General features: G+C 33.4%; 8 protein-coding genes and 1 long non-coding RNA gene across 17 annotated transcripts in view; 5 read left to right on the plus strand and 4 right to left on the minus strand.

The window, feature by feature from the left end:
- Positions 1-3,396: 3,396 nt before the first annotated feature.
- On the plus strand, positions 3,397-19,908 carry LOC130804495 (importin beta-like SAD2 homolog). Of its 6 annotated transcripts, none has more exons than XM_057668955.1 (21): positions 3,397-3,633; positions 3,744-3,916; positions 4,021-4,191; positions 4,518-4,628; positions 4,717-4,794; positions 5,085-5,281; positions 5,359-5,419; positions 8,695-8,781; positions 8,917-8,994; positions 10,185-10,247; positions 10,316-10,399; positions 10,492-10,670; positions 10,890-10,929; positions 11,027-11,170; positions 11,294-11,416; positions 11,493-11,708; positions 14,242-14,409; positions 15,640-16,312; positions 17,904-18,100; positions 18,396-18,531; positions 19,462-19,908. In XM_057668955.1, exons 1-21 carry the CDS (start codon positions 3,492-3,494, stop codon positions 19,608-19,610), a joined length of 3,270 nt encoding a protein of 1,089 aa, XP_057524938.1. In that variant the 5' UTR covers positions 3,397-3,491; the 3' UTR covers positions 19,611-19,908. The 6 variants fall into 6 exon arrangements, with proteins under 6 accessions (XP_057524938.1, XP_057524945.1, XP_057524952.1 ...); XM_057668962.1 differs by having other exon boundaries at positions 11,297-11,416; XM_057668969.1 differs by having other exon boundaries at positions 8,695-8,769; positions 8,914-8,994.
- Positions 19,909-25,921: 6,013 nt separating this feature from the next.
- On the plus strand, positions 25,922-32,344 carry LOC130804531 (uncharacterized). Of its 2 annotated transcripts, none has more exons than XM_057669003.1 (2): positions 25,922-26,988; positions 28,126-28,675. In XM_057669003.1, the coding sequence occupies exons 1-2, from the start codon at positions 25,992-25,994 to the stop codon at positions 28,203-28,205; spliced, it is 1,077 nt and encodes a 358-aa protein (XP_057524986.1). In that variant the 5' UTR covers positions 25,922-25,991; the 3' UTR covers positions 28,206-28,675. The 2 variants fall into 2 exon arrangements, with proteins under 2 accessions (XP_057524986.1, XP_057524993.1); XM_057669010.1 differs by lacking the exon at positions 28,126-28,675 and adding an exon at positions 30,982-32,344 and having other exon boundaries at positions 25,941-26,988.
- A 2,898-nt stretch (positions 32,345-35,242) lies between these two features.
- Positions 35,243-40,329, plus strand: LOC130804573 (ATP-citrate synthase alpha chain protein 2). The gene is made up of 12 exons (XM_057669054.1): positions 35,243-35,553; positions 36,301-36,477; positions 36,553-36,714; positions 36,818-36,898; positions 38,019-38,070; positions 38,271-38,385; positions 38,480-38,561; positions 38,805-38,900; positions 39,006-39,107; positions 39,234-39,350; positions 39,438-39,554; positions 40,039-40,329. The coding sequence occupies exons 1-12, from the start codon at positions 35,455-35,457 to the stop codon at positions 40,108-40,110; spliced, it is 1,272 nt and encodes a 423-aa protein (XP_057525037.1). The 5' UTR covers positions 35,243-35,454; the 3' UTR covers positions 40,111-40,329.
- Positions 40,330-44,438: 4,109 nt separating this feature from the next.
- On the plus strand, positions 44,439-57,964 carry LOC130804547 (protein GFS12). The gene is made up of 16 exons (XM_057669018.1): positions 44,439-44,750; positions 44,843-44,928; positions 46,224-48,422; positions 48,564-48,891; positions 48,973-49,188; positions 49,278-49,350; positions 49,444-49,649; positions 49,760-49,822; positions 51,103-51,311; positions 51,416-51,527; positions 51,604-52,125; positions 52,729-53,036; positions 53,128-53,362; positions 53,438-53,511; positions 54,722-54,857; positions 56,973-57,964. Exons 1-16 carry the CDS (start codon positions 44,625-44,627, stop codon positions 57,120-57,122), a joined length of 5,043 nt encoding a protein of 1,680 aa, XP_057525001.1. The 5' UTR covers positions 44,439-44,624; the 3' UTR covers positions 57,123-57,964.
- On the minus strand, positions 53,006-53,938 carry LOC130804597 (uncharacterized). The gene is made up of 3 exons (XR_009040040.1): positions 53,821-53,938; positions 53,418-53,529; positions 53,006-53,061 (listed from the first exon to the last, which is right to left on the minus strand). It is a non-coding gene; the product is annotated as an uncharacterized LOC130804597 (long non-coding RNA).
- A 1,445-nt stretch (positions 57,965-59,409) lies between the features above and the next one.
- On the minus strand, positions 59,410-63,034 carry LOC130804553 (pentatricopeptide repeat-containing protein At3g06430, chloroplastic). The gene is made up of 2 exons (XM_057669023.1): positions 62,576-63,034; positions 59,410-60,900 (listed from the first exon to the last, which is right to left on the minus strand). The coding sequence occupies exons 1-2, from the start codon at positions 62,939-62,941 to the stop codon at positions 59,758-59,760; spliced, it is 1,509 nt and encodes a 502-aa protein (XP_057525006.1). The 5' UTR covers positions 62,942-63,034; the 3' UTR covers positions 59,410-59,757.
- Positions 63,035-83,256: 20,222 nt separating this feature from the next.
- On the minus strand, positions 83,257-99,877 carry LOC130804562 (protein DETOXIFICATION 27-like). Of its 2 annotated transcripts, none has more exons than XM_057669032.1 (8): positions 99,396-99,877; positions 92,070-92,611; positions 87,602-87,688; positions 86,750-86,806; positions 85,108-85,346; positions 84,832-84,950; positions 84,433-84,522; positions 83,257-83,594 (listed from the first exon to the last, which is right to left on the minus strand). In XM_057669032.1, exons 1-8 carry the CDS (start codon positions 99,675-99,677, stop codon positions 83,535-83,537), a joined length of 1,476 nt encoding a protein of 491 aa, XP_057525015.1. In that variant the 5' UTR covers positions 99,678-99,877; the 3' UTR covers positions 83,257-83,534. The 2 variants fall into 2 exon arrangements, with proteins under 2 accessions (XP_057525015.1, XP_057525022.1); XM_057669039.1 differs by having other exon boundaries at positions 92,070-92,607; positions 99,396-99,535.
- A 14,280-nt stretch (positions 99,878-114,157) lies between these two features.
- LOC130804587 (uncharacterized) lies at positions 114,158-118,437 on the minus strand. Of its 2 annotated transcripts, XM_057669079.1 has the most exons (11): positions 118,410-118,437; positions 118,266-118,304; positions 116,655-116,792; positions 116,314-116,568; positions 116,087-116,186; positions 115,858-115,973; positions 115,687-115,745; positions 115,459-115,570; positions 115,134-115,312; positions 114,935-115,055; positions 114,158-114,849 (listed from the first exon to the last, which is right to left on the minus strand). In XM_057669079.1, exons 4-9 carry the CDS (start codon positions 116,429-116,431, stop codon positions 115,254-115,256), a joined length of 564 nt encoding a protein of 187 aa, XP_057525062.1. In that variant the 5' UTR covers positions 116,432-116,568; positions 116,655-116,792; positions 118,266-118,304; positions 118,410-118,437; the 3' UTR covers positions 114,158-114,849; positions 114,935-115,055; positions 115,134-115,253. The 2 variants fall into 2 exon arrangements, with proteins under 2 accessions (XP_057525062.1, XP_057525071.1); XM_057669088.1 differs by lacking the exons at positions 118,266-118,304; positions 118,410-118,437 and having other exon boundaries at positions 116,655-118,009.
- A 5,207-nt stretch (positions 118,438-123,644) lies between these two features.
- Positions 123,645-132,001, plus strand: part of LOC130804581 (protein NCA1) — an 8,761-nt gene continuing 404 nt past the window's right edge. The window contains exons 1-8 of the mRNA XM_057669066.1: positions 123,645-123,774; positions 125,299-125,571; positions 125,673-125,895; positions 126,034-126,179; positions 130,190-130,277; positions 130,362-130,508; positions 131,046-131,195; positions 131,972-132,001. The exon at positions 131,972-132,001 is cut by the window's right edge and continues 404 nt beyond it. Of these exons, the coding sequence (XP_057525049.1) occupies positions 125,309-125,571; positions 125,673-125,895; positions 126,034-126,179; positions 130,190-130,277; positions 130,362-130,508; positions 131,046-131,195; positions 131,972-132,001 (1,047 nt within the window). The 5' untranslated portion in view covers positions 123,645-123,774; positions 125,299-125,308. The remainder of the gene's footprint in view (positions 123,775-125,298; positions 125,572-125,672; positions 125,896-126,033; positions 126,180-130,189; positions 130,278-130,361; positions 130,509-131,045; positions 131,196-131,971) is intronic.

Raw genomic sequence — 132,001 nt, forward strand, 5'->3', positions numbered from 1 at the left:
GTATTTTTTCTCCTTTTAATTTGTTAAGCATTTAAGTTTTGCAAGATATATATATATATATATATATATATATATATATATATATATATATATATATATATATATATATATATATATATATATACATATATATATATATATATATATACATATATATATATATATACATATATATATATATATACATATATATATACATATATATATATATATACATATATATGTCTATATATATATATATATATATATATATTTATATATATATATATATATATATATATATATATATATATATATATATATATATGTAATATAGTAATTTAGTGAATTTTTGTTTGAATTGTTATTTGCAAATGATATGTTTTGCTTTTGCTTGTATGCTAGTTTGTTAAATATTTGTGTAATTTGTTAAAAATGTGGTTTGTTGTTATAGTTATGTCTTTAACTATTAGAATTAGAATATGATTTTATTTACAATGTAGTGCTTAATATTGAAGTATGAAGTATAGAATTAGAATATGAAGTATGTATATTTAGGGTTAAATGGATTTGGTATAAATAAGTATATATTTTTTTAGGGTTAAATATGTTTGTTAGAAATAAGTATATATGTTTAAAAGTTGTGTATTAATTATTTTTTGAATCAATTAATCACACTAATTAGGATGACAAAAAATCGTTTTGGATGTATAGAAGCATTGAATCGTCGGAATTTAATGATGGCGTGTTAGAATTTTGTAGTATTGCGGTTGGACATCAAGGTAGGATGGGGGAGTTGGTTTTTATTGCCCATGTGTCAGTTGTGGCAATGTATCAAAGGTAGATAGTGTTGATATCCTTAGAGAGCACATACTTCGACGTGGGTTTAGGCCTCAATATCATGTTTGGGTTTGGCATGGTGAGGAGGGAGTTTACAAAGAGAGAAGTGTTGTTGAGGACGTCAATAATGTGGCCGATGTCAATGAGGATGTAGTAGATCATGTTCATGGGTATGAGACAGATGAAAAGAATGTCGATGAGGATGTAGATCGTGTTGATGAGATGATGGAGGGAGTCGAGGATGAGTTGGGAAAACGTCCTCGTGTTTTTGACTTGTTGACAGAGGCTTCTCAAAAGCCTTTGTACCCCGGATGTACAAAGTTCACGAAACTAACAGCAGTGTTGACAATTTTCAACATTAAGTCAAAGTTCAATTGGAGTGACGCTAGTTTCACGATGTTATTAGAAGCGTTAGGTGAGATGCTTCCTGAGGGAAATGAACTTCCAAAGTCAACATATTATGCCAAAAAGCTCATGTGTCCTTTCGGCTTAGAGTACCAGAAGATCCATGCGTGTCCGAATGATTGTGTGTTATATCGGAATGAAAACGAGAACTTAGAAGAGTGACCTAGGTGTGGGTTATCACGCTACAAGCGTAAAGGGGCTCGGGATGCTAAAGGGCCCCCGACTAAGGTGTTTTGGTATCTTCCAATAATACCTAGATTCAAGCGCTTGTTTTCTATAAAGAAAGATGCGTTAAATTTGAGGTGGCATGCAGATAGGGTGACGACCCTTGTGGGTAGATAATAATCGATGATGCATAAAAAATGACGACCCTTGTGGATTCACTCTTGTAGACTTAGCTCGTTTGTGTGATAGTGAGGAGCCATTCATACTAGCCACCCAAGCCAAGCAAATATTCTACATTGTAGACCCATCTGATAAAAAATGGTCTATTGTTGTACCGGGAAAAAGAAGCATCCTTGGTATAGGTGATGTTGAGAATGAGGAAGAATATGAAGTTTTTGAAGACTTCCCTCCCTTTATCAATCCAAAATCATTGGATCAAGATGATGTAGATGATGTAGATGTTGGTTATATGCGTGTAGATCACTCGGAAGGAATACATTTGAATTAAGTGATTCACGAGGTATGAATTTAAAGCTTTTTAAAGTTTTTTTGGCACTTGGTTTGTTTTGCATTAAACTTTGCACAGAACACTATTTATTATATATTATTGTGTTGATCGTATTAGAATTGTAAATCATAGTCATATTCTTAATATTACTTAGCTTATGTCCTAATATATTTCTATTCATACTCTTTCAAGTACCGATATAGAATGAATCTATTCAGAGACGAAATTGTCCCCGAGACTGAGACCTCGGATAATGAGCAACGTAGTTACGACAGTGAAGAGGACCAAACTGTGAAGTACGAGCGTATGGCTGAAGACGCTCTACCAATTGACAATGATTTTGAGACTGAAGACGCCCCACCAATGGATGCTCCCACTACCAGTAAGAAAAGAAAAAGGCAAGGTCCTACGAAAAACCTCAAAGTCACAGAACCCATGCATTTGGAATACAATGCATTGGGTCAACCCTGCGGAAAATGGCGTAGGCAATATGGAAAACAAGTGGGCCTATGTATCCGCAAGATTTCCATATTGCACGCATGGAACGAGGTTCCAGAGGGTCTGAAGAACTCTCTATGCAATGATACTGTGGTAAGCAACTTTACTATTTTTACTCATTTAGTTTCATTTTAAAATTAATTTAATTGACAGTAATAAATATAAGCCATTTGCTGGTAGTACTATTGTTTGGGGCCAAAACCGCAACAAATAATGGCCAAAAAACCGCAGCAAATGAGGTTTTTTCCACTAGTGTGGGATTGGACTTAGGCCAAGTCGCACAAAACATGCGATTGGACACAAAATGTTCGATTTGACATAGGTCTAGTTACATGTTTTGTGCGACTCATAATTTTTAATTTTTTTTAATTTTACCTATAAAATTTATGAAATTTAACTAAAACTTCAAATTAATACTTAACTTAATATTTTCGAGGTTGAACTCATCATTCATATTGTTTTATTGTTGAATTTTTAGTTGAAAATATATTTTTTTAGAGAAGTAAGAAAAATAAAATATTAAAATGAATTAAAAGCAATTTAAAATTTAAATATAAAAAAAAACAATGTAAAAAAAAGGAAAAATTACCGTGAATAATACAATATTTTGTTAATTTTCCTACAATAATACCAACTATTGATTAACCATGAATAATACCAATTTAAGGGGGTATTTTCCTAAAATAATACAAACTTTAATTTATTAATTAATTTACCAATTTTTTTTGTCTTATAATCAACTATAATTTGATTTTTTACATGTTAGACATTTTCTAGGAAAACACCCATTAAAGTTAATATTACTTATAATTAATCAATAATTGGTATTATTATAAGAAATAACAAAAAATTGTATTATTCACGATAATTTTTTGCTAACAAATATCAATGTCCATAATTATAAGCATTATTTGAAAATTTTCAAACCTTAGCAATAGAAACACAAAAGTGTCCGACAGATTTTCCCGGTTTAAACCTCCAAACTTTGTAAAAGCTCTTTAATGTTCCCGCCACTTAGCTTTTTTAACATCAGTTTCTCAATCTACAAACCCCAAATTCTCAAATTCTAGGGTTTATCTTTCTCATCCATTCAACCATGGCGGATGCCGATCGAATTGCTCAATTATTCAATGAAACTCTCAACTCCGACGGCCAGGTTGTTCGCAACGCTACACAGCAGCTGGATGATCTATCCATTTCCTCCAATTTCCCTTTCACTCTTCTCTCACTTATTAACGGTAATTCAATTCTGTTTTTCCAAGCTTTCATCCTAACTACCATTTTTTTCTTTAAATTCTGAAACTTTTCTTTTTTTTTTTTTTGATTTTGAACTTGACAAACTACTCAGGAAACGGAAATCAAGGTCAAAAAGTTGCTGCTGCAACATATTTGAAGAATTTAATTCGACGAAATATTTATGGAGAAGATCAATTTCCTTCTTTTAGTAAGGAATTTAAGGATAAGCTATTAGAAACTTTACTCAGAGTAGAAATGCCCGTTCTAAGAATCTTGGTTGAAGCGGTACCTTTATTTTTGAACTAATGTTGCAAATTTTTGTTAGTTTGGGTTTGGTTTTAGGCTTAGCTATACTGAATCATATTCTAATAATGATCGGTGACTTGCAGTTTGGTTCTGTTGTTGATGCTGAATTTGTGAAGAAGAGTGCATGGTCTGAACTTGTGCCCCAACTTTGTTTTGCTATCCAAAATAGTGACATCATAAGTGGAAACACAAATGCCGGATTCTCAACCGTTAATGCCCTTAAAGCTCTTCAAGCACTTCTTAGACCTTTCCAGGTAGTCATGATCAAGTGCTAGCTGTTTTTTTTTTGTTGATGATCGTGTGTAATTATTACTTTACATACTCTGCTCTTCAATATCAAAATTTGACAATCACGTGAACCGTGAGAGTTTCTCCAATATGAATCTTATGGAAGTTCCTTGTTGACAACATTGATGTACATGTTTCAAATTTTAGTTAATAATATTATATGAAGATCAGTTTTTGCAAGTAATAATAGGATAGATATTATGGAATAGGTTATATAACGTCTTCATGGTGTATGTGGGAATTACCTTGTCTTTCAATTTGCTATTTATTTTCCATTTGTATGATTTTTCAGTACTTCTTGAACCCGAAAGTGGCAAAGGAGTCTGTACCACCGCAGTTGGAACAAATATCAAAAGATATATTGGTGCCTTTGTTGGTTGTATTTCATGGTTTCGCAAAAAAGGTTAACTGCTTTGTTCTCTTCTCTCTTTTTTTCCTTGCATTATATTTCGGCATTTAACGTCTAACAATGCAAGTCTGCCAATCTACAGGCTGTAATGACCAAAGGAAATTTGAACAATGAGACAGAAAATGTCCTTCTCATTGTCTCCAAATGCACTTATTTTTCTGTAAGTGATTCAATCCTTATCAATGTGATCAACAAAATGATATGTTACGTACATTTAGTATTCATCATATTCACGAGCTTATGCATAATGTCATCAAATTTTAGTTTGTGATGTTGCAAAAGAACTGACTTAGAGTGCCAACATCATGATGAGGTTCCGCATCTGATTAAGTCAATGTTGATGGTTTAGTCATTTTTGTCAATTATTTCTTCAGGAATAGTTAAGTGATGCACAAACATTCTCTAACTTGTCAGCCTATATGGTTTTCCTAACAATGTTTGAATTTTTAGGTGAGGTCATATATGCCTACTTCTTTGGCTCCTTTACTGCCTTCCTTCTGTGGTGATCTATGTGATCTTTTGGAGTCATTAGGCCTAGAGGAGTCAGTATCTTCAGATGGCAGTCAACAAATGAGACTTAAAACCGGAAAGAGGTTGTTGCTTATTTGCTCTGCTCTTGTGACTCGTCACAGAAAGCATTCTGACAAGTGAGTTAGCTGTAAGTGCAGTATGTAGGTTTACTTTCATTGACTTTTGTTGACATTATTTTTCCATTTTATTCCAGGTTGATGCCTCATATTGTGAAGTGTGTTCTGCGAATTGTGAGATGTAGCACAAATATTAGTGTATGTATTCCACATAAAATTAATTGTTTTTTTTTTTTCCAAATTCTTAGCATTATTTAATGTTTTCATTCTTCTCTTCGGAGAAATCCAATAATCTTGTTTCTGTAGGTGCCTAGTTGCCATGTTTTATACACATATAACTTAAAATCTGAAGTATTTATGGTACACCTAAGCCTTTTTTAAAAGCCTTTAGTTATCTTTAATTATCTTTTCTCTTTTGATTGCACAAGACCTCTTTCTTACCATCTTGTCCAGGGAAAGTCTTCGGGCCTTCTATCTTTTCCATCACTTGTACTACGTAATATATTCTAATAAATGAGTCCAATTCCAACTAATTGGTGAAAATAGGCTGTTCATTATAAAAATAGGAGACACAACAAATTGGTTCGTTGTAGAATGGCAAGCTTATAAATCCATGACACTCTCTCTATCTCTCCTTGCTGAAAACCACCTCCTCTTTGGTGGAGAAAAAGTAATGAAACAACAAGCTATCATCGTCATTTTCTCTAGCTTTGTTATCTTAGTTTAAAATGTAAGAATATTTTAGTGGGAGAACCATTAAGTACGCGCTAGCCCTTGCATATTATGTCTCTAGATTAAATTTTAATTATGTTTTTTTTCACTTTTCCTTGTCATTACTTGTCCTCTTGTTTCTTTCCGTTTATTTTGTGGAAGTATTCTTTGTTTTTAACATTTGTAAAATTTGATGATTGGTACCAATATAAATTTCCCAGGATGAAGTAAAAAAATACCTTATGGTCATCTTTTGATGTTGTCAATGGTCTTTTGTTGGTATATTAGTAAGTGGTATCTCCATGAGTTGTATTCTATCGTTTTTGCTCTAAAGCATTAATATACTTAGGTTATGCATGGGCGTTTGGAGTGTAAATATCCTCTAAATTGGTTTGGATTTTAAAACTCTTAGTCTCTCCTTTAATCTTTACTAGATAACCAAACATGATAGGGTATCATATTCTATGGTGCTAATAACAATAGCTTGTGAGCTTTGGTTTCGAAATATTAAAAAGACCTTAGGTCAATGTACCACTTATTGTGTCACTTGATAAAAATAGATTTATTGGACAAAGGTGGTTTCATCAAAGATTACTTTCCAAATATGTTTGAGGCTTGAGGCTTGAGCCTTGAGATCTTTCATTTTCTAAATTTGAAAGAAATATAACATTCTCTTAGCAATTAAATGAATTGCATTTTTTTTTTCATAATTTGTGCTTGTTTAATCGTAAAGGCACAATTTATTGCTGAAAAATTGTTGAATTTATGTTGGATTTAATAGCAAATAATGCATCTGAAAGCTATTAGAAATGGCCTTTGAAATTCTTTGAGGCTTATTATATCGATTATTCGATGTTAGAGAATTGATGGTTTTTCTTGTTAGATTAAGACATCTTTTGCACAACATATCTTTAGCGTTAAAGTTTTTTATAAAATTCGTTTGGTAATAAAAAAAATATTATAGGAACTTAAGGAAAGAAATGTTTGAAGAAATCATGGGTTAAGTAATCCTAAATTTGGTTATTCAAGTATCCAACACATTAACAATATTATTATCTAGAATCTTTGTTTGAATATCCACATCCTTGTAATTTATTAGCATTAGTTAGATTAGTGATTGAATTTCTATTAGCAAATTGCTAAATATGAAAGTCTTGATTACAAGAATCCATTTTCCTTAATTGGATATTTAAAATGTGCATCTGTTTTAGTTTTTCTTGACTTCATTCACACTCAAGTGAATTTTGAATTACTTGCCAAATTTACGGATTCACCATTTCATAAACCTCTACACACTCAAAATTTCAGTTTTTGACCACTTTTTGCTCAAAAGCTTAAATATTTGAGTTGTTTTTGATACTAATGATAAGCTAATATAATATAAGTGAATTAGTGATGAAAATATGAAGCTATTAAATATATAGTGAGCAATCTGTTCCAAGATTATAAACTTGCTATGTTTTCATATTATTATGAATATTGGAGCATAATGTACTTGTACGTTTTAGTGCAAAATGCGGTGAATTGATCATGGTGATGTGGTAGGGGTGATGCTATCGTCATACGCATTGTTACTTAAAATGGAGTTCGATACGATACGAGAAATGGAAACTGGAACGAGAAACACTAATTTAGAGTATCGAAAACGTAGGTAATGTTTTAGTTCACAACAAAATATAAAAGGAGTAAAGAAATGTAAGTAGAAAAAAACTAAAACGACATAATAAAAAAGCAAACGAAAAGAAGGTTTTGGCATTATAAATGGTTTGGGGTTTGAAAATAAAAGGAACGTCGTTACGGAAACGTTAATGTGGCGTTTCGGAAACGAAGGTCTCGAAACAAAATTTGGAGGGATGTTTTCGAATTCTTGTAACTATGGCCATACCTATGATGCAAAAACGCATAACATACACGATGATGCAGTAATAGAGGTGATTTAGTTGTATCACTAAATATCAGGCAAACCATGAAATAATGTTTTTACATCTTTAAAATGTGGATAATACTGTTGCGGTAAATTAAAAACCTTTACAAAGTGGCCTATACAATGTGATGTGACTTGTTTTTGCACTTTTATTATATCGTCAGTTATCGGATGAACCCATGAAATATCCTTTAATCTATCGTAAAACGTGATTTTTTTTGCACCTTGCTATAATTGTTTTAGATTTGGTATATTTGGACTCCTTTGTGACTTGGCCGATGCGATATTATGCAACCTTGCTTTTGTACTATGGACTAGATGTGAAACTTTTGCATTCTAAGATTTAATTTCTAGCTAAATGATGACCAGGGTACCAGGCTATCTCTGGGGACTGCATTTCTTATTTTTCTTTCTATTAGTTGCTCTTCCTCTCAAATGCTTTCAGGTTGTAGTTCGATGACCATAGCAAGAGAAGAATCATATTGTGTCCCACAAAATGGTCTTTTATAATCCCTTTTTTTAACAAGATGAGACCCTGCAAACTAAATTGTAGATAAAAGATGTGTTTTCTTCTAATCCTAGTCCTTTTTTATATTAAATATATGAAAAGAGATAACTTACCTTCTATTCCAGATTATGACATTCTAACAAGTTTAGGTGATTATGTCATAGACAATTTATAGTTCTCATTCCTAACTTTTTTGTTTACTACACTTTTTACTATTCCATGTTAAGTTCTGGGATATTCCATGCTTTAGGATTAGTTTGTCGACATCTTTTCCCTTAGTCTTGGTTTCCTCTAAATCACTGTTTTGGCATTTGATTTCATAATATGCAGAATCTGGACTGTTTATCAGAGAGGATTATTTCCCTGGCATTTGATGTCATTTCTCACATTCTGGAGACTGGCCCAGTAAGTTTACAGGTTTTTAGTTACTCAACTATTTCCGTTTATGAAATGATAAGAAATTGTTTAACCGTGAACAAAACATTGCAGTTTTTTTTCAGTGCCTGGACACTGGATTACTAATAGTATTCTAATACTGTAAGTTGTTAGCAGGGTTGGAGATTAATTTCACCCCATTTTTCATCATTATTGGACTTTGCTATTTTTCCGGCCCTCATAATGAATACAAAGGTTGGTTTCTTGCGTAAAACATCTCTTCTCATATATCCAGATATGTTCATTAGAACTGTCATTTCATATTGTTTTTCCAATTCTCTTCTGTGAGATTTATGCAATTGGGTCACACATATTTTACTTCAACAGAGGGTAGGTTTAATGGGAAATAAAGTGGGCAGTTTCACCTTGAAGAGGTACCTTGATTTTAATTATAATTCTTTTTCTGGATAATTAATAGGTTATACCATTAAATTTTACATTGACGAGCCCAACTCTTGGACATGTGTTGGATATAGACATTTGGTTTTGTGTCGAGGCAACATAGTTTTCTTTGACCAACTGCGATCCTACTCCTTTCACCAGCTTTAGGATCCACAGTGAATGTCAAATAACACTCGCTAGTATGGAATTAACGTGGCAATGTTTAACCTTAATTGTCACCGACCCGTTGCAAGCCTCCTTTTATCTGGTTTTGTTACAACATCAGTTATCTGTTACATAATTCTCATTAGAACGTGAAATGTTTATTCTTCTGACCTACAATATTTACTAGCTAGAATGTCAAACATCTGTGAACAAACAGGGCCGTCTCCGAACTTGTAAGGGCCCTAAGTGAAAATTAAATATGAGATTTTTAAGTACAAACGTGTATGCCCATTGTTTAAGTGACAATAATACACTAACAATTTATTTTCATTCAACAAAGTATTGATTTGTTCAATTATTTTAATTCAAGAAGAAAATACAACAAAAAAATAATAGCACTATTTTTTTGATCGGAATAATATAATTACTTAGTTACCTAGATTGAATAATTATCAATGAAAAAAATCAAACAATACCTACTAGTCAGAAACTAAAAATATTATATTTTTTATTATTTAATTCAAAAATTGGATATATTAATTTTTTTGGGCCCTTAAAATAACGGGTTCCTGAGCCGTTGCTCATGCCGCTCATGCGGTAGAGCAGGCTCTGTGAACAAAGAGTAATCGGTACACCATCAAATGGATAAAGATATGAGTTTAGAGGACTGAAGAGGTATGCAAAATACTTTTGATTAGGAGTTTGATTTGAGGTTCAATCTGCATAAATTTTACCAATATTGTGCATATTTTTATAGTATCCTTTATGGTATATAATAATTTATTTACTAAATATCTCTGTCATTATTTAGACTTTCTCACTAGGGGTTTTATATTTAGGATATCTTGGAGTGGGAAGAAGATCCAGATGAGTTCATAAGCAAGAATTTACCATGTGATTTGGTAAGGAAACTTTTTCGGCATGTTTTGTTAAGTTTGAGTTTTTGATGAAGGCTTTAACTTCCTTTTAGGAAGAAATATCTGGATGGAGAGAAGATTTATTTACTGCCCGAAAGAGTGCTTCAAATTTACTTGGTGTCATTTCTATGTCAAAGGTCAGCATGAATTTTTCATTCACATTTGTGGAAGACAATTGAGTTCTGGTTTCTCATTTAGTTCACCAGAAACAACATCTCATATCTTGCAGGGGCCTCCAGTGGTGACTAATAGTCACAGTTTTATGTCATCTTTGAAGCGCAAAAAGGGTGAAAAGAAGAGGGGAAAGGAACAACCCTGTTCAGTTGGAGAATTGCTTGTACTACCTTTTCTGTCTAAGTTTCCAATTCCTAGTGATGCAAATGCATTTGACACCGATATGTCAAATAAGTAAGTTGTTAGTTGCTAAATCTAGTTCCTCGTCAATTTTGGGTCCTATCATTACCTATGTTGGCTTTTATTTTAAATTTCTATCAAATTACTTCCAATAGTATAAATTTCATACCCCTTTTGCCTTGTGGTTTTAGAAACTATGTGAATTCTTTAAAATATTTTTAGATTCACCAAGTACTTATGTTGGTTTTCTTATATGATTCGTATAAATGGCAGTTATTATGGCGTACTAGTGGGATATGGAGCACTGCATGATGTACGAGTGTCTCCTTTTTGATCTAATTATGTGGAATATCTATGAATGTTTTTCTTAATTTAAATTTTTATTCGTAGTTTAACATTTCCCTTGATAGTTTTTAGCAGAGAAGCACCCTGATCACACTGCAATGTTAATTAGAAATCGCGTGTTACCACTGTACACAATCTCCAAAACGCACCCATATTTGCTGGCTGCTGCAAATTGGTTACTTGGAGAGCTCACGTCCTTTTTATCTGAAGTTTGTATTTTGTCTTATCTCTTTGCAATTTTTCTCTCTGGGCATTATGGTCCAGTAATTGTTAATATACCAGATTCTCGGATATTTAATATACCTGAGTGACTAATATGGGCTTTTGGTCAGCAGGATATGGAAGCTGAAGTATATCCTACATTGCTAAAAGCACTTACGATACCTGATTGCGAAAATGTGTCCTGTTATCCTGTTCGAGCAAGTGCTGCTGGGGCAATGATGAAGCTTCTTGACGTAATCTCCATTCTAGAGAAAGCTTTCTTGTTAGATTATTTTAATATTGTTTTAAAATAAATTACTACACTTGCAGAATGAATACTTGCCATCTGACTGGTTACGTCTTCTCCAAGTAGTAGTTGGTAGAATTGGTAGTGAAGAGGAAGAGATTTCTATGTTATTTCAGCTCCTTAGTTCGTTGGTGGAGGCTGGAGAGAAAGAGGTGGCGGTTCATATACCTTTAGTTGTATCAAAATTGGTTGATGGAATTTCAAAGTACATGTTTTCCAATCTAGAGCCATGGCCTCAAGTAAGTACATGATTTATTCCTATAGCTATGCATTGTGTTTCTTGGTTTGAAAAAAAAGAGAAACTCCATGTATGTCGTGATGATGGGATTATGAGGGATTCCTCGGGTAGTTTCTGTGGTAAATTAAGAACTAATATTTTTGATCTTATGGAGCCTTATTGGAAGTGTTTTTTTGGGTTGACTAGCATAATTCCTTTCATATTGTTCTTGGGTTGTCCTTATCATCCTTGCTACTTTTCCGGGCAAGGATGGCATATTTCACCAAAAGGAGATTCCTTATTGAATTAACTAGGCATTATTTATTGCAGTGCTGTATTTGGCTATTATGAATAGTAGAATTACAAATAAAGCAACTCAAATTACAATGCATTCAACTGTCCAAGAGACTTAATTACTTATTAAACCGAAAGCTAGCATCAGCTAATTCATCACTTCCACTATCACTCTGACTTTCGCCGCGTCATTATCAATCTCTATACCATGCTTCAACCTGGGCTGTCCTATTACCCAAAGCGTTCTTCCTTTCTCTACAACTTGCATTAAAAGGGGACTTATTATGTAATATTCAAAAAGTTACAAACCTACAAAGAGAAAAAAAAGGACAAATAATGAGCAGCAATATAGGATTCACTAATGACTGACTAAATAAAACCTACATTTGGTCGATGGATAATTTCATGATAACTTGAGAGCACAAAGCAACTGTAAAAAAGAAGACACAAATTACAGACATAGGTTTCATAAGGAGGCAAATGTTCCATGCAAAGCAAACATTACGGCAGAAGTTTGCTTACCTTAATAATTTAAGTCAGCTTAATTAACCAAAAAAAATATATCAAAGCAGAAGTTTTAATCATCTACATGAGCTCAATCCGGTGAATCAATGGAAAAAGAAAACATCATGGGCTCATGGCAATATTTGAAGTTCTCTTACTTTAATCATTTACATCATCTCAATCAACTGAATCAACAGACGAAAAAGGAAAAAAAAAAAAAAAAACATCACTGGAGAATTACACTAACCTTACTCTTCTAAATTAGCTTAATCAACATGATAAAGGAAAAAAGAAAAGGAGACTAACTTGATTGAACTTGATGACGGGCTTAATTGATTATAGCTTTATAGGGTTAAAGCCTAGAAGTTCATTGAGCCTGCAATTGATGAGTTGATTGAACTTGCAGTTTGATTAGTTCATGAGGCTAGAAGTTGCGACTTGTGATTACTCTGCAAAAGAATGCATATTTGCAAATTGCAAGTACTCAACAGTCTCAACCAGATCATTGAAGAGAAGGCTGAGGGACTCCTTTTTCAAATTGAAGTTGTATTTGTAATTCGTAGAGCTTAAATTGTGAGTTTAGGATCTCAATGTTGGATTTTTGAGAAAGAGAGTTTAGAACAGAGAGAATAAAGAGAGGAACAATCAGACATTTTTGAGAATGAGGCTTGTTGCATCAACTAATCCTTAATTCCTAATTAATACGCTTGCATGGGCCTAGGATGAACTGTGAAATTGGATCCATAGGATACCCATTTCTCAGCCTAATTTTTGGATTTAACTAGGTTCAGAAATGCGATACTGTCGAGTTTAATCGATCCTAGTTATCCTTTTTTTCATTTTTCCCCTAAGCGATCTTGATTACGATTCATCCCGTTTTGATGTGTTGTAGGATCATACTATCCTACTATCTAGATGGCGATTTAAATCTTGGTTGCTGTCTTATAAAATATCCAAGCTATCATGATGTTTGGATCAGATTTTCATCATAGAGTCAAAGACATAATTTTGTTTTGGCAGATATTATGGATTGGGATGGACATCTCATTTAAGCCAAATGAGCCAAATTTATAAATATCTTCAATGTAGTTGTAGATTTGTACAATATTCAGCTTAATGAGCTGTTCATTATAGACTATAAATTCTCAGATAAGGGACTAGAAGAAAAAATTACCCCTTGCTTGATTCATCTCTAGCTAGATGCTTAGTTAAGAAGACTTTTTGTTTTGAACTATGCATGGGGAATACTGATCTGAAGTTGCTTGGGCAAGAAAAGTGGAGAATTGGAGTGACAGACACTACCAAGAGCCAAGGAGGCCATTAAATGAGTTGGCTAATGGAAGTGAAGAATAATGGTGAAGGAAATGGGTCTGAATTCTGGTCATATATACTAGATAGGAGTGAGTGAAAAATTGTTGTAGATGATCACTAGAAAATGAACCTTTTGGTTCATGTAGCTGAACCCATCATTTAGAATGAAGGATTAAGCATATTTATTGCATGATATTTGTACTAATGTAACTAAAACAAAAAACAGGTTTAACAATGGCTACATCTCTAGGACATTCTTTTTGTTAAATAGGTTATTAAGTTAAATTTTTTACTAACATCTCGTTTGATACATGGTTTTAACTTGCCAGTCATTGGATTTCTATTTTCTCTCATTTCTGCATAGACGATATTACTTGTCTTAAAATGTTTAACCTGCTTGTATTCCTTTGGATATCTTGTAAATTAACCTTTCTTTTCCATGGCAGGCAGTTATACAAGGTTTTGCCGCACTTGCTGTAATGGCTAAATCCTGGCAAGACACTATACCTGACGAATATGACCTAAGCAGCAAGTGGGCTTCTGATCAGAAAATTATGGCTAGAGGGTTTTCTGCTCTCTTGCAACGGGCTTGGCTTGCACCCAAGGAAATTATGGTGAGGCTCCTGCTGCATAAGTTTTGTTTTTAAGAAATCATTTACTTCTTTTTTTAAATACAGTTTTTCCCCATTGAGTAGCTCATCGAAATAGCCAAAACAAAGTACTTAAATCTTTTCATGTTCACCTTTTGTGCATGGTCTACATGCTATTGGGTTATAAATGGGAAAATTACTCACAAAGAGAAAGTTAGTAAAGAATCCTCTAGAAGGAATATTGTTAATTATTATAATTACATGTTATGGTGAATGGAGAGTTTCTTATTTCTTGCATAGAAAATATCCTTGTATTATTGTATATATAAAGAAGGGGAGGGAATGAAGGAAGCCATGCTTGTATTGCGAGAATAGTGTATTACACTTTGGGAGCTTCGAGTAACAAATGCTCTACTACTGTCTACCTTTTCACGTAATACAATATCTTCCTATTTCCTACTGTCGTTTCTTTTTTTCAATCACCATACCCCTATTCAGGCCAATGCTAACATCATAGACCATAACCCAACTCTCCAACCCTTATAAACATCCTCTCACGGCCACACCACCACTTTGGCTAATATTTGTGTATTACATATTGCATCTTAATTCTGCTGTTCAGTTCATTTTTTTTTTTCTTACAAATGTACAATATGTCTGTATATGATTTCCTGGTTTTGATGTCTGCAATGCTGAAATAGCTGTATTTCCATATGATTAGAGATGCAATGACTACCTCTGTTGTCATCTCACATCCATTTTGCAGAATAAAACATGAATAATCTTAGTGAAAAATGTTTATCATTCTTATGTATCATATGCAATGCAGCTGAGGTGGATAACAATTCCTTCAAAATTGTGTAAGAATATGCCAATTAGAAAATTACCTGATGTGGACCATGTCAAAGTAGATTGGGCTATATTGGCTTGTCAAAAACTATACAGTTGAGTTGCTGATTTTGTCTGTTTAGTCATCATAATGTTATGGTGATTCAGGTTTAGTTAATTCACTGCCCCCAGGCAGAGAGCAATCTTGAAACATACACAAACTTTGCCTGTTTAATAGGTTGGAGTATGAAAAAGAGTGTTGACATGGTAATGTCGTCCGGGCTTCGTTTGATTTATATTTTTATTCCTTGTGCTTGTTCATTTTTTCAACTAGGCAGGATCATTGAGCTATGAAGTGTTGTTCCTGATTTTCTATTTGTAGTGTTGAAAGGTTTTATTTATTTATTCTAGTGATGATAATGTCAGGATAATGAAGAAACTTCACTACAATCATGTATTGATGGTGCATCAACAATGTTTTGGTTTATTTTGTGTTCGAGTACCAGCAGTGATGCTCTTTTGGAACTCAAGGTGCCAGATTTGTTGTCAGTTTGGGCTGAAATTATCGCAGAGTTTCATGGTTGGGAAGAAGTGGAGGATTTGACTATCTTTGACTGCATTAAGGAGGTTGTTAGTCTGGAGAAGAACCTTGGCCTGCCGAAACTTTTCAATAAAGCTATGCCTTCACCTCCAGCTCCTCCAGTACCAGAAAAATCCATTCTTGATAATATTGCGACATTTGTCTGTGAGGCCATTTCACAATATCCTTCGGCTGCATCTAGGGCTTGTGCATGTGTACATAGCCTTCTTCACCTGCCACATTATTCTGATAAAGAGGAAGTCAGGCATTCATTGATTGTTGCTTTTAGTCAGGCTGCAGCTTCTAGATTCAAAGAAATCCAAAGCAAACCATGTCCACTTTGGAAACCACTATTGCTTGCAGTCTCATCATGTTACTTGTATTATCCAGAGAGCGTGCAGACAGTATTAGAAAAAGTTCAAAATGGTGGTTTTTTGGTCTGGGTATCTGCTGTGAACTCCATTTCGTCTACCTCATTCACACCAAACACTTCAACGGAATCAGAACTTAAATTAGTTGGTGGGTTTTTTCTTCAGTTTTTTTTTTCTTGTTTTTATTTTTCTTCTAGCTCTAAAATATGATCACGTAATCCTGGTCATTAGCAATACCTGTAGGTTGTGTCTTTAGTTTTGAATAGCAAACCTAAGGCGCGCCTTCAGGGTAGGTTCTAGAAGGATCGCTTTTCATAGTCTGGGCTCAATGAAATATAGAAAGCGTGTGGCTTTGTGTGCTTTCAGCGCTTTTTGCCATCTTTTAGAAAACCTTTTTATAGTCATATGTCACAGAAGAATTATGTCTTCTTCGAAGAGAGAAAGAAAAGATAAATTTTCTCTTGTTTCAAAGGGAGAGAAGGGGGAAATTCCTAAAACTCAACATACTTCTTTCTCAATTTATCCACCACTGCTGTGTATCTTCCTTTTTCCTAGACTCCAAGACCCTTTAGTGCCTCGGTACACCTTGTGGCTTTTTAAAACTAAGGCTGTCTCTCTCATGATCTAAATTCATTATTGGTACATTGCTTCCAGTATTAACCAATGAGCGATCTTGCGTTTTCCCCATGGATTTTCCAAGTACTACTGATAGTTATAGTTTTTTGAACAACAAAGTTGTTTTGTTCTGTTTCCTGAAAGAAAAGTCTTAAAATATAAATATTGGTAACCCAGATTTGGACAAGATTAAGTGGTGTGTAAAGTAATATTCTATGCAGATAATTGAATCTCTTCTATTTGTTGCAATTTACAAATCAGTTGTATGTTGGGAGCAATCTAATCATCAGTCCTTTCAGTAAAACCATTGGCTATTGAACCAAGTGTTAGATTTCCTTATTCACCACTATTTATTTTTCTTTGGGAGAATTGAGAGTTGTATTCAAATAGCTGTTAGTTAATATCACACATACATTTGTTTCAACATGTTGCGTTTGCTTAAGCGTTGTAAAACCCATTTATGACTCACAGAGTAATATATTATGTTCTTGATCAATACATTTAGAGTATGTTTACTTTATAGCTTAATATGGATTTGTGTACTTCCTCTTAGATGGTTGATTATTTAAACTACTAGGATGTTTAGTGATCTATCGTGGAGCTTCAACTATGAGTTTATGCTTTTGGTTGAGTTGATCATTTAACATGGTACCTAAAGCCAACATGACGAAGGTTGCGAGTTTGAATCTCATTCACTCATTTTTAAGTAGAATGTTTAGTTTCAAGTACGAGGAGGACATGTGTTGAATTCACATGTTTAGTCCAAAGGGCTCTCTTGTGAGGGGTGTGAATGTGTGATAGTGTATGTCACATATTATGAGGCTTCAACCATGTACGTAAACTTTTGGTTGAGTTGGTAATATGATATTTCATATATTTTTGCAAGATTTAGAGTCCTCGACCTCGTACTTGAGCATAGCAATGTCATTCCCCATCCCTTTTTGAACACCGCAAACCCTTTTTACTTGAGGATTGGGATATTTGAAAATTGATAGAAGCCAGTAAGTTCTATGTTTGATTTATTTCTGTGTACAAATTTCTTATCTTTTCATGCTACTAAACTCTTAGCTTTAATGTTTTTATATTCAACAAGTCAGAAATCTTTACAATTGCCTCATTTTCAGTGTTTACTCTAGCCAAAGTGGTTGAGCAGCTATTATCTATGGGAAACCCAAGCAGTGGCTTGTTATGGGATTGCTATTGCTCACTATTGTCAGATTTTGTACGATTGAAAGAAATTCAGGATGACAAGGATGAAGATGAAGAAATCGAAGATAATGAGAGTGAAGAGGAAGAGGAAACTGATGATGACGATGATGAGGTTAGACATTCGTGAGTTCTTTTTGATTTTCAATTATAGTTTTTGTGTTGCTCGCTTCACAACTGTATTCAATATTCATGTTTTAAAATGAATAAACAAAACGGTTAAATTTGAAACTGGACAAAGGAAACGCATTCAAGAAATGATAATCTTGGACTGTAAATCTGTGCTCATTAGCACACTTTATCAAGAAAATGCAGCTAGGTGCTCTGGACTTGGACAGTGCACACACAATCTCATGCTATTTAGTTATTATATATCACTAGTTTATGATGTCTTTAATACGTGAAATTAGGATTCTGATGATGACGTACGTGAAGAAACTGAAGAGGAGTTTCTGAAAAGATATGCTGAAGCGGCTGCTGCTTTGGAAAATGGAGCTCTCACTGCAGAAGAGGATACTGATGATTTCGATGAAGAACCTGAATTGGGTAGGTTTCTACTCCTCATTTGTAAATATCTTGAATTCTTGCATTCACCAATTCTTTGTTATTGAGGCTAATTTGAGCTACTATTTAAACTTATCGAAATTCAAACTGGGGAAAGCACTAAAAGATGAACGTGTTTGAGGACTACATGATGGATAATAAAAAGATGTATCTCATTCCTTTTTACCAATAAAACTGCAGATTTAGGATTCAGAAAATAGAATATGTACATCTGTTCTTGTAGACATATGAAGTCTTTGTTAAATCATACTAATGCTAAGTCTTTTAGTATTTGCTATGCAGAGGCTACAACTTTAGAAATCGAACTATTCATGCTATTATTTATGAGTGCACTTCTGGTTTCCCTATGTTCCTTAAAAGTGGGATTATGGAGGGAAATAAAAGAGATCAGGGAGTTGTAAACTATATCATACATCGCAAGCTTATGTAACCATTTTTAGTATGCTTTTTTAAGTCGATGAAGGGCTATTTTCTTGCTGCCACATTTGTGCCAATACGGCACAAAATAGGGTTGCCCCCTTTAATAAAAAAACTCACAAAAAGTGGTGAAAGGGGGCATATTCGAAGGGACGGAGTAGTATATGTAATCAAATTGTGACTCTTAACGTTGTTATCCGACTTAACGTTGCTGAGCCACATGTTCTGAAGGCAGTGGATAGAGTTTTTATAAATTATAGCAGAGAAGCGGTCTTTCTGACATAGAAGGTAGTTTTGAGGCATAATATTTGTACATTTTGGCAGATTGAAAAGGTTTCAAATAAAATTGGACATCAAATCATGTTAACATAGGTTTCCAATTTTGGACAAATTGAGTATGTTGATGCTACTGCCTTCATTATGCTGGAACACTCGAGATGTTTACGATCTTATTGGTGTTTAAGGTGTTGATTCCATATTTTGTGATTCATACAGGCTCACTTGAAGAGCAAGATCCGCAAGCAATTCTGCAATCGTTGATGGAGAGATATCATCACATTCTTGTACGAAATCAGTCTCTCTCTCCACAGCTTGTTTTGAGTTTGCAAAGCCTGTTTCCGCAATACAATGGCTTCTTACAGTGATTTGATCACATATTTACATGTAATATAACTACCTAATGTAGCTTGTATTATTCTTGGTGACTTTGCATGAAATTATCTTGCTTGGATTGTTTATGCAATGTGCTGCATAGTGCGAGTTATACATATTATTTTGAACATGTTTTTTTGATGAACAATAATACAATGTATAGGTGATAACTTCAGTTTGGCCAATTTTATTTTATTGTACAATTCTATTTGAAATTCTGCCTTGATTTCTGGGTAAACATGTACGATTGATTATATCAATGGTCAAATTACAACAATAATTTGTTTGATACAGCAATGTTGCATTTGACAGCTATCAAATGGAGTAGTTCATGAACGAATTCTATAAAAGCAACTTATGTATAATGTATTGTCATTGACAAAGTAGAGGTATATATAAAGTTCTAGTGAGAAAATTCATGTGTACATATCATCAGACTTCAACGTCAGAAAAGTTCTAATGAGAAAATTCAATAATAATACTACTCCGTCACAAGGATGGAGGTAGTATACTTCACTCAAAAAGTATTATTGTTCAACATTATTGCCAAATATTCATAAAAATCCATATCCAGACTTGAACCTAGACTCTGTAAAATATATATATTTTTGAAAGTGAATCTTAGTTAACGTTATATATCTTGTTTTTGCTTTAATTTAATCATTTGTTATCCAACTTTAAAATTTTTTAAAAAATATAAAAGGAAATTCCACATGGTAGCATCTAGTTTTCATGAAATGCTAGTAGTAGCACTTTTGTAAGATTTTTCCACATGGTAGCATCCAATTTTTGCTCTCAAATGTTTGACTCATCATTTACACGTTTTATTCATCGATTAATTTATCAACGCCCTTAAATGTTGTAATAATATTATTTTCATTCAAATTATTGGTATTATAAAGTTCAATAGTGCATTACAAACACTAATGAATAATTCAAAAGGTGCATTTTATAAGCTCAAAAGGTGTATTTCATAAGTTCAAAAGATTCATTCCAAGCACTAGAGCTGTTCAAATCTAACCCGATCCGGAATCGAAAATTATCCGACCCGAAAAAATATTAATTTTTTAGGTTTACCGAACCGGCATTATCCGAACCGATACTGCACTCGAACCGTTTGATAACTGAAAAGGGCAAAATCGAACTCGAACTGCAACCGAATTTTATAACCAACATATAAACGTTAACCGATGTTACCCGAACTCAACAGTGATCGACCCGAGTCAAATCCGACCTGAATTATGCACGTAACCGAATGCAACCTGACTAAAATCGATTAAGATCGAACTGTTTTTAACCCGAACTGATACAAACCCGAACCGATTATTAATCGAATTGTTATAAATCCGAATCAATTTTTCACCTAATTTCAGCAAATTAGGTCCAATTTCAGTTTTCTAATTATGATTTTTTGAATATTTGAAAACTAATTTCTAATATTGAAACATTGTAAACAAGATTATCTATAAATAAATAAGATTCCCCATGATATTAATATCAATTATAAACCAATAAGCACATTACAAAAACCTTAGAAACATACTGAAGTGGAACAATACAAAAACTTAGATGTTTCTTCAACACTTCAATCTAGACTTATCTTGCTTTCTATTGCTTTCTATTTACTCTTATGAGAAAAATAATGAAGGGTTAAGATTGAAACCATTTTGAAATCAATGGTTAAAATCCAAAATTCATGTGGCATTTATAGTTGTATGTAATTGGTTATTGAAAGTTTTTAAGGATTGATGAGGTGGACATTATCTAAATCATTCATTCATCCACATTACACATCATCAATGGCTTAAATTTAATTAATGGTAAATACTATTTTAATGAATATTTTCTTAAAAAAGCTAATTAGCAATAAAATTGAATAAGAATTATTTAGAATTATGAGGTTATTAAATAACTTATATATAAACATGTCGAATCGGATTAAAATCCTCGGATCAGGAGCGTATTCAGACTGAATTGCCATCCCTATTTCACACCTCCATATACAAAGATCAACTTAGAATAAGTGATGTATCAATTGACTAATATATTCATGAAATTGGACAACTAGTTATCTAAAATAATTCATTTGAGTAATATAAATATTGTATATCAAATATTAAATATTTTTATTATTGAATTTGGTCAAATTGCATAATTCATGCTATTTAATTCAAAGTAACAAAAAAGGTTGAGTATTAGTTTCATTTACTATAATAGATCGAATTACGATAAGTGAACTTTGAATTACGATCGATTATTAATAGCCTATAAATTACTTTAGTTTAAAGTATTCAAGATCAGTAATAAGTAATAACGTTGAGTTAACTGTCAATGATAGTCTATAACTATAAGATAGTTTGTATTAGTTTTATTCACTCTGATGGGTCTAGTTCCGAACATTATTAAGCTTTAAATTAAATACGATCAATTATTAGTGTAATAGATTTATTAGTTTAAAGTATTCAAGATCACTAATAAGTATAAATGCATAATATCATATAAAATGGTTATGATTACTTGATTAATCTAATTCACTTTATTATAATAAGTTTCAATTATCAAACTTAGAAATACGATCGATTATTAGTGTAATAGATTAATGTATATTCTAATAGCTTAAACTCCCTCTAATTAAAAACAAATGTCTCATTTGGAATTTGCATAAATTCTCCCTCTAGTAATATATTCTAAATTTCTAATAAGTTAATAACAACCCTAAAAAGAAATCGAGATAATTACTCTGAATTGGAGGGACTATTAGTTTAGAGTACTCAAAAACACTAATAAGTCTAAGTATGTAATAGCCTATAAGATAGTTTAGATTATTGTTATTCATTCAAACAAATCGAGTTTCGATTATCGAGTTTTAATATTCAATCAATTATCAAAAGTAGCAACATGATGCGTTGTTAAATAATAGTCTCGTATACATATATATATATATATATATATATATATATATATATATATATATATATATATATATATATATATATATATAAACTAATTGAAATAAATTGATCTGCCATATCTGATAAAACAATCGGTAATTATTTTTTGTAAGTAAATGAGCATACATCAATTAAAAACTCGACTATTAACTTATTTCGATATTGACCCGATCAATAGTTGTCCGTAACCGATAACTACTCGAAAAATAAAGCTCGAACCCAATTTGTGCCCAAAAAAACCGAACTAATGTTAGACCGATGACAATCCGAGCTCGATTGACACGTGACTCGAATTTCAACCGATAACAAACCAGTTTGTACCCGATAATGCGAGCAACCGTTGTTAAACCGACCCGTAACTAACCGATCTGACCCGAGTATGACCCGTTGTTGCATACCACCGAAAATTTACCGATTCAAAATCCGACCGAGCCGAATTACACCCGTCCAAAACCAACCCGATGACCCGAATGAACACCTCTACCAAGCACTAATACATATCTACTTAATTGTTACAACATTTAAGGTCGTTGATAAATTAATCGGTGAATTAAACGTTAAAATGATAAATTAAACATTTGAGATCAAAAACTGGATGCTACCATGTGGAAAAATCTTACAAATTGATGAATTAAACGGAAATTAATAAGAATTTAATAAAAAATGCTACAGCAGTTAGATAGTGCATAAACTGGATGCTATCATGTGAAAAATCTTACAAAAGTGCTACCACTGGCGTTTCATAAAAATTGGATGCTACCATGTGGAATTTCCCAAATATAAACAAATATAACCTTAAAATTTATAGTGTATTTTTGCATCACTAGTATAATCACCTTCAATTTCTTGAAAATTTGAAAAGAATAAGCAAATTAATATAAAAAATTCAAAAATAAACAACTTTTAAAATTAATTCCCAAAATAAACACTTTTTACCCAGAGCACAAGTTCGGGGTTGTTCGCTGTTACTAAAAGCGAACAAAGAAGCTTGGTAAAAAAAGTCAAGGTCTTTGTTCGCTTTTACTAGGTTTTGACCATTTTTGACCAAGCTTTTTTTGTTTGATGTTATTAACCGCAAACAATTACGAGACTAATTGCTATTTTCTTTTACCAATTTTAATTGCTATTTTCTTAGGCCATGTCAATTTTATAGGGATGATTTTTAGGCTTTTCATTATTAACTTCCCTATTTTATTTCCTAAAAATTTGAAAATGTTGATAATCATGGGATTAAGGGTGAATTTATTTTAATTAAAAACATAAGATAACTTTTCTATTTTATTTCCTAAAAAATTGAAAAAGTTGATAATCAAAGGATTAAGGGTGATTTTATTCAATTATAGAAAGTTGATAACTGTAGTTTTCTAATAATTAAAAACCTAAAAATTTTAAATTTTTATTGCTAGGGTTATTTTAATTAATTAAAAACCTATTTTATTTTCTAAAAGTTTGGAAAAGTTGATAACCATGGGATTAAGAGTGATTTTATTTGACCTAATGTTATTTTCATTAAAAACCTAAAATTAATTTTCTTATTTTATTTCTAAAAATTTGGGAAAGTTGATAATCATGGGATTAAGGGCCTAAAATTCACTTCCCTATTATTAAAAAGCTACGATTATTTTTAATAATTAAAAGTCTAAAAATAAACATTGTAAGATTGACATGGCCCAAGAAAAAAGTAATTAAAATTAGAACAAACAAGTAATTAGCCTCGTATAATTGTTTGTTGTTACTAACAGCGAATAAAGAAATTTAGTCAACAATGGTGAAAATCTTTTTTGACCAAGCTTCTTAATTTGTTCGCTGTTAGTAACAGCGAACAACACCAAATCTGTGCACTGGGCAAAAAGTGTTTATTTTGGGAATTAAGTTTAGAAGTTGCTTCTTTTTGAATTTTTTTATATTAATTTGCTTATTCTTTTCAAATTTTTCAATTTCTTCAGGTTGGAACTGCAGGGGGAGTGTTAGACATAAGGCTACTGAGCTACAATTGCGAATATTGAATTACATAATATCCCTCTCACTCGCGCTCGTGAAAACTATAACATTTCAAACTAATAATTTGCGAAGTACAACTTTAAAGTTTAGCATTTTTGAGAAATTACAATTTTAATGTTTATTTTTTGCGAATTTCAGCGATAAAAATATCAAAGTTTACAAGTTCAGGCTAAAACAAAGAATTCCAAACAATTTTGGTGGTCGAAAATTTAGGTTTAATCATTTCTTAACATCTAAACATGATCACATGCATATCATAATACGAATTTCAGATATAGTAGAATATTAGAATATTATACTCTTGATGCGCGAATTCCACTTGGTATAATCGAGTATGAGTATTTGAACGCTAATTGTTGTTCTTCTAATGTTGTTCCACAACTACTGACCAAATTACCACGTATATTGGCACGAAATAAGAAACTATTTTCTTGTTCAGGAAGTAGAAATGGTATTTGTAGAAAAGACAAAAAATTTGGAATAATGAGCAAGTGATTTTATAAGTAAAGGTATCTTATTTACATAAAGTTGGTGTTATTTCATCTGTCTTAAGCAAGTAATAACGCCATGAAGAGATATATACCATCATATGCATTATTTAAATTTTAAGTAACATAACGAAGATGAATATTTTTTTCATATCTTAGTTTGTTTTATATTACCATCATAATACTAATAAATATCTTATGTTATTTGGTATAATTTCATTCAATCAATACTTATAATATATGTAACATCATAAAACCCAATTATAATTAGCAATAAATTAATTTAATAAATAAATAGATCAAATTTGATTTATAGTAAAATGTGATGATCATCTAAAATAGTCAAATATATATTTTATCAATATAATTCGTCCTATTTATATTTACCATTTATAATTAATAGAAAGAAATCTAACTCGTTCAAGTAGAACAAGACGACACAAATTTTTATGTGGACAGTCACACTGTGAGACGTTTCTCATAGATGAATTGAATAAGTCAACTCATATAATTATTAAGCTATAAACTCATAATTGTAAGATGTATAACCGAAATCATATTTTATAGGCTTAAAAACAGCCGTTGCATATAGATATGCCCAATATTCCAGCAAGGCCCACCACCATTGACCGTTGTACTCGCTAGTCACTCTATCCAAAACCACGTTCACAAAGCTCAATATAATTATTTTTTGGGTTGATATCATTGCTGTATTCCAGTAACCCGACAATCAAAACCCAAATTCAACACAAATACTAACACTTTTCTCACTCTTACTACCTTTGTGTTGGCCATGCACACTCATTATACAAGTCGCATAGTAAAAACCATAGCTATGAAGATTAAGTTTGTGATTATATAAAAGAAAGAATAAAGAGAAAAATTCTTATATATGATAATATAATAATCTTTAAATTGGAGCATGAAAATATAAATGACTAAAACATCAAAAACCTCACTCCCTCTATCTTCCATTTCACTCTTTCCTTACAAAACAACAATGCACCATCTTCCAACCAACCACCTCCTCCTCCTCCTCCTCTTCACCATCTTCCACCTCCCATCCCTCTACTTCTCCGACTGCCGTTCCCAATGCGGATCCATCCCGATCCACTACCCATTCAGCATCGACGACGGTTGCGGAGCCCCACAGTTCCGCAACATGTTCACATGCAACATATCATCCACTTCCCTCTTCTTCATAACCCCAAATGGAAACTACAAAGTCCAATCCATTGACTACAAAACCCAAACACTTACAGTTTACGATCCGGATATGTCTACTTGCACTGTTCTTCAACCCCACCATGATATCCATCTCTCTGATATCCAATACGCCATTATCCCACCTTCTCCTGACACCATTTTTGCCCTCCTTAACTGCTCAATAGACTCACCAATACTACACCGTTTTAGTGATCTTTGTTTCGATTTTGCCTCTCATAAGTGTCAGGAACTCTACTCTTCTTGTAACTCTTTCCGGGTTTTTACTACGGGTCTGGTTAACCCGGGTTTAACCAACAGCACGGGTCCTGCTGGTTACTTTTATGGTGGGGCCGGGGGAAACAATTTTAACTATAACAGTAACAGTACTAGTACTACTGGTTTCAATACAGGTAATATTGCGGGTCCGGGTTTGGTTTCGGGTTCAGGTTCAGATCCGCCGCCGTGTTGTTTTACAGGGTATAGTACAGTGAAGGTGATGAGTATGGATATATTAGATTGTACACATTATACAAGTTTTTATGATGCAGATAAGTTGAGAGGAGTGAGACCCATGGATTGGTCTTATGGAATAAAGTTTAGTTACAGTGTGCCGGATATGGGTTGTGAAAGGTGTACAAAATCTGGTGGGAATTGTGGGTTTGATGTTCAGACTGAAGCTTTGCTTTGTCTTTGTCCTGGTGCTAACAACTCTACTAGACAATGTGGTATGTTAAATCTTATTCTCTTGCTCATATATACCACTATTATTTCTACCTTTGAGCATGGCATATAAAAAGTGTAGTTATTAAAGTCAATTGACATCACTTAAATCTAAAATTAAATCATAAATATACCTCTTTTATGCATAAATTCATTACTATATATTATTCTAATGAGTGATTATGATTTGAAACCCATAAAGTTTGTTTCACATAAAAAAAATTTGACATCAAATTTTTCATGAATCCGCCCCTACATTTGAGATAATATGTTTTGTTGGCATACTAATTCAATTCTTGGTATATATAATTGTAAATAATTAAATATTATAAAAAGTTAAAGTTTGAAAAATTTTACTTGATTATATTTAATTATATTTTCATTTATAAATTGAACAAAATATAAAATAGGAGTAAGTGGATATTAATCTTAAATTCCAAATGGGACAAATAGTAAGATTAAGAGCAAGTATTTTTTGTTTCTTGTGTTCTTCAAATATTGTTCCTTTGTTATATCTTAAGTGTCTTTTTTTATATTTTTTTTAATGATTCTTCTTTAGATCCGTTTGTTTGGGCTTTTTGTCTCCCATAGAGATTGTGTTTTGTTCCTAATTATTCCTCCATTTTACATTCACCTATTATTGTGAGAGACCGTCTTTTAATAAGACTATCTTAAAATAAGAAACACATATACTAATAGTTGTATTAGTTGGATTATTCAACCTATGTATGGTGAAAATCTCACGGTGAGACCGTCTCACACGAGAATTTAAGCAACTTTTGTAAGATCATCTTATACAAGAATTTGAGCAATTTTTGTATAAGACCTTCTCACGGTGAGACTGGTCTATATAATAAGCTCAAATTTAAAATTTAAAGAAAATATATGCTTTATCATCAAAAATGTCGGTTTAGTTATCCAAAATAACATGTAAAATATATTAAACAATTAAAATTGAGAATTGTCTTACAATAAAACTATCTTAAATAAAAATTTTCGAATATTAAGAAGTTTGTTTTTTCAAATGATACAAGTCATAATTTAGGTAAGTCTGAGCCTAAATTCCTATCTTATTAATAAAGATACGAGTCATCAAAGTTGTCGATCCGACATTCTTTAACATCAAATTGGTGGTTATGCAGGAAATGATGTCGATGCGGGTGGAAATTTGGTACCATCAATCATTGTTATGTGCTTAGCATTCATGTTTCTTCTATGTTAAAAACTTAATTGACCTGGTGGGTAAACTACTGCTTGAATTAGAGGATATTTTATCTGGTGGATAGATATATATAGCTAAATTTTTTTCTTCATCAACATAAACATGCAATGGCCAATTGAGGAGTATGATTACGCCACGAGATCAAGTTAAGCTCATATAAACCTTAAACTAAAGCTAGGGCATAACGATGTAATGTCTTATTTATTTTATTCGAGGTTAAGTTCGAAGATTCTCCTATAGGTAGAGTGTACGATACTTATTTGTATTAGAGGATAGCCTGCGGTATGAGGATCCAACCTCATTTTCTAGAAAGTTATATTTGCTCTCTAATTGAAATATGAATCAATTCACAAATGGTGAAAAAGTAAAAATCGAATATTTGTCGCAAAAGTGAAAGAAAAAGCCTACAACAACTTGGTCAAACCATGATTATAAAGGTTTTCAATGAAGTTGTTTGTTTCTGTTTTGTTTATTTTTTTTTAAGTATTTTATTTTGAATTGGTTAAATGGTAGGGATCTCGTAAATCATCATTAATCAAACCTGAATATGATGAGATAAAGTTATTTTTAAGATTAAATTAAATAACATGATCCGAATAATTGATTTAAATTTGAAGAGATTTGAATAAATCTAAAACAAAATTATATGAACTAAGATCAAATTATGAGATATACTAAAAATTCTCTTATTAACTATAACATAATTATTTATTTTTATTATTACTAACTAGAAATTATAATATGTTTAAATAGCAATTTTAAAAAGAAAAGAAGGGAAGAGAGTGAAAGGAAAAGATCATCATCATATCCAGTGTATCCCATTTATAGGGACCTATGAGCAGGGTTTTGAGAGGGAAGGAAGACGACAATCTCTACCCATTAAGGAGGATGCGGTCGAAGAGTCCCCCGGCTCAAAACTGATCCTCTGAAGAGGTTTTTTTTTCTGCCTTTACTTGCCGACCTGCACCATAAGTTTGATCTATAACAATAATAAACAGATAAATATACATAAAACTAAGCATACTAAACTAAATAAAGAAAAAAAAGAACTAAATAAAAAGAGTAAAAAAGCGATATAAAAAGGCAAGGAAACAAGGACCTCAACAATGGAAAAGATGAGAAGATAAATAAAAGAAAAAAAACCCTTGTTTATTTAGAAAGAAAGGGAAGAGAAACGAAGTGAGATAAGAATATTTTCTTTAAATCTTTTTAACTTTAAAAAGATTGATACTTTAAAAAGATTTGTACTTAAAAAAAGAAAAAATTACATTTAAAAGGTTTAACATTTAACCTATCTGCAAATAAAAGACTAACTTTTATTTTATTTTTTAAAGGGCTAACCTTTAATGTTAATTTGCAACGAAAAAGCTTCGAGGTTACCACAATTCATTACAGTTACTAATTAAAATTCGAAAAAATTTTCCTTTAATTAATTCCAGCCTTTAAATCTTATAAATGAAAACTTCAACGGATATTTCATGATATACCACTGAGTTTCTTCGAAATTCACCATATACCACACAAAATGTTTTAATTCACCATATACCATTGAGTTTTCGTCCGTTAGCACAGAATACCATTAATGACAACTGCCGTTAGTGTGCCGTTTGTGGTAAATTATTAATTCACCATATACCATTAATTTTATTTTTTTTGCGTCAAATACCATTTTTCAGCTATCGTCAGATTTGACGCAAAAAATGGTATTTGACGCAAAAAAAATAAAATTAATGGTATATGGTGAATTAATAATTTACCACAAACGGCACACTAACGGCAGTTGTCATTAATGGTATTCTGTGCTAACGGACGAAAATTCAATGGTATATGGTGAATTAAAACATTTTGTGTGGTATATGGTGAATTTCGAAGAAACTCAGTGGTATATCATGAAATATCCGAAACTTCAATGTCACTTTAAGTGTAACTCATTTCTCTCTTTCTCACATTTGCTTTCTCTCTCTTCTCTTGCTCTTTCCCTCTCTTTGATTTCTTCATCTTCGATCTTTCTCTGAAAATGATGGTCAAAGTTGTAGTTCAAATGTAATTTGCTGCTTTCACAAAGACGAGGCGAAACTCCATACTGTTTTAAAGGGTCCTAACATAGGGGAGAACTTCGGTTGTCGTTACTGGCCTGTAAGTTGTCTTCTTTGTTTTCTCCATTTTAGGTTTTTATCTTTCATCTTTTATAGAAAGTGACAATGTTCACTTGTTTTCTATATTGCTAGAACGACGATTATGACTTTTTTGAATGGAAAAAGGAACTTAGTTTTACTAAAAACCTTAACGGCATGCTCGGAAAATTGATAGAGCTAAAGGCACAGTGCCACTTGTTGGATGAAAGGATGAAGAAGTTGCCATTTTGTGTTAGCATGACTAGTATTGTTGGTTTGGGGATCCGTCTTCTTTTGGATTTGATGTACTAATGTCTCTTAGTACAGCGGTTTTTGGTGCAATTCCAATTGCTTCATTTACTTCATTTCAATTATAATATCATCCATGGATCAAAACACATAATTGTTCATTGCATTACATAGCACAAACCTCCAAATTACATGATAGTACCATTTGATTCAATAAATTTACCCCATAACAAACTCTAATTGACACATTAAGTTCCATTATGTTCAACAGAAAAACCTAAAAATTCAAAAAAGACACAGTTTCGACCATTAATTGAAAAAACCCTAATTTATACTCAAATTTCGAAGTTTTAAACCAACATTGCAATGGCTAATTTAACAATTACATACAAACACTTACTTGTAAACTGCAGATTTTCTGGCAAAAGAAAAGAGCAAAACGTGGATACACGAGAGATCTTCAAGCAATTTAGAGCGGAGAAGCCATTGATGAGTGCAAGAGATTGAATGCTTGAAAATGGGTTGAACAGTACACTTGCATGAGAGAGGTTGACGTTGGATGAAAATATAGTAACTTTTGAAGTTAAGAGTAAATGAAGGTATTAACTGTTTAACTAAGCAAACAAGGGTTTACCCAGTTGCTAGTTAATTTTTCCCTTTGGTTGCAAATTGACATCAAAGGTTGGCCATTAAGGAATAAATTAAATGTAGACCTTTTGTTTGCATATGAGTTAAATATTAGCCAATGCAATTTTTCCTAAGTGAACATTCAATCCCTCCAAATCCCTTTTCTCCTATTTGTTATTTGAATAAGAAATTTCTCACCTCTCTAAATCCCTTATCAGCTAGTCTCTTGAGAGACCGTCTCTTTGAGAGACGTATATCAAGCCCAACCCATTTAAGATTAATGCGTACTTACCGCATTTTTAATGCCTACTTACATTATCCTTAATGCTTACCTATTGTATCCTTAATGCCTACTTTCAATATCTTAATTGTCTACTTAGATCATTCTTAATGCCTACTTAAAATAATTTAAAAAATATATATGGGCTGGCACAATGAGAGATGGTCTCTCAAAGAGATCATCTCTCACAAGAATTTGTGATCCCTTATCTTCTTTCCCCTCCATTTCCTTCCATCCAAACACACTCTTAATTTCTCTTTAAAGTGATTTATTTACATAATTCAAATACTCTCATCTAGGCTGAACGAAGTTTGGTCTCAACCGCAAATCAAACGGACAAACTGTAATTTTAGTATTTGGTCTGGTTTACAGTCAAAGCGGTTTGGTTTGTTTGTTTTTTAAATATTACGGTTTCTGGTTAGATTCCGGTTTATTATTTTTCAGACTAGACTAGATTGCAATCCGTACTATGACCAAAAGGCATAATTTTTTTAAAAAAAATAAGTTGCTACCTAGATATTTCGAGATGTAGTTGTTTTTGCAGATATATATTTTTGAATGATGTTAATGCAATCAACTAATTACAAATTATTTTATTTGGTGATTGTAGATACGAAATATTTGCATAAATACATGTATTAATTTGGAAAAAATAAAAATAAAAAATCGTAGACCTGACCTGACCATACCGTTGTAGAACACTTTAATCCGGTCCGGTCTGGTAATCTAAACGATTTGGTCCGATCTAGAAAACTTTCAAATCGAAAGTTTTGGTACTATTATTTTTTGGATGAGCTAAATATCAACAAATAAACAAACCAAGACCCATCTAGTCACTCAGATAAATGGTTTTAAAGTGGCTAAGACCGTGTGAGAATTTAATTTTGTCTAGTTGAATCAAAGATTAATAAACTTTTACGTTTGATATATATATATATATATATATATATATATATATATATATATATATATATATATATATATATATATATATATATATATATATATATATATATATATATATATATATATATATATATATATATATATATATATATATATATATATATATATATATATATATATATATATATATATATATATATATATATATATAAAAATGATACTATGTTATAAAGTAAAAACATTTTAAAAATTTATGTCATAGTTATTTTTATGTGTAACATAGTTACTTTTGTAATTATGTGTATTGGCTCAATCGTAACCATAGATTTTTTCATTTTAATGAAATCAAGGGTGTAGGGTATATATATATATATATATATATATATATATATATATATATATATATATATATATATATATATATATATATATGGAGAGAGTGAGAGAAAAAGATAGAGAGGGGTGAAAATTGCTAAGTTGAAAACAATGAAAACAAACAAAAGGGTATGTATCTCTTAGATACATATTTGATGTAAAGGGGTACGCGTGTTTTTTGAGTTTTAAGTTTTTTAAAATATTTACAAAAATGTCACTGAAATCATATTACTCTTAGACTAAATATATACCCTCAATTTCAAATTTGCAGTTATTTATCAAATTGTCAGATTATTGTGAACCCTAAAAGATGAATGTATACCTTGTTTTAGTTTTAACGATTTTAGAGAAAACCTTTTTTTAGTACTTTTGTGTGATTCTATGACATATAGCACATATAAATGCTTCATTTGGTAAATGGGAAATTTTAGTTTGATCATGGTTGAGAAAGAATGAGACTTTCCAATTAAGGTCTAAAGGAAAAGCCTATTTGATTATAAACTTATAGCTATGAACAAATTATTGTGATTGATAATATTTTTGAGAGACACATCTATTTAGACCGACTCAATATATTATTAGGAAAAAGATTACAAACGCGTGCTTCATTATCTGTGTTAATTTATTTGGAGTTTGGTATTTTAACCTATTGAAGTTGGTATTTTAACTTATTCGAGTTAGTGTTTTAACCTATTAAAGTTGGTATGTTAATCTATTTGGAGATGGCGTTTTAAACTCTTAAGTTGTTAATCTGTTAAAGTTGGTATTTTAACATATCAAAGTTGATATTTTAACCTGGTGAAGTTGGTATTTTAACCTATTTGGGCTGATATTTAACCTGTTAAATTGTTTACATATTAAAGCTGTGTTTTAAGCTATTAAAGTTGGTATTTTAACATGTTAAAGTTGGTATTTTATCTGTTTAAGTTTGTATTTTAACTTATTTAAGTTGTTATTTTCCCTTATTTAATTAGTTGGTATTTTAACCTTTTGAAATTGGTATTTTAATCTATTAAAGTTGTGTTTTAACTGTTAAAGTTGATATGTTAATCTGTTGAAGTTGATATTTTACAGTTGTTGTTTTAACCAACTTTAGCAGGTTAAAACACTAAATTCAATTTGTTTAACTCCTTCAATCCAAAGCATTTGTCTCATTGATTTTTTAACACTATTTATAGATCACTTTTAATTTGTAGTTTATTCTTTATTTAGATGTCAAAACATAGTCCAATGAGATCTTAATTGATTTATCTTAATGTATATTTTGTTGATATCATTTTCTTATAATTTATGATTAAGCACAATTAAAGACATTTAGAATTGAATTAGAGATTAATGCAATAATGCAACAGACACTAAAATTGCAATTACCATTAACAACATCAAATTCAATTCTATTTCAAGACTACAACAAATCGAAAGACCCCTCGTAGAAGGCTGTATCAAACAGCGATGTGGAAGAGGATATTTAAAATTGTCAGATCTCATACACAATAATCATAATTTTGTTAATTTTGAATTATATTTGGTTAAAGTTGGTATGTACTTACTAATTTTATCTCTGATGTAGATGTCGTATGACTCTTTAATAATGAATCGGGTATTATTAAAAAAACGCAAAAACTTGGCCGAAACGGTCTCATTATGAGACCGTTAAATTTGGGCCGACCCAGTTCGTCCGTGTAACAGCCTCACAAGCTTTCTCTCGTTTTTTTTCTATTTTTTTGAGCATTTATCAATTATCAATTTCAACTTAAAGTAAATCTTAAACAAATCAATTAAAATAAAAAAAATTCAATATTGACCTATAAGTGATTAATTTTGATGTTAAACAAATCAATTTCTATCTAAATATGGTTTTGTTTTCACAATTTTAGAACAGAGTTAATAAAATGGTATTATTCAATCATTATATTGATGAATCTCAAATAATAAATGAATAGTCAAGAACACTAAAATAATAGTGTTAAAACATTGGACATGTACTCCTATTCAATGCAATATGATGGTTCTAATGGAACATAAGAGTATTTGTACTCTTTAATTATCGATCAATAATAGTAATATTACTCTTTCCTCAACAATTTCTGTTCATAATGCTTTTGGAAATGATCAAAAGTTCATGGCTGCTTTGTTATAAAAATTTTAATTTTGATCTAAAAATGATCAATTCAGACTTTAAAATGATTTATTAAATGACTGATTTCGAAAAAGATCAAGAGTTAATGGCTGCTTTATTATAAAAAATTTCAATTTTGATCTAAAAATAATTATTTCAGACCTTAAAATTATCAATTGAAAAGTGAATTTTGAACTTAAAGAAATCAATTATTACCCTAAATAAATCAAGTATTGAGCGTATATTGAGAAAAACTATTTATAAACTGATGGAGTTATCCGTCTCATATTAAGGCGGTCTCGCACAAGACTAACCGTAATAAAAAAAACAAGGTGGGTGTAATGATGTAGACTCTATAGATGAGAATTGAGATCCGATCTGATGACAAAAATTACCCAAATCTACGCTCCCACAAGCTTACTCTGTTTTGCTCATCTAATCTACCGTCCCAACTCCCAAATATATTGAGTAAACTTTGAATATTATACCAACACCTAACAACTACTACCGCTCCAAATCCCAATCCCATCTTTCTCCTTCCTAAAAAACTTCGAATTCCAATTCTAATTTTGTGCAAAAATGGCAAGGAAGAAGATCAGAGAGTATGATTCCAAGAGGCTTCTTAAACAACATCTTAAACGAATTGCTGGCATCGATTTACCCATTTGCTCTGCTCAAGTATTTTTTTTTCTCTTATTTCTCGTATTTTATCAATTTTGATTTTGAATAATTGTTGTTGAGATCTTTGATAACCATTTTCTGGTCTGGTAATGGGATTTGATCATTTGAAATTGTTTTTGATAATGGGTACCTGGAATTGATTTGTTTGCTTTGATCTGTCATGTTTCTTGATCTTCATTTATGATGTTGATTGAAATTTGATCGAAATTCTATGCTTATCTATATATATATATATATATGTATATATATATTCCCATCATCACTTACTTAGCATGTTGAAATTTTGGAGAATTTGGTTGAATTGTATTATTGTTGTTTCACCTAATTTGTTTGCAAGAGGGAGTCTGGGTTCTTTTTCTTAATTTGTAGTGGTTTAGTAATATTGCTTATGTGTGGACTTGAATTTTGATTACACATGATGCTTGATATCTTGCACTAAATTGTTGTTGAATTGTGATTTTAAAATCCACAACTTATCATCATCATCATCAACCCAATATGAATATCCCGTTTGAAAATAGGGTCTGGGTAAGAAAACGTTACGGACAATTCATACTTATACTCCTTCAAAGATAAAACTAGGAAGACTAGAGGAATGTGGTCAATTTCATTTACCTCTGAAAATATACTACTGCTAGAAGACTTAGTTTTTGGAGAATTGTAGTTGTAGATATGAATTTATCTGTGGATGAAAAAATCAGGGTTGATTAATGTATTAATGCTAATATTTTAATGGTCATACAGATAACAGAATCCACTGATTTTACCCAATTGGTGAATGAAGAGACATGGTTGTCATCTTCTAGATTGGTTGTTAAACCAGATATGCTTTTTGGTAAGCGCGGTAAGAGTGGCCTTGTGGGTTTGAATTTGGATTTGGCTCAAGTTGCTGAGTTTGTGAAAGAGCGGATAGGGAAAGAGGTAGTGAACAAGATGCTGTTCTACTCCCGGTTATAGCTTTGGATGCAAATTATGCATAACAATGTTTTTTTTCAGGTTGAGGTTGGAGGTTGCAAGGCACCCGTTACCACATTTATTGTTGAAGCATTTGTTCCTCACGAACAGGAGTTTTATCTATCCATTGTATCTGATAGGCTAGGTTGCACTATAAGCTTTTCAGAGTGTGGTGGTATTGAAATTGAAGAGAATTGGGACAAGGTATATATGAACTGAGGATATGCTTGTATTTTTTGATTGACTGTAGTCCGCGGATTTCTTCAGTAAGCGTCTCATGTAAAATGCTGGTTTTTGAAATGTACAGGTTAAGAGCATAGTTTTGCCAACCGAAAAATCCTTGTCCAGTGAGGCTTGCGCTCCATTGATTGCTACACTCCCTTTGGAGGTTGGTCTTATGATTTTCATTCATTTATTTTTATATTTACTCAACTAAAACATCAACAATGTCGAAATCTTAGTTCAATACACGAGTCGGCTATATCGACTAAAACAAATTAATGTGAGACGGTGATAACAAACATTAAACTTTATTATACCCAGTCTAATACTTATTTACCATAAAGAAAATCAATTCCGAAAGTCTTTTACTTATATTTTTCTCTTCCACTCATTCTTTTGTATTGCCATATGCCCACGTAACACAATTCTTTATGTCATTTATTAATGATTTTCTTTGCATGTAACCAAATCAATATATACAATGCTCTTTCATTTTTTCTTCAATATATGCGAATCACCTACTTTTTCTTATGTCTTCATTTCAATTTTATCATTTAGGGTATGTGAATTTGTCCACCTTAACATACTCCTCAGCTGCCTCCTTGATCTCATCTCAACTCAAACCTATATAGTAGTGCATAAAATATTCCCTTTTGCATTAGTGACACACCTCATAACTCGCTTTTTGAGTCACCTATAAAAAATTCTATGTTTTACATCTTCATCAAAATCTTTTTCTTGTGGAAAATCAATCCTTGGTAGTTGAAAATTGAAATCTTGTTGCTCGGGCTTGTAACTTTGACCTTTAAAACTCGAGCTTGGATAGGATACTTTGCAATTTTAATTTGGCTCATGATACTAATATTTTGCATTAATTGCTAAGTCATTCGGCACATATTTGAGTTAGACACGTGTATATGAGTCTGAGTAACACAACTTGAGCCTTAAAACACTTATTTAGATGAAGCTCTAACTTTTTAACACTTCCGAATATCCTAACAAATTGTCCTATATTTTGTCTTGATTTGACTTATTTTAATTCTTTTTATTCTAACGGTTGCCTCATTATCTCTAACTAAATATTGACCTCATATCTAATTTCGTCCACCAATACAATGTAATTAGTGTAGGTTTTTAGAATGCTTGTACATCTTCTCCGGCGGTGTTTTACTCTCTTCCAGAGCTTCATGGCTTTATGGCTCTTAAGCTTAATTGTCGCATCATACGAGATGGTTACTTGATTGACATTTTTGTTGCTTACAATTTATAATGTCTCTTTGTTACAGATACGAGGGAAAATTGGGGATTTTATCAAAGGTGTCTTTGCAGTATTCGAAGGTATGCTTTGGTGATGGATAACTAATTTTTGGATTTTTTTTTTGTTTTCACGGAGGACTGCACTAAAAAGAATCAAAAATCAATATTCAATCAACTTTAGAATTTTGGGTTTGTTCTCTTTGTTAGTTAGATATATTTACAATGAAAATTTGCCTGATTAGCACCTCTATCTTAATTTCATTCATTTGCTTGACTTCTAGATCTTGACTTTAGCTTCTTGGAGATGAATCCCTTTACATTAGTTAATGGGGAGCCATATCCATTGGACATGAGGGGAGAACTTGATGATACAGCAGCTTTCAAGAATTTTAACAAGTAAGCTTATTTTCCTTAATATTCTTCGACGAAATTGCTTTAGATTTCAACCCGAGAAAATAATTTTCATTTTTTCATTATCTTCCATCTGTAGGTGGGGCAACATAGAGTTCCCATTACCTTTTGGCCGGGTTTTAAGCCCTACCGAGAGCTATATTCATTCTTTGGATGAAAAGGTATATGCCACACTTTTTTCTTCGGCACTTTGGTCCTAGTGCACTTTCTTTACAATTGCCGAGTGCTTTACAATCTAACAACGAAATGGCCTTAGTGTTGGGTTTTCTGAAGCAATTTGTTTACCTTTGTTTTTCCATTTCTTGATGTTTGAAGGGAAATTTTTATTTCCGTGTTTCGTTGAACTATCTCTTGATATGGCATGAAGTATTGAAGTCAAGTATATTGCTTCTTTAAACTTGCAGACTAGTGCTTCCTTGAAATTTACCATTTTGAACCCGAAAGGACGCATTTGGACTATGGTTGCTGGAGGTGGAGCTAGTGTTATATATGCTGACACCGTGAGTTTTAACCAAATGGCTTCCTTAGTGTCCTTCAGCATTACTATTCTGTGTTTGTATAGTTCTGTTTACTTACTATTCTGGAACCTCGGGATTTTTTATCAGGTTGGAGACTTGGGTTACGCATCCGAGCTCGGGAATTATGCCGAGTACAGTGGAGCTCCTAATGAAGAAGAAGTCTTGCAGTATGCTCGAGTCGTTATTGATGTAAGGACTCACTTATTCGATCTTTCTCGTAAATTGTTTTTATTCTAGTCAACTAGACAAAACGTATCATTTCCTTTAAGTCGGTATTTAGGCAAACAAATAATTACTACAATCTGTATGCCACAGTGCGCCACAGCAAATCCCGATGGTCGTAAAAGAGCTCTCCTTATAGGTGGGGGTATTGCTAACTTCACCGATGTTGCTGCTACTTTTAGCGGAATCATTCGAGCTCTACGAGAGAAGGTATTCTCGTTCCAAACTTGAATTACTATAATTCTATATACTTTAGTGTTTTAAGTTCTTTTTTCGTTTTCATAACTTTCCGTTCAGGAATCAAAATTGAAGGCCGCTAGGATGCATATTTACGTTAGAAGAGGAGGTCCCAACTATCAAACAGGTCTTAAAAAAATGCGTGCACTTGGTGAGGAGCTTGGAGTTCCTATTGAGGTAAGATAACGAAATAGTCAGCTTGTGTTTTTTGATGTTTGAGATGTGAAATTTAAAATGTTGTTGAAGCTTTTTTCGGGCTCTTAATTCTTTGGGCGGTTAATTTGACCACATTCCTCTAATCCTTTCTTTTCAGGGAGGACGGATATGGATTGTCTGTCCCCCTCCCTCACCTAGACCCTGTTTCAAGCGGGATATTGGGTTGATGATGTTCTTGAAACTTCCTAGTGAAGAGAAAGAAGTTTCAAAAGATTGCTTGTGTGTGTGTGCGGAGGTGTGCACGTCTAAGGGTCATTGAGAAAGAGAGATACACGAAATACATGTTAAAAAACTTTAGTCTAGTTTTTCCGAGTATGCTTTTTTAGCACATCTAGGGAAAACCAAGCTGTTAAACCTTACTTCCGCTACGATTTGTTGGGAATCAGTAATGAGACGTTGGTTGGTTCGAAATTGTTCTTCTTTCTCTAACAAGCTCTTGATGCAGGTATACGGCCCAGAGGCAACCATGACTGGAATTTGCAAGCAAGCAATCGAATGCATTATGGCTCAGGATTGACGAACTGCTTGCGCTTAAACGAATAATTGTTTTTTTTTTTTTTCGCGAAAGGTACAACAAGTGTGAAATATTCAAGAAACGAGTCATGTGTCAAATAGACTTGTTTTATAGTTTTTTTTACTGCTTGTCTATTTTTGTATTTCAACTTGTAACATTTACAACAATTGATGATGGATTTTTCTGTTGTACTATCAAAATGAAACCTCCGCATTTACTACATAGAACCTGACTTCATATTTCAAAACTATTACTACAAAACAAAGCGGTTACTACTTACACTCTCATATTCTTTCTACTTGTCCAATTTATTTTTTGATTAATATTAATTACTTTTAATTTGTATTTTATTCTTAATTTATAAGTTTAAATATAGTCAGTGGGATCTTTTTTTCATTAGTCTCAATGCAAAGATTATTATTAATTTTGCACAATTAGGGATATTAAGGTTTAAAATATCATCTCGATAAGTGTGAAAAAGGTTAATGAGATAAGTAGGCTGAATAGGAGGGAGTACAACATATGGACCTATATGAGCCTATGAGAGTACCTCAGAGGAGAGAAAGCAGGGGTGGATCTTTTGAGTGAACATTTGAAATAGTTGTAATAGGTAATTTTGCGTTTTAATGTAAATGTTTTTTTTATTAAAGTAGGCCATTACAGATCTTCATTATGAGTACCCTTACAACAAATAACCTAAACACATACACTACATAACAAAAACATCAATAAATAACCTAAACACCTACAACACATAACATAAACTTTACACCAAATAACCTAAACATCTACAACGCATAACATAAACTCCTATAATACATGACATAAATACCTACAACACATAACAAAAATACCTATAACACATAAGAAAAACACATATAGTAAATAACCTAAAACTCCTACCTCACATAACCTAAACTCTTACAGCAAATAACCTAGACACTTACAACACATAACATCAACTTGACATACTTAGAAACACCTACTTGACAAACTTTAGCATGCTAAAAACATATGTTTGCAACTTCAGCATGCTAAAAACACCTACTTGACATACTGTGAACCCCTACTTAACATATCCTAAATGTCTACTTGAACAATCTTAAAACCCTACCAAGTAAGCGAGCAGTTTGTGTATAGAAATTATAGCTCATCGTGTATAAGACCGTCTTATTATGAGATGAGCCCATTTAATTAGTCCAATTTTCTGATTAATGTTATAATATTTAATAAATTGTAGTAATTACTATAATAGACTAAACCTATTTAAATTAGTCCAACAAAAATAATATCGTCCTAATATTTTGTAAAGAAATAATTAAAAAGTTAACTTACAAGATAATCGATTTGAATTTACTATTTAAAAGTAACACTTCTTTCATAATATGTGAAATATGTGATTTTCAGTAGCGGTAAATGTAGAGAATTTTTGAAATTCTTGAGTGAAAAAAAAAATAATTAAATAAACGAAGTTTTAAAAAAATCTCAAAAGTAAGCGTCCAAACCCCAAAGCTGTGTTTTGGAGCTGTTCGCAGTTACTAACTGCGAACAGCATATAAGACAAACTAGTTGTTCGCTGTTAGTAACTGCGAACAGCTCTTTTGTTTTTTTATTGCTGTTCGCAGTTACTAACTGCGAACAGATAATTAATATTTTTTTTCCTTTATTTTTGGGGTAGTTGTTGTTTGTTGTAATTGCACTAGAGACATTAGAATAGTTAATTACAAGTCGATGTATCTTTAAGGCGGCATGATTCATCGCCAAAACTCCGATCATTCATAAGTTAAAGCTTAGAGGCTATGATAAAGTAATTAAACATATATATACAACAAAATATATACAAATGTGTGAAATATACAAGTCAATTAAAATATATATATATATATGTACATAGTCGATCTAAATACACAAAAGGTAATCGTTAACGCTCACGAACCCTCATCTACCTTATCCAACTGAGTTGGTCTCCTTCGCCTCCTACGATAGTAAGAGGCGTTCGCGTGACGCTCTGGCAGTGGAGGGGACTGGTACTGTGATGGCTGTGATGGCCCATCCTGCGAGGTCCCCGCAGCGTCAACGGGATATGAATGATCCATCTCCTCCAAATGGTAGTCATAAGAAGGAGAGCATGCCATGTGCGTATGGGAGGTAGTTGGTGAGTGATGTGCAGCGACTTCCGGTATGAAGTGCTGGAACTGCGAGCCGAAGAGCATGCCATGCGCAATCTCCCTCACCGGCTCCTCCTGGCTGTACCGCATAACGTCTGTCGCACCTTGTGCCTGCAATTAATATTTAGATAATGTAACATTTTATTATTTAATTGGCAACTTAATCAAATAAATGCAAATGAAGACTTACAAATTGGGTCATCGTAGGCGCAGCAGGTGCGTAATGTGCTGCTTCCAAGATGGCACGTGGTGTCATCCATCGACGCGTGATAGAGAGAAACCACGGCATATAGTCAGGTGTAGTAGGTGCGCCGACAACATCGATCGGCGCACCTTGTGCAAGCAGCTCAAGTCTATGATCCCAACGAGCAATGTGGCGCCCGTTGATCTCCATCTAGTTTGCCCCGGCTTGATTTCTTCGCGAAATTAGGTGCAGTTGGGGTTCAGTGTCACAAGGCGGTGGAATGCCCTGTACCAACCCATATTGGCGCATTACTCGCTCTGGTAGATGTACTTCGACAATGTCGAAGCATATGAGTGGCACAGAAGCCCTACACGCCCCGGAATGAATCCCCGAGTGTTCGGGTACAGCTGCGTAGGCTTCTGCTGGGTATGGGTCCCACAAAAACTAAAATACATGTTTTGAAAAAGGTAAGTGATATGTTGATTAAATTGTACTAATGTTAATGAGTACTGAAATGTGTACCTGGTTGGGTCGTAGGAGGTCTAATTGATCTCGGTATAGGGCATCCTCATCGACATCCACATCGTCCTCAGAAGGATCGTCAATAAGCTCATTACTTTCATTCTCATCATCCCAAGGTCCCATCTCAGCACTTTCTCCTAAGTTAACCATTGAATCAATTGGAACTTGATTCGTAGGGGGTTGAGAAAAAATACAAGATGCGGAAGAAACGACGGGATTTACAGTTTTTCTGAGTTAATATAGGCATAGGGGTAGGAGTTGGATTAGAAGCAACTACATTCCCTAATGGTACTTCTTCTACGTATAACTCCAAAGAGGGAATTTGGGTGGACTTTGAATGCTCCCACATCGCATCTATAGCCTCATCATCCTCAACAGGAAAGGCAATAAATTCTCCACTCAAGGCATATTTAAAACTTATATTTACGGTACTTCTAGTAGGGTCCAATCCAATCTTAGAAGATATAAAACGTTTAAAGTGGTTCAAATCCATGTTCGAATTGCAAGCAAACAACTTACGTCTTCCCCCAACATAATGAACTTTGCCATTATTTTCTCTAATACAACAATTCCAAAAACATACTATAGTGACGCGAAATGATGTCATTTTCTACATTAATACAAAGAAAATCAACATCAACATCAACTCATGTCCATATAAGTACATTATATTCATTTGATTATAATCTTTTTTGGTCTACAAATAATTCAAATCCATAATGTAGCTAAGTTCATACATATATAATACACATAATCCAAATGAATAAATCAATTCATAAGTTCACAAATAACATTTCTAATACCAACATCACAACATTTTCTAATCAACATCAAATAATACAACAACATTACTTCAAAATCCAACATAAAGCTATAAAAACAATTAGAAATTACCTTGAATGCTTATGAATGATTAAGATTAGTCTTGATTTAACAACTAGAAACCTACATTTGAAAAAATAAACAAATTTGGTTAAAACCCTAAAATCCAAATATACACCAAAAAAACACAAAAAAATTTACCTTTTCGCAAGCTATAGTATCCCACACTAATTTTGAAGTGCCAAATTCAAAGAGGATTGCACGATTTGATGAAATGAATCAATGGTTTTAGAGGGAGAAGGTGGATATGTCAAGTGAAGTAGGGTTTGAGAAATGCGATTTTGCGAAAAAACAGAAACTGATCTGATTTTGTAGATCAGGTCTGTTCGCAGTTAGTAACTGCGAACAACAATAAAAGACAAAAGAGCTGTTCGCAGTTAGTAACTGCGAACAACTAGTTTGTCTTATATGCTGTTCGCAGTTAGTAACTGCGAACAACTCCAAAGCACAGCTTTGGAGTTTGGACGCTTACTTTTGGAATTTTTTTAAAACTTTATTTATTTAATTATTATTTTTTTTTCACTCAACAATTTCAAAAATTCAAATGTAGAAACAATACCACTGTATGGCAAAATTGGCAAGTGACAATTCCAAAGCCTTCTTAAAACAACCGTGACATTGAGTTTAGAACTGTCTACTCATTCCATTCCAATTCCGATTCCTAATAAAGAAACCGAACGGACATCATCATCCCCAATTGAGATGCAATTCTGCTAATTTCCATCAACAAAAATCAAATCTTTCATCAAATTCCAGTCAATATGGAAGAACAAATGTGTATTGATTGCCTTGAACATCGAATTCAATCAGATTTCTCCGAAAAGCTCATATTCTCTTATGCAATTTCTGATTCTCCTCTTCCCTTTGCTTCTAGGGCTGTTGTTCAGGTGAGTTTTCATTTTCCTTTAATTCAATTTCAATTTTCATTAGTTTTTTAAGCGCTAACTTAATTTTTTAATACTATTGTTGATTTTCTTAGATGCCCAATTCAAATGGAGATGTATCTTCCGAATTTATGCTGGTTTATTTACCTCGGAATGAAAATGATTGCATCACTAGATACGTGTAATTGTTTCTTCTTTGTCATTTTCTTTTAGTCTGTGGAATTTTGTATTTAGTGCTCCATATTTTGGTTGTTTGAGGGCATAGCTAAATTTTTCTTCTTATATTTACTGAATTTATTTGAATTATCACTTTACTATTGTATCTCTATGATCTAGAAATTGGTTTATATGTTGATATTTGACTGTAATATCATTATCAATGTATTGGTGTTTTTCCGTAGTAGCTAAATTTTGATATTAGGTGAATATTGTTCAATAAGCAAATGGTGGGGGATAGTGGATTATATTGAGTAAAACTTGGATTGAGCTAATGGATTTGACTTGATGATCAGATTACCGGTTTGTTTCATTTTTTTTTTTTGGTAATTATAAATCTTAATTTGTTTGAACAATTCAGTAACATGAAAAGACATGAATATTCCATTAGTCATTTGAGTATTGATTAGATGTCAAAAATGTCAGTTTTATTCTAAAAGTACTTTACATTACCTCAATGCATGTACTGGTTCCACCTAGGTAGAGTTTGGAGGTTTGATGTATCCTACCTTACCCTTGTTCGTGATAACAAATAAGTAGTTTTCGACTGACCCTTGGTAGTCAGTTTCTTCACATAAATAGTTAGTACACATGATTTAGTGACCATTTTTAATATAGTCCATTATTATCTCCAACCAAAGAACTATAAATCTTTGGCCCTATTGAAATAAAGGACAATCTTTTTTATTCTAAAAAGTGTAATCTTTTATCTCAAGAATTTCTTTTGGCGAGATATTGACATGAGAGGATTTGGCGGAATCCTCCATTGTAATCTTCTCTTCACTAAACACCTTCTCAGTAGATTGAACCTCTTAAGTAGACCAAATACTTAAATTTGGCTAAAACCTTCTTCAAAAAGGTTTTTATTGTAGTAGAAGTTATCATGATGCTTATTGATATTTTTAAAGATAAAAAAATTAGCTTAAAGTGTAGTCCACTGCCAGATCAAGCTTTACTTGATTACAAGCTGATCTTAACAACAAGTTTGAGCTTGAATATAATGGGTGCTAGCTGGGCTGAACAGTCTCGATTTTATACTCGATCAGCATGTTAGCATCCCAATATGGAACATAACGTTTTTCTTTCTGGAGGTGGAGGTGTGCCTGATGTTCCTAGGCGTGTTGATGTATCCAAGTCTAATGTGTATGAAGCATTGTAAGAATGAGAGGCATGTTCAAGGCCCAAGGGCTCAAGGCATAAGTTGACCATATAGCATTATCTTTTTTTACGTGCCTCATTTGATGTGAAGTCTTAATATAGGGATGATCTTGTTGTGGATGATGATGAATGCATAGAAAGTCCTGGGAATACAAACCAAAATAAAGAAGTATATAGTTTGGATGAAGATGAATGCATCGAAGATCATCGGAATGATAATCGAAGTGTAAATGAAGATGTCTGCAGCAGCAGCAGCTTTACGTTGGTTTCTTCACGGAAAAACTGCAGGTCTTTGTTAAATCATGGAAGAAAGATGGGCACATTGTGTCCTTATTTTGAGAAATGTTCTTGTTTCTATTCTAGTAGATTATCTTGCTTGAGAACTATTACTGCTCTTGCACCATGCACTTTTGTTGGAAATTGCACATTTTCAGCAATTGAGAATATTGCCTCCAATCAATCATCTGGAATCTTGGAAGATGATGTATTGTATTCGCTCAGTGTCCTGATTGACGGGAAAGCATCATGTCATGCTAGTCAAAACTTTCTTGGCTTAATTGGAATCCCTTCATTTTGTGATGAGCATGTCCCTGGTTGCTTGAGGCATCCAAATCTGATCCCTGTGTTGGGCATGCTGAAGGCCCCTGGTTTTATCACTTTAGTTTACCCCAAGGTTCCTTGTACATTGGAAAATATTCTCCATTACAGCCCTGAAGCATTGGCTTCAGAGTGGCACACAAGATTTCTGATTTATCAGCTTCTCTCCGCCCTCAGTTATATTCATGGTTTAGGGCTTTCCCATGGAAATATTTCTCCTTCCATGGTGATGTTGTCTAATTCTTCATGGGCTTGGTTAAGCATATGTGATACACCTCATGTACAGTATGTATCAAGTGGAAAAGATGAACAATCTTTGGTTCCACCATTTACAAAAAAAAGTTGTTCTAATAACAATTGTCTTTCTCAAAGTATGTATGCTGATCTGAATCTTTCCTGGTCAGTGGATTGGCCCACGGCTTTCAATAAGTGGTGGCGGGGAGAGCTCAGTAACTTTGAATATTTACTTGTCTTAAACAAACTAGCTGGAAGAAGATGGGGAGATCACACATTTCATACAGTAATGCCATGGGTAATAGATTTCAGTGTTAAACCTGATGAAAATTCCGAATTAGGATGGAGAGATTTAAGCAAAAGTAAGTGGCGTTTGGCAAAAGGTGATGAACAGTTGGATTTTACATATTCAACATCTGAAATTCCTCATCATGTCTCTGATGAGTGCCTTTCTGAATTGGCTGTTTGCAGCTACAAAGCAAGGAGATTACCCCTTAGTGTACTGCGCATGACTGTACGTTCTGTCTATGAACCTAATGAGTATCCTTCCACCATGCAAAGACTATACCAATGGACTCCTGATGAGTGCATTCCAGAGTTCTATTGTGATAAACAAATCTTTTATTCTCTTCACTCTGGTATGAACGATTTATCCGTGCCTTCATGGGCTGGAAGTCCACAAGAGTTCATAGAGGTTCATCGAGATGCACTTGAGAGTGGACGAGTTTCACGTGATATTCATAATTGGATTGATATCACCTTTGGATATAAAATGTCTGGTCAGCCAGCCATAGCAGCCAAGAATGTTATGTTGCCTTCTTCACAGCCCACAATGCCAAGGCCAGTAGGGCGTCGTCAGCTCTTCACTCAACCACACCCTGCTCGCCGGAGCAATACCAAGAGATTCAAAGAAAATGCTGTTGTTGGGAATGTTGTCTCTTTGTTTCCAGAGAACTTAATTGATTGTGAGAAGCCTTCATTTGACGGAACTGATTACTTAAGAAAAATTGAAGCTGCTGCTGCATTTTGCCAACATTCAAGGCATTTAAGTCCCGTTTATTCCGAAGATAATGGGAAGAGTTTCTCTGTTAATCAAGAGCTATCTTATCAGAATAGTGAGGGCCATGCAAGTCAAGCAACTGACGAAAGATCCTACTTTAGTATGTTTTCTGATGTTGATTCCAATATTCTTATCGAGTATCTTGAGGAGGAAGAAAATTCTGATGGATATCAAGATCTTTTGCTTTGGGCTCAGCAATCTTCTTATCAGGGAAAACTCTCTACATGTATGGCAAAGGACATCTTTTCTTTGGGCTGCATCGTAGCTGAGCTATACTTGAGGAAACCTCTTTTTGATTCAATTTCTTTATCCACATACATGGATGGTGGTGCTTTGCCTTTAATGGTAAAAGAGCTTCCTCCTCATGTGAAAGTTTTTGTTGAAGCTTGCATTCAGAAGAACTGGAGGAGGTATGCAGTTCCTTCTGTGTTATCATCACCTTTTCAGTTTAGAGCTAATCAAGTGCTCATAATAACTTTATTTTCTCCTTTCATTTAACTATATATGTCTCGTATTCTATGATTTGTTTCTTTTTTTCTTTGTCTTTTCAGGAGGCCTTCCACAAAGGGTCTTCTGGAATCACCATATTTTCCAGCAACTATCAAGTCTGCATACGTATTTATTGCCCCCCTTCAGCTACTGGCAAAGGATAGTTCTCGTCTCTGTTATGCAGCTAACTTGGCAAGAAAAGGTGCCTTGAGAGCCATGGGAACTTTTTCTGCTAAAATATGTGCTATTTATTGCTTACCACTACTACAGAACACTTTATCAGATATAGAGGCTGAGTGGGGTTACATACTTCTAAAAGAATTTTTAAAATGCCTGAAACCTGTAGCTGTCAAGAACCTGGTTTTGCCTTCAATTCAGAAGATATTACAGGCTAGTTATTCTACTAAACTTGTATGAACTTTCAATTTTTACAGGATGCTTATGTTTCTGCTACTGATAAGTTTATTTCAGGCTACAGGCTATTCACACTTGAAAGTTTCTCTTCTGCAAGATTCATTTGTGCGTGAGGTGTGGAATCATGTCGGAAAGCAAATATATCTTGAAACAATTCATCCATTGGTCATATCAAACTTGCTTAATTCTCCTCATAAAAGTTCTGCCTCTGCTGCATCTGTACTATTAATTGGGTCCAGTGAAGAGCTTGGCGTACCGATTGCCATTCATCAGGTTAGCTATAGAAAAGTAATTCTGTGCTGCCCTTTTTGATGGATCTTTGTTCTTATTGCGTAGAACTAAGTATTAATTTGTTTCTGCAGACAGTAGTGCCTCTGATATATTGTTTTGGCAAGGGACTTTGTGCTGATGGAATTGATGCTCTTGTTAGAATTGGTATATTTTATTATTTGTTCTTTTAAAAAGAGGTTTTGATTATGAATTGAGCAAGCTACATTGACATTTGAGACTGAGTTATTTGATTTTCAGGTGCTGTCTTGGGTGAAAATTTTGTTGTCTCACAGATTGTACCATTGCTAAAAACTGTTGTTCGTTCCTGTATTGACACATCTTCAACTAATAATCCAGAGCCTGTTCAGAGTTGGAACTCTTTAGCCCTTGTTGATTGTCTCTTTGTCTTTAATGGTCTAATAGCAATGTTGCAGAAAGAGGTGGTGGTCAAAGAGCTGCTTGAAGTACTTACTTTTCCTTATAACTGCTTCTATCTTCTTTGAGATTTTGTTGTACTTTCCTATTTTCTTAGTTAGAAAACTATTTTAACCCTATTTTGGTTGCAACCATGCAGGGCCAACGTTGCTTGTTTGTTGGGATTCTTATCGAAAGAAATTTGGAACCACCAGTGCTTCAGGTGCTTTCTTTAAAAAAAAATCTTACTGCAATTCCAGGTTTTTGCTTGAGAAGGTGTTATGTGTTATGATTTTACGTATGATGATTTTGAAATTATCAGTTTTGTGAAAGTTTTTATTCGTTGGGAAATATTCTGTTAGAGGTGAGAATTGAATTTTGATTTTAGTGCATATTAAGTTAGGTTATACTTGCAGAAAAACTTGTTTAGAAAAAATGAAACTGAGAGGTATCCTTCTAAGTAAAAGTTATGCTTTCATGGGTGGAATATGTATATCACAGAAATTCTGCATGACTTTTCTTTTGGAGATTTGGAGAGGAGTTTATATCATTATGAAGGAAACCTCTTTGACTCCGATAGTCTAAAAATAAACTGCTACAGGCTACAGCTGCCATTTAGGAATGCCCTGGTGTTTTTGTGATTCATGTTCCTAGAGGAAAGCTTTCGTGCACATTCTTTTATACATTTCACTTTTCAGTTGTTCCTTTATCTGTTCTTTCCAGAAGGTGGGATGGTTCGTTTGTGATTCTTGTTACAATTTTCTTGGTCTTTCACTTTTTGAAGAATGACACAGTATTGTTTCGTACTACTTTTTGGTATTGGCTTTTCTTTTATGAAGAAACATTTTACCTTGTTTTGGCTCATGATTTATTGCTTGCTTTTACGAAATTATGTTAGTGGCTAGAACAAAGCTTATCCCAAGCTTAGGCTTGTATCTGTTCCACGAACCTTGAAAAATGGGTAATATTGAAGTTTGCTTTTTGTACTAGCTATCCCTGTGATGAAATTGGTACCAAGTTTAGGCTTTTATCTGTTATAGGAGCCTTGAATTAATGGGTAATATTGAAGTTTGCCCATTGTAATACTTATCTAAATTTAATTAGTCGGCAACCTGCATTAATGAACCTTTAATAGCATGTTCTTCACAGGTTTATCCTGAATGCCTATATTTTCATTTGTCTCATCACTTGGGATACCATTGGCATGGTTTTCTTGCAACAATGAGAAAATTTGTGGTTTAATCTTGAGATTTTAATCACCCAAACTTCTGCCTCTCATTTCACTGGATGTATTCTGTATCAATAGCATGGTCTTGTATCTTTATTCGTTTATTGCCCATACTAGGCATGTTTCAAGATTTTTGTGGGCCTACTCTTCATCTACTCGATGTGAGAATGCTTTCTTGCTTTAAGCTCCTCTGTTGTATTTTATTGCCTCCCATATTTGTGTACTTCGAGTGACAATTTCTTGGCTATACTCTGATTTAATTATCCTGTTTTCAGGCTGCTGCTGCCTCTCTCATCTCAGTCTGTCAGCAAATTGGCCCAGACTTAACAGCTTTACATGTGGTACCACAGCTGAAAGAGCTGTTTGATGAGCTTGCTTTTTCTCAAGAGTCCTCTAGTGTACCTGGTTCTTTGGGAAAAGGCTATAAGATCTCCAAGCTTGAACCAGACAAGAAGGCTCAAATTGAAAGTCGTATGGATCTTGTGTGAGTATCTAGCTTTTCTTTATTTACCTGTGGAGCTCTTTGTATCTATTGGAATTATGGTTTATGCCTTCAGCTGTGTTTACGTTTTATTTGGATGCTCACAGGTCGCTTTTATATCCTTCTCTTGCAACTCTTCTTGGCATAGAAACATTGCGACAATGTTGTGCCACATGGTTGCTTCTTGAAAAGCATCTCCTCAGGCGCCACAACTGGAAGGTACACTTGTTTTATCCTTATATGCCTGTTTTCTCCTTGTCTAAGTGTTCATTTGTCTAAATTCATTATGATGTAGTGGGAATTTACAGGAGATTCAGCTAAGAGCAATTCAGTAAACTTGGATGATCATAAGGCCATGAACAAAGGAATTGCAAAGTCGAAGTATAATCCTACCAAGTTGCTAATGAATGGAGTTGGATGGGCTGTACCACAATCTCAGGGTAGTAAATCAAGCAATGATATGTTGCTTCATAAGCGCCTTTATGAAGGCCATCAAAATTCAATTGAAAGGAACACAGAAACTTCCAAAGTTGGCAAATGTGATCCATGGTTCTGGTTTCCTAGTCCCGCCTGTAGTTGGGAAGGCCCAGATTTTCTTGCTCGTGCTGGTACTTTGAGAGAGGAACTTCCTTGGAAGATCAAGGCATCAGTAGTACACTCTGTCCGAGCTCATCATGGAGCTTTGAGGTGCTTGGCTGTGGACCAAGATGAGTGTACTGTATATACAGCTGGAGTTGGTCCTGGTTTTAAGGGAATGGTTCAAAGGTGGGATATGTCAACCGTTGACTGTGTGTCTGGATACTACGGGCATGAGGAGGTTTGGTTTCTTTGAATTTTTTACACTGATTAGTGCTTTATCCTTGTTTTAGTTTTATGTTGGCCGACTCTTTGCTGGGTTACGGTGCTCTATTAGAAAATTGTGGTAACGAGGTGATATTGTGATGCGATTGTTGTAATATCGTCCGATACCATGTGATATCCCTGGCCTACGATGTAGTTTTTAACCTTTACAGTGCGGGTAAAGTGGTTCGGTAAAACTAAAAACCTTACGGCTCGGCTGATACCGTACGATAGAACCTTGTTTTTTCACTACGCTTGTAAATTAGAACCACAAAAAAAAAAAAAAAAAAAAAATGTCCATCTTACACTGCAAAACATTTTAGTTTTGTAAAACATCTATCAATACAAGTGGTTGATGATAAAGTGCAAATACCCAGTATGGCATCACATGCCACGCGGCATCCCATTTCTAGACAGGACTCTTTCAGGTGTTTTTATTAGGGTTAACTGTGTGAGTGAACTACTTGAATTACATCATCACTTCACCCCTGCATGTTTATGCTGAAAATAATTGTTACATTGTTAGCAGTTGTTTTGAAATTTGGTAAAGATGGGTCTGTGATTGCTCTTCGTTTTCCAGGTTGTGAATGACATTTGTATCCTTCCTTCCAGTGGGAGGGTTGCTTCCTGTGATGGAACCATACAAGTTTGGAATGGCCAGACTGGAAAATTGTTCTCTGTAATTGCTGAATCATCTGCAAATCTGGCTCAATCTTCAGCTCCTCCATCTTCTTCAACCAGGATCAATACGGACCAAGCCAGTATGCTGAACTCATATCCGAATTCTAGTGGAATATTTAGCGGCATTGATGGGAATCTTTATACCTGCATGCATTTCTTAGAATCTGTGGAGAAGCTTGTAGTTGGCACTGGAAATGGTTCTCTCAGGTATGGGATTATGGTAGCGGAGTATCTGTCCATATCAAAATTTTAGATGGTCAGCCCTGGTTCAGTAACATAGTCTTTTAATACAATGTAGGTTCATTGATCCTGCAGTGGGTGAGAAACTTCATATGTGGAGCAGTGAATCTGTGGATTATGGTTTCCCTTCCCTTGTATCTACCATATGTTCATGTGGCTCTGACAAAAGAGAATTATCTTCTTCACATTCTTGGATTGCTGTAGGACTAAGCTCTGGTAATTGTAGGCTGCTTGATGCCAGAAGTGGCAATGTCATTGCCTCCTGGCGTGCTCATGATGGATATGTTACAAAGGTATATCATGAATCTTGATACAGTAGAAAGTTGCTTCTATATGCAAATTACTTACTTGAACTGGTCATCCTACAGCTGGCTGCTCCGGAGGATCATTTTCTTGTTTCCAGCTCACTGGACAAAACATTACGAATCTGGGACCTCAGAAAGTAAGTCTTGAATTGTGTCTGTGATATTCAAATTTAAGAGCTTCAGTGATTTCATGATGTAACCAGCTGACTTAGTATCATAAATTACTTGTGGTGCTACAAAACACTCCTATTGCTAGTACACGAATAATGTTATTATCTTTGAAGCAGAAACTCACACAAGTTACCCTTAAATTGCAAATTACAAACCTAATACCTATGCACTTGTACATTTTCCTTTACTTCAAAAAACCTACAAGGATGCCTCACTCATATTATCTCTCGAATAATTTTCTCCCACACTAATTTATTTTGGTTCATGTAGCTGACCTCATATTGTTGGGATTAAGGCTTTCACATTGTTGTGTGACTTCAAGAGTATTGCATTTAGAACTCGAGTTGCCTTCAATATTGATGTGGGCCAAGTGTCTGTCTGATACCAATTGAATCTCTTAAACCATCTTGTATGATGACAAGACTGAGCTGGATGAAGAGTCAATTCTGAAAGTTCGTAATAAATAATAATTGCTACCGTCCTTGATTACTATCAATATCTGTCTTCTGACCTGCGTTATTTGCTGATAAGTTTCTTCATTATTGATGTGAGTGTTGATTTAAAGAAAAAAGACAAGGGCAAATAAGTAATTTCACAAGTTAACGGAAAAACTTATGACTTTGAGTAGATAAGTACAATAGTACAATGTTACGTTGTGGAATTTTTGTAAAGAATTGCTACCACTGGCGTTTCTTAAAACTACGTTGCTACCGTATAGAATATCCCTTAAAGTTAATAAGTGTAAAATCCTAAATCTACCGCACTTATGTCTTTCCGTCACCTCACCAACATGATTGATAAATCACTAATAAGGAAGAAACTTATCTTTTAGAGCATTCGACACAAAACTGGAGGTGTAGTACTAGTTGAGTCTTTAGAACTAGCTTGTATGTTGGAAATCTGGAAGAATGCCGCTGAATCTGAACCTCTTGGTAATAAACTTTTGATTTGTGACATGTAGGATCAATATACACAACTTTTAGGCAAAAAAACCATTGAGAAAATGTGTTCAATTAAATTTTCTGCTCATTGAGGCATTGCATTATTTTGCTTTGGATTGTAATATACTATGGTCTTCTGAAAGCATTACTTTTCCTCAGATTTTGAAAATCAATGATTGCTGCTTTCGAAATTACACCTGAATTTATGATTGCTGCCTTTTATCTTTTCTTGCAGGAGTTTGCTACCAGTAGCTACTGTCTACAAAGGTCACAGTGATAGTATAGTGGATTTTGCTGTTTGGGCCCAAGATATTGTTTCAATTTCCAAAAATAAAATTGGACTTTCTTCTCTGACTGGAGCTGCTGATGAAGTACGTGCTAAAACTGCTGCTTACATACCTTGCTTTCAGCTTTCCAATTTGATACATTTATGTACATGATGTGCCTGTTCTCGCTCCTACAGTCTTTAAACTTGCTGCAAAATCAGTGTATTAAATTCTTTTGTTGCATCTTTGCTTCGTGACAGACCTAAATTGTGAGCCTTGACATCAGACCAGTCTTTTTTTTTTTGGCTCCCCAGTGCATTAGCTAAAATAATTGCAAGTATAATTAATTAATTAAGTCATTATGTGGAGTAGACTGGAAGAAAAAGTTTTTAATGGTGGGCTATTTCGATGATGCTGGTTTTACCTTATCTAGAAGAAAAATCCTTAGAGAAAAACGAGTTCCGTGTAAAGTTGTGCTTTTTAGCTTGTGTTTCCCTTCTCAATCCTGTCATATCTTCTGACTTTAACACTATGTTTGGATAATAATTTTTGAGAGAAAAAAAAGGAAGGAAGGAAGGGGAAGGGAGGGGAAGGAAAACGAAGGGAAGAGAAATGGAAGGAAAATAGCTCTTGTTTGTATAGGAGGGAATGGAAGGGAAAGGAAGGGAGATGAGAGTTTTCCCTTCATATCTTTCCAATTTTGGAGAGATTGTAACCTTAACAAAAAGTATCCATCAAATCCTTTCGATTCCCTCTCCTCCAAATTCCTTCTCTCCCATTTTGCTATCCAAACAAGAGATTCTTCCTCCCTCCAAATCCCTCCCCTTCCTTTCCCTCCATTTCCTTCCATCCAAACACACCATAGTCTCTTTCTATCTTAACTTTGTTGAAGAGTTGAGAAAAATGCTATTCCTATTTTTAAAACCTTTGGTTTGATATTCCAAGGTCCCTTACAATTTCCACTATATCCTTGAATTGGGGGTGGGGGTAAAATCTATAATAATCCCTTATTTCCGGTAATTGTTTCTTATCCACATTCCAGCACACCATGTTTCCTGGTATATGCGAGCACTCATTTTGTCTTCTCATTGCTGACATTAATGGCATCTTCTGCACTATTTCCTTCTGCAATTTGTTGACAATTTTCGCAACCATCTAAATGATTGCCGGTTGCCACTTTAGTTGAAGGGTACTTAAAATTCATGTTTAACGATTTGTGGTTGTCGTCTGAAAGATAAAGCCACTATTCATCTGAAAGAGAAATAGAGGGAAAGGAAGGAGAGGGATTTAGAGGGATCAAAAATCCCTTTGAAGTTATTTGATGCCGGAATTTTTTAATGCAACGATTGAACAACTTTTGTTCAAGGTTGCAACTATTCACATTTCAACTATTAAAACACTTTTGAGACTATTTTCCAAAACACCCCCACCCCCCCTCCCCCATCTCCGACCACTCTTAATAGTGTAGGGACTTATGGGGTTGCGAGGAGGTCATAAGCTTTTTGTTTTTTTTCTCTATCTAGTATATTTTGAGAAACCTTGCTTGAGGATTCCAACTTTTTTTCCCAAATATTTTCTATGATTGCTCCATATTCTTTTGTGGCTTATTAGTTTACGTTAGTAGGTCAAGTGTTTAGACTCTAGGTTTCACTTTTTATGTTGTATATATAACAGTAAATAACTATTGAGAAATTTCACACTAGTGATAGCACTTTTTAAAGTTTTTTTCACGTGGTAGCAACAAGATTTTAATTTTACAAATTCCATAGCAAATTCTATTTAAAAACATCCAATTCCGTTAACTTTGATATTGTTTTATATTTTTCTTTTTTTTGTTTAATGGTGTAAATTTTCTATTAAAAAGAAAAAACACTCTTAAAGTAAGGGTAAATCAATCTTTTTGATAAATTTTGACAAATAGAGTATTAATTATTTTTGCTACGGATTTTGTAAAGTAGAAACCTTATTGCTACTTCCTACCATGTGGGAAAAACTTAAAAAAAGTGCTACCACTCGAGTTTCACAAAACCACAATCCACAATGCTGTCATGTAGAATTTCCCATATTTAGTTACCCAATAAACATAACTTTAACTATAGATTTGTTGACTCTTTCTAGGACTGCACCTGGATGTTTCAGTGGTTGACTTCCTTATTAACTATCTCTGTTAAACTACCTCTTGTTGAACTTTGAGTTACTATGTTATTGCATTTTTTGCAGTATGGGCAGCATCGTATTGTTCGTCAGGCACTGTATACAGCAGACAGAGGATCCAGAAACATGTCTGTTTTATCAAGCATAGCTATTCTTCCGTTTTCACGATTGTTTCTCGTTGGAACAGAAGACGGTCAGCTCAAAATTTGTTGTTGAAGAAATGGTTTTGATGGTTATTTTCACTTAAATTATACAACATTGAGAGCATGAGTTTTGCATTGTGGAAAGAACCACGTGATTGATCGAGATTCTTTCCCGAAACTTGATGGTGTAGACACGGAGAGTAACGAAAAAGGTTTTGTGGTACAACTTCCTTCTCGGCTGTTTATCATAGTATTCCTCTTTGCAGATACACACCAATACTATAGTTGGGATTTTTTAGGGTGAGGACAACAATTGTTTCATTTGATTGTTTTGTACGTTTACTAAAGTTAGATTTAGCATGTAAATAACTCGTAGTCTATAGTTTATACGTCGACGGGTGATGTAAAAACAACTAGTTGCTGCCTTATTTGCCTATATCATTGGGCATCCCGCCATATCGGAGAAATTTCGTATTGTGCCACATCGTGCCTATTCCACCACGAATGTAGCCCATGGCCTTAGGCTACATTGTGATGTGTCTCTTGCAGTCGTGCTATCATTGGGCAGCACGCCATATCAGAGAAATTCCGTATTGTGCCTCTTGCACCAAGAATGTAGCCCATGGCCTTAACCGGCTACATTGTGATGTGCCTCTTGCAGTTGTGCTATCATTGGGCATCGCGCCATATCAGAGAAATTTCGTATTGTGCCACGTCGCGCCTATTCCATCAAGAATGAAGCCCATGGCCTTAGCCTGCTACATTGTGATGTATCTCTTGTAATCATGCTTGCCCAACTCTTTCCTTTTTTTTTTTTGTTTTTTTAAAAAATTGAATCGAGTCGTAGACCAAACATGTACTTGTATTTTGATTTGGCTGTTTTTTTAATTAAAGTTGTATAATTTTTAATTTTGATCTAATATATTTCAACAATCATATATCATCATAAAGCGGCAATTACTATCATATCAACACACATATTAGTAGGATGTATCAATCATATATGAACACATGTATTAATTGATTCAATTCTAATATGATCATATTGAATAATACATACTACTGTAATCATATTAATTTTTTAAATAATGTACTAAGTCATATTTATAAGTGATACATATAAATTATTAAATCACATATTAATTTTATAATATTTAATTATCTAAATCAATAAGATTATTATTTTAGCTTCAATTGATTCCAATGTGTGAAAATTTGAAACAAATAATTAATTTTTTTTTATAAAAAAAAAGCTTCGGGTAAACTTAATTCTAAAAATAAGCGTCTCCATGTCCGAGCTTAAAGTTGGGTATGTTTGCAGTTATTAACAGCGAACAAAAAAATTGATCAAAATTGTTTGTTCGCGATTAATAACTACGAACAAAAGGGAGACAATGTTATAACGTTAGAAGGGACAAAAAAAAAAAAATGGTTGGTTAGTAAGTGCGAACAATATGATTTCCATTTTTTTTTGTCCCTTTTAACGTTATGACATTGTCTCCTTTAGTTCGCAGTTATTAACTACGAACAAACAATTTTGACCAATTTTTTTATTCGCTGTTAATAACTACGAACATATCTGACCTTAGACTCGAATATAGAAATTCTTATTTTTGGAATTAAGTTTACCCACGTGAAAGTGTGAGATATAAATAGTGCAACGGAAGGAGAAGCAATTGTAAATAGAATTATATGCTAAATGCTGCTTCTGATAATCCTTTGCCGAAGAGAATATTAGATCTAATATATATGAGCCCCTCCAAGATTGCTACATTGAAAAACGAAACGTAATGTAGCAATTTCAGTGCGATAAAAGATTGTTCAATGCACAATAGTAACGCATATTCAATCCAATCTGACAAAGCGTCTACCTCTACACTTGAATTTTTGAGATAAAACTAGTTTAAAAATACAATTGGTAAGAAACTGTTATGGTTCATTGCAAGGTATGTTGTCCCATATTGATTGTAATGTACAATTGGTGTGGAGTTTATAGACAAATGGGCTCTCTCACCTAATAGACTAATCTTTTGGGTGAGCTCTCTTATTTGTCGTATAACAACGGTATTAGAGATGGACTCGGAGTGGTTGGCCTGCAGATTGGGTGTCTCGCGGAGTGGGTGGTCTAGAAGAGACAACCGTGACCCAACGAGGATGTTGGACTTATGGGGGTCAATTGTTATGGTCCATTGCAAGGCATGGGACTTGTCCCACATCGATTGTAAAGTGCAATTGGTGTGGAGTTTATAGGCAAACGAACTCTCTTACCAAATAAGATAGTGTTTTAGGTGAGCTCTCCAGTTTGACCTATAACAAAAACATGATGAGTAATAACCTTATCATTTTCTTGTACATCACACTAGCCCAAAAAATATCAAATTAATGATTATGCATAGTCCAAAATTCGAATTAAAATCGAAATCAATTTTGCTACAACGTAAATTTCCCTTTTACACGATGTATCTCTTATATCGACTTTCTACAAGCAAAACTGCAAGGTCAGTGCAGGCTCATTAGTTGCATTTGTTCAGCCTTATATGTGCTTTCCGAGTAATTCGAGGACGGACTCTCTTCGTTCCTGCAGTCAACTAAAATTCCGTCTTCATAAAAACAGGACGAGCGAAGCAAGAATTTACTCGAAAAGGATTAAATGGAATGCAGGATCCGAGACCTAATTTCGCACCATTAAATCACATCAAGTCCCTCAATCAGGGATCACCCTCGGGTTCCATCTCTTCACTCGACTCCTCCTCACGAACAGAAATGAAAATCTTCTCCCTTTCCTTCTCCAAGTCGTAAATCTTGTCGTGCATACCTTCTTTCCTATACGCCTCTATCATGATACTAAACGTAGTTTCATCCGGTTGACAATATTTCTCCTTCATCCTCCGATAAACTCTATCCATTTCCATCAAATCCTCCGCCTTTGCACACGCAAAAAGAACAGCATTGAAAAATGATGTGTTTTCGGGTATCTCTAATTTCCCAGCCAACTGAGCAGTACTCACAACTTTATGGAATAAACCCGCGTTGGCATATCCCCGAATAAGACAACAAAACGTCTTAGTGTCCGCTTTCATGCCCTCGGCCCGCATCTGATCAAATGTAAAATCCATGTTTTTCACATCGCCTACATCAGAAAACGCCTCTATCACATTATTGTAAGTCGAAGTAGTCCAAGGAAATTCGAGCTTGCGCATGTATTCCATAACCGAAGACATTTTATCATACATACGCTTCTTTCCGTAAGCACCAATTAATATGTTAAAAGTCCTAGTTTCGGGTTCAATTCCAAAATCCCGAAACTTTTCATACCACCTTTCCATCATCTCTATCTGACCCTTGTTTCCAAACAACGCAATTATCGTGTTCATAGTCCACACATCGGGCTTGCAAGTTGGACTCTCGAGCATTTCAGATAATATCTTCTCCATCTGCTCGTATTTCCCAACTTTCCCGTATCCACTTAATACAATGTTTTGGGTAACGGTGTTAGGAAAAACTCCTCGGTCACCCATCTCTTTATAGAGGGACTCGACCAAATCGAATCGAGAAGCATCAACACAAGCCTTGATCAAAGTACTGTATGTGAACACATCAGGCTGACAAAGGGGAAGTGACTTCATTTTAGTCAGAATCGCGAATGCATCATCGATCAAGAAACTGCGACAATACGCAGCAAGCAAAGCAGTATAAAGCTCAGAGGTGGGTTCAAGCCCTTCTTCAATCATTGTATCAAAAAGTTCACGGGCTCGACCTGGTTGGCCTGATTTTCCAAGCAGTACAAGGAGTTTCATGTAAGTTCCTTCTTTTGGTTGATAGAAAGGTTGTTCTCTCAGCATCTCGAAAACCTAAGCAATTCAAACCAAAGGTTGTTCTCTCAGCATCTCGAAAACCTAAGCAATTCAAACCACCCCTATGATTTATTTTCCTTTATTTCATAATCTTCCATCATAAAGATTACGAATAGCAATTAAATAACCATATGTGCATGTAAAGAGTGAAATGGCTACTTGTCTAGCAAATAAAGAAGAGCTATTCATTCAACATATACAAAGAACACTTGTACAAGACAGTCTACTGGCAAGCACAACGTTCTATGACTCGTTTCTTATTAAAGCCTTTCTCCCCAACTTGTTAGAACCGAGCAGGGCCGTTCCTAATCCAAGGCAAGGTAGGCATTTGCCTAGGGCCCAGAGCTAGAAATTGCCCAACATCTGAAAATTTTGATTGATGAAGTAGACACTTTAAAAAGTTGCAATTTATGGTTAGTTCTTTTTATCGATTAAAAAGTGTATGATACACCTAAGCTACATTTAAATGATAATTATAATATATACGGTTTATCTCTGTTATTTTGCCAAACCCCCATTTAAGTTCATAATCGACTTTCTATAGAGAAGGCCCGTTTTGTTCAGTTTGCCTAGGGCCCATAAAATACCAGGAATAGTACTGAAACCGAGCTTATTCGAAATGAGCTTATTTGAGTCGAGTAGAACATAGGGGGTGTTTGTTTTGGTGGAAGAATATTTCCTAACAAAACATTTTCATGAAAACTATTTTCCAATGAAAATGCAATCGATAATTAGTTTTCTTAGTTTGGATACAACAAGAAGAAAGAAAGAACGGAGAAGAGAGTGAAGGTATGATAGATGACTTTTCCTTCCAAATCGCTCCGTTGTAGAAAAGATTTGTTTCTCCCAAAATGTGAAGGATATATCCTTCCAATTCCTTTCCTTCATTCTCCTCCCCTCCTTATTTGGTATCCAAATGAAGGAAAATGCATCCCCTCATTTTCCTCTATTCCTTTCCTTCCATTTTCTTCAATCCAAACAAAGCATCATGAAAAATAGAGGTTTTGAGGATGAAATGACATTGCAAATTGATGTTCTTCCTTTTTTAGAGGAAAGTATTATGGAATCTATTTTCCATCAAAGTTCAACATTTTTATTTCACTTATCAAACCAAACAACAAAAAATAGGAAATCGTTTTCCCCAAACCAAACACCCTTAAAATCAACAAGTGGAAAACCCCAACTAAGTGAAACTTACTTTAAAGTTCTAATAAGCTTGGGAGAATAGGCTAGTCACATTGATAAACTTGATAAACAACAATGTAAAACTCTATTTAGCTATACTCATAATCAATAAATAACTGATAAATTTGGGCTTGTACGCAACAGGACGGTTAACTGGACACAAACCCGATAAAGATACATCCTAAAACCAATTGCTATTAGAAAGAGTAGTCCATCAGCTATACAAGTTAGTCAACCTCTCTCTAATTCTTCCACATGCATCAAATATGAGTTATTTTCCAACAACAACCAAATAAAAGTATTTGATTCAATTCACAAACATTAATCTAAATACATTACACAAAAATAGGATTATAATCATGTACACTTCTTATACTGACGGGTTGATAAGAAACAACCTCTTTTATAGCTAACAAGACAAGATTACTTACATCTGACATTAGGGTAGTAACTCAAAAGAAAGGGGGAGAAATAGAAATAAGAGTACCTCAAGGGCTTGCAGCCATTGTTTCTTAAGAATAAGGTCAGAGAGAGTTTCAGTGACAGTATTAACCCAAGCTGTAGATTTAGCCTTGCGATCAAGCTTCTTCTTCACATTCTTAATTGGGGTTCTTCTCTTTGGAAACCCAGGAATCGAATTCTCAGAGATAACAGGAAATTCACCTTCTTTCCAAATTCTTTTCTTGTTTTTGGGTTGTGATTTATTTGAATTGCGAGAAGGAGAAGAAGCCATGGAACAGTGAATTATAGTTGGGTATTTGGTAGATATGTTAATGGTATAATTGGGTTTTTCCTGCAGACGTAAAGGAGAGCGAATGAGGGATGATAGTGAAGAAAAAGATGTAATCGCCATTGTTGGAGTTCTTCAGTACAAATTGAGATTGGGGTTCTACACTTCACTACAAAAATTATCTCGTAAAGTTTATTTTTTTTTAAAAAAATGGTAAAGTTGTTTAATAGGAGTATAGGACTTTTAGAAAGTTTTCCCATAATATTGCAAAAAAAAAAAAAAAAAAATTCCCACTTTACTTGAAATGGAAAATTAATTCCCACATTACTGTCCACGTAGGATAGGGTTGAAAATTTTTTTTTAATAGAACCGCTACATGAAATGGCGATTTTGTGTAGGAATCTGAGTAAACCGCTACATGAAACGGCGGTTTTATAAATATTAATTTTTTTTAAAAAAAAAAAATAAATAAATAGTAAGCAAACCGCCACTTGAAGCGGCGGTTTTGTAGCAGTACAAAACGGCACCTCTTTCGTGTGTTCTTCATTTTATTCCATTTTTCCTCTTTGCTTCTTGCTGCCGTGCTCTCTTAAAAAAAAAAATTTCTTCACTCTCATTTACTTCATATTTACAATTCCTCTCATTCAACTAAACTAATCAACTAGATTCCCATCTTCTCCTTGTCTTCTTGTTCATTTTTATCCTCATTTAAGGTATGAATATAACCCTAATTTTTTTTCAATTTGCAAATTGTTTTTTTTGTTCATTATTATTGTCATTTGAAGTTATAAATATATTGATTGTTTGTTAAATTTTCTTGATTTCATGATTTAAGTTTACATTTTAGAAGTTTGTGGTTGAATTTTATGATTTGGTTTGTATGCATATAAAGTGTTTGATGAAATGCTTCAATGAAAGTTTATTACTTTGTAGGGTTTGCTTATTGGTTTTAGTATATATTCATGGTATTTTTAGCTTTATATTTGAAATGAATCTTTCTAATAAGTGTTCTAATACCTTAATATCACAAATTCTTGTATTCAAATTAACACTTCCCTTAGTCACAATCAACAGTGAAGTGTATGTGAAATCACGTGAAAAACATGTTTGTGTTTGCAGAAATGAATCATTATCCCGTTATAGTGTATTGGGGTGGGAAAGTAAGTTATATTTGAATCCGATGTTGGGTATAATGGAGGATTAAATACAGTCATGTTTATCCATCGTCAGAATATAATTTTGAGGTGTTTCATAGCAAAATCTGTGATGTAATTGGTTATGATCGCAACTGTTTTATGTTAAAAATGGAGATGAAATATCCGGTGACTGGGAAAAATGTGTTAATCCCGATTAAGAATGATGAAAGCATAAGTGCTCTTGCTTATGCGGCATCACAAGCCCCTTGAACGGCAATGGAGGTTTATGTTGAATTGGTTGCAAATTTGGATAATGCGAAGGAAGTCATGACTAGCATGGAACTTCCAGAATCAGGTCCTAGTGTACGCCATGATACATTCACAGAAATGTTTAGTAACCTAAATTATGTTAATGAGCACTTGGATGAGTTTACCTCTCCACCTCATTCACGTGGCATTGGTGGTGGTGTAATGAACACCTTTTCAACGAGTCACTTGGGTAGGCGTAATGCGAACGAGGTTAACTCTTTAGATCAAGAGGATGAGCATATTGATTCTGATTCAGAGAAGGATGATGAAAGAAGAGAAGCTCTAGATGCAGCGATTAAAGATGGTGCTCCATCTCAAGACTAGCTTAGAATTGATGAGGTTGATCAAAGATTGATTGATGCATGGATGACCTGGACGATGACAACTCCATGAATGAAAATGGAGACTTTAGGATAGGGCAAGAGTTTAGCTCCTTAGACCACCTTAAGAAGAATGTTAAAGCATGGGCGATTTCTAACAAAAGAAACTTCCGTGTAATTGAGTCGGAGCCTTCAAAGTACATTATCCAATGCACTAATGCGAAGGATATAGGTTGTGAATGGAGGATGCGAGCTGTTATGACCGCAACGGGATCATTTAAGATTATGCGATATAAGGGTTATAATCAGGATTGCTCAGCACATTATAGTGACGATCATCCCCTCCTTACTTCTGAATTTGTTGCTGATCTTATCGTGGATATGATCAGAGTTGATCCAGCGTTCAAGGTGAAGTCAATTGTTAATTTTGTAAAAAATAAATACGGATTTGTTATAACATATAAGAGATCTTGGTTGGCCAAAAATAAGGCTATAACAAAAGTATTTGGGGATTGGGATAAGTCCTTTCAGGAGCTTCCAAGGTACCTGCAGGCATTAATGCAATCTAATCCAGGAACAGTGGTGCAATGGAAAGTCCAACTGACAAAGGATCCTTCCAGAGTGAAGTTTCAGCGAATTTTTTGGGTTTTCGGACCATCCATTAAGGGTTTTCCCCACTGTCGTCCCCTTATTTCTATAGATGGTACACATTTGTACGGAAAGTACAGAGACACACTTATGATTGCTATGGCGATAAATGCAAATTCTCAGTTGTTCCCACTTGCCTTTGCCATTGTGGAGGGAGAGAGCAACGACACATGGAGTTGGTTCTTGGATTGTATAAGGCATTATGTCATTAAAATGGATGACTTATGTGTTATATCTGATCGTCACAAGGGAATTTTGCATGCAATGAATAGAGTTTGGAAAGGTTGGGAAGAGCCATTTGCATTCCATCGGTTTTGTAAACGTCATCTAGCTTCGAACGTGCATAAGAAGTTCAAAAACATAGTAGTTAAAAACTTATTTGGAAAAGCTTCTGAACAGACAAAGATTCGGAAATATAATTTCTACATGAATCGCCTTAAAGAGTTTAATGAGGACGCGTATAAGTACTTAGTGGATGGTTCTATTCCTGAGCGTCAATGAACTTTGATTCATGACGGTGGGCATCGATATGGAGTGAAAACTACAAACATATCTGAAGCATTCAATGGCGTAATGAAGGGGGCGAGGTCACTCCCAATCACTTCATTGGTTAGGATGACATTCTTCCGGGTTAACGAATACTTTGCCACAAGGAGGGATTTAGGGAGAAACAGATTAGAGAATGGACATGTGTATGCCAATAAACCAACTGATACGATTGATAAGAATGCTGAAAAAGCACGCTTTCATGATGTTAGGATATATGACACAGTACGTGGGATATTTGAGGTCACCACTGATTGTGGCAACAGGATAGCAGGAAAAGGTGGAAAAAGCTACATGGTTGACCTCACAGCAACGTCATGCTCCTGTCAGACACCAACCATGTTCAAGTTACCGTGCTCACATGTTCTTGTAGTATGTCGAGCTCGTAACATTTCGTATGATGCTTTTGTGCACCCTTCGTTTCACACTACAAAATACGTATCGACATATAAGAAGACCTTTATGCCTGTTCCAGACATGTTCACCTGCGATCCTTGGAATGGTCTTACAGTTGTTTCAGATCCTTCAACGAAGCGTGGAAAGGGTCGTCCGCGATCAACTCGTATACGGAACGAAATGGATTCACCGTTAACGCGTCCTCGTAGCACGTGTAACTTATATGGATTTAGTGGTCATAATAAGAAAACATACCTTCGAAGGTCAACAAAGTATGTTTTTTTTAATATTTTGTAATATCATGTTATGTCTGATAATATTTATGTGATTTTTTATAACACTTATGTATATAACAGCGATAATGGCGATGTCGGGCCCAGTTGATCCATCCGTGCTTATGCTTCAGGCGACACACAGGAGCTTAGCTGCCTGGGAGGGCTTCACTGCCCAATTGGTTACTCGTCAGCACTACCAGGCGAGCACGTTACATTGGGAGGTGGATGACAGGGTATTAGAGGTAGTCGAATTAGCTGGTTTCAGATACATTGACAGGTTGTTGGGCGGGGGCTTAGAGCTCGATCGAGCTCTTATCACTGCATTGGTGGAGAGGTGGAGGCCGGAGACTCATACCTTCCACCTCACAGTTGGGGAGGCAACGATCACGTTGCAAGATGTGGCAGTTATAATGGGACTGCCCATTGAAGGACAAGCAGTGATAGGTCATGGAGAGGGAAATTGGCCAGCATTTAGTTCATGAGCTACTAAGGATTTGGCCTGAAAACCCTTAAGATCCCACACAGCCGAAGATCATCGTTGGATCTTCATTGAAGCTGACTTGGCTTTGAGCGCATTTTAGCGTGCTAGAGGATGACGCGGATGATGTTACGGTTGATAGACATGCGCGAGCGTACATCTTGTACCTGTTTGGATGCATCTTGTTTCCAGACAAGAGCGGTGACTCGGTGCAGTTGATCTATCTTCCTCTACTGGGAGACTTGGAGCGGGTAGATGAGTACAGTTGAGGAAGTGCTACCCTAGCGTATCTGTATCGTAACTTATGTCGAGCATCTCATAAGGGTGCCAAGGACATTGGTGGCTGCTTGATGTTGTTACAGATATGGTCATGGGAGTATATTCATATCGGGAGGCCCTTAATTCGGACGATTCGACCCGATAGGCAACATGATCAGGAAGATGACGCGGAGGATTTTGAACCGGTGTTAGGTTCACAACATCGTCATGGGATGGATCCTTTAGCAGTAAGGTAGCAACACTCAATTCATTATTCAAATTCATAATTTCACTATTTTATGATACATGAAAATGTTAAACAATGTTCATTTGTTTGCAGTTGGTGTCGCGTATATCTTTCGAAATCCCACTCCTCACATACTCTTGTCTACTATAGAGACGCACTTGATCGACAACGGGACGAGCAGGTTATTAACATTTACTATTTGTATTAGTTATGAATAAATTGTATATATTACTGAGCATATTGATTTCTTTTACAGATAACATGGCAGCCTTACACAGCGGCTAAGACGGACGCTCTGCCACACATATGTACATCGGGCCACGAGATTTGGAGATCGCGTTGACCACTTATTTGCTTTGACATTGTCGAGCTACATCTCCCGGATCGTGTCATGCGTCAATTCAGTTTGGAGCAGGTTATTCTGCATGCTTGTGACACCTAACCTCAACTACATGCGATCGATCGGAGGACTGGGGACAAGAACTACGTCATACGACATAGATCACATGTAGATGCGTGGAATGACCGAGCATCTCGATTGGTTCGAGGAGATAACTTCACAGGTCATAGCTCTGGTATGTACATGAGTTGGTACAGGCATATCTCCATATTACGACTAACAAACACCACATTTGCGTAGCCAGGATCACATTACCATCCGACATCTACGTTACTGGTACGTCTTCTTTCAACACTCATAACATATAGTAATACTTTAATGTGAGTCTTTTAACAATATAATGATAACATACAAGCTGAGCGCATCCGATCGGTGCTCATACAATGTAATGACACGATTCAAGGGGCCGCTACATCGCCAGTTGATTTGAACTTCTTGTATGACTTTTCGTGATTGTAATATATCTTCGCATTATTTTCATAATTAATTTTTCCAAATCAAGCTGGTTCGTAATTTATTATTATGGAATAGATGGTATTGAACAAGTTTAATGCAGGTTGCGCTAACTATTTAGGGGAAATGAAAGAAAAAAAAATTGCAGGGCACAGAGCAAACCGCCACATGAGGTGGCAGTTTACCATGGACCAAACCGCCACATGAGATGGCGGTTTGCCTTGACCAAACCGCTACTTCATGTGGCGGTTTAGTGCTTAAGGAAAACCGCCATCTCAAGTAGCGATTTTGTCTGAAAAATTTAAAAAAAAAAAAAAATTCCCACGTGGACGGTATTGTGGAAAATACTTTCCCATTTAATGCAAAGTGGGAATTATTTTTATTTTGGGCAATATAATGGGAAAAGATTCGACTTTTTATGACATAAATTGAATTAAAAATTAATTTGTAACAAGTATACAGTAAAAATTGACTAGTTAAGACCTTAAGAGAATAAGTTTGTTGATAAAATTGAAAATAATACTTTTAAAAGCTTGTGAATGAGAATTTACAAGTGGATGGTATTAGGGGTGTAAAAACATATCTGATTTGAAGTATCCGGTATCCGCTTTTGTAACAACCGTTTTTTTTAAAATAATATTAATAATAATAAATAAATTTCAGAAAAATTAAAAAAAATAAATAAAATAAAAAAGAAAACAAAACTCCCCATTAACAATAACTTTCCACTTCTCCCTTTAAATCTTATAACTAACCTCACTTACCTATTATTATAAATTAAACCAATTACCCTTAATTTCATTTACATTATTACTCACACTTCCTTTTTCTCCTACAAACTCTTCCTCCGTCTCTCATTTGCTTAAAAATTCAAGTCAAGAAAACGCAAGATTTCGATATTAAAGACAGCGGATTCGTAGGTAGAGATTATTAGGAGCGTACGTTGTCTAGGATCGCGTGACAAGGTAATTCTCAATGTCCATCTAATTAGGACTATCCCGTTAGTATTATGTGCTAAGTGATAATTAATGTGTTTAAATAGAATGCATGATTTTATATGACATTATTTTGTACGATAATATGTTTTATATATTCTCAAATTATATCTACTATTATTTTTTGTCAAACTTGAATTTATAATTACTATTTTGATAAAATTTATATTATTATTTTGATAACAAAATTAGATACGGTTTAATTTGAAAGGGAAATACTTATAATATTATTATTTTGATGAAGGTTATATTATTATTTTAATGATGTTTTTAAATGCGATTGAATTTGGGAGAAATATATTATGATATTAATATTGCAATTGAATATTCTTGAGATATATTTTTCTTGGGAAAACCTATAATCATAAAATAAAATGTATAATGTATGTTTGATTATATGTTTGTGTGCTCGCGACTAATTATTAAAATATATTAAATCACGTAAAGTGTAACACGAGGGAAATGAAGCTCTTATATTTGTTGTGATCCAAGTATAAGGGTGATGAACAGGTTGCCCTGTTTGGTTAGTATAGCTGCCGACAGGTATTATTATTTCTGATACTTGATACGATGTTTGGTCTTCCTTCTATTTGTTGTGATCCACGTAGAAGAGGTATGCATACTAGGGTTCCCTGAGACTACTTTGCTGGCCTTGAATTATTTGGGGTGACGACCTCTTGATGAAGTAGGTATAGGGGTAAAGCCTCGGCCTACTGGCGTTCTCGTTCCCTCAAATTAAAAAATTTGATTATGTGTTTGTCATTATTAAATATCAAATTAATAAATTGGTTTATGTGATATTATATATATTGTTTTCTCAAATTATTTTTCTTTTAAACTCAGCTATTAATTATTTTCTAAAATTATTTTCAAATTGATTATATTTTATTTTTTTAAATCATTTTCAAACTTAATCGTTTTACGGGATTGAGTTGGAATTACTCAATTTCCTGATTTTGGGAGTTTTTCCCTTGTTTTTCTTGCATTCTTATGTTGCAGGTTATTGATTGCGTGAGAATCGTGGAGTGAGGATCACCTAAAAACATAGCTTTTGTTAGAGTCGTATTTCAGTTTAAATTTTACCTTAAGTTGTTTAAATTTTATATGGACATAGATTGCGTTTCAGTTTTCTCTTATGTTGTAAGACCCTTTGTTGGATTTAAAGTTATTAAGTTATTTCTTAATCGTTAAGCCTTACATTTATTTTATTAGAAATAAATGTGGCGGTAACACTCCCATGAGTAGGTTTTGGCTCATGTTTTTCATTAAAGGTGTTTTCAAAAGTTTGACCTATTCCGAGGGTGTTACAGCTTTTCGGTTTAAAATTGGATAAATTAATCAATTTTTGAAAACCGGATATCCAATTTAAACCGGATTCATATTTGAATGTTGGCAAAACTAGGTATCAGGTTTTTGAAATTTTATTTTTTAAATAAAATATATAAATTTTTTTAATAAAATATTTTATTTGGGTTGTTAAATCTACGAATATGTACAATTTTCAATTATTACTAAGTTGTATAACTAATTTATTATTTTGTTTGAAAAATATATATAATTTATTATTAATTAATTTACACTATTGAAAATTCAAACATATTTCCAAAAAGATTTGTTATTCAAAGTTTAAAATATAAGCTTAATTAAAAAAAGAAAGCGAAGTTTAAAAAATAATTTATTAATATCACTATGCACAAGATATTCGGATGTGTTGTCTGAAAGGGTTAAAACTGGTGCAGTAGTCAATCTCTCCTTCAATGTTTGGAAAGCTTCGTCGCACTCCTTAGTCCATTCAAATTTCTTGTCTTTCTTCATCAAATTGGTCATCTGGCGGACAATCTTCGAGAAATCCTTCACAAATCTCCTATAATACCCAGCCAAACTCAGAAAACTTCGAATCTCTATCACATTTTTTGGTCACCGCCTCAATCTTAGCTGGATCCACAGTAACTCATTCTTTGGATATAAAATGCCCCATGAATGATACTCTCTCAAGCCAAAACTCACACTTAGAAAATTTGGCATACAATTGATTCTCCTGAAGTATTTGCAATACTTTCCTCAAATGTTGCTCGTGTTCTTCCTCATCCTTCGAATACACCAAGATATCATCAATGAAGACTACAACGAACTTATCAAGGCATGCACTAAATATCCGATTCATCAAACACATGAAATCTGTTGGTGCATTTGTCAACCCAAATGGTATCACTGTAAACTCAAATGTCCATAGCGAGTCCTGAAGGCCGTCTTCGATACATCTCTCTCCGCAATTCTCAACTGATGATAGCCAGATCTCAGGTCAATCTTGGAAAACATTCCAGCTCCCTTAAGTCGGTCAAACAAGTCATCAATTCTGGGTAGAGGATATTTGTTCTCCACAGTAACCTTGTTCAACTCAAGGTAATCTATGCATAGCCTCATATTCCCATCCTTCTTGCGAACAAACAACACAGGTGCCCCCCAGGGTGAGACACTCGATGTATGTACCCTTTCTCTGACAACTCTACAACCTGTTTGCTCAATTCTTCCATTTATGTTGGTGCCATCCTAAAAGGCGATCTGGAGTTTTGTTGACTACTATGTTGTTGAGCTGGATGACCATGCTGCGCAAAGCGCTCATACTCTCGGCGTCCCAGCTTGCCACAATACTTGCGTTCCACTAAATTCCCCGAGTAATTGTTGGGACACTTGGCACATAAGAAGACCCTCTCCTTACCATGAAGATCCTTGATCATCTTCCAATCAGTGGCACCTCTCAGCTGAGGCATGCCATGTCTCCCATTCGTGTTGTGTGGGTCATCGAAGTTTTAATGCCTCTTGCTGTGGTGAAAACTGTTTTGCTGAAGAAAATTATCCTTTCTCTTTTCCCCATTGGGGGCTGCCCCACTACTCGTCTTGGGCCTTTTTACTTTGTCCATCTTAATTAAACTTCTGACTTGGGCAGCTCTTTGATACATCGCATCCAAAGTGGTGTATCTGTCGCTATCGATATGGACTTGCACGTTGTTCACCAACCCCAACTCGAATCTTTGCATCTTCTTTTTCTTCGAAAGGAACGTCATCAGGGCAATATTTAACATATTTCATGAATTTCTTGTAGTATTCATCCACAGACATCTCCCCCATCTCAAGCCTAGCAAATTCGTTGGACTTCTGTTTCCTGATATGCGGTGGGTAAAACTTTTCTCAAATCATCGTTTTGAATTCTTTCCAACTCAGCGAATTATTGGGATTACTCATCGCACTATCTCTTGCGTTTGACCAAAAATAGTCTGCCTTTTCTTAAAGGTAGAATGCACCCTGGTCTACCCTCAAGTTCTCAGGGCACTGCACCACATTAAAGATTTTGTCAAACTCTCGCAACCAACTTTCCAAAGCTGCAAGTTCCCCAACCCTTGAGTACGTTGGAGGTTTGTTCTGAGAATTCTCATGCTCATAGAGGAAGATGTCTCTGCGGTCGACTTGGACTTTAACCTCCTTTCCTCAGCCAGTTTCATAATCAACTCACGTAGTGCCTTGTTAGAAGAGCGCTGTCTCAAACGCTTGCTAGATAGAGGAGGCATTTTTTGTTAACATCATATCCAACACGAATATAAGTTTATTTTTTCATCTATGCCAAAATGAAGAGAGGTGTGGTGTCGAAGATCTTAACTCACGATCAGAACTTAACTACATGCGTACTCCTACCTCCATGATGATCAACCTTATACAATATTACACTTATCTTTATTTCCAATTGCAAACACGAACTATATAAGCTTGGCTCAAAGGATTTTCATAAATGAGTAGTTGAAAGATGGAATTCACATATAGGAACTGAATATAGTTATATATGATTCTTGAGCACCCAACACGTAATGCGTTAACTTTCTCATACCAATAAGGTTCAAATTAAGATCACATTTAGGGACTATTGTACAGATTTACTAGGTTATACCAAAAGCTTCACTAATACTAAATAATACTCGATATTGTAAAGACCATAACTAAGATCTATTAAACAAGCCAATGTTCATAAGAAGGTCATACGTATGAACAACTTACACTTATGAATTTAATATCAAGTTACTTAACATATTCTACTTATGCACATGCAATGATCATCACAACGCAAAATATAAGTCGTATATCTATCCCAAATCTACCCCGCTCTTACGCGTAACGTTAACTTTAAATAATTTCTTAAAGACTTTAAAACGCAAGTGTCAAAGCAGGAACCACTGGCTCTGGTAACCACCTGTAACACCCCTGAATTTCCAATCCCTTAAACGAAACCAGAATCGTAAAGAAGGGGAGGAAATTCGGGTGTTACATAAAAAGAAAAGAAAATATACGCATGCGTTAAAGATTAACTTAAAGAGGTGAGTGAGTGGAATTTCGGCAACATCTCTACTGAAAGTGAGGATATAATGTAGGTCGATAAATAGAGTAATTCAACTAAACTAATCGAAGGTATCAAAGCCCTCCAGATAATGTTACGACGGAATTATTCATCGTCGACTCATCAATTCATCAATTCTAACACGGATCATGGTTCCAGTATTAATGCATCGGTTTAACAGCTATAAAAGAAGTATACCTACGACCGTACATCCAAAAATCATGCAGCGGAACTATGAACCATACAAGGAGTCACATGGCTCCATACAAAAGACTTATACAACCCCAAAAAGAAAACTTTACAAGTAATGTAAAAACTACAAAGCATTAGGCAACTTGTATAACGATTGCTACGATCGTATTCCACTCTTTCCCCCAATGCAATGCAAAAAAAGCGCTTATACCTGTTATGCCAAACTATGATCCTCTTGTTGCTCAATATAATGACCATAGCCAAAATGTATCATAGCAAGAACATCATTGAGAGTCATGAACAAACAACAACAAACACATACACGTCAGTAATTGATGAACTTATAACGATTAGAATCATAGAATAAGGGAATAGACGACGACATAGCACAGCAATAACGAATTTATTCATCTGTCTAAACACTTATATTTACTCATAATTTCTCTTTCAACTACTAATCCCTCGAAGTATATTCGAAAGTAGTGGATCTTTGCTCTATTCATGGCATAGTGACACGGCCAAGGGCGTTAACGGCCAAGGGCGTTAACGGCCACCCGTTGCCCATGGCAAAGTATGAGCTCATACCCCCTCCAGCTAACCCTCTCGGGTCCTACGTTCAAGAAAAACTAACACACTAGTGTACCAATTCAGTGAAGAGGCCACCATATTGGGGTTTGCAAGGCCCGCATGATAACACCTCAGTCAAGGGGCGGTATCGGCCACCCGGTGCCTAATGATAAAAGTATGCTCATACCCCCCTTACGGTGATCCCGTCGGATCTCACTTAGAGGATTACTAGTTCAACTGGACATAAATCTAGTTGAGTCACGCCGACTAATCAAAATCAAGGCTCAATAACTAGGGAATCACTTAGATACCACACACAACCATAGTACGTTCTCTACTATTTAGGAATTTGTTCTCTTAGTCTCCTAATGCTTTCATTCTACTTGACTATACTACTATTATGACTATTCGATAGCATAGTTTACTTTTCGGCGCTCGATAATTCTAATACGATGCGTATAACCACGAAATATTGATAATACTTTGAAACAATGAATATGATAGTTAATTACTGCGTGTACGTACCTGTAAGCATCACTACACGACCAAAAGTCACAAAAATCACCCAATTAAAGTTCTATCTTCCTCTTATGAAATGGGAACCTATACAAGTTTGAAGTAGAACTAATAAGCCTACTTTTCTCCATTCAAGAGGGACTAAAAGCTAGAACAAGCTATCATTCACCTATTCCAAGTAACTTTCAATTGTTCTAATATGCACTTAATCAGTTCACGTTACTCAATCTACACTTGTTCATAAGTTATAACATTAAATCAACAATTAAATAAGCTTTCACATTCACTACACCAACAATCACATAAGCTTTCACAACAACAAGGGGCACGTTATGACCATTTCTTTAAACCAATGAGACTCAAGTTATAAAACCACATCAGATCACCATGTAATGCCATAGGCTACTAACACTTACTCGTATCACGAAACATTAATAATAACTTCTAATTTGGCCACCATTATACCGCTTACAAGAACTGACGAAACAATCATGTCAAGCATCCTTAACATGCCAACAATCACTCTAATGATAATACTCAATAATATAAACATTATCCACCATCATCTTTAATAAGCAAGTGACAATTCACAACCCCTTTTGATGACTAATAATCTTAACCATTTATAAATACTATTATCACCATTCACCATATAATTACATATCCAAAGCTTATACCATTCTATTCAATTTACCAAACATTTTCAACCCAAAAGTAGTACCATCATCTTCTTTTTCATTCATGCTTCTAACCCTAATTAATAATTATACTCAAATCATCAATCAAACTCTTACCCATAACAAGATTCAATGAAAAATAATACAAAATTCAACACTGAACTCATAAACTTTATAAATTTCAATTGGAAACAAGAAGGAACCAAATAGGGGAAGAGGAGATGGCTCACCAAGATAAAAATAGTAAGAAAAGTGAAGAGGGGAATGAAGGTTGTAGTGGTGGTGGAAAAAGCCCAGAATAGACTGGAGGGATGGCCCAGACCGGCAGCTTGCTGGCGGCACACACACAACTGGTCTCTGACACAGCTAGTGGCTGCTGTTGGTGGGGTAACACCTGACTGCTGCTGCCAGTGCTGCACGTGGTGGAGGAAAAAGCAGGTGGCTGGTGGTGGTGGTACGCCGGCAGTGGAGGAGGGAGGAGAAAAGGGAAGAGAAGAGAAGAGGAGAGGGAAGGGGGAAGTTGTGTCTTGAGGGAGGTAGTGTGTTTACCACTTAAAACCAACTCCTCTTTTATTTTATTTTATTTTATTTATTTATTTATTTATTTATTTATTTATTTATTCATTTTTTAACCTTCTTGAAATGCCCAACTAAAAAAAAGTTCTCTTATGTGTGCTCACAAGTTCTAATAAATAGAATAGTTTCGATTTGAACCTTTTTATTCTAGTACGTACAAATCTATTTTTAATATAAATATGTTAGTATTTAAATTCGTATGTGAAAGAAATTTATTAAAACTAATTAAAAAATAATAATTTAATATAATTATAAAATCTCCAAAAGTCATTAAAATATTAAATAATTACGTCATTAAATCTCAGGGTATTACACTAACAGCAAACAATAGAAAGACAAAGTCATGAGTTTTAGAAGGACAAAGAAAAATAGAAAACAATGTTCGCCCCTTGATAACAGCGGACATATTATTTGGTTTTTTTTGTCCTTTAAACGTTATGAGTATGATATTGTTTTCCTTTTATTCGCTGTTAATTTCAGTAAAATCCTAGTGAATTTTTTCTGGCACAGACACATAAACGAGCTTATTATGCAAATTAAAACTTTTTGAAGCTTATTTTGGAAATTCTTTTTAAAAAAACTTTGTGTTATTCCATTTTCTTCTAATGTCTTAGAAGCTTTGTTAATGAAAGTATGAAGATTTATGGAAAAGGAGTGAAAAATTAAGGTGTTTTAATGATTAAAATAAGGTTATAAATATAAGATAAATTATTTATATTAAGTGCATTTTCAGCAGATATAAAATTAAATATAAGATGACTAGCTTAAATGACGTTAAATATAAGATGAGTTGGTCATTTTCTTCGAATAAGGTTGTTCTAAACTTGAATTAATAGAGGAGTTTTGAAATTTGATGATTATTTATTTATTTGTGCTCATTACTTTGAAAAACTAAACTAGAAAAATAGTCCTTCAATATTTATATTGTAGGCAAAAATAATAATTTCTCAACTTATTTTCATCTTTATAAGTATTCATTTTAGGCTTTGTAAACTAACCCTTCTCCACTTATATTTACTCAAGTAATTGTTGGGTGTTTGTTTCATAAACAATTTAATTTGTTTTAGCATTAAAGATTTTTGGATCCAGCATTTCTTCTATCAGACCAAGATTAACTTATTATTGTGATCTAGATGAGACCTAGTTTTGAAATTTTTGGGTAGCATTGCATATTATGCATTATATATATCACCATTTTTATCTGTTTATGTAGATTAACAATTATCTTACTGGTATATTAATTGATAATATTGATTGTCTTTCATCAATGGGGAGTATCTTAGGATCTTTGATGATGAAAAAAGTAGTTTTGTTTGTTGAGTGTTTAGCATTGTGGATAAGGTTCTTCTAAGTTGACTGGTAGAATGTAAGCTATAAGAAAATTAAAGAGTAATAGAAAGAGCAAAGCATTAGAAATACCAACGGTTAAAGAGATACTTGAAGGTGGATGTAGTGGCGGATTCAGAACACGAACTCAGTAGGAGCACAAGTAATCAAAAATAATTCAATAAAACATTCAAATAATCATAATCAAAAATCATAAATATATAAATATAAGAATAATTGTTTCAATTCAACTCTATACATGATCATCAACTCTAATAAATGGGAAAAAAAAATTGGGACAATTAAAGGAAAAAAAACAACAATGATGATGAACCGTGAAACAAGGGAAGAATTGGGATAAAGGTTTTAAAATATGTATTGAAAATTGTAATTGCATTTAATTAGAATTTTTTGTATAGTTAAACATATATTAAGTACAATTAAAATCCTCTATTATCAAGGAGACTGGGATAGCACAGATGGCTTTATCCTTGACCTCACAGCCTTCAGGTCATATGTTCAAAATCCTCCTGTAGCAAATTTGCAAATTTTTTTTTAAAAATATGGTGCCCTCACATGCGGGCACATGAGGGCACCTAAATCCGCCCCTCGGTGAACGACTCGACGTACGTAGATCCTTTTGATAATTGAACTCCTTATATACTTTGTTTTCTCATAATTTATTTCTGATTTTATTTCCACCTTAACATAGTTCATAATTTTGTTTGTAAAAGATATACACAAAAACCTCAAAAATAATTCAAAATTAGCTTTAAGTGCCTCGTCAAGACTCCGAAAGCATAATGTGTGAAAATCCGTTATACTCTATACGATCCAAAATCTCCATAGACTACCCTTGTACAACAAATTCATGCCATAAACTAGAAGATACATAATGCTATGTTTGGAAACGATGATTTCATTTGAAAATTTGAATTTGGCTCAAATTTATTGTTTGACAAATCAAAATTTTTCATGTTAGAACATAGAAACAGAATAATTAGAATATTGTTATTAGGGAAACTCTTATATTTTGTAATCTTTTGTTTTAAGTAACCCTAGGTAGCTCCTATGTATATATACCTCATCAGAATTATTGGTTGAATATACAGAAATATAGAACACAAGATTGAAACCCCAAAACTGTGTTCTACTATGTATCATGGTATCAGAGCAACAACTATTTTGAATCGTTTTTGCAGCTTCATCATCTGCCTTACTTACTTATGACAGAAAAAAAACCAAAAATGGAGAAAGACTCCAAAAGTATCATAGCACCAGATTAGCCCGTGACAATGGGACAGTTATTGCAACTGTTTCAACAGTTAAACCCCACCAAACTACCCACTTAACCCGTAGCCAATACTCAAACCCTCACAATATCCGAAAAATTGACAAACTAAAACTATACCAAATGGTCCAGGCTGATGCACTTGGCCATTAGTGGTCATAGTCGGCTCAATCACATCACTGCCGTTCCACCATCCAAAAAAGACCTCGAGTACAACCGATGGACTCGATACAACTCGATTGTCATTTCATGGATACTGGAGAACATGGATACTGACTTAGTAAATCAATTTCTTGATTTTTCAATAGCCAAGGTCCTATGGTTAGGGATCGAGACACTATACAGTAGCGGAAGAGATGGCCTACAGATCTTACTACAGCAAGGAACCAAACCCATTGAGAATTACTACAGCAAGTTAATCACACTGTGGAAAAAAATAAATAGAAGGCAACCAAACCCAATTAAAGATCCAAATGATATTATCATTTACAACCGGTTGACACAACAAAACCGATTGTATCAATTTTTAGCAGGGATTGATGAGTCCTTTGACGAAGACAAAATATACTTACTCCTCCAAGACCCTCTTCCCACAGTGGAGGAAGCTTATGCAAGCATCCGGTGAGAAACAATGAGGCGAGGTATAATGAAAAAAGAGCCCTCATCAGATCTAGACTCATCGGGCATAGGAGGAGGATCTGCTGTCAAAGGGAAGACTTACCGGAGAGATGATAATAAAAACCACCTTAGATGCACTCATTGTGGTGGTACTAGACACACCAAAAGTGAATGCTTTAAATTGGTGGGCTATCGTGAGTGGTGGCCGGATGCGAAGAAGAAGGGGACCAGATGCATGACAAAATTTTCTGACAACAGAACCGACAGGGCTTCTATAGGGCTCAGCACAGATGGTGGTCTCATCAGTGAAGAAGAAAGGGAAGAAGGAGTGGCCCTAAACAGCACTACAGGTAACGAAGAGAAGGGGAGTTTCTCTCTCATAACCGGTACCTCAAAGGAGAAAAGGGAGCTAGGGTACGATGGGAGAGACAACCCAAATGAATTGGGTCATGCCTTAAATAAATGGGGAAATCAAGGATTTGAAAAAAGTGACCCTTCTCCTTCTTTTTGTAATGCTTTGTCTATTTTCAGAGGTGCTTGGATTTTCGACTGTGGGGCCACGGATACCATGTCCTATGACCCTAATGACTTCGTGGCCTATGATAAGCCGATGAAAAATATTATTAAAACTGCTAATGGGGAAGGAATTAAAGTGGAAGGAGCCGGGATTATTTCCTTTACTGAAAATATCACTTTGAAAAATTATTTGTTTGTTCCCGATCTTTCTCATAAATTGTTGTCTGTCAATCAACTTACGAGAGATCTCGACTGTACTGTTCTCATGAAACTCGGTTGTTGTATTGTGCAGGATGCTCAGACACGACAAACTATTGGGCGTGGTATTGAGAGAGGTGGATTGTACAACTTGGAAAAGGAGGTTCAAAAGGGCAAAGCTGTTCTTGTTCACGAGTCAGAGGAAAGGCAACTACGGACTTGGCATCGTAGGGTATCTAGAGAAACTTTTTCCTACTTTAGCAAGGATTAAATCAGATTTTAAGTGTGAAACTTGTATTCTTGCAAAGAGTCACAAACATTCGTATCCTAGTAGTATGAATAAAACCTATGTTACTTTTATGCTTATTCATTTGAATGTTTGGGTCCTTCTCCTGTAGTAGGAATGCATGGTTTTTTGTATTATATTATGTTTATTGATGACTGTACCCGTATGAGTTGGATTTATTTTCTTAAACATAAATTCGAGGTGTTTAAGGTGTTTGTTGACTTTTACAACATGATTTGTACCGCCAGCCCCGTATATTTAGAACTGATAATGGTAGAGAATACATTAACTCAGACATGCATCAATTTCTCATCGCTAAAGGCTTAATTCATCAAACCTCTTGTCCTGATATACCCTAAAAAATGGTGTAGCTGAACGGAAAAAAGAATATTGCTTGAAATGACTCGTCCTATCATGCTTAAATCCCATGTTTTCAATTTCCTTTGGTTAGAAGCAGTCGCCACAGCAAACTACCTCATCAATCGTCTTCCCACAAAAAGCCTTAACTATCACACACCTTTGGAGACCTTAAAGAACCACAACTTGCTAACATTTGCACATTCCTTACCCCCTAGAATTTTTGGTTGCACAGTTTTTGTTCATTATCCCAAACGAGTACGAAATAAATTGGAGCCAAGAGCAGTTAAGTGTGTTTTTTTTGGGTACGGAAGAAATCAAAAAGGTTACAGATGCTACGATCCTTAAGCTCGAAAGGTGTATGCTACCATGGATTGTGAATTTATTGAGAAAGAGTTCTACTACCACCATCTTCGATGTAAGGGGGAGAAGCAAGATGATGATCTCAGATGGTTAACTAGTCCATGGTTGTCCAACCTAGAGCCAACAGAACAAGTAGGCAATGTTGCAGAACCACCTCATTAGGTTGTTCAGTCCACACCTCTACCAGTCCTTTCTGAGCATTAGGTGAGCAATTTGGAAGGTGAACTTGAAACAGTTGATATTAGTGTTGTTGATTCTTTGACTAAGGATGTATTTGCAGAAGAAAGTGTGGAAGCAGATAATCATGAATGTCAGGTACTAAAAAAACATCATATGTGTTACCACCTCGCACCACACGAGATATTCCTCCAAAGAGGTATGATCCAGATTGGCTAGACGATCGAGATATCCTATCGAATTACCATGCAAGGGGAATGTCACAGAGCGCCTTGGCGTTCAATGTAGCATTGTATGCAACCAAAGTTCCAACCACTGTTGAAGAAGCCCTAGCAACCGATCATTGGCGAAGGGCTATGGAAGAAGAAATCAGTGCTCTCAAGAAAAATGGCACGTGGGAGAAATGCATTTTACCGAGTAAAAAGAAAGTTGTTGGGTGTAAATGGTTGTTTAAGATCAAGTACAAAGTAGACGGCACAATTGAAAGATACAAAGCTCGTCTTGTGGAAAAGGGGTACACTTAGAATTATGGGGTTGACTACTCAGAAACTTTTGTCCGGTCGACGTGAAGAATGCTTTCCTTCACAGGGAGTTACAGGAAGAGGTATACATGGAAGCACCACTAGGGTACATTTAAGAGTTCTCAGAAAATGAAGGTTGCAGACTGAAAAAGGCACTGTACGATTTGAAACAGTCTCCTAGGGCATGGTTTGGAAGGTTTACATCTGCTATGAGAAGATTTGGGTATAGACAGAGTAACTCCGATCACACCTTGTTCCTTAAAAGAAGAGGAGGAAAAATAACATGTCTTATAATCTATGTTGATGACATGATCATTACTGAGGATGACAAAAAAGAAATCAAGAATCTCAAAAGCAAGATGTTCCGCGAATTTGAGATAATGGATCTTGGAAGGCTTAAATATTTCTTGGGAATTAAAGTTCTTAGATCAAACAGAGGAATCTTCATATCCCAAAAGAAATATGTTTTGGATCTGTTAGCTGAGACAGGGATATTAGATTCTAAGCCCATCGAGACACCAATGATGATGAACCATGGACTACAGATGCATGAAGGAAGGGAACCAACTTATCGTATGCAGTATCAGCGATTGGTAGGAAAACTGATTTACTTAGCTGATACAAGACCCGACATCGCATACGCAATAGGAGTAGTTTGTCGGTTCATGTACAAAAGATAGGTTCAACATATGGAAGCAGTGTTTCGAATCTTGAGATACCTTAAAGGATCCCCAGGATGAGGAATCTTATACCAAAAGAACTGTCATCTAAATCTTGTGGCTTACACGGATGTAGACTGGGCAGGTGACAGAGATGATAGAAAGTCAACTTCAGCGTACTTTACTCTATTAGGAGGTAATCTTGTAACATGGAGAAGCAAGAAACAGAAAGTGGTTGTTATGTCTAGTGCATAGACAGAGTTTAGAGGAGTTGCAAAGGGAATCACTGAAGTTTTATGGCTTAGGAAGTTACTAACAGAATTAGGGTTTACCCCCACAAGAAGTTGTGCATTGTATTGTGATAATTAAGTTGCTATCAATATTTCAGAGAATCCAGTCTAACATGATCGTACGAAACATGTAGAGGTTGATAGGCACTTCATAAAAGAGAAGTTGGAAGCAAAGGTGATCAAACTCCCTCATGTGAGCTCAAAGGATCAATTAGCAGATATTCTCACGAAGGCAGTAGAAACTCTGTTCTTTGTAGAAGTTTTGCGCAAGTTGGGTGTTGGTGAACCTACGATCCAACTTGAGGGGAAGTGTTAGAATATAGAAACAGAATAATTAGAATATTGTAATTAGGAAAACTCTTATATTTTGTAATCTTTTATTTTAAGTAACCCTAGGTAGCTCCTATGTATATATACTTCATCAGAATTATTGTTTGAATATATAGAAATATAGAACACAAGATTGAAACCCCAAAACCGTGTTCTACTTTGTATCATTTCAAATTTGAATCTAGATCAAATTCCACCATTGTTTTTAAAGTAGTTAATGTTGAAAATTTGAGAATGACTACCCAAACCTTATCATTCTCAAATTCTTCAATTATGATTTCATAATTGAAATCTATAATTTGAAATGAAATACTTGTTTCCAAACACTAGATTATGGAATTTCTTGTTAAAATAAACATAAGCTTTCATAAAATTAGTTGGCCAGATTTCGATCTTTTGTTTGAGGTATGATCACTTTAACTCAGGTTGCATGGATGACCATTGTTGAACATCAGCAACTACCTTTTGTGCCTGCTCAAAAATTAAATACAAAATCAACAAATTATTTACTTCTATTGAAAATGGTAATAATTTTTTACTCTTTTGTTTATTTTAGATTTTTTTAATATGTGAAGTTTCTCGTTTTGTATGTTACATTTATGGTGGATTTAAAGAATTTCAAATAATCTCTTTGATTTTACAACGATATAATACGGAGCTATAAAATAATATTTTATATTAATTCGAAGTAATAATCAAAATACTTGATCGAGCTTTGAGGGAAAAAGTATGGTATGTCTACGATTTTCTCTAAGTTTATTTAAATTATTTTCAACTAGTATATATACTCGTGGAATGCACAGATGTATAAGTATGTAAATATATATATAAAGTTTAATAATAGACATAAACTAATAATAAAAACATGTGATTGTGATAAATTCTACAAGTAAAGATATTAAAATATTACCATTATTTAAATGAAATCGATTTATATGGAAAACAGTAAGTTTTAGTGAGATTTACTTTATACAAGATACTCCTAATATTATCTAATAAAAAGTATTTAAATTAAGCTTGCAAGAGACGTTTTTCATTGATGTTTTAATCACAAAAATGAATGATTATATATTTTTAAAAAAATTTCAATGCCTATGATACTCAAATTTTCATTGTTTTTTTTTAAATAATATTCCAATAATAAGTCTTTTTATTGTTTTCAATGTCTTTATCTCCTTAATTTTTAGATACCAAATGAAGAATACTGAAGCGATCACATAGTGCAAGAAAAATACTTTGTCATAATTAGATTGGTACAGACTAAAATAGCGTAGATTAAGTCAATAAAAAAAATAATTTGATCTTTTACCTCTTTATCCCAGTGACATAATGCTGTGACTACACCTAATATAACCGTTTGAAGTGCTGTTCCACCAAAAATCATTCCCGCCCAAATACCCTAAATTATGCATGAATTTATAAATTAGTGCAAAAAAAAGTTAATAATTTTAAAAAAAAATGCGCTACAATCATATTTCTTTTGTCTGAACGAAATAACCTAAAGTACAAATTGGGAGAAAAGTAAAATAAAACATTTTATGAGAAATTGAGAGAAATGTATAAACGAGATAAAAATAAAAGTTAAAGTGAAAGTAAAAAATAATGAAAAATAAAGCAAATTCAATAAAGGGTTAATTTTTTAAAACACAAAAATGGGGTAAATGTATTAAATATTTGTATAGAAGTGTGTATTAATTAAAGAAGTTACCATAACACCCGTGTTGAACACACATCCCATTAGAATTCCAAGAGGAAGTCCAACAACATAGTAGCAACCAATATTTATGTATGCTACCCATCCTTGCCAACCAGATCCAACTGCCACTCCTGAACCAAAAAAAATGGAAAATATTTTATCTATGATTTTTATATAAATTTAGTTATATTGGATTAATTCTTAATAATACTAACTTAAAATGATATAAATATACGTAGTTTAGTACGTTCATGTTAAGTTAGGTTAAAGTCAAATTCAGAGTAAAACCTGAAAGCACAGGTTGAACACTGTTGAGAAGAATAGTAACTGCTAAGAGCCATGAAAGCCTGTCAACTTCCTCAAGTACTGGAGCACTATCTGAGAATATGATCGCAAACTTATCATGAAGCGCCATGATAATCACGCAAAACATCAGTCCAATTATTGTGGATGTAATAACGGATACTTTTGTTGCAAACTTTGCTCCTTTCCCATTTCCTGCTCCTAATTCATTCGACACTCTTACTCTGTTATTTACACATTCAATCACATTTTTTTAGATTTTTTTTTTTTACATAAAGTAATAACTATAGAATGCCATATGCTCTAATAGAGTTAAACTCACATACTAAAATGAAAAATGTAACCATTTTCTAGAGAGGAATGAGTAATAAAAGTAATATTTTCTCAGTTTTCAAATGTTCTTTACTTTTACTTTTTTCGCAAATCTCAATGCAAACTTTAAAATCAAATAATTTTAATTATGAGTTTTTAAAAATACTAAAAAGTTGATATTTAGAAATTATACGAATCTAACAAGACCCTATATGAATATGTTTTTTTCTTATAGATTGATAAAAAATCGCAGTTAAAGTTTGACACTAAAATTCGTTATTTGAGAAGAACATATGAAAACAGAGGCAGTATAATGTAATTACAATTAGACATATATATGTATGGGGCGTTTGTTAAAGTAGCTTATTGGACAATTTTAGCTTATTTTAATACAATTAGAGGGTTGAGTAGTCAAAGCAATTTAAATCAGCTAGTCAAATCAACTACTGTAATCAGCTATCAACTGCTTACCAAACACCTCTGTAGTATTTTCTCCGTCATCTAATACTTGCTACATTTCTTTTTACACGTAGTTTAATGTATATTTTAATATTAAATATCTTATTTCACTAAAAAAATTATAAAAGTTACATATTAAAACTAGATTTTAAGAAGAATAATCCATATGACTATATTATTTTTTAAGTGAGTCGGAATTACCAAAATAAGATTAAAGATAAATAGTGTTAATATAAAAATGTAGCGTTTATTGTAAAACGGAGGAAGTATAAAATATCCTCTTACAACAATTGAACTATGTATATTTCTCATTTTAAAGAATCTTTAATGTATGATGTTTAAAAATTAATAAATAATTTATTTTTTATAATTTTGATAAAATGTATTTATAGATACTCCTATTAAGCTTTAAATACAAAATTAAAAATTAGTAAAAAGTTAATGAAAATTTCAAATTAAAAGGGAGAATTAGGGAGTACTCCCTCCGTTCTTTTTTGATCTTCCACTTTGAGTTTTTCACACATATTAAGTAAGATAGAATCTTTGAGCTGTAATGGGTATTATTTTAATTAAATAGCAGTGTGAAGTAATGATTGTATTGGAAGTATGAGATTGTAGTGGTTATTATTTTAATTAAATAGTAGTGTAAAGTAATGATTGTATTGAAAGTATGAGAGAGAAAATAATTATAAATAGAAGAAAAGGGGTACATTAAAAGAAAAGAGGGGGTTTTAAGGGGTAAAAATGGGATAAAAAATTTTTAAAAATAGAAAGTATTCTAAAGTGGAAGAACTTTTAAAACTACCCGTTATAATAATATGGAAGATAAAAAAATAAGGGAGGGAGTAATATTTACCCGGTGGCTGCAAAGAAAGCAAGAGGAATCATCATCTCCCATCCATTTATTGTCATGCTGTCCGTTCACAAAAAGTAAGAAAAGCTAGCAATTACGACTACTTTATTAATGAAAATAATGCCTGCCAATTTAATAACAACCCATTTCTATCGCAAACAGTATCTGATACAGTATTATATATATTTATACTTCATGAAACCAAATAAAGTCGGGTTCGATTAGAAGATCGGATAAATATCAAGTCGTTGAGTCTGTTTGAATATATTTAATACTCCCTTCGTTCCCTAAAGAAGTTTTCATTTGTCATTTGGGTGTTTCATTTGTTGTTTTTATAGAGAATCTTTCCATTTATGTCACAAAGTTCAGATAAAAATAACCTTATTCATACTCACCTTAATATTTTTATAATGCTTATGTATCCCACATATCCTGCACTAACTTCAATTTAACATTTTAATATTTCTTATGGTCCCCTCATGTTTTCCACAAATTTTATAAAATTAATTTTTTATTAGTTGTGGTTCTCATATTTTTTCCACTAACTTTCTTTTAATATTTTTTTAATGCTTGTGGTTCCTATTTTTCTCCAATTAAATTTATTATTCAATTAAATAATATATCTACTATTTAAAACATTCTATTTTTCTTAATTCCCATGAATATTTCTTTAGGAACTTAATTAAAAAACAGAAGGAGTACAAGCAAATGTTAGGGGTGTTTGATAATACTTGTTTAATGGGTTGGTAATATATATTAATATTATTGTTAGCTACCAAGTCAATTATGAAGAAAATGTTCACTATAGATTGTTTATCATTGAGAAATAAAAAGAAGGTTGTGAAAGAAAAGTACCATACAGATAAGGCATCAACAGCAATTGCAGCATTCTCTAATCCACCCACCATCAACACCAGAATTCTGTAGTACCAGTTCTCCAAACTACGTTTTATCCAAAATTCAGAACATTGACCAACAACCAAGAAAAGTCATGAAAGTTAAAAGCTAGGACTTATAAATTAACGTAAAGTTTTATTTTGTTCTTTCCATTTACTTTTTGTACAGTTTTTAATGCAAATTTTAAATTTTAATATCTCTAAATACACATAAAAAAATTATAAAAAATACATAATAAAAAAGTATATATATTAAGACAAATCTAACGAGATCTTACATGAATATATTTTATGTTCTAAATATGTGTCACAAACATTAATTAAATTTATAGGAGATAAAATATTCTAAACGGGAAGATTATTAGGAAACAGGAGGAATATGATATAAATTATAATATTTAGCCTAAATTTTTTGATATAAAAGGTTGTGAATTAGTAATTGCAATATATGAATTAATATTCTCCAATAATTTAATCAAATTAATCCAATTAAATAATTTAAATAATTTTTGAACATAATGATTACAAATATGAAAATAAATTTTCAAAACGAAATACTTAATTCTAAATATGAGTTTAAAAATTCGTACCTAAAAGATGATCAACCATCTAAAAGAACACCCTTTAGTAAAATATGAATATATCGTTGTGAATAAAGTAAAATATTAGGAGTGGTTAGATCATATTTTCTTGGATTATTAACTTAAAATACTCGCAATTATTATTTAACTCAATATACCCTTAAATATTAAAATAATTAATTTTAAACACAATTTACATTATTTTCAATCTGTTATTTTAGAGATATTTTAAATTATTGAGCAATAGTTGAAAATACTATTTACAAGTTTTCAAATTTTCGTAAATAAGTATAAACTATGACTTCTAATACGATATCTTGTAAGCTAATTCGATCTTTTCTAATTATTGGTCCCTCTATTTCCTATTAATATTTTCATAAGTAATATTTACGTGAGTTTAGAAAAGTTGAATCTTTTAGTTGGTACATCTATTATTTTACTCCTTTTGTTCTCTAATATTCTTTCCATTTGGAATATTCCACCTTAAATAAATAGAAATTTAATTAATGTTTTTGACACATATTTAGAAGATAAAATATATCCATGTGAGATCTCGTTAGATTCGTCTTAATGTATACTTTTTTATTATGTATTTTTAATAATTTTTTATTATGTGTATTTAGAGATATTGAGATTTAAAATTTACTTTGAAAATTGTGCAAAAAGTGAACAGAAAAAATAAAAAGAAACAAAGGGAGTATTAAATAATAAAGTTAAATTAAAAACACAAACTCTCAAATGACAGTCTCATGATGAGATTATTTATAATGGGTTGACCCAATGTTCATTTATTGTCTTAATCAAAGTGATCATTTATAATTTTAAAATAATTATTATTTATATTCTTAAAATGATTATTTATAACCTTAAAGTAATCATTTACAATATTAAAATAATCAATTAGATAAATTAGCTAATTATTACATGAGCTCATCTCATAATGAGATGGCCACATAGAAGACGAGTTGATTCAAAAAAAAAAAAACCATCTCAAATTTTTGTTCTAGATATTAGAAGTATTTGCTTTAGTATTTGTGATTATTTGTTTTACCATTATAATACATTTTGATAATTTATCTTGACACAAAAAATCCATCTTATTTTTTTCTTTTTAGCATTGTAATAATTATTTGTTTAAATTTTTATGATTATGTCTCAATCAAGAAAGAAAGTGGGAAGAAAATGATTGATTATTTTAAAAATTCATCATTTTTATGGAATTCTATTATTCAAAATCATAATTTTTTTATGGAGATAAAAAAAGCCAAATGAAAAAGACTTTAAGGTCGCATATCATATTAATGGAGGACGATCAAGGCAAAATAAAGTGAAGCAAATTAGAACAAGCAATTTTTTATGATAATGTAATTATAAAATAAATTTAAATTTAAAAAAATCAAAAAAGGTCGAAGATGTCATGTTGACCAAGTTACTGGTCAAAAATCTTTTAAAAAAAATTGTGTTAGAAATTAGAACCTTTAAAAACATAAATTAAATTTAAAACCTTAAAAAACGAAAGAGATAAAGTACTTTAAAATCAAATTTTCCAAAAAAAAAAAAATCACCCAAGATTAAACAATCGTCCATTCAAGTGAAAGTTGTATTTTGAATCAAATGTTTTGAGTTTAATTAAATTTAGGTATAGTTTATATAATTGGATATGTTATTATAAGACTTTTAGTTAAAACCTTCTATACAAGATATGATAGACTTCCTTGTCATATTACTTGCAACATTATAAGATAATGCATTATTCATTCATCACCCATAATTCGTGATTAGTTTTTTATCTATAAATTAAAATATAGTTAAGTGAAATCTTGTTTGATTCAAAATGCAAAAATTATTAATATTAAATTTTTTAGTTTTTTACTATACACAATTAAAGATTTAATGATTGAATTAATGCATTGAACTACATAAAAACTCAAATAATTTATACGGTACTAAAGAATTAGGTAGGGATTTTTCAAATTTATAAATATTTTAAAAAAAAAAATTTTCTGACAGAAAATTAATTCTGCTATCATTTTATTGAATTGAATGGCATTAAGTCATCAACACAGCCCTACAAGTACAAGCGATGCCTTTAACCAATAATTGTAGTGCAAATTATTGGCAAATCCAAATCATAATTCACTCAGCATGGGTATTTATGATCCGTCTAAGGTGACACCAGTCCGACAAATAATTAACTTTCTGCGATCATATTGCTATAGTTTTTTTTCTTGGACCTACACTTCTTACTCATACTTCCCTCTCTTTCAAAATGTTTGTTTTTTTATGCAATTTAATGCACTAATTTAAATTTTAATATTTTGAATTATGTATGATAAAAAATTATAAGAATTTGATATTAATAATCTATACAATGAGACAAATTAAATAAAATCTCACTTGATTATATTTTAACTTATAGATTAAAAATTAATCACAAATTAAGAGTGATGAATAAATAGTGTTATTTTCTAATATTGCAACTAATTTGAAACGGAGAAAGTATAATTTTACATCATTTCAAATTAAGAGATGTGAGTTATTTTCTTAATTAATTACTTTTTTCGTTTCAAATTACCTGCAATAATAGATATAATAAACTATTTATTCATCACTCTTAATTTGTGATTAATTTTTAATCTATAAATAAAAACTTAGTCAAATTGCATCTTGTTTGATTTATCTCAATGCAAAGATTATTATATATCCAATTTTGAAAATGTTTTGTTATACACAATTTGTGATACTAAGAATTGAATTAGTGCATTAAACTGCTTAAAAAAAACAAATATTACAAGTGATTTGGAACGAAGAAACCACAATGGAACAAAAGGATGAACTACGAGGTGACACTAACAATTGATAATACTCTTGATATAGTCACTTCATAGTAGTTCCTTGATTTCACCAAATTTGCTTTATATGTAATTGGTAAATAAATTAAGAAAAGTAAATTAAGTGATGTTTTATGGAAAAATGAGAGTAATATAAATGAGATGGAATATAAATTAAACATGTGAATGAAAAAAAAAAGGAAAAAAGTACAAGTTATTGATAGAATTCATATTCCTCCCTTCATTCCATTCGTGTAGATCATTTATGATCATATTGCTAAACTATCTCTTGTAGTTGGTAATTAATCTTTGGTACATACTTTTATTGCTTTATATAATGTCTTTTTATGTTGGTTAAAGTCTAGTATTAGTTTGCTTTTCAATTTCCTAAAGAAAATATGAGTTCAGTCTATTTCTAAACCAGGTCTAAAAATTCATTAAATTTATATATATACTATGGCGTTTATGATTTTTTATGAACGTATTTAAAGATATTATTAAGACTAGGGATGTTTAATGGACCGGATACGGGTCGATCCAGACTTAAGCAAATATGGGTCAAAATGGATAAGGGCCCTTCCTTCTCTCTCCATACCCTGATCATAGTTGTATATGAGCGGGATACACTGGGTAAGATGATGATGATGATGGGTCGGACTTTATGATAGTTAGAATGTAGAAACGTTGATAATTTAATCCCTATTGGCTTGTCATTTATAATAATTAAATTATCAATCGATTATGCTATTTACAAAGACTCGTTTTCAACCATTATTAAGCCCTTTTATAGTCCGCTTTATTTTAATAGTAGAGTCCATATTCGACCATGCCCATTTTCAACATGACTCTTACACAACCCTTCTATAAACATGCAGTAAAAGACTCAAAATGGGGGTCAGCGTGTTGAACACCCTTAATTAAGAGTAGAAATATGTGTAAAAAGCAAATGTAAGAAACAAAATAAAAGGAAAAGAGTATAAGAATAAAAAAAAAAGTGGATGATAATGTAGCATACCAGAGCATAACACCAGAAGCAGCAGAAAGCTTAAAAAAGTCCCAAAGACCAGAGAAAGCTTGAGAAGAGAAACCAATCCAAGTATAAGGACAACCACCCCAAACAACAAAACCAAATTGTCCAAAAAAAAGGATCCACCAAGACACATTAAGTGCAACACAAAGTCCAATTATTCCCATATCGAACACATAAACAAATAGCCAACTCAATAATATATGCACCAAAAATGCGCCAAATGAGACCCAAGCAATGATGCCTGTTTGAAGTTGGCTTTGTAGGAATCGTTGCACCGGAAACACAAAAGCGAAGCTGAAGTGTAATGGAATGAGCCACACCGAAACTAGACCGGATAACTCTGCGACATCCTCGGCTTGACCCATTAGTTTTAGTAGTGGAGCGGGGAATATGTACAATGGCAATAGAACGAAACAACATAGGAATAGGACTATCCATGATCTTTGCATGTACACGCCTAACATGTGTAGTTTTTTTGCACCATATGCTTGACCACATAACGTCTCCAATGCACTTGCCATTCCTAGCTAACATACGACACAATAAATTCTTAGCCAGGGTGTAGACACAAAAGTATAGATACAATAAGTCTTGAATGGACTTAGTCATCAGTAAATTTTTAATGAAAAGACGCACAATCTATTTAATGTAAACTAAGTTCATACTAGACTTTTACCAGCAAAAAATAAACTAAAATTACACAGGTTTAAGTTTTTATGGTGTTAAAAATTAATTTGACTGAAACCGAGTATTACCTGATCCGATCAAACTCGAACTGGAAGAGCCGGTATATAAAAATTTAATTCAAATTGTCAAGATATTTATTTTACATATACTCAATAATTGAAATTAACTTGACTCTAGATATATTAAGCCAGTATGTAAAAAATAAATTCAGATTGTCAAAAAGAAATTAACCTAACTCAATATATTATACTTGAAAAACGTCCAAACACTCGAATTGAAAACTCTAGATATAAGAAAGTTTTCACAAATAATTGATCAAAGTTATATAGTACATCAGACAAGTAAAATCGATCCGTTAGTAGTAAAAATATTTGTATTTGGCCACTTTCCTTCAATTATAATTGTTAATCATAATAACTTCGAGATAAGATTTAAAGCATTATTTTTATCAATTCTTGTGAATTTCTTAATCAGTAATACAACTTATAATAATAATAATAATAATAATAATAATAATAATAATAATAATAATAATAATAATAATAATAATAAATAAAATATTACTATTTTATGGCAAATTTCTATAGATGAATAAAGTACTTCATCTATTAAAAATATAAAAAATAAAAGCTTTTGCAATATTCTGTTTGTGCCAATATTTTAATTGTAATCTATGTTTTTAACTTAATAATTTTATCTTTTATTTTCTCACATTTAATTATTTTATTTACACAATTTAATTATTTTCGTTTGCGATATTTTTAATAACCAGTACAATATAAGACAAGACTTGGGTTGATTAGGCCATGTGTTCCAAGCTAGATCTTTGTGCTCTAATCTAAACAAATTTTTAATTAAAAATATTATGAATATTGTGACTTGAGTGCACGATTAATGTATGCATTTATGAGTAACTCTTGGGATGAAATTCAATGAGTGTGTGTTAATGTGGGTGTTTAAGTTGATAACTTAATAATTGTAGTGTTTAAGTGTGATTTATTGTGGTGAAGTATTCATGGAAATTATTGGTGTTAATGATGATTAATGAAGAAGTGCAAAGGGTTTTGGAAGATACTTTGCTCGAAGAGAAACTAATAGAAGAATTTTGAATGTCGCTCGACCGAGCGAGCTCTTGGGTTGGTCGAGCGGACAAACAGGATGTATCTAGAAGCTGTTTGTAGTTCGCTCGGCCGAGCCAACTCTCTATTCTGGTCAAACGGTTCCTCTGATACACCTAGGATTTTGTTTTTTGTCCTTTCAAATTCTTGGAGCTGTTTCATATCATTCATTATTCAACATTAATTATATATTAAGTGACAAATTATCATTGAATGTACTTAGTACTATAAATAGAGCTGTCATACTCACTCAATTGTACTACTTCATTTGTAAGAGTGTTTTATACTCCGTTGATATAATATAACAAGAAATTAGACACGACGAAGGATGTAGCCATCATCTGGTAAACCTCCTTAAATCTTTGTGTCCTTTTTTACAAGTTTTACATAATCAAACAATTATTAGTTTATTAATATTTGTATTGTTCATCAAAATTCTTAATATCGTATCGATTTTGTCAAATATTAAAAAAATAAACTTAAAAAGTCAAGATATTCTTTCGTGTTTGAAAAAATTTTTATTGTTAATTTGATGGATGTTTGGAGCCACTAAAAACAAAACTAAGCGTATCAAAATATTGAAGAAATATAAACGGTACACACTACTACACTAGGTAGGTCCAATTCTTGCCTTTATAGTTTTTACTCCCTTATGTCATGAATACAATCTAGTGTCACTTTTACGTTTCCCAATTTTGACTGTTCCATTTTACTTTTTACACTTATTAAAGTAACATTTTAATTCTTAATATCTTAAATTATTTTTATTTAAATATTAAAAAAATTGACATTAATAATCCTTGTATTAAGATGATTTAAATAAGATTCCACATGACTATGTTTTTAACTTATAGATTAAGAGTTAAATACAAATTAAGAGTAATAAGTGAATAGTGCCAAATAAAAATGGGGCAATTAGGCTCAATTGGAGGTAGTGTCTCTCAAATAGAATTAATAATTTTATTGTCAAATTTTAATGATGATTTTTTATTTATCTATTTGAAAAAACATATTCATGTAGAATTTTGATACAATTGTCTCAATATGTACTATCTATATATCACCTTTTTAGAATTATTTGAAAACAGATGGAGTATTATAAAAAAAAAACACTTTAAATTTACTCTTGGCACACACCAACATTTGGTTTACTAAAAACATATTTAGATCATCATAAAACAATACCATTTAATAAAATTTAAAATTAATTATAGGTATTTTATTTATTAAAAATGAATTTACATATCAAAAAACTTACTGATCGGACTATATTTATACTAATTTATATTGGTATTTAAAACTAAGATGTAATATCATTTTTAATAAATAAAATATGCATAACTAATTTTTATTATAGGATGATGTAAATGTAAAAAATCATAATGCGAAATTTGATTAGACTTTAGTCTGATGAATACTAAATTTGTATTATTTTATTAATGAAAGGAACACTTCTATTTATACATGATTAAGACTAAAAATAAGAAAACACAATATTAACCTAAATCTAAATAATAGGAAATAAAATAATTTTAATATCCTAAATATTAAAAAAATCCTAACTTTTTAAAATATAATATTTTGAAATAATATTTTTATTTTATTATACTTCTTATTTTCCTACAGTAAATTGAGCTTAAATTAAATGTTATAGTCAAGATAATGTTGGTGAATATTCAATAAGTTAGAGGAATATCCTATTTAAGGAGGAAAAGCTGATGTATAATTTTCAGGTTATATTTAAAAGATCAAGATTTTATAGATACTTCTTGACGTATAAGATTTTATTATATGTTCCTTAGATTTTATTATATGTTCCTTCCTATTTATTATTATTGTTTCAGTTGGTTTTTGATACTATTTATCGATCACTTTAATTTAATATTTTATTCTTAATCAATAAGTTAAAACATAGTCAAGTGAGATCTTGTTTAATTTGTCTCAATATAAATTTTACTAACATCAACATTTAATAATTTTAAAATATACACAAATTGAGATAATTATAATTAAATATATGCATTGTTAAATAAATAGGACAATAATAATTATAAATTAGGAGGAATTACTTTTTATGATATACATCATTTGAATCTCGATATACTTAATATTGTAAACAAGCTAATATGAGCATAAAATGTCAAAAAGCTAAGAAGAGCATCAAATGAAAACAGGGAGTAAAATACTCCCTCTCTTTCAGCAATTAGGAAATAAAAAGAAATATTATAATTTTTAAGAAAAAAATATTGATAATAATAAATAAAAAAGCATAATAAATCGTATGAAATAATATAAAAAATAGTTAAATTATATGGATATGATTTAAAAAAACCAATTCTTATTCTTCGCCACATTTTTTATTTTATCGCCATCCCCCTCCCAAATAAAATTACGAATTTGCCCCTAAACTTTAAAAAATTACAACTTTACCACTGGATTTAAAATTTCTTATTTATACTACTACTACTAATAATAATAATAGTAATAATAATAATAATAATAATAATAATAATAATAATAGCAATAATAATATAAATAAAATTAATAAAATTTTTTTAAAAAAAACCAGTCGCACAAAAAGTGCGACTGCACCTAGGTCGAGTCACACTTTTTGTGCGACTCGAACTAGGTACAGTCGCACTTTTTGTGCGACTGGTAATTTTTTTTTAATTTCGAATTATGAAATTTTTTTGTTTAATCAATTTATTTTTTAAGTTATTGTTATTTAAATAAATGTTGTAATAAATTATTTTATTTTAATATAATATTATATTATGATAATGTTATTATAATAATTAGTTTTAAATTTAAATAATTTATTTGAATGTTTAATTAATTTTTAATATAATAATAATATATTAATTATAATTTAATTGTTAATTAATTTTTAATTTTTTATTAATAATTTATTTTATTAATTTAGTTAATAATAGTGTTATTAAATTTAATGACAAATTTATAATTGTTTAAAGTTCAGAGACAAATTCATAATTTCATTAGAAAAAGAGGTGACGATAAAATAAAAAGACGAACAATAATAACACCATATACAAAATGATAGGAACATTGATACAAAATAAATGGTGATAGGGAGGACACAACCAATCAATTCATTTATCATTATGAAGCATCGAATTCCTACCCCACCAAATGTGGAAAGTAACTCTCGGGGAATGTAAAGACAAAATTAAGGGACTCATAACTACATGATCTTGGAATAAATGGAGTTGATCTTAAAATATTATTCCACCAATTTAGTTGTCCCATTTCCTTATTTGACAAAGTTTTTTTAGTTGTCTCATTTCTATTTTTGTCAATCTTTTTTTACCTAAATATTCTTAGTTCACACAAGTAATTACGAATATACCCTCATATACTTTACTTACCCAACTATCCTTCACTGTTTATCCTTCACTACTTACCCTTTACTACTTACCCTTTTTAATGGACCCCACACCATCCTAAATAACTATGCCCAAGTAAATGGGACATCTAAATTAGTTCGGAGGGAGTACTAATTTATATCAATTAAATTAAGGAAAAAATTTATATTAATAGTTTAATTTTTCACTCATTCACCATATATAATCTCATTTTTGAATTACTTTTTAATAATCTAACACTTTTCCTTAGTTTGTTAACAACATAATTTTTTATTTTACAATAATTCAATATTTGCCATTAATTTAATATCTGTCTATCCTATTGGCTATTAGGATGCTGATTAGCAAGCTAAGAACAATTTATTATAAATAATTTATAGTGAAATATTGTATTATAAATGTTAATTTTTTCTTAAATTAATTGAATAAAATTTCAAATTATTAGTGAAAACTAAAAAAAGAATGAGAGAGATGCGTTAGGATAAAGTTCATTATAAGGTGAGGTGAACCTTATTCGGAAATTTATGGTTGAACTTGATCATTTGATAACGAATTGGAAATGATTGAAAATACACATATATGAAACCATGAAAGATGACTTTTCTAAATACTAAATTCTCAAGTCTACTATTATTATTGTTTCAATTTTCATAAATTTTATAATTTCTGAAGTCTCAATTATATATATATATATATATATATATATATATATATATATATATATATATATATATATATATATATATATATATATATAATCCACAAACAAACAAAAAAATAAAATTCTACCAAAAAGTTTTAATTAAATTTAACTTATTATCTTCTATCAAAAAGATTGATCCTAATTTATGACCTCAATTTTTTTTGTATATTATCCTAATTTATAACCAAAAAAATTAAATATATTATCGACAAACATCATCATTATCATTTTACTCAATGTAGCACGCTAATAGGCATAATTATCAAAGTCTGTGAAGGGAACAACAAATTATATCCATAAAAAATATACGGTCAAAAATATATCGATTTAAGAAAGATCCACAGACAAAAAAAATTAAAATTTCACCAATAATCTATAAACTTTAACTTATTATCTTCTAGGAGTATTAAAAAAATTACAAAAAACAAAAAGATTGACCCTAATTTATGACCTCAATTTATATATATTATCCTAATTCATGACCAAAAAGTTTAACTTATTATCCTAATTTTTATATGTATTATTCACAAACAAAAAAAATAAATATTTAACAAAAAGTTTTAATGAAGTTTAACTTTGATCTTTTTTCTATTAAAGAAGATTGATCCTAGCTTTAACTTATGACCTCAAAATTCTTTTTTAATCAAAATAAATTAGAGATTCCTAAATTTAAAAGAAAAAAACATTTCTATAAATGATAAGAACTAAATCATTCATTCCTACATTAAAAATAATACTAGCAAGTAGCAACCTCACAAGTCAACTTTATATGTTATCTCCCAATTAAAAGAGTATTATTGTTTCAATTTATTAATTACACTTTTCTAGAAAAAAGAGATTACGTCATACTGACTACTGAGAACTTGTTTCCACTGTGATACTGAGAACGTGCTACCGAGAAAGTCTGCTATTATTAATTAATTACTCTCTTTTTATGTGCGTCTTAAGTATGATCAAGAGTTAATACGACTAAGAAAATAAAAGCAACTCATAAATTTGTCGGTCAAACGATCTCAAACTAAAAATTTCATATGTCAGTAACTGTATTAATTATTAATAGACTATTAAAAAGTGTCTCACAGAAAACCATCTCACCTAAAAGTTTTGCGCAGAATAAACATCCATAACTGAGGAGGATGAGATCATTTGTAGTAAATCAAATATACTCATTTGGTTTCATTGAATTTACATTATTTTTCATTTTAATCTACCCATTTAATTTTCATTATTTATATTTTGAGATAATAACTCACTACTTTTTTTTAATCTATGTAATTTAATACCTTTTTAATTTCATCTATATAATTAATCTTTTTTCTTTATTTATTACTACTTTCTTAAAAATAATTCAATTTCTGTGATATCAAAGAATAGTAGTATAGGAATATTATTTAAATAAAATAAAATAAAAAAAACATACCAAGAGACCGAAATTAAAGCCGACGATAACGGTGTTAGCAATGGAAAGAGAAGCAAGCTCGATGTCGCCAAGGTGGCCGGCGAAGGCGGTGGTAACGACGTTCATAGAAAACGACGCAATTCTGCTGATTATAGATGGCCCTGCAACATGCCATAATTTTTTTGACTCTTCCCATATTAAATTGTGTATTTTTTCATTTTCTCCTTCATTATTATCATTATTTGAAATTATTAATGGTTGAATTAGCTCTTCCTTTGCTTTTTTGCTATTTTTATTTTCCATTTTTCTAATGGGAAAAAGTAGGAAATTAGGGATATGAAAATGAATTATATCAAAATTGGATTAATTGGTAATAAATAAAGAATAATGAAATTGAATTAATTAAAAAATTGGAAATTGAAAACGGGATAGATTTTGATCATGGGATCTGTATATATAAAAGAAGAGGAAAGTAAAAGAAGCATCAAACACGTAAACTTTAGGGAAATAAAAAACCTTTTTGTCTACTACTTTGTAAATCAAGAAGGAATTTGATTATTTTAAAAAAATGATAATGAATGAAGATAGAGAATGAATTGTATAAATGAAATTAAAAGACAATTTAAATATATGGACGAGATTAAAAGAAAGTTGTAAGTCATTGTCTAAAAATAGAAATGATGCAAATTAAATTGAACGGACTAAAATGAAAAATGATGCAAATTTAATGGGACGGAAGGAGTATAAGGTCTTTTATTTATTAAAGGGAAAAAGAACAAATGGGTCTGAATAGAGGTGTTCATTCGGGCCATTTGATAAATTTCTGGTCGGTTTAAAATCTGATCTTGTATTCACATTGATTTTTACATTCTTGTGAATCAATTTTGAAAAATGGTTGAGTCGAGTTTGGTTATAAGGCCAATAATTATCAGATCATCGAATCTATTTTGAACATCCTTTAAATCTGAATTACAATTGTTTAATGGGGCTGGTTGAGTTTCGATGTTTAATGGGACCAATTAAAGGGTTTAGTTGGATGGGCAAGGTAAAAAAATTCATAAATTCTTTATACTCACCGTGAGACAGCTTAGTATGAATTGACCCAGGCCACTTTTAAATTTCTTAAATTTTAATAAAAAATTTATTCTTATGTAATTAACTGCTATATAAATTTAATTTAGACTGCTTATATGAGCTTGTCTCATAGTGAGACGATCTCATACAAGAATTGTTGAAAAAAAATTTAGTCGGAATGGATCAATAAGGGAATTATTGTTTGTCGCCACCTTTTTCATTTTATCGCCACCCCTTCTAATGAAATTACCATATTACCCCTGAATTTAAAAAAATTACAAAAATGCCACTTAACTTAGAAAATGTTTAAGAAATGTAAATGGCACTTAATAACATTGTTATCGCTTAATAACATTATTATCGGAACTATATATATATTAAATTTTCAGAGGCGTTATGGTAGTATATTCGAATTCAAACACGATACCTTCTCTCTAAAAACTCTCTAAAAACACTACGTAAAGTTAAACAAGCTAGAACTGTAGATCGAACATCAATGGCATATCAAGACGAGCATGATAACGATTCGGTAAGTAATTAATCGGTTCGATTTTTGCAAAAAAAAAAAAAAAGGAATGAAGTCGCACAAAACGTGCGACTGGACCTAGGCTGAGTCGCACGTTTTGTGCGACTGATTTGTGCGACTGCTTCCAATTTTTTTTTTAAATTTATTTTTGTTGTTTTTGAATTTCAAAAATTAAAAAAAAAAATTTAATAGCAGTCGCACAAAACGTGCGACTGTGCCTAGGCTGAATCGCACGTTTTGTGTGACTCAGCCTAGGCACAGTCGCACGTTTTGTGCGACAGCTATTAAATTTTTTTTTTTTTTGAACTTCGAATTAGAAAATTTATTTTGTTTAATTAAATTATTTTATTTTAATCTATTGTTGTGCTATAATAATGGTATTTTATTATAATGATTTTATATAAATAATTATTTTTAAAGTTATTATTATTTTGATATATTATGATAATGTTATTATAATTATTATTTGCAGGACTTTGAAAATTTAGGAGATAATGTAGATTATTTTGATAGATTTGTTATCGATAGAGAATTTGATTCTATAGATAATTTACATGCTTGGGCTAATGAGATAGCACTAACAATTGGATTTCAATTTACACGTGCTTCATATAAAAAAAAAGAAGGGTGTTCTAGAGTGAGTCTGTACTTAAGATGTCACCGCTACGATAAAAGAAGTGTTGATTTGCATAACTTAGACAATGCTGCCCGACCTAGTTCCAAAACAGGCAAAGAAGTCTGTACTTTCATATATACAGATTAAATACAACAATTGTTCATTCATTACAAAACAGGCAAATGTCTATTAAGGGCTGCGCCCTCTACACTCTTGCCATTCGGCAAACAACTCTCTAAGATCATCTAAATACATATCAGCAGCATCTCTTTCCCGAGGCGTCATTTGAGCAATAGCTGGCATCCTGAGCAATGGCGCAAGTCGAGTTGGAAATTCAGCAGCAAACTGTAAAAACCAGACAATTGCAAAGTCAATACATGTTATGAAACATAAAAATAAAATAGATAATTAGGAACACTAACATATTCGACTCTGTTATCCGCAACACCAAACGCAGCAGCAGGTCCTTCACCTGGGATGAGAAAACAGTGGGAAGACACTCTAAACCAGTCCACGTAATCCGGGGCAGCCTCTGATGGAACCGATGCCCGACGCAGTGCCTGCTCAACTACGCGGGCACAGTAAGGGAACCTACTCCACATCTCCGTAAACATACAAGAAGAAACGAATGTAACTGAGTAGGAGCCCTGTGCTGGTCGCAGAGCTTGGGTAGGTCTCAGCGGAGCCGGGGGAATCTCCTATGCAAAACCGAGCTGCCTCACTGTCCTCTCAGGCAAATAGACCTCCAAGATATCGAAACAGGTGATACCACCGATATAGGAGGTACGTGGGTGCTCGTTCAATAAAGACCTATCATAAGTCATGTACGGAGTCCACTCCACCTGCTCACAACGAAAATAATACATAATAAACATAACATGAAATTAAAATAATAAACATAATTAAGTTTGAGGTCATGTACAAAACCTGTGCCTTTGTCATGGCGTCCAGTATGCTCCTACAGTCTATCAGTCTGCTCAGCTCGCGGATTGGCTTCGGCGGGGACCACATCTCTGCCCTTGTCTTGTTCGGCATGTCAGCTTGACGCGGATGGGGGCGGAAGGCTGGGAAGTACTAGTAAATCTATGTCTGCAACAGTGTCAGGCAACCAACAATAGTCTTGCTCCCAGTCCTTGTCGCCATACCCAGTTGGCGATACAAGTGAGCAAGCGTCACTGCACCCCAAGCAATGTCAGCCTGATCAGCTGTAACAGTAACAACAGGGTGAGGACGCATCCCGACTCTAGTCTTATCCACGAGCAACGTGGAACCTACTATAGCCATGTAGTAGGCGGTACCTTGAGTATCCATAGACTGAGAACGGTGGCATAGCTGCAACAGTGCACCAACATTAATGCTGCCGCTTGTGAAGTGCACCTTCGCACGCAACTCCGACAATGGCATACCAAAAAGGCCGGCTAGGCCAAGCTGCCAGTCACTATCAAACGGTTGCACGGGAAATGAACCGTCAATGCCAATTCCTAAGCCGCCTGTTCTTGCCTTGCTCGCCTTGCAGATCCCGTAACCCCCCTCTCATGGGGATCACTTCTCAGTAAAGTAGGCCTAGATCTATTGCCGCTTAATAACCCTCTAAAAAACCCTTTTCCCTTACCTTGATTTCCAGCCATTTACTACAATTTTCATATTTTAAATTAAGACGACATTCTAAAGTTAATTAATTTAATAAACACTTTGAATCAAATAAATTAAAAACAAGTAACATGAAAAATAATTCACATTTACAAACAATTAAACAATTATTATATTCATAAATATTTAAAAAAATCAAATTTAATATATTAATTACACTAAACAAATTCATTCCAAATAAAAAATTTAAAAAAAAAATTGAAAACTCAGTCGCACAACCCAGTCGCACAAAATGTGCGACTGGGTTGTGCGACTGGTTACTCATATATTTTTTTTTCTATTTCAAATATGTAAATTAAAAACTACTTCTTACAATAACATTATCATAATACATTCTATTACAACATTTACTAAATAACATTAACTAACAAGAAACTCTTTCGAAATAAAAAAAAAACAAAAAAAAAAATTTAAATGGGTTCGGCACAGTCGCACAAAACGTGCGACTGTGCCGAACCCATTAAAATTTTTTTTTTCTTCGATTGATTTAAAATAAAACTTACCTCGAATTTTTGTGGACGATATCGATTCCAAAGTTTTAGCTCCGCTTAATTTTATGTAAAGAATTTGAGTTTATGGAAGTGATGAAAGTGTTATTGAGTGGATTTGAAGTGTTTTTATAGAGGTTTTAAGCTTAGTGGCATTTTCGTAATTTTTTAAATTCCAGGGGCAAAGTCGTAATTTCATTAGAGGGGGAGTGGCGATAAAATGAAAATAGTGGCGACAAATAAGAATCGGGATCAATAACCCCTTTAATTTGATAGACGTGGCCTAAGATTTTATTTTGACCTTATTGAACTTAACCCTAATTTAATGGCAGCGGCCTATAAATTTGAGATTTTCTAGATTCGAGTCTTGATTTTAATCTTGGGTTTTAAACTTTACAGTCGCAAGTTTGACCTAGACTCCATTTATATATAAATTGAATACTTTTTAAGTTAATATCCAAACTTATTCCTTATAAATTTATTATTTTTCTTAATATTTTTAAAGTTTATCAGTACTTCTATATAATATCTACCTTATAAGTCAACAATTAATTATTACTTTATCAAATGATTATTTCAAATATTGTTTATGATTTCTGGTTTATCACCAAATTTTGGTGTTTTTTTGTATATTATTTCAGTATCAAAGATGTGTGATGGTCACAACATTTATACATGAGTTTGTAAAGTAACTGTAAAAAAAACTACCTACTATTGATGGCTACAATCTTCCACTAACTGCTATACTCCTAAAAACTGCCATATGTAAGTAACCGCAAGTAACCGACTAAGTTTACAGTTTTAACACTCCCCCTCAAGTTGGGTAGTCGGGTCACCAACACCCAACTTGCGTAAGACCTCTTCAAAGAACTGAGTTCCAACCGCTTTCGTAAGAATGTCTGCTAGCTGATCCTCTGATTTTACATGTGGAAGCCTGATTATTTGGGCTTCTAACTTCTCCTTTATGAAATGTCTGTCCACTTCTACATGTTTAGTGCGATCATGTTGAACTGGATTTTCCGAAATGTTGATAGCCGCTTGATTGTCGCAGTATAACTCACAACTCTGTGTAGGGGCGAATCCTAGTTCACATAATAATTTCCTAAGCCATAGGACCTCGGTGATTCCCTTTGCCACACCTCTGAATTCAGCTTCCGCACTAGACATAGCAACTACCTTTTGCTTCTTACTCCTCCACGTGACTAGATTTCCTCCGACTAAAGTGAAGTAGCCTGATGTTGACTTCCTATCGTCTCTATCTCCTGCCCAATCTGCATCTGTGTATGCCATTAGATCAAGGTGACCATTTTTCTGATAAAGTACTCCCTTACCGGGACACCCTTTGAGGTATCTGAGAATCCTATATACTGCATCCATATGCTGAACCTGAGGCTTGGGCATGAACCGGCTGACTACTCCTACTGCATATGCGATATCTGGCCTTGTGTGAGCTAAGTAGATCAACTTCCCTACCATGCGTTGATACTGCATACGATCAGCTAATTTTCCCCCTTCAATCATCTGTAGTCCATGGTTCAACATCATTGGTGTCTCGATAGGCTTGCAATCCAGCATCCTTGTTTCAGTTAGCAGGTCTAAAACATACTTCCTTTGGGATATGAAAATTCCTTTGTTCGATCTAAGAACTTCAATCCCTAGAAAATACTTTAGCCTGCCTAAATCTTTCATCTCAAATTCTTGAAACAGTTTCCTTCTCAGAATTTCAATTTCATCTCTATCATCCCCGGTAATGATCATGTCATCGACATAAATTATCAGGCACGTGGTTCTGCCTCCTCTTCGTTTAAGGAACAAGGTGTGGTCTGAATTACTTTTCTTGTAGCCAAATTTCTTCATTGCAGAGGTAAATCTTCCAAACCACGCTCTAGGGGACTGTTTTAACCCATACAACGCCTTCTTTAATCTGCAACCCTCATTCTTTGAGAATCCTGATGTAAACCCTGGTGGGGCTTCCATGTATACTTCCTCCTGTAGTTCTCCATGTAAAAAGGCATTTTTAACATCAAATTGATGGAGAGGCCAGTCTAGGTTTGCTGCAATGCTGAACAGAACTCGGATTGTATCAAGTTTCGCAACCGGAGAGAAGGTTTCTGAGTAATCAACCCCATACGTCTGAGTGTATCCTTTAGCCACCAATCGAGCTTTATACCTTTCAATCGTGCCATCTGACTTGTATTTGATCGTGAACACCCATCTACATCCGACGGCTTTCTTTTTATCTGGTAAGATGCATTTTTCCCATGTGCCGTTCTTGTTAAGAGCGTTAATTTCTTCTTCCATCGCCTTTCTCCAGTGTGCAGACATTAGAGCTTCTTCGACTGTGGTTGGACTCGTAGTCGTATCTAAAGCTACCTTGAAGGCTAAGGCACTTTGTGACAAATTTCCTGATCCTGATAGCTTCTCAATCGGATATCTCGAACGTTGTGCTTCATACTCAGGATCATATCTTCTTGGAGGGACTCCTTGAGTGGACCGAGACAGTAACATATATGATGTATCATGACCCCTTGCTTCACCTGTATATGTGGAAATTTTCTCACCTGTCTCAACTATGTCTGTATCAATATCTTCACTCAAAGTATCAACTATCACATTATCCCTGTCTGTATCAATATCTTCACTCAAAGTATCAACTATCACATTATCCCTGTTAGTGCTTGTTGAAATATCGATATCAGGAGATGTATGACTATCAAGAGCTATATGACTTACCTGATGGTCAGACAGGACTGGTGGTGGTGGAGGAGTGAACAGAATATCTTGGTGAGGTGACTCTGTAGCATTGTCAGGTGACTCTGTAGTATTGTCAACTTGTTCTTTTGGATCAAGGTTGGGCAACCACGGACTAATTAGCCAACTGAGACTGTCGTCGTCATGATAATTCTCCCCCTGACGGCGAAGATGATGATAGTAGAACTCGTGCTCAATGAACTCGCAATCCATGGTGGTGTAAGCTTTTCTGGTCGAAGGATCATAGCACCGGTAACCCTTTTGATTGCGACCATATCCAATAAAAACACATTTCAACGCTCGAGGTTCAAATTTACTGCGTACCTTTGCTGGACAATGAACAAAAACGGTGCATCCAAAAATACGAGGAGGTAGAATATGCGTGGAGGGTATAGGGAAATGGGTTTGGAGGGTGGCAAGAGGTGTATGGTATTGGAGACTCTTAGTGGGAAGTCTATTGGTAAGGTAATTGGCAGTGGCGATGGCTTCCGGCCAAAGATAAGTAGGAACACGAGAGTCAAGCATAGTAGAACGGGTCATCTCAAGGAGTGTACGGTTTTTCCGTTCCGCCACGCCATTTTGCTGGGGTGTGTTAGGACAAGATGTTTGATGTATGAGGCCTTTTTGCTTAAAGAAAAGATCCATGTTAGAGTTGATATATTCTCTACCATTATCAGTTCGGAGCATGCGAGGTTGGGTCTGAAATTGGGTACAGATCATATTATAGAACTCAACGAACACATGAAAAACTTCAGATTTTTGTTTAAGAAAATAAACCCAACTCATGCGGGTACAATCATCAATAAAGGTAACAAAGTACGAAAAACCATGTAGTCCTACAACCGGGGCAGGGCCCCACACATCAGAATGAACAAGCATAAAGGGCACATCAACTTTATTCAAACTATTAGAATACGAATGTTTGTGACTCTTTGCAAGGATGCACGTTTCACATATAAACACAGGTTTCAGCCCTACAAAATTAGGAAAAAGTTTTTCTAAATACCCTATAGAAGGATGTCCTAGTCGTCGATGCCACAGTTGCCTTTCCTCTAGTCCGCGAACAAGTGCTGCTTTGCCTTTTTGAGTCTCCTCTTCCAAGTAATACAGTCCATCTCTCTCAACACCACGCCCAATGATGTTTCCTGTCTGAGCATCCTGCACAATACAACACCCGGGTTTCATCAGAACCGTACAGTTAAGATCTCGCGTAAGTTGGCTTACAGACAATAGCTTATGTGACAAGTCAGGTACAAATAAACAATTTTTTAAAGTGAGGTTTTTTGTAAATGAAATAGTTCCGGCTCCTCTCACTTTAATCCCTTCCCCATTCGCGGTTTTAATAATGTCTTTCCCAGGTACGTCATGAGTCAAAAAATCAATCGGGTCAAATGACATTGTATCAGTGGCACCACAATCGAAAATCCAACCCCCTTTAAAATAAGATGAAACATTAAAGGAGGAAGAGAAATTTTGAGTTGGATGATGGCCACACGTGTACTGTCACGTGACCCTCTCCCTTCTCTCAACCCTAATGCTCCCTTATTTAAAGGGCTTTGAGGAGGCCCTTTCTCCTCACTCTCTTCTTCTAACGCCATTTTTGCGCCGTTGTCTTCTACTGCTCCCTTATTTTTGTGAGATTGGGAGAGCAATTCTTCCTCTTCTTCCTTTTCTAACCCTAAAATGGCGACGTTGTCTCTCCCTTTGGTACCTTGTTCATCTGCTATGCCGGATCTGAAGGAGAGAGACCCTTTCGTTGTTGCTTCTGGTACCTTCTTCATCTAGTTTACTGTTGGCTTCTCTGGTACGTTTCCCTTTTTCTTTTTGAGCTTCATCTATGGGTGTATGGCCTTCAGTACTCCCACTATTGTAGAGAATTTCAATCCCTTGCCACAAAGCTTTGGCTGTTGGGAAATCAAGATACTGATTCACCAAATCAGCATCTATATTCTCTAAGATCCACGAAATAACAATCGAGTCACGTTTGGTCCACTGGCTGTAGGCTGGGTCATCTGTGGAAGGAGGATCGTCTATGATGTGATTGAGACGATCTCGTCCACTGACGGCTAAGTGCATCAGCCTGGACCATTTTGTGTAATTTTGATTCGTTAGTTTCTCAGAGAAGTAGAGGGTGTGGGTGTTAGTCACAGTTTCAGGGGTTGGTTGATTGGAGTTTAACTGTTTGAACAGTTGCAACAATTGCCCCATTGTGACCGGTTGATCTGGTGCTATGACCGTTCTTGATTCATCTGCCATTTTTTGGTTAAAGGTATGTTAATGGTAAATGATGAAGCTGCAAAAACGACCTAGAATCGTTGCTGCTCTGATACCATGATTTCTGGTTTATCACCAAATTTTGGTGTTTTTTTGTATATTATTTCAGTATCAAAGATGTGTGATGGTCACAACATTTATACATGAGTTTGTAAAGTAACTGTAAAAAAAACTACCTACTATTGATGGCTACAATCTTCCACTAACTGCTATACTCCTAAAAACTGCCATATGTAAGTAACCGCAAGTAACCGACTAAGTTTACAGTTTTAACAGTTTGCTTATTGAGATGTTCATATGTCATGAATTATATTGATGTGAAAGGTTTATTACTTAAGGCGAAAAAATATCAATCTAAAATCATTATCATCACTATACTCAATATTACGCTTGAAAACAGAGTTTGGATGAAGGAAGGTGACGGACAATTTATACCTATATGCTCTTCACAAAGAGGACTAAAAAAAAGCGGTCGATCGATTTAAAATATATTGTGTTAATTTACTTAGCCATTTATATTATTAAGCATAAAGATTGAGAGATCTATTTCTAGACCTCAAACCCTATGTACGTATAAGAGCCCAGATAAAATAATTAACTTTTAAAGGCAATATAGATTCAAATCCGATTCTAAGTATGATAAAAAAAAAAATAGAATACAAATCCTACAAAAATCAACTAAAAATTTACCCTAACCTATAAAATTAACTCTAATTTTGCAATAAATATACTGATTTAATATCATATTTGTATGTGTCCTGATTAGAGACATTAATTCAGGGATAGAATATTTATTAATAATTCAAGAACGAAGATATTTGATGATAATTCAGGGTCAAAATTTCAACATGTGATTTAGGAGGATTGATTACTTAAAGGGAAAATTAGAGAAACATAAAAGAACCGTGCATAAATTAAAAAGTTGTCTAATAAATAAATTTACATTACATATGCCACTCAAGTGGTAAGACCAAGAGGTTTAAATAACATCCTCCGAACTAAAAGTGTACTTGGGGAAGGTTCTATTAGCCAATCATCTTACTCAAACACTGACTTGGGCGTCAGAGAAGATCCCCGAAAAACTATTTCAGGCCCTCCTAACCCCTGTTTACTGTGCAAGTTATCACACATTTTGAAAAGTGGTCTTATTGCAAGATTGCTTGATACATGTTTGGACTAATTTTAATTTAGTCATTAATTAATTATATCTCGTTGGAAGCACACATTTCTCTATCAATAACTTCAATATAATTAAATTTCACCGAGACATCCACAACTAAATCTTTGATGATGGTGATAATATTTCCCTTGCATTTCACGATTTATAGCAATTGATCAATAAACAAGTTATATAATTTTGGAAATATTGTAAGTAGGCATTAAAATGATGTAAGTAGACATTTAAGATATTGTAAGTAAGCATTAAAGATAATATAATTGAAATTAAGTTTTAATGGGCTAGGTTTGAGAGATGTTTCTCAAAGACACGGTCTATCAAGAGACTAGCTATAATGGTATTGAAAGAGAAAGATTAAATGCACGGATAATAGCAAAAAAGAGTTTGTGTTATAAAAGATGTTAGGATTCATTTTCAAATAAAGGGAAACAAGGCATTAAATTTATGGTCACCATTGATGCATTGATTTCCTTTTAGATGCATTTTGTGAATCATGCTAATTACTCTCCTAGTTCTGTTTAGATTGCAGCAAAGAAATATACACAATAATTTAAAAATTATAAGAACATTTAAATTATATAAATGATATTAAAAAGGGAATTTAAATTTATAATTAGTAATAAAAAAGAAAATAATGGAACATTTCTAAAAAATTATAGCCAAAAAGATGAAATAAAAAAAGTACAGCAAAATAAGAGGAAACAGACCGAGAGTTTGTTGTGAATATGTCGTTTTACATGTCATAACTTCTCCCTGCTGTCATCAGTGATTTTCCCAGCAATCAACTAACTTTTTACCCGTTTTATTTGTTTTATTCCAACTAATCTACTAAAACAGAAATAATAAATAAAAGATCCACTACCTAATACATTTTATATATCCTTTAAAAAAAAATTTTATATATTTTATTTATTAGTGAAAGAAATCCATTAATTCTCATCAACTATATTGACAACAAAAAGATCCACTAGAAAATGTATTTTATTTTATTTATTGTGGAAGAATTCTATTAATTCCTAAATGTATTGATCATTTGTTTATTTATTATTGAAACAAATCCACCACAATATATTACTTTATTATTTTTAATTTGCATAAATTACCATTTCATTGTCTTATTTATACATTTTAATTTTTTTATTCAGATAATTTAGTTTATCTTCATTTAATATAAAAAATTATTTTTTTTCTTAAAAAAAAAAAAATATATTCTTACGATGTTAATTCAAGGAGATAAAATGATCAATAATTAAAAATATTGTGCTTTAGAGGCTGATTCAATATTTTTGACCTAACTTGGCCTTGCTGTCCATTTGTTTAATATGAAAAAATTTTGCTAATCATCATTCAAGCTTACGGGGTGAAACTTTTTGACTGTTTTGATTTTATAAGGTGAAACTTTTGCTTTTTTTCAATATTACTATCTTTATGATTCACTTTTCATTTTAATTCATGTTTTTACCCTATTTTTGATAATTATTTGGCTTTTTAAAAAATTTTATCCATAAATTTAATTTTTCTCTCATTTTTAACTACTTATTTCTATTATTCACGTATTTTTTTGTCTTATTAACTCAATTTTTCTTTTTCAATAATTTTCACCTGTGTTCCAATATTTGCATCAATATCAGAGGAACAAAGGGAATATATTATGTATTACATGCAAATTACAAAGTTGTAATATAAAATCTTTAAAATATATAATTTGATTAACAATAAAAATATTTTAATAAAAAAATTATAACAATAAAAATATTTTTATTACCTTATTTTATGCCAATTTTCTATAAAAATTTCATAAAACCTGAATAATTACTTAATTTGTAAACTTAATAATAAATTGTTTGTTGTATGATAATTTTCTTAAATTAAAACCATTTTTTTTAAGAAACTAAATCAGGTAATTCTACGTGCTGGCTATTTAAAAAAGGACTTTTTCAATAAAATAGGTTAAATCTTTTACTTTTTTGTAATTAATTAACATATCAATAAGGATAATTTTTCTTATATTATAACATCAATTCAATATTTTTACTTTATCACCTCAATCAAAGCAAAATTATTAATATATAGTTTTTATAGATTTTTTCTTAGGGTTTTTCTAACCTATGTCACAATGGCATAGGTTAAGAGCATTAAATTCTTTTATGAAATTTACTTTATTCTTTAAATATGCTTTTGGAAATAATGATTTTATATATACATTAATTAAAGTAAGTAAAAAAATGAATAAATAAGGGAATCCTTGAATAAAGTTGGTAGATGAAGGTATTTAATACTCTCTTAATTTATGCCTCATGGCATAGGTTAGACAAGCCATTTTTCTTAATCGGTCTAAGGACATGTTGAAACTTGGAATATATGTCAAGCTATAAGGGTTTAGCCAATAGAAACCATCCACAACACAACTCTCTGAAAAGTGTCGTTTCACTTTTTAGGTCGTTTTAATAGATTATATGATTTTTAAACGTAATTCGGTGAAAATTCTAAAATTTTAGCTATGTGAAGTAATATATATAAATATATGTAATATGTATGATCCAAAATTGACCAAAGGTGCAATTTGCTCATGTCATTCCAAGTTGTTTTATCCCTAATTATATCTTTAGAGAGGCACAATATAATCATGTCATTCCTAATTTTCTCCTTTCACGTCTTCTAAGCCTTACCACGACTTCTCATTGGTCAAACCAATTAATATACAACTGACAACTCTAGCTAACATATATAGACAAACTGTTGTGCGAGACCGTCTTTTATAGACATGGTCTCAATTGAGCCGTCTCATTATATTTCTTAAAAATACAAAAACAGAAAATGAAGTGTAACTGCACGCTTACTCGGTAGGAGTTTAGGATATCTCAAGTAGGCATTTAGAATACGTAAAGTAGGGGTTCACAAAATCAAGTAGATTTTTTTAACATGTAGAAGTTGTCAAGTAGGTGTTATGTGCAATAGGTGTTTAAGTTATTTGTTGTAAGAGTTTAGGTTATGTGTTGTACATGTTTAGATTATTTGCTGTAGGTGTTATTGTTTATGTGCTATAGATAAATTAGTTATGTGCCGTAGATAAATTCCATGATTATCAACTTTTTTAAATTTTTAGGAAATAAGATAGGGAAGTTAATTTTAAGTTTTTAATTAAAATACTTGTAGCAATTAAAATTTAAAATTTTTAGATTTTAATTATTAAAAAGCTGGTTATCAACTTGCTATAATTGAATAAAATCACCCTTAATTCTATGATTATGAAGTTTCCCAAATTTTAGGAAATAAAATAGGAAAGTTAATTTTAGGTTTCTAATTAAAATACTTATATAATTGAATAAAATCACCCTTGATTCCATAATTATCAACTTTTCCAAATTTTTAGGAAATAAAATAGAAAATTTAATAATTAAAAGCCTAAAAATTAGCATTGTAAAATTGACATAGTCCAAGAAAATAACATTTAAAATTGAAAAAAGAAAATGACAATTAGCCTCATAATTGTTCGCTCTTTATTACGGTGAACAAAGAAGTTTGGTAAAAAATAGTCAAAAAGTGCTTATTTGGGGAATAAAGTTTGGAAATTGCTTATTTTTTGAATTTTTTATATTAATTAGTTGTAGAGCCGCGTGCCATGCACGCGGTCCCCCAAGTTATACTATCGAATTTTATAATGATAATTTATAAACTGCTATTAAAAATATTACGAATGAAAATTTTGGAATGTCAATGTGTTGCAAAGGTGTGAATAACGCAAGGGTTGCATGTATATGTTGGTGTGTTGAAGTGTAATTGATGTGGCAATGGCATTGGTGCACGGAGCAGGTGCGATGGGCAATAATGATTGTGATATGTTGATGATAGCTGATATGTTATTTAACGCAAACATGTGGACAACCATTTTTGATGGGTTACTTAGCTATTTTAAGGGCTAGTGGTTGAATAGTTATGTTGTAGATTTTGTTGTTCCAACCAAGCACCTTCTTCATGTTGGTTAGTTGCTTTGAGAAGTCATAGATAGCTTTGTGTACTTGTACTACAGAAATGAACAAATCATAAGTAATCAAATTGAAGTTATTAGAAGTTAACATATTGATTTAGTTTAAAAAAAAGGATTTGAACTAACTGTCCAATTCTCATGTCCAATTTTGTATCACACCTAAAACAAATTGTATCCAATATACCTATTTTCTACATTTCTTGCAATTCTTAGCAATCAAACCAACATCAAAGGGCTTTCAAGAACATTTATAGCTATAAATAATATTCACTTATACAAGCAACAAATTTATGATAATAAGCAACACATAAATTTGTAATACAAAAGCAAAGATAGTACTACATGTTCAATTAATAGTTAAGCAAAATGAACATGGTTGTGGTGGGCTAGCATGAAAAGTTAGAGCTCCTAATAATTGGAGTTGCCAAACAAGTGTTCCAAAAAGGCAACAATATTTAAGATAGTGTTTCAAAAGCTAACATCATAGACAACTCAAGCGTTGAAGTCCAATACATCGGAAGAAGTAGTTGTATCTGAAAAATCTAAACTACGCTTCACTGTCCCTACTTTCTTTGATGCAGATGATGGTTGTGGATCATTTGAAGGAGCAATAGTCAATGGAGCTGGTACAATTTGCTCTGATGAATGAGTATCGGTCTCTACTTTATGTGATGCAGATGATGGTTTTGGCGCATGTAAAGAAGTAGCATCAGTTAGTTGAGCAGGTATACTTTCTTGTGATGAATGAGTCTCGGACGACCTGTAGGCCAAGTGTTGTGGGTTTGTTGAAGTGTCTGGTGCAATTGCAATTGAGTTTAGAACCCACTTTACACTTTTGGATAAAGCAACAGTTGGACCCAGCTGTATCTCAATCGGTTTCACTCGTAGGGATTGAGCAATGTCTTGATAAGATTCAATATGTTCCTGTTTACTGAAGATAAACTAATAGTAGTAAGTGTAGTAATGATTAAAGTTACGAATTTGGCAAGGTTAGATTTTAGAGATTTTTCCCTTACATAAGTAGCTGGACTATATAGTTCATCGATTGTTTTTCCAAAGAGTTCTGCTATGGTGCCAATGAATGCAGTTAGTTGGATAGAGCCCGTGCTATCGTGGGCGTCGAAAGTGAGCGCTAATCTGATAGATGACAAAAGCAAAAATTGTATATGAGAGTTTTCAGTAGATAAAGTTGTACATATAAATTTATGAACCAACCGTGGCTTAGCGACGCTCTCTTTCTTGTGGCATCATGGACATTCAAAAACTTCATTCCTTTCATTGTCTGTCTTTTTATTGCATTGATCACACCCTATAAATTTTCTTATATCATTGTAGCTACAATTCTCGAGCAATGCTTTTATCCAATATCGCTCTTCTTGGATAGTATTTGCTGCCTGTGGAATTAAAAAAGGGTTAGTTTTACTTGATTGATACTTCTTATAATTCTATTTTAAAATGATTGTTTTTGGATATATATGCAGCAAAATTATAAAGAAATATAGATAATTAACTGATATAATTTGAAAGCTAGATTTAATACCGTCTTGCTTTAGATGAAGGCAATTGTGGTTAACTGCCTTTCGTTTAAGGGCATGCGGGTCTTCAAGATTTGTGTTTTCCGCTCGTGAAGCAAGGATCCATGAGAAGAGGCCCTATGTTAAAAAAAAAAAAGAACATGTATTGATGGAGACATATAACTTTGTGTGTAAATGCATTATTAGGAATCGTTTATAGATTATGTGCTTTACTAGTGGCTTAGAGAATTTACCTTATCACCAGTTGGCGTTGGAATGATTGAAGACGACATCGTAGTTGGTAGGCCAAAACCTAATAATTTTGAAAGGCAATTATCATCGCAGAAATGAAGATGGGAATGGGTTTATTGAATATTAGAGTAATAAAGGAAATCACAAAGAACAAAATATGATAGTAAGTATACCCTTATGTGATGTAACTCTTAGAGATGTGAAACCAACGATTTGATTTTCAGCAGGCTTTGTTTTAAAGAAGTTTGCCATATCATTCCATGCCGACACAGTTAAGGGTTGATGTGAGCTGCATGAGGTAGCTCAGAAAAAGTGTGAAAAAGAGGTTGGTCAATGAAACATATAGAAATATAGAATACAATAGATAAATGTTTAAAAAGCTAAAGTGTGCAAACACTATACCTATGATCAGTGATAATAATTTCTGACACGCTGTTTTGTTGCTCAAATGCACCTTTTACCATGCGCTTGTCTCCAATGAATAGAACAACACCAATTATATCTAAATAATAAATGATTGGTGATAAGTTACTTTCTTGATAATGTACTTATAACTTATATGTAGTTATACGCATAAAATATTAAATATGTTTGATATAAATGATATTAGAACTGTTGAATATACGCACCAAATCTATCATAAGGACCTGCTATTCTTGGAATAGTTGTTATTGAATGATACATTGGATCGGAAGCTTTTGAATAGGAACCAATGGCTTGAACTACAGTCCGATTACTGAATGTCATTTGATATAAATGGCTTGGTACTTTTCATTGACGGGCTTAATTGTAGGATTTGAAATCAGATACTCATGATTCTGCTGAATTAGAGAATCATAAGCTTGTATGTCATCTTCGAAGAGGTTTGCTCTCATAACATCACCCTAATAATAGTAAGGATCAAATAACAGTTAGCTTAAAAACGTGAGGTTGATTGAACAAAAAAGTTGTTATTGTTTTATGTGTATACCTTTTCATCTTGCAGCAGAAGGCGTTGGTATTTCTTTTTGCCTGGTGATTCAAACGGTCTAGACTTCTCAATGACCTTGATTTTAACTTTATGTACTGCTGATATGTTTGTTAATTCATGCAAAGTAGAATACTTTTCCTTCATGTATGTAGCGTCAGAGTAATCAATAATTCTACACTAATAAATAGAAATATGCCTAGTATCAAAGGCAAAATGATCACAAACCGAACATAATGTGCCAAATCCAATATAAAGATGAAATGAATTTTTAGGATTGCAAACAAAAGCATTAATTAGTGTGAGCGTTCAACATTTATGCCAAATACCCATATATGTTGTTTTAACAGGTTGGTGCTGCTGGTTTGATCCTGTACAAGCTTATACAAGGCTGCATTGATGCTGTTAGGAAGTAATCGAGTCCATGATTAAACATGGGTTGGTTGAGAAGCTCGTGCAGTTACAAAGAATAGAGGCCGAGTGCAGCAAATTGTGTCACATAAGAGTGAATACAAACATAGATATGTGTGAAGGTGTAGGAAGAGAAAAGGATGAAAGCTTGTCGAAGATGATCCATCCTATACCTGGTGAAAGCTCAATATGTGAAGATGATGCATCCCTCAGAATACGACTACTCCAATAACAACAAGGCAAACCTTACACCTAAGCTGATATGGTTGGCTACATGAACAAAAAAGTCAGATCCTATGATGGTGCAAAAATATTCTCTTGTACCATTCATTTCTATCAAGTACTATATGCTCTTGTTCATTATATTGCATACTTAATAAAAACAAGAAGAAGAAAGAGGATGACATACATGATCAAGAAGGGATATACAAATTTTGATGAAGAAATAAATTGTAAAGTTTGATGAAGAACAAGAAAGAAAGAAATAGTTGTGGGGGAGTCAAGTTAAAAGTATACCAGGGGTTATAGAATTGAATCAAGATGAAAGATAAGAGCAAGAAGGCAATAGAATACATCATGTATTAGTTGATAATAGAATATATCATAGAAAGAAAAACATACTTCAGCATGGAAGTTTATATATTTTTGTTCAAGTGCCTACCGTTTAATGCTAATTGTTGTTTGGTTCTTATGATATATGTTTATGGTTGGGGCTTTTTCTTGCAATGATAGGCTGAGTTCACTCCTGATAATTTGTACACAAGGAAGTGATCTTTCGACTCTAAGGTACAGTTAACGATGGCTTTTGATCAACTCTTTGTAATATGATGTGAGGTGTTTAATTTGAAGTTTGCATCAACTTGAAGTACTGAAATTAGCTAAGGAAGACACAAGTTGGAAGAATATAGAGAAACAATTCAATCAAGTTGTAAGTAAGAGCAAAGTGACTCTTGATCAAACAACAAACCAAACCAGAGGGAAAAAAACTCAAATCAAGGGTATCTTTGATCACATTTCAATCACAAATAATTTGTATTTATTTCATTTAATTACACACTCAATTAGAGCATGATAAAAATGAACTGCATTATAGTAGATACTGAAAATGCTTAACAATAAAAAACAAAACAGCAATTCATTGAATGGCATCAATAAACATTTTGAATTTAAAAAGCACATAAAAGAATACAAGTGTAATCATACCTATATTAAGTTGAGAATGAAGTTGTAGCAATCAATTTCCTGTAGATTTGTAGAAAGTGAAAACACAAATTAAATTAATAGAGCATAAGTATATGTTTGTGTATTTAGGCAAATTTGAGAAAACAAATTGAGTTACTTGTGTACCTTTCTAAGTGCAAGAGTATGTGTATGGTTATAAGATTAAATATATGTGAAGGCTTGGATTTTATAGATAGTTGTAGTGGTTGAAGTCCAGTAACAGCAAGTCAAAGTTAAAATAGAAATCTGTATCCCAGAAATCAGAAGCATGTGCAACTAATCTGTGTGCCAGAATTCAGAAGCATGTGCAAGTTACTGATTTGATTGTGTGTGCAGCAGTGTATGTGGTTACTTGCAGGGAATTGATTTTATGGAAGATATTAGTGCAACAATAATCCAAAGTTGTTAAAAAACAGGATTACAAACATTAGCCAGAAAAATTAATAAGTAACAAAGCCTACTGCAGAAAAAACAATAATCCGAAAGACCCATTTTCTGAAAATATGCAAAATAAAGTAACAAAAGTAAAAAAAAAAAAAAAAAAAATGACCCAGAAACATGAATGCATATAGCAGGGAAATAAGATTGAGGAACTGGATTTCCTGAGTCGAAAGCCTACTGTTTCAAATAAGAAATGGCAAATCTGCACAACTCTTCATCTCCAATTAATCCTGAATGGAAAAATGAAAAAACGAAAAAGCAAATGAATGCTCAGTTAAAGAAGGACAATGAGAATGAAGACCATGTAACGAAAAAACAATTGAAGTCATATTCTACCATTTTTAAAAACAATAATTAAGCTATTTTTATCCAATTTACATGTCATTTTTGAATAGTTTATAATACTAAATCAACACACAAGAAACAACATTCATACTGCTCAATTGAGTCGGAGCCTTCAAAGTACGTCATCCAATGCACTAATGCGGAGGATATAGGTTGTGAATGGAGGATGCGAGCTGTTATGACCGCAACGGGATCATTTAAGATTGTGCGATATAAGGGTCATAATCAAGATTGCTCAGTACATTACAGTGACGACCATCCCCTCCTTACTTCTGAATTTGTTGCTGATCTAATCGTGGATATGATCAGAGTTGATCCAGCGTTTAAGGTGAAGTCAATCGTTAATTTTGAAAAAAATAAATACGGATTTTTTATAACATATAAGAGAGCTTGGTTGGCAAAAAATAAGGCTATAACAAAAGTATTTGGGGATTAGGATAAGTCCTTTGAGAAGCTTCCAAGGTACCTGCAGGCGTTAATGCAATCTAATCCAGGAACAGTGGTGCAATGGGAAGTCCAACTGACAATGGATCCTACCAGAGTGATGTTTAAGCGAATTTTTTAGGCTTTCGGACCATCCATTAAGGGTTTTCCCCACTGTCGTCCCCTTATTTCTATAGATGGTACACATTTGTACGGAAAGTACAGAGGCACACTTATGATTGCTATGGCGATAGATGCAAATTCTCAGTTGTTCCCACTTACCTTTGCCGTTGTGGAGGGAGAGAGCAACGACACATGGAGTTGGTTCTTGGATTGTATAAGGCATTATGTCACTAAGAGGGACGGCTTATGTGTTATATTTGATCGTCACAAGGGAATTTTGCATGCAATGAATAGAGTTCGAACGTGCATAAGAAGTTCAAAAACATAGCAGTCAAAAACTTATTTGGAAAAGCTTCTGAACAGACAAAGATTCGGAAATATAATTTCTACATGAATCGCCTAAAAGAGTTTATGGGGACGCGTATAAGTACTTAGTGGATGGTTCTATTCCTGAGCGCCAATAGACTTTGATTCATGACGGTGGGCAGCGATATGGAGTGAGAACTACAAACATGTCTGAAGCGTTTAATGGCGTAATGAAGGGGGCTAGGTCACTCCCAACCACTTCATTGGTTAGGATGACATTCTTCCGGGTTAAAGAATAAATTGCCACAAGGAGGGATTTAGGGAGAAACATATTAGACAATGGACATGTGTATGCCAAGAAACCAACTGATACGATTGATAAGAATGCTGAAAAAGCATGCTTTCATGATATTAGGATATATGACACTGTGCGTGGGATATTTTAGGTCACCACTGGTTGTGGCAACAGGATAGCATGAAAAGGTGGAAAATCCTACATGGTTGACCTCACAGCAACATCATGCTCCTGTCAGAAACCAACCATCTTCAAGTTACCGTGCTCACATGTTCTTGCTATGTTGAGCTCGTAACATATCGTATGACGCTTTTGTGGACCCTTCATTTCGCACTACAAAATACGTATCGACATATAAGAAGACTTTCAAGCCTATTCCAGACATGTTCACCTGCGAACCTTGGAACGGTCCTACAGTTGTTCCAGATCCCTCAACGAAGCGTGGAAAGGGTCGTCCGCGATCAACTCGTATACGGAACGAAATGGATGCACCGTTGACGCGTCCTCGTAACACTGTAGCTTTTGTAGATTTAGTGGTCATAATAAGAAAACATGCCCTCGAAGGTCAACAAAGTATGTTTTTTTAATATTTTGTAATATCATGTTGAGTCTGATAATATTTATGTGATTTTTATAACACTTATGTATGTAACAGCGATCATGGCGATGCCGAGTCCAGTTAATCCATTAGTGCTTACGCTTCAGGCGACACACAGGAGCGTAGCTGCGTGGGAGGGCTCCACTGCCCAATTGGTTACTCGTCAGCACTACTAGGCGAGTACGTTACATTGGGAGGTGGATGACAGGGTATTAGAGGTAGTCGAATTAGCTGGTTTCAGATACATTCACAGGTTGTTGGGCTGGGGGTTAGAGCTCGATTGAGCTCTTATCACTGCATTGGTGGAGAGGTGGAGGCCGGAGACTCATACCTTCCACCTCACAGTTGGCGAGGCAACGATCACGATGCAAGATGTGGCAGTTATAATGGGACTGCCCATTGAAGGACAAGCAGTGATAGGTCATGGAGAGGGAAATTGGCCAGCATTAGTTCATGAGCTACTAGGGGTTTGGCCTGAAAACCCTCAAGACCCCACACAGCCGAAGATCATCGTTGGATCGTCATTGAAGCTGACTTGACTCTGAGAGCATTTTAGCGCGCTAGGGGATGACGCGGATGATGTTACGGTTGATAGACATGCGCGAGCGTACATCTTGTACCTGTTTGGATGCATCTTGTTTCCAGACAAGAGCGGTGACTTGGTGCAGTTGATCTATCTCCCTCTACTGGGAGACTTGGAGCGCGTAGATGAGTACAGTTGGGGAAGTGCTACCTTAGCGTATCTATATCGTAACTTATGTCGAGCATCCCGTAAGGGTGCCAAGGACATTGGTGGCTGCTTGATGTTGTTACAGATATGGTCATGGGAGCATATTCATATAGGGAGGCCCATAATTCGGACGATTCGACTCGATGAGCAACATGATCAGGAAGATGACGCGGATGATTTTGAACCGGTGTTAGGTTCACAGCATCGTCGCGGGATGGATTCTTTAACAGTAAGATAGCAACACTCAATTCACTATTCAAATTCATAATTTCACTATTTTATGATACATGAAAATGCTAAACAATGTTCATTTTTTTGCAGCTGGCTTCGCGTATATCTTTCGAGATCCCACTTCCCACATACTCTCGTCTACTAGAGAGACGCACTTGATCGACAACGGGACGAGCATGTTATTAATATTTACTATTTGTATTAGTTATGAATAAATTGTACATATTACTGAGCGTTTTGATTTCTATTACAGATGACATGGCAGCCTTACACAGCGGCTAAGATGGACGCTCTGCCACACATATGTACATCGGGCCACGAGATTTGGAGATCGCGTTGTCCACTTATTTGCTTTGACATCGTCGAGCTACATCTCCCGGATCGTGTCATGTGTCAATTCGATTTAGAGCAGGTTATTCTGCAAGCCTATGACACCCAACCTCAACTACATGCGATTGATCAGAGGATTGGGGACAAGAACTACCTCGTACGACATGGATCGCTTGTAGATGCGTGGAATGGCCGAGCATCTAGATTGGTTCGAGGAGATAACTTCACAGGTCATGGCTCTGCTATGTACATGAGTTGGTACAGGCGTATCTCCATATTACGCCTAACGAACACCACATTTGCGCAGCCAGGATCACATTACCATCCGACATCTACGTTACTGGTACGTCTTCTTTCAACACTCATAACATATAGTAATAGTTTTATGTGACTCTTTTAACAATATAATGATAACAAACAGGCTGAGCGCATCCGATCGGTGCTCATACAATGCAATGACACGATTCAAGGGGCCGCTACATCGCTAGTTGATGTGGGGTACCGGCTATGTTCTCAAACCCTAGGCTCCATTAACGCGTCGTTGACCGATGCATTGAGTCAGGCGGGTTATGAGTACCTAATACAACTCCACCCGTCATTGGCGAGGTAGATGACACATTCCACACTCCTTCTCCACGGAGTTCAGCCCACCGAGGTAGCTCTTTCGGAGGATCCAGTTCTCGATCCACAAGAGGTCGCCAACGTTCATCTACTCAAGGTCGGTCTTCCAGATCGCCATCGACATCCGGTACTATGTCGCCATTCGTTCCTCCAGCTTCCATCACCACTCCTCCTCCACATCCATCGCCTCCGCAAAGGATCATCAATATCAGCGTGCTAGTCAACGATGAGCTCCTGCTCTTAATGTCATTGCGGAGGTTGACGAGTTCACACCATCATCATCCACCGGTGCGCAAAACAAAAGGGGCCGGGGGTTGTAGTTTAACAAACTTTGTATATTCTTATATGATTTGAACTTCTTGTATGACTTTCCATGATTGTAATATATCTTCGCATTATTTTCATAATTAATTTTTTCAAATCAAGCTGGTTCGTAATTGATTATTATGGAATAGATGGTATTGAACTAGTTTAATGCATATTGCGTTCACTATTTAGAGGAAATGAAAGAAAAAAAAGGTTGCAGGCCACAAGCAAACCGCCACATGAAGTGGCGGTTTACCAGGGACTAAACCGCCGCATGAGATGGGGGTTTGCCTTGACCAAACCGCTACTTCATGTGGCGGTTTAGTGCTTAAGGCAAACCGCCATCTCAAGTGGCGGTTTTGTCTGAAAAATTAAAAAAAAAAAATTTCCACGTGGACGGTATTGTGGGAAATACTTTTCCACATAATGCAAAGTGAGAATTATTTTTTTTAGCAATATTAAGGGAAAAGATTCAAAAAATTAGCACCATTTTTTTTAGTTTGACCCGCAAATAAATATTTAAAAATTAAGTTTGATTTGATACCTAAAATCGGCCAATAAACATCTCTAATTTTTATCAATTTTCTTAATTTTGATCAATTGTACTTGAGCCTATTTTTAGGGTGGTTAAAAATTAGTTGTAATTGAGAATAAGAAATAAGGTAAGAATAGAATAATAAAGATCGGTGCTTTTGTAAAAACCTCAAGGGAACCTCCAAATCCCCAACCACCATTGACGACTGTGAGTTTTCTTCATCCTCTTCTCTTTTTAATTTCTTGTGCTCTTTTGTTAGGGTTTTATTTCCTTATACAGCATATTTCTTCTTCTCTACACCAATTTTGGAAGGCTTAAATGGTTCTGAAGTTATCAATCGGAACGTTGTCGCCGGCGATCTGGTCTTCGTTTCCGTACCGTACGGGTACAAACGTTCCGAAAAGCTGTTCGGTGTAACGTTTGGCGTTTTAGGTAACTATGATTTGGTTCGTTGATGACCATTGATCCACCCCTAAGCTGCTGCAATCAGACCTAGTCCCACTAGACCTTACAGTCGGCCCACATCCATTTCAGGTTTAGTAATTGAGAGGAGTGGATTGACAATGCCCCTGTGCACACATATGGTTCAGGACTCCGATCACGTTTTGAGAATCCTTATGATTCGAAATCGTCTTAGGGTTAGAAGTCCTTTTGAGGTTATTTATCAGTTGCTTGATTAGACAGCGTAGTATGAAAGGGATCCAGAACGTAGGCTTTGATTAGTTGTGTTCTATTATGCAGAGGATTTTCATGAACTATGCATTCTAATAAACTAATGTGGCTACTACCACATGTACTAAATTTGCACATTGATATGATGTTCAAATCTAAGGATGTAAATCAGATCTATAGTGATACACTAACATAAGGAGCAATGTTACTAAATAGCGAGCACTAAGTACGAACGTACTCCTCTCTCTCCCTTTGGATTAAATCAATTATTATGCATTTGTCCAATTTTTGCCTTTCTCGTAATCTTAGTGATAACTAAGTCACTGAAAATCAAATGAATTCAGAGGGCACTGCTTTGAAGATTTTAAACATGTAGTTCCCATAATTTAGTGCCAATGCAAACCATCTATCGCTCTTTAGTTTCACCAAAATGGGAATTCAAATGTATGTGTTTGGCTCTTGAATATCGTTGTTAGTGTAATATAGGTGCAATATGTTATAAATATATACTCTCACCATTTTAAAATGTTTGTCCACCTTTCTTAAATTTCAAAACGTTTGTCCACTTTGGGAAAATTTTTTTTAGAAAACTATTTTTGCCTATAACACTCATTTCTTCAAGGCAATAATAACGTCAATCAAAGTATTAACCCACTAAGGATTCCACTTTCACTTTCCGGTGGTTTATTCTAATATAAACAATCTTGTAGAAATGGAGGGAGTATTAAACATGTTCTTGACGAATAGAATGATATGAATTATGTAGTAATGTTGTAGGATGGGGATTTTTATATCTTTACTTTCATGATTTATTTGATGTAATAATAATTTTTATGGGGATATTTATAATCCATTTCTTAAGTTTATCCAAGATTACTTGTTGTCTAGCTCGTGATTCTTCCTAGTTTTTCCAAGTTTCCTCTTCCTTCTATCGCATGTTTGATTTGTAATTGATTCAATTCAAATGAATTTTCATCCATTCATACTGATGTAATTTGATGTTACTTATACCCTTATTTATCCTGTAATTGCCTTGTGTTCTGATACTCCTCTTTTTAGCATTGGAAAAATGACTCCAGTTTGCCCATTCGTCAAAGTTGCTCGTCCTGATGATGCCTCTTCAAAAAGAAGCAGTGACAACCATTGTAAGTATGCTGCTGAACATGAGAATGAAGCTAAAAGTGAATCTTTTGATTCTGCCACAATTGAGCCCAAGTGTCCTCTTGGATATGATTCTCGTTCATTCAAAATCGGCCCTCTTAGCTGTGTGCTTTGCCAAGCCCTTCTGTTTGAGAGTAGCAAATGTGTGCCCTGCTCTCACATATTCTGCAAGTAAGTCTAATTTATTTGCAACTATTGCCTTTATAACAATTGAGTTCCATAGGAAATCACTATTCTCTATTCCTGATGAGGTTTCTATTATGACAATCCAGGGTGTGCATCTCACGTTTTAAGGACTGTCCATTATGTGGAGCTGATATAGAGAAGATTGAATTTGATGAAGAACTTCAGAAGGTTGTTGATAAGTTTATTGATGGTCATGCCAGAATAAAGAGGTCGAATGTCAGTAACGATTCTGAAGAGGCAGATAAACCTGTCATTTATGAGGATGTCTCACTAGAGAGAGGTGCTTTTTTGGTTAAACAAGCCATGAGGGTAAACTTTAGAGGAACTTTTCTAGTTTCTTTTTTTCTTTTGTGAAGTATTCCAATTGATATTGAAAGATAACTATTCAACTATAAACTGCTATCTTTTTTAGAAATGTGTATTCACACACCTCCATTTAACTTGCAGGCTTTTCGTGCCCAGAATGTGGAAAGTGCTAAATCTAGGCTCTCACTTTGTGCTGTTGATATTAGGGAACAATTGAAGGAATCTGGTAACAAGCCAGAGTTGTGCTCTCAACTTGGGGCTGTGCTGGGAATGCTGGGAGATTGTTGGTATGTTTTCTCTACCTTTACTCTCCCCCACACCCACCCAAGCAAAGGTTAGAATTCCACTACGTGCTGTTGTCTGGATTGTTCATTTACCAGTTTTTTTGCATCATCTGAACATTGTTCATTTTGGCACTTGAATTTTCTAGTCTCAAGTATCACATGATATAAATCTGAAGGCCGGATTTATAGAACTTCATTGTTATATTTGTTATAATTTTAAACATATAACGGCGTAAAGAAGTCTAAAGTTTTTGATATACGTAACGATTATTGGAAGGGAATGAATGGATCTTTGAAGTATTATGGCTATAATTAATACTCCCTCTGTCCTTTTGAGTTCGCACCTTAAAAGTCAAATATGTGAAAGCTTTTTGAGTCTTAGGGTGCAAACTCAAAAGAATAGAGAGAGTTTTAATTTGTTCTAAGGTGCAGGATTGACATGCTTTTCATTGCATTCATCAAGGTGTAGGTGTTGGGATGATAGTCTCATCCTTTTCTCTACTTTTTGTTTGTTTGTCAACAATTTATTTTAATTACTATTGCAATCTTATACTCATGGAGCTTAGGCTTAAACTTATTATTTCCATCTCTTAGTATTAATACCAAAGATAAAGACAGCCAAAGAAAAACGTAGTATTGAATTGAGGAGATTAAAAGAGGTTGATGATTATGTTTTCAAGTTATTAAAGAAGCAGATTAGGAGATGCTTCAGATTTATACTTGGACAGAGATGAAAACTTGCACCATTCGAATAGATAAGGAGATTTTAGGAGAATCAGGTGCAATTAGGAAGTGAAGACAATTATCAAGGAAAAGAAAAAATGTTAGTCTTGTATTAGGAAAATAGTTCGCGTGGCGAAATTAAAAACTTTTGAAGAGTTGCACAAACTAGATTCTAAAAATGAGAATATGAAATACATACATATATATATATATATATATATATATATATATATATATATATATATATATATATATGGGCATGATCAAGTGAAAACAACTAAAGTGGTGAAAACTAAAACCAGACTAACATATACATATTATGGCAACAGGTGGACATACTATCTATCGGATGTATATATTTTCGTGAAGAAAAAAGTTTATATTATTTACTGAAATGTCATCCGAATATGTACACTTTTTTAGCATCTATGTACACCTTTTAGAAAATATCCAATTATATAGGATGAGAAAGAGGAGACAAGCAAAAATTTAATTATATAGGTGTAGTAAAGTGTATTAAGTATAAGGATAAAACATTATAGTTTAGGACGGGAACATCAAAGATCGATGGAGGGAGTATTTTGATGAATTATTTATGGGAGACTAAGGACATGTTGTAGAGGAAAAAACAATAATTCCCTTGGATGAATATAGAGAATTTATGCAAAGATTAAAAAAAATCAGAGGTAGATGGGGCTTTGAAAGAAAATGAAGTCCAAGAAAGCGGTTGGGCTAGATGGTATACCTATTGAGGTATGCAGATACTTGGGGAAGATTGGAGTAACTTGGCTAATTGATGTATTCAAAAAGATTCAGAGGACAAACAAGATGTCCAATGGCTGGAGAAGACGTACTCTAGTGCTTATTTACAAGAACAAAGGAGATGTTCGAGATTGTTCTAACTCTTAAGGAATAAAACTCATGAGTCATTCTATGAAGTTATGGGAAATAGTGATGGAGTTATGTATAAGGAGATGTATCTCCATATCAGAGAACCAATTTGGATTTATGCCATGAGATCTACAAGGAAGTAATCCATTTTATGAGATAAATGATGGGGTTCTGTAGGGCTAGAAAAATAGACTTACACATTATTTTTATTGACTTGGATAAAATATACTAGTTACCAAGAAAAGTTTTGTGGTGTGCAATGGCAAAAAAGGGTTTTCCCGAGAAATACATTAATATAGTGCAAGATATGTATCAAGAAGTAAAAACGAATATTAGGACCTGTGGAAGGGTAAACTGATGATTTTTTAATTACAATTGGCCTTCATCAAGGTTCGGCCCTAAGTCCTTTTGTTTCACAATGGTTCTAGATGAGATAACTCATTCGATACAAAGGAGACGTGTCTTGGTGCATGTTCTTTGCTGAGGACATTGCTTTACTAGATAAGACTAGAGTCACATAATTCGTTCACTTACCTTGCGAATCCCGATTGGATTCAATCAACCCCAGCCGGGGTTCGTTCGTGACTCAAATCGCTCTGATTTGCGATCTGAATCAATAAATTCCACATCTAAAATTTTGTAGAGGTTTTCTTTTACAAAGGCAAACGAAACTTGAAGTACAAGACTTGAAGAAGAGAGAGAAAGAAGCAGACTTGAAGCGCAGTATTCAAGCCCATAACTCTGAAGAAGACTTGAAGAAGAGAGAGAAAGAAGCAGTAACAGTAATATGCCAAAAAAGTTCTTGACCTACACAAAACTGAAATGATAAAATAACCCTTACTTTTACTTTTTTCCAAGACACTTTGTTAACCCACTTTATTACTGATTCAAGTTTCTATGTACTTTACCTCATAATTTCTCTTATTTTCACTTTCGAAGTTATTATTCACAAGAGTTATTTATTATATTCACATTCTTCTTTGCTTTTTACTTTTTCAACCTAATATTTCTTTGTATTTAGTTCAATACTTTTCAAATTGGTTTTTCAACATTTAAGTTTCCAGAATATATTACTTTTTCAGTATCATATTTTTTTCAAAAATTTTTTTTATAGATAATATGACCAGCAAATCATGAACTTAAAAATGGAATTAAACATTTCAACCCAGTGAACAGGAAATCTAAAAACTAGCGAATCACGAACCGAATCCATACAATGAATCAAAGCGAATTGCGAATCATGTGACATTGGATAAGACTAGAGAGGGGTAAATACTAAGTTAGATTGATGAAGATAAGAGTTATAGTTACAAGGTTTCAAATTAAGTCGAAGCACGACAGACTACATGGAAATGAAAATTAGCACAACAAGACGAGAGACACTATAAAACTATAAGAGAAAGAAATTGCTTTGAGTGGATGCTTCAAATAACTTGTATTTTTTTCAGAGTAATGGGGACATATTATAAGATGTGACCTATAGAATTAAGGGTAGGTGAGAAAAATGAAGAGCGACTACTAGAATATTATATGATCGAGGTGTATCCTTAAAGTTAAAGGGTAAGTTTTATCGAATAATTATTAGACCGACGCTACTATATGGATCAGAATGTTGGACTTTTAGAAAGGATCATAGTAGAAAGATGAGAGTAGTGGATAGAATTCAAAATGAAGATATAAGAAATTTGAGAGTTGCAAATGTTAAGGAAAAGATGAAAGAGAATTGTTTAAGATGATTTGGGCACGTACAAAGATAGGGTATCAGCAAACCTATTAGGGTGAAGAATACCGAAGATGACTCGGAGTATGGGAATGGAAAGGGAGATGAATGACCTAGATTTACAAATTGAAATGGTAGAAAATTAGATTGAATAGAGAAGAAGAATCCATGCGGACGACCATTGAAACTGTTGTATGGGTTCATATAGCCAACCCTAATTTTTTGGGATTAAGGCTCCGACATGGTTATTGTTGACATTTGTGTTTCTTACAAACCTCAACTTTGCACTACTGTACACTATCATCTAGGATTAGGTATATTTACCATATATATACAAGCATTTCACTATGCATATATTCCATCCTGAATAGCAAAGAAAATCGGTCATGATTTGTAGAAGTAGATGACAGTTTTGAACCCACTTCTTTTTCTTCGATGGAGGAGAACATATGCTCTATGTTGCATGACTTGTAAAATTTCTGTTGACATCTTTTTCTGGGCCTGTATTGTCTTATGTAGCAAAATAAATTACTGGACCTTTTACCTGAAGAGATTCCAAGTTGTTTAGCGCTTTTTTCTTTTATTGACTGAACTTTTTGTTAGCTTTCATTTTGCATTTTAAAAGAATAGGTTTATATTCATATTAAAATATTTCTTAACTCATCAAATTTTGCTACAGTCGTGCTTTGGGAGATGCTAAATCTGCTGTCACCTACTTTGAAGAAAGTGTTGAATTTTTGTCACAGTTACCGAATGAGGATATGGAGGTGACTAATCATTTGACCCTTCGTGTTTGTCTGTATTTTTATTTTAAGTATACTGATGATATTCCCTAATTATGTCCTTAACAGATTATACACACTCTTTCTGTTTCGCTTAATAAAATAGGAGACTTAAAGTACTATGATGGAGATCTGCAAGCTTCAAGGAATTATTATTTTCGATCATTGGATGTTCGTCGTGACGCCATGAAAAATCTCAGTGATTCTGCATCCCTGGTGAGCTCCAATTTCTACCCACTGAATATAGGATTCATAAAAGCTGTTAATGCCATGGGGATTTATCATTGCTGTAAAGGTTATTGATTTATAAAGGTCTGTTTTGGAACTGCTGTTCATCGTGAAAATGAAAGCATAGAAGGTTATAAAATATTCCTTTTTTGTGTTTTTGATGCAGGTTTCTTGGAGTATTGTATTTCACATTTTGATTGTTTTTCCTCCCTCATTATAAATTTCTTTGAATTTGTATAATGTTCTATGGCACCCAAAATTAGTAGGAAGTATAACCTGTTTTTTTGCTTTCTATCTTTGTTGGTGAAAAGAAATGCTGGTTTTGCTTAATGTGCCCTAAATCGTGAGCTTCTGTTATTTCTTCTGAAAAAATTTATATTGATTGACAGTAAATTTTGCAGAATACACGGGAATTTAGTTGCATTGCATTTTGTATTTTCATAATTTTCTTTTCATAAAGTATTTAAATTTTATGTCTTCATTATTTATTTCTCTTAATTTGTTTCTTTGTACTTGTGATTGCAGAGCTTAGATGTAGCAGTTTCTTTAGCAAAGGTGGCAGATGTTGACAGAGGGCTTGGCGATGAGGAGGGAGCTATTGCTGGCTTTCGTGAGGCTATAAATATGTTGGATTCATTGAAGATAGACTCTAGTCAAGTTGCACTTGTACAACGGGTATGACTTGATCAGACGTTGCTTTTGCTTTACTTGTTTTCGTTGACTTTTTTTTTCCCTATTGTTTGCTGTGGAACCAAGACCCTGATGTGTTTAAGTGCGATAAAATATGCTTTGTTGCCAAATTTGTCCTTGAGATGAAAAGTCTCAAATAGATATAAAAATAAACATTTCTAGTGTGTGATTGAAAGGCGATATTTTGTGGTTTGCACTCACCGAGTCAAGACCTACTAGATCTGTAACTTTTAACCTAACTATCAAAGTAACCAACTGAAAACACGCTTTCTCTATAATTGAATTTGTTAACCTCTTCGGTTTTGACAAAAATGTGGCTTGTCTAAATAGTATTACCTCCGTGTTATGCACGGAAATTTAGAAAAAGTGATTCTTTTAGATGGTGAAAAGATTAGTTAATTGAATAATACAGTTAATGGAGAAAAAGTGAGAATCATAAGCATTTAAAAAATATTAAAATAAAGTTAGAGGAAAAAAATGTGATGACCACAATTATTTTAAAAAATGTTGAAGGACCATAAGCATTAATAAAATATTAAAATTAGGATGGATTAGGTTAATTATGTCTAAAATTTGTAATATAGATAAAAAATTATATAGGGGCAACAAATGAAACGACTCAAATAGTAAATGGGAACATCATTAAGGAACGGAGGGAGTAGTCGACCAATACCTTGTTGATAGCAGATATTCTTGTTCTATCTTGATGCGGAAGTACAAGTGTGTAAAATGTTTTACTTACCTCAAACCTTAAATTGCAGCACCAATCAGTGTTGGAGTTTCTCAATAGT

Source organism: Amaranthus tricolor, chromosome 2 (assembly GCF_026212465.1).
Source record: "Amaranthus tricolor cultivar Red isolate AtriRed21 chromosome 2, ASM2621246v1, whole genome shotgun sequence".
In the NCBI taxonomy this organism is placed as follows: domain Eukaryota; kingdom Viridiplantae; phylum Streptophyta; class Magnoliopsida; order Caryophyllales; family Amaranthaceae; genus Amaranthus; species Amaranthus tricolor.

What these genes read in the sequence shown, in the direction of transcription:
- LOC130804553 (XM_057669023.1), bottom strand. Translation starts at nt 62,941, where the DNA reads ATGGCGATTACATCTTTTTCTTCACTATCATCCCTCATTCGCTCTCCT. An exon ending in AATGGCTGCAAGCCCTTGAG is followed by an intron (nt 60,901 to 62,575) that starts GTACTCTTATTT and finishes TGAATTGCTTAG; the next exon opens with GTTTTCGAGATGCTGAGAGA.
- LOC130804495 (XM_057668955.1), top strand. Translation starts at nt 3,492, where the DNA reads ATGGCGGATGCCGATCGAATTGCTCAATTATTCAATGAAACTCTCAAC. An exon ending in GACACCGATATGTCAAATAA is followed by an intron (nt 10,671 to 10,889) that starts GTAAGTTGTTAG and finishes TATAAATGGCAG; the next exon opens with TTATTATGGCGTACTAGTGG. An exon ending in ATCAGAACTTAAATTAGTTG is followed by an intron (nt 16,313 to 17,903) that starts GTGGGTTTTTTC and finishes CCTCATTTTCAG; the next exon opens with TGTTTACTCTAGCCAAAGTG.
- LOC130804531 (XM_057669003.1), top strand. Translation starts at nt 25,992, where the DNA reads ATGACTAAAACATCAAAAACCTCACTCCCTCTATCTTCCATTTCACTC. An exon ending in CAACTCTACTAGACAATGTG is followed by an intron (nt 26,989 to 28,125) that starts GTATGTTAAATC and finishes GTGGTTATGCAG; the next exon opens with GAAATGATGTCGATGCGGGT.
- LOC130804573 (XM_057669054.1), top strand. Translation starts at nt 35,455, where the DNA reads ATGGCAAGGAAGAAGATCAGAGAGTATGATTCCAAGAGGCTTCTTAAA. An exon ending in GCTTTCAAGAATTTTAACAA is followed by an intron (nt 38,386 to 38,479) that starts GTAAGCTTATTT and finishes TTCCATCTGTAG; the next exon opens with GTGGGGCAACATAGAGTTCC. An exon ending in AGCTTGGAGTTCCTATTGAG is followed by an intron (nt 39,555 to 40,038) that starts GTAAGATAACGA and finishes CTCTTGATGCAG; the next exon opens with GTATACGGCCCAGAGGCAAC.
- LOC130804562 (XM_057669032.1), bottom strand. Translation starts at nt 99,677, where the DNA reads ATGGAAAATAAAAATAGCAAAAAAGCAAAGGAAGAGCTAATTCAACCA. An exon ending in GCTTTAATTTCGGTCTCTTG is followed by an intron (nt 92,612 to 99,395) that starts GTATGTTTTTTT and finishes GTCGTATGTTAG; the next exon opens with CTAGGAATGGCAAGTGCATT. An exon ending in GTTGATGCCTTATCTGTATG is followed by an intron (nt 86,807 to 87,601) that starts GTACTTTTCTTT and finishes GTGAACGGACAG; the next exon opens with CATGACAATAAATGGATGGG.
- LOC130804587 (XM_057669079.1), bottom strand. Translation starts at nt 116,431, where the DNA reads ATGACATTCAGTAATCGGACTGTAGTTCAAGCCATTGGTTCCTATTCA. An exon ending in AGGTCCTTATGATAGATTTG is followed by an intron (nt 116,187 to 116,313) that starts GTGCGTATATTC and finishes TTTATTATTTAG; the next exon opens with ATATAATTGGTGTTGTTCTA. An exon ending in AAGAGTTACATCACATAAGG is followed by an intron (nt 115,746 to 115,857) that starts GTATACTTACTA and finishes CAAAATTATTAG; the next exon opens with GTTTTGGCCTACCAACTACG.
- LOC130804547 (XM_057669018.1), top strand. Translation starts at nt 44,625, where the DNA reads ATGGAAGAACAAATGTGTATTGATTGCCTTGAACATCGAATTCAATCA. An exon ending in TGGTCAAAGAGCTGCTTGAA is followed by an intron (nt 49,650 to 49,759) that starts GTACTTACTTTT and finishes GCAACCATGCAG; the next exon opens with GGCCAACGTTGCTTGTTTGT. An exon ending in ACTGGAAATGGTTCTCTCAG is followed by an intron (nt 53,037 to 53,127) that starts GTATGGGATTAT and finishes AATACAATGTAG; the next exon opens with GTTCATTGATCCTGCAGTGG.